Source organism: Pseudoliparis swirei, chromosome 18, assembly GCF_029220125.1.
Source record: "Pseudoliparis swirei isolate HS2019 ecotype Mariana Trench chromosome 18, NWPU_hadal_v1, whole genome shotgun sequence".
Taxonomy (NCBI): domain Eukaryota; kingdom Metazoa; phylum Chordata; class Actinopteri; order Perciformes; family Liparidae; genus Pseudoliparis; species Pseudoliparis swirei.
The window spans coordinates 14,902,528-15,011,891 of NC_079405.1; the positions used below are offsets into that span (position 1 = coordinate 14,902,528).

General features: G+C 42.3%; 12 protein-coding genes and 1 long non-coding RNA gene across 19 annotated transcripts; 6 read left to right on the forward strand and 7 right to left on the reverse strand.

The window, feature by feature from the left end:
* Positions 1–892: 892 nt before the first annotated feature.
* On the forward strand, positions 893–6,520 carry necap2 (NECAP endocytosis associated 2). The gene is made up of 8 exons (XM_056437121.1): positions 893–1,070; positions 2,353–2,453; positions 3,574–3,678; positions 4,312–4,393; positions 4,766–4,874; positions 5,023–5,167; positions 5,267–5,351; positions 5,507–6,520. The coding sequence occupies exons 1-8, from the start codon at positions 976–978 to the stop codon at positions 5,550–5,552; spliced, it is 768 nt and encodes a 255-aa protein (XP_056293096.1). The 5' UTR covers positions 893–975; the 3' UTR covers positions 5,553–6,520.
* An 896-nt stretch (positions 6,521–7,416) lies between these two features.
* Positions 7,417–32,972, forward strand: LOC130208122 (rootletin-like). 4 transcript variants are annotated; one of them, XM_056437078.1, is made up of 37 exons: positions 7,417–7,681; positions 13,026–13,152; positions 13,249–13,391; positions 14,800–14,991; positions 15,073–15,156; positions 15,247–15,338; positions 15,435–15,600; positions 15,691–15,797; positions 15,898–16,125; positions 16,215–16,305; positions 16,961–17,047; positions 17,122–17,331; positions 17,977–18,176; positions 18,280–18,462; positions 19,144–19,288; positions 19,380–19,526; positions 19,846–20,076; positions 20,244–20,437; positions 20,523–20,650; positions 20,850–21,019; positions 21,141–21,320; positions 23,649–23,783; positions 23,888–24,031; positions 24,834–25,072; positions 25,155–25,314; positions 25,413–25,580; positions 25,662–26,085; positions 26,392–26,549; positions 26,662–26,782; positions 26,881–27,044; positions 27,585–27,800; positions 28,136–28,360; positions 28,446–28,595; positions 28,746–28,946; positions 29,409–29,540; positions 31,798–31,971; positions 32,110–32,972. In XM_056437078.1, exons 2-37 carry the CDS (start codon positions 13,134–13,136, stop codon positions 32,194–32,196), a joined length of 5,895 nt encoding a protein of 1,964 aa, XP_056293053.1. In that variant the 5' UTR covers positions 7,417–7,681; positions 13,026–13,133; the 3' UTR covers positions 32,197–32,972. The 4 variants fall into 4 exon arrangements, with proteins under 4 accessions (XP_056293053.1, XP_056293052.1, XP_056293050.1 ...); XM_056437075.1 differs by lacking the exon at positions 7,417–7,681 and adding an exon at positions 12,551–12,749 and having other exon boundaries at positions 26,425–26,549; XM_056437074.1 differs by lacking the exon at positions 7,417–7,681 and adding an exon at positions 12,552–12,749.
* Positions 32,973–33,416: 444 nt separating this feature from the next.
* mfap2 (microfibril associated protein 2) lies at positions 33,417–38,385 on the reverse strand. The gene is made up of 9 exons (XM_056437136.1): positions 38,309–38,385; positions 36,642–36,703; positions 35,828–35,875; positions 35,408–35,434; positions 35,217–35,297; positions 35,071–35,112; positions 34,900–34,987; positions 33,888–33,961; positions 33,417–33,805 (listed from the first exon to the last, which is right to left on the reverse strand). The coding sequence occupies exons 2-9, from the start codon at positions 36,670–36,672 to the stop codon at positions 33,702–33,704; spliced, it is 495 nt and encodes a 164-aa protein (XP_056293111.1). The 5' UTR covers positions 36,673–36,703; positions 38,309–38,385; the 3' UTR covers positions 33,417–33,701.
* A 799-nt stretch (positions 38,386–39,184) lies between these two features.
* sdhb (succinate dehydrogenase complex, subunit B, iron sulfur (Ip)) lies at positions 39,185–43,550 on the reverse strand. The gene is made up of 8 exons (XM_056437118.1): positions 43,445–43,550; positions 42,502–42,635; positions 41,706–41,791; positions 41,115–41,251; positions 40,507–40,623; positions 40,318–40,419; positions 40,085–40,207; positions 39,185–39,961 (listed from the first exon to the last, which is right to left on the reverse strand). The coding sequence occupies exons 1-8, from the start codon at positions 43,514–43,516 to the stop codon at positions 39,881–39,883; spliced, it is 852 nt and encodes a 283-aa protein (XP_056293093.1). The 5' UTR covers positions 43,517–43,550; the 3' UTR covers positions 39,185–39,880.
* A 302-nt stretch (positions 43,551–43,852) lies between these two features.
* Positions 43,853–46,118, forward strand: mrpl20 (mitochondrial ribosomal protein L20). Its single transcript, XM_056437138.1, has 4 exons — positions 43,853–44,074; positions 44,348–44,458; positions 45,082–45,159; positions 45,259–46,118. Exons 1-4 carry the CDS (start codon positions 43,988–43,990, stop codon positions 45,430–45,432), a joined length of 450 nt encoding a protein of 149 aa, XP_056293113.1. The 5' UTR covers positions 43,853–43,987; the 3' UTR covers positions 45,433–46,118.
* A 514-nt stretch (positions 46,119–46,632) lies between these two features.
* On the forward strand, positions 46,633–52,519 carry atad3 (ATPase family AAA domain containing 3). The gene is made up of 16 exons (XM_056437089.1): positions 46,633–46,894; positions 47,406–47,482; positions 48,208–48,309; positions 48,436–48,495; positions 48,576–48,645; positions 48,742–48,907; positions 49,168–49,237; positions 49,673–49,828; positions 49,914–49,970; positions 50,049–50,174; positions 50,266–50,390; positions 50,663–50,714; positions 50,826–50,896; positions 51,024–51,191; positions 51,541–51,649; positions 51,784–52,519. The coding sequence occupies exons 1-16, from the start codon at positions 46,702–46,704 to the stop codon at positions 52,216–52,218; spliced, it is 2,037 nt and encodes a 678-aa protein (XP_056293064.1). The 5' UTR covers positions 46,633–46,701; the 3' UTR covers positions 52,219–52,519.
* A 901-nt stretch (positions 52,520–53,420) lies between these two features.
* LOC130208161 (transmembrane protein 240-like) lies at positions 53,421–58,993 on the reverse strand. Its single transcript, XM_056437139.1, has 3 exons — positions 58,743–58,993; positions 54,160–54,365; positions 53,421–53,594 (listed from the first exon to the last, which is right to left on the reverse strand). The coding sequence occupies exons 1-3, from the start codon at positions 58,826–58,828 to the stop codon at positions 53,452–53,454; spliced, it is 435 nt and encodes a 144-aa protein (XP_056293114.1). The 5' UTR covers positions 58,829–58,993; the 3' UTR covers positions 53,421–53,451.
* A 424-nt stretch (positions 58,994–59,417) lies between these two features.
* Positions 59,418–64,091, reverse strand: ssu72 (SSU72 homolog, RNA polymerase II CTD phosphatase). Of its 3 annotated transcripts, XM_056437128.1 has the most exons (6): positions 63,582–63,805; positions 63,352–63,487; positions 62,757–62,900; positions 60,868–61,007; positions 60,585–60,703; positions 59,418–60,327 (listed from the first exon to the last, which is right to left on the reverse strand). In XM_056437128.1, coding segments are annotated over exons 1-6 (642 nt in total). In that variant the 5' UTR covers positions 63,583–63,805; the 3' UTR covers positions 59,418–60,225. The 3 variants fall into 3 exon arrangements, with proteins under 3 accessions (XP_056293103.1, XP_056293104.1, XP_056293102.1); XM_056437129.1 differs by lacking the exons at positions 63,352–63,487; positions 63,582–63,805 and adding an exon at positions 63,824–64,091; XM_056437127.1 differs by having other exon boundaries at positions 63,352–63,805.
* Positions 64,092–64,897: 806 nt separating this feature from the next.
* On the reverse strand, positions 64,898–66,819 carry fndc10 (fibronectin type III domain containing 10). Its single transcript, XM_056437109.1, has one exon. It carries the CDS (start codon positions 66,552–66,554, stop codon positions 65,526–65,528), a length of 1,029 nt encoding a protein of 342 aa, XP_056293084.1. The 5' UTR covers positions 66,555–66,819; the 3' UTR covers positions 64,898–65,525.
* A 2,117-nt stretch (positions 66,820–68,936) lies between these two features.
* Positions 68,937–70,132, forward strand: LOC130208138 (olfactory receptor class A-like protein 4). The gene is given in 2 exon segments (XM_056437108.1): positions 68,937–69,023; positions 69,110–70,132. Coding segments are annotated over 2 exon segments (1,110 nt in total).
* Positions 70,133–71,551: 1,419 nt separating this feature from the next.
* On the reverse strand, positions 71,552–73,583 carry LOC130207927 (olfactory receptor class A-like protein 4). Its single transcript, XM_056436712.1, has 4 exons — positions 73,318–73,583; positions 72,773–73,037; positions 72,055–72,300; positions 71,552–71,830 (listed from the first exon to the last, which is right to left on the reverse strand). Exons 1-4 carry the CDS (start codon positions 73,581–73,583, stop codon positions 71,618–71,620), a joined length of 990 nt encoding a protein of 329 aa, XP_056292687.1. The 3' UTR covers positions 71,552–71,617.
* A 5,174-nt stretch (positions 73,584–78,757) lies between these two features.
* On the reverse strand, positions 78,758–100,190 carry LOC130208132 (von Willebrand factor A domain-containing protein 1-like). The gene is made up of 6 exons (XM_056437100.1): positions 99,873–100,190; positions 84,442–84,981; positions 84,000–84,278; positions 79,635–79,910; positions 79,144–79,425; positions 78,758–79,015 (listed from the first exon to the last, which is right to left on the reverse strand). The coding sequence occupies exons 1-6, from the start codon at positions 99,949–99,951 to the stop codon at positions 78,996–78,998; spliced, it is 1,476 nt and encodes a 491-aa protein (XP_056293075.1). The 5' UTR covers positions 99,952–100,190; the 3' UTR covers positions 78,758–78,995.
* Positions 88,648–95,469, forward strand: LOC130208167 (uncharacterized). Of its 2 annotated transcripts, XR_008834367.1 has the most exons (9): positions 88,648–89,180; positions 90,678–90,778; positions 91,084–91,224; positions 91,360–91,514; positions 93,215–93,351; positions 93,747–93,840; positions 93,963–94,136; positions 94,276–94,390; positions 94,520–95,469. It is a non-coding gene; the product is annotated as an uncharacterized LOC130208167 (long non-coding RNA). The 2 variants fall into 2 exon arrangements; XR_008834366.1 differs by lacking the exon at positions 88,648–89,180 and having other exon boundaries at positions 89,542–90,778.
* Positions 100,191–109,364: the final 9,174 nt, after the last annotated feature.

The window sequence follows — 109,364 nt, forward strand, 5'->3', positions numbered from 1 at the left end:
TTTGATTAATGTTATCTTTATTGAAAAAACAGTGCTTTTCTTTGAAAAATAAAGACATTTCTAAGTGACCCCAAACTTTTGAACGGCTACTGCAATTCCTTATTTTCAGGCTGCTCTAATAAGTTTCTTAAATCTCTCCAGTTGATCCAGAATACTTGTGCATAACAACAACTAAAGATATAATATTATCCTGGTCCTGCCTCCTGCTTCGGCCCTGCTGATGCCCTCTTTCTTTAACTTCTTCTGTATTAATTCATGCACCATTAATGCACATTACTAACTTTGCTTCTTCTCCGGAGTCTTTGCTTTCTCGCCTCACAGGTTTCCATGGATCGTGGTTGTGTCTGCCTCCTGCCTCCTGCCATGGTCCTGAATAAATGTCATTACATTATTGTACTTTAAGTAGAATATGGGTGGCTTCTTTGATTGTGGGCCATACGCAGACAAATATAAGAGGTCATATAAGAGGTCTTAAACGATACAATAGTAAATGCGTAACTATTTGAACTGCAAGAACATTTTGTAGACCAGCAAATATGTTCCATAAAAAATGCATGGAACACATCAAAATAAAACACTACTAAACAGTTAAATGGTTGGTATTACAGTGTTTCATTGGTGTTCGCCACATATTATTTTATATTCTGTATCTGATGCTCTTTTATGTAAATTAATTCAATACTTTAAAACACAGTGCACATCCAAAATACCCACAACAATATTATAATTCCATGTGTACATCTGTAAATGTAGTTAATGCAGGCTGGCATAGTAGTATTGTGTGGTAGTTCTGGTATTTACTTCCTAACTGCTCAAACCATCCTGACCAGACGCGGCGCTGTTTGCAGTGAGAGGCGCGGATCGGGCACTTCAGGTTTCTTGTTTGGTTCAACTCGCTCAACTCCAGCCGAGGTGTCCATTGAAAGTCGGAAGTTGGTTTTGATAGTTTGTGAAACCTTGGTGAAACTCGACAAAATGGCAGAAGACAACAGTTATGAGTCAATACTCTGTGTGAAGCCCGAGGTTCATGTTTACCGGATCCCGCCGCGGGCCTCTAACCGTGGATATCGGTAAGAAGAGCTCGATGAGAAGTCGTGGACGCGACCGACGAGTCTCACGGCCGAGAGACAAGTGTCCGTCATGAAGCTAATTTAACACGAATGCACCCATTATCGGACAACAAGTGGTTCGCTGGGATGGTCTCTTCTGTGTTTAGTGGACTCGACGGTTACCGTCAGCACGTCGGACGGATTCAGATAAACAGACATAGCGAGAGCTCAACACGTGACACGTGCAAGAATATCAAACTGTTATCTGCTCTCCGTCATCCAGACTGTCAACAAACAGGTCCCTGAATGCGCCTTGCTGCTGCTGCCGGTCACAAAGTTTACTTTAGTCGTGGAAGTTATGAGAAATGATGACACTGCTGGTGACGTTTAAGTCTGGAAGGTTTAAGATGGCTCGTGTCCGATAATAGATGCAGGAGTTTAAAGTTAATGCTAGCGTCGAACTAGCTGACGTGAAGTGCCATTAAATACAATTAATGTTGGCTTGTGTTGCTGAAAATGGAAAAATTCAGTGAAAGTATTATTTAACGTCAGCTAGACTTACACGTGTCGGTGAATGACTGATTGCCTCTCGTTTCCACTCTCACATGAAACTTTTCAGTTGGTATAACATTATAACATGGAGGAGTTACCTTCAGTTGTTATAACATGGAGGAGTTACCTTCAGTTGTTACATTATAACATGGAGGAGTTCCCTTCAGTTGTTACATTATAACATGGAGGAGTTACCTTCAGTTGTTACATTATAACATGGAGGAGTTCCCTTTAGTTGTTAAATTATAACATGGAGGAGTTACCTTCAGTTGTTACATTATAACATGGAGGAGTTCCCTTCAGTTGTTACATTATAACATAAAGGAGTTACCTGGAAACCAGTAGTTGTTAAAAACAAAAAAAGGCTAAAGCAAGATCTACTATCAAGCTTGTTTCTGGAGCTTTCCACTGTATCTCATGGTGTTCCTCCACGGATTGGATTTGCTCTGATGTCATGACGAAAACAGTAAACCCTGAGGTTCGGTTGAAAGTCCCTGAAAAGCATACTGAATGGACCGTGATGGTTTGTATTTCTCTCGTCATGTTTTGTTCATGAACATATATACTATAATCATATATTTAAATGATTCTAAGGTCTTACATTTCTTTCACTTCAGAATGTCTCATTTGTGTTTTCCTGAAAACTTTTAATTTCACTTCCTCCTGCTGTGAAAAGCTGCAGCTGTCTGGGTAGAAACTGTGATCCAGTCAGCTCCTTTCAGATTCAGACGTGCGTTTCCTGTTTTTCAAGTGCTGCTGACTGGAAGCTGGATGAACCAGCATGGAGTGGTCGGATGAAAATCATTGCGAAAGGCAAGCTGGCCTACATTAAATTGGAGGACAAAAACACAGGTAAACAATTGTCATCTCCTTGTAGTTTAATCTGATGTGTGTACATAATTCACCACATGGATTATTTGTATATTTTGTAACTAACCTTACTCTTTTTGGATCGTGATAAGCATGCAACAAAACAGTTGTGATTGGCACAATACTTATGTTAAAAGCCATGTGAGTAAACATAGGTAATGCAAGATATTTAGATAACGGTTATTATGGTTGTTAACAGTAATATGCAATTACACAGCAGACTCATGACCTTGATTTTTTCACATTAACAAGTATCCTGACTCAAGGCTATTTAAAATACATGGTTTATTTTGGAATATGTCGTTGAACAGGAGAGTCTCTCCTCTGGTGAATTTGCAGACAGGAGGCTTCAAGTGTGTTGTTGCCCTTTCACTCTTGACTGTACACATTACATTACATCACACGTCATTTAGCTGACGCTTTTATCCAAAGCGACTTACAATAAGTGCATTTAACCATGAGTACAAATTCAGAACAACAAGAATCTAGAAGTAGCCTTTCTTCAAGAAAGCCAAACTACAAAATACCAAAAGTAATACCATTAGTAATACCATTAGTAACACCTAAAGTATTACCATAAGTAATACCATAAGTGATACCATAAGTGATACCATAAGTAAGTGCCATTCAACTGCCACTGGTGTGCTAATCTGTTTTTATTCAAGGTATAGTCTGAAAAGATGTGTTTTAGTTTCCGGGTGAAGATGTAGAGACATCCTGCTGTCCTGGTGTCAGTGGGGAGCTCGTTCCACCACTGAGGAGCCAGGACAGCAAACAGTCTGGATTTTGTCGAGTGATTAGCTCGAAGTGACGGAGTCACAAGTCGATTGTTCTCAAATGGAGCTCTTATCTGAGTGACTACGGTGACAAACAGTCACTGAAAATATCACCGAATAGCTTCAGCATTAACTATTCAAAATAATCTATGGTATCCTGACTCGTCGATTATACAATTCCAGTCTTATTTATCGTAGAGAAAATAAGTTTGTTTGTCCCACTGTGATCAAAGTGCCCGTCAACCAGCATGCTAACTTTCTTTGTTTATTAGTCACAATGCAGTAAATGACCTAAAGCACTGTTGTTCTAAATGTGTTCTTTGCAGGAGAGTTGTTTGCCCAAGCTCCAGTGGAGCAGTACCCGGGGTGTGTCGTCGAATCAGTCACAGACTCCAGCAGGTACTTTGTGATCCGGATAGAAGATGGCAATGGTAAGACACTTTGGAGAAGTCGTGGATATATTTTTCTAAAGTATGATGTAATGTCACATCTATAGAGAAATGCATCATGTTAATCCTTTTTTTTTTTTACAATTTGAATTTAAATGTAATTTCATTTAAATTGGGTATAACATACAAAACATGACAATCTAGTCTTTCAGATGAATGGTACCTTTTTCTTTTTCAAGAGAATCAGCATTCAGATTGAATTGTGGAAGTGAAATAGTGCATTAGCTTTTCTCTGAACAAAGGAAAGCTTGTGTCTGCGCATCATTGATCCCCATGATCCTTAACGTGACATCACAGGGATTCAGGACTTGGTTAACTTGGCCTAGTTTTTAGCAAGACAATTACAGGAACTCTTCAGGTATAAAATGGCAATGGATAACGTCAAAAGAGATTTTTCTTGATATAGAGGCACCATCTTTTGCTATTTATCGCCTTAATTTAGTCTATAAATGTAAGACTCTTATATTCAGCCTAATATGTTGTTAAATCGCTAAGTTACAGGTCTATATTCAGTATACACCCTTTTAGTCTCTATCTTACTGCAGGCATTATGTTATTCATATGATTCAAGGTTCCATAATGTGCATTTTTCTTGAAACTTTCTTTTTCCTAAAGGACGTCATGCTTTCATCGGCCTGGGTTTCGCTGATCGTGGCGACTCATTTGACTTCAATGTAGCTTTACAAGATCATTTCAAGTAAGTTAGCTTCTCTTATGTTGTCAGTTTACTATCTGATCTCTGTTGATACATATGGTTTAAACATTAACATAAATATGTACATTTACATGAATATGTTCAAATGTAATTCTGTGAACAACATTCATACTTGCATTTACTTTGTGGATAGACAACAGTGCACATCTGTCCGTCATACATATAATGTATTTATTTACATTTTGAGAGTAAAAGAGACCATCAACACAAACATTAAACCTTGTTGATTGTGTTTGCTACTTGTAATACAATACTGATGTTTTGTTATCTGTATCTTGCCACTGTAAGACACAGTTTGACTCTTTCCAACATTACTGCAGTGATAATTCTTATGCTTTCAAACTGTTTGTAAAGGTGGGTGAAGCAAGAAGGCGAGCTCGCAAAACAGGAAGCTTCTGAGAGTACAGCACCTAAGCTGGACCTCAGCTTCAAAGAGGGCCAGACTATCAAGATCAGCATTGGGGTGAGTCCTTCAGCCCCAATATTACACATGTAAAGAAATGAACACAACTTATTAAATAATACATGCAACAGTGACAGATTCTCGAAAGCAATACGCCCACAATTAAACAATAAAGACGTTCAGAAACTCTCATGACTGTCTATCACAGAACATCAAGAAGAAGGAGGCAGGTGGTTCCAAAGCGCGGCCCATGGCTATGGGTCTACTCCCACCTCCACCAGGTGCAAAGGTCGGAGGTGTAATATCGCCTCCTGTGGAACAGCAGACAGTCTCAGCTGAACAGACTAACACTGGTGATCACCCTGCTATCGTATCAAATCTAATATATATTACATCTTGACATGATTTAAACAGTATTCATGTTTTACACCCATGTTTTTCTCCTGATCCAGCCTCTCTTTTAGACTTTGGGTCCCCTGGCCCTGCAGCCTCACCCAGCTCCGACGTGTGGGGCGATTTCACATCCGCAGGCTCCAAGTAAGTTCTTCACACTGTCACCTGTAATGTTGTCAGTCTAGCAATCCATCTTGTCCTTCTGTCACATTTGTGTTCGTTAAACATGATTGTTTTTTAATTCGGTCATCATCATCATCATCATCATCATCATCCCCCTCTCCCCCTCTCCTCCACAGCTCCAGTAAAGATGCTGTCAAATCAGAATGGGTACAGTTTAGTTGAGTGGGGAGAGAGCGTGCACACACTCAGGCTCCATACATTCCATGGAAAAAATGAGTGTGGAAAAAAGAAACTAAAAGAAAGGAACTGTTAGTAGTCTTGACTGGCTCGTTTGTTCTGGCTGCACTTATTCTGAAAAGAATATGTACTGTAGCTGGCTGACCAACACACTCTGGAGGAACAAATAGTAGACATGGACATATTTTTTACAATCAGAATCTATTCTCAAACTCTGCGAAAAAGTGGAACCTTTGTTTGATTTTAGAAGTCTCAAAGAATAAACCGTCAATGTTGGAGTGTCTGCTCTCTTGAAGACAAGTGAGCATGTTGATTGTTGAAAGGAACGATTGTCTTGTTACACTAACCAGATGAAAACATCTACCCATTGCCTTAAATCAAATGTTATCCTATTTTATATCTAGTTTCATCCCTTCTCGATGATATCTGTCCAGTGTTCCTCTGTTCCATCATGCTCCCATCACAGTTATCTCATTACACAAACACCACTCATCTCAAGGTTGTTTTTACCATCTAGGGAAAGTTAGTTTACCCATTGAAGATATCCATATTTTGTTTAGCTTTATAGTAGTTTGTGTGCATTTTTGTTTTCTGTTTCCTACTTTGTTTTTTATTTTGTTTTAGGAGGTCTGGCAAAACTATATTGATATATTATGATTAGTTTTAAATTAAACCTCTTACGCTTTCTTCAAATATACCCAGGTTATTTTAATCTTGGTGTTCATTTCCATGCCCATTCATTCAAAGTGTGAACATGTTTTTGTTCATGTTTGCCTGTGTAGGCCCGTTATATGTCTTTGTCTTAAGTGTTGTTGCTTTTATAAATGTTACCAAATAGAAATTTCCAAAATCTTGTTGCTAATTTGCATCAAGTATTTGATTAAGTGCCTTTCAGAAAATTATCTTAAATGTAAACCGAAGTCATCTTGTAAATAAACAATATATTTCATTGACTCTTGTTTTGATTTTTATCAGTGAAGTAGAAGCTTGTGAGATTGTAGGTTTTCTCTGTGGCTCATGTGACACATTTGTTTTCTTCAGAGGTGTAATGTGTTCTCAGTTATCAGAGTTTTGTAACAATTTAAGGTGTTATGTGTCTCACAAAGTGTTTTTATGATGGAAGGAGAACATACCTCCTCGATGTAATCAGCAAAACAGTCTTAACAGGATTGTTTGTGATATCAGTCAGTATTTTTTGTTCTCATTTAGGTTAATTGGTTTCCATTCAAGAAACATTTCCATGTTGTTTTCAAGTTATGCAATTGTTCTGAAGTTGATCATATGTACGTGTATTGAACTCCACATCAATAACTTGACAATTGCCTGCTTTCCATGTTTCCATATTTTGAATTTCCATTAAATATTGTTGTTGATTGAAATTACATCTAAATATATGTTTTATTGAGTATTTAAAATTCAGCAATAGTTATACATAGATTCTTTCTGATTTTTCTGACAAATGAAGGGTCATTAATCTGAAACTAATAGGTATGATAACTGTTTGCCAGAACAGATGTAATTCTTGTTTTTAGATTTTAAACTTTTACTTTGGTTATTTTAATTGAGAAAAAGAAAAGAGCCACTATTATATCAACACATAACTCTTAGTTTCTATCTAGCACTTTGAAAAGCCTACTTGGTGTAGGTTTATGCCGTAATTAGTACATATAGCCGAGTTATTGTAAACTCCATTAAAAATATGTATTTACTAAAATAGTCTTTATTAACTGGTGTAATCTGGATTTTGAGATTTCCTGTGAATCAGAGTATTTCAACGAAACAAACAAACAAATCTCAATCACGTGTAGCCTGTAAAAAAAAAGTGTATTGATTGCTTTAATTCAAACTGTTTAGCCGTACATGAATTGACCCCCTGCGTGATGACAACAGACCATCACGTTGGTTCACACGCCGCCTGCGACTCAACTGGAAGTCCCTCCCCGGAAAAAGCCTGGGGAAGAGACCGCAGGAAGGCGACGCGGCTCGGCCACCGGCAGCTGATGGGACGCGTCTCTCTGCTGTGGATGAGGGTTGTTTCCGCCTCGGTCGGGTGAACGTCTGCCCAGAAAAATGGCGGGACGGCCGGATCACGCTCATCACACCGATCTGTCGAGGTGAGACTGAATACATGGGAAGTGGAAGTGTTCGCGGCGTGCACGAGGGGGAGAGTTGTTTCCGTAGCAGCGCGAGTGAGTCGGGGTTTCAGTCTGTTGCAGGAAAACAATTCGTGGTCATCTTAATTCGCTCGGATGCTGCGCCGTTTTACGTACAACCCCCCTCCTCTTCCTCCCTCCTCCTCATTCTCTTTCTCCCGCCTCAAACTCCTCAGAGACTTTTGAAAACTTGGGCGTGTCTTTTGAATGTGTTTCCGTTACGTACGTGTTTATATATATATAATATATATACACATATTTATATATATATATGTATATGTCTATATATATATGTGTATATATATATATATATATACACACACACACAAGTATATCCCCCTCGATCTCAAATGGGCTTCTTCTAATTCTAACGATGAGATCGATAAACTGACTAAGAAGCTCCAGCAGAGGGACGACAGCATCCTTGATCTCATGCAAGAGGAGCTAGATCTCGCTGAGAAACTCCAGTCCCAAATCCAGCTGCTCATCCAGAGCAGGGAGTCCTGCACAAAGGATTTTCTCTTAGACTGCAGAGCTGAAGAGGAAAAGTTGAAGGAGCAGAGGTCCTGGCTCAGTTACAGGAGAGCCACGAGGCAGAGGTCCAAAAGGTTAAAGACCAAAGCAAGACCCTGGAGGACTAAAGAAGAAGACTCTGGGTCTGTGGGAGGAAGATGCAGCACAGAGTCACTGAGGTGGAGAAAATGAAGAAAAAGATTCAGGCCATGAGAGAACAAACAAAGAGGGAGGCAAGAGAACGTGGAAAATCAAGAGGAGGAGGAGGACAAGACGGTGACGGGCTTTACAGTGGGAGGACGTTGGTTCTCCAGCTGAGGTTGCACGACAGTAGCGCCTCTTCCTCCCCCCTGAACCTCTGCATCCTCCCTCCACCCTCACCTCCATCTCCCTCACCTCCCATCCTGCGGGCGACTCCCCGGATCCGCTAGCCAATGTCGATGTGTCCTTGGGCGAGACACTTAACCTCTCGATTTAACAATAATTAATTCACAATAATACAGCAATTATAATTATCTTTATGAATCCACAGAACATAATATATGGAGAAAAATGAATAAATACAGAATTTTAAATGTGAAGTGACAAATATAAAATGTATATATATTTTTTTAAAAACATTATTTGAAGAACTTGAACTATGAATATTGAATTAAATGACATGAACATCACATACTGAACACATTTTAGTAAAAACGTATGAAACATTCTCCTTTTTCCTTTTTCTGTACTGCTCCAATACATCAGAGCGAGATCTGTGTTCCCACCAAAAGACAGTTACCTGCCCTCACCTAACAAACAAACACACACACACACACACACACACACACACACACACACACACACACACACACACAGGATTAGGAGGGATTTACGTGTCTACCAAATGAAGTGTATGGAAGGACAAAACCCGAAGAGGAAATAGTTGAGGGTGGTTCCTTTATTCAGCAGTTGATTTATGGCTGCGTCTGCTGGTTGTAAACATAAAAAGCAGTTCAAATGAAGAAGTCCTCAGGTGTGGTTAGGTATGTGGAAGATGAAAGATCAACAGGTGTTAAACACTCACATCTCCCAAACTGTAAAACCAGTTTCTGATCTTCTGTCAAGCCAGATGGGGGCACCTTAGAGTAAACTAACTGCTTCAGGCTCATGATTGTGATACATTAATGTAGATATACACATACACAAAATCACTGGTAATCAATCACAAAGTTGTGATATTTGTTGACAATTTACAATATGATGAATGCTAATTCCAGGGAAACCCCCCAACATTGTCTGCAATTAATTGTTATCAATATACTGTAGATGCACCTATTTATTATAAACCCACTGTAAGTTGTGACAAAATTAATTAACATTTATGATTATCATTATTAACACTTATTTCCTGACTTTCTTGAAAGCAGACATTATGTCAGTGAGTGTGTTTTAAGGCTGTGTTGGGGTCTGCTATTGACACAATGAACCTTTTGTCTGTAACTATGACAATCCAAGCACGAAGTAGTGCAGTGCCCTCCTTAGCTTGTTTCATAGTGAAAAATAATAAGATGATAACTATTAACTTTCTTTTATGAATGTATTGTTTTGAATGGTGTTTTAAAGCATTTTATAGTTAAAGACAACTTTGAGAATATTCTGATATATTGTTTACATGCTGCATTGCTAGTGTTGCAATGGTGTTTTATAGTAGGGGGAGGGAATGGGGTCAGCTGGAACACCTTTCCTCCAATCAGAAACAACTGAGTGGCCCCCTGTACTTGAACATCACGGTAAAGCCATGGCTGATATTGTCATTTTCAGTAATCTGCGGTTTATTTTCTCATTTACTTGCTTGGTCTTTAAAACGTCAATCAAAGGGAAAAATGCCCATAACATACCAAACCAGTCTTCTCTTTGATGGGTGGCCACCACCTAATATTGACCTTATTAGACTACAGGGCTCCAGACTGCGACCAAATGGTCGCATTTTGCGCCTAAAATTAGACACAGTGCGAGTAAATTTTTCATCAACTCGCGCATGCGCGACCAGTAAATTAGCTGATTTCTTTTTTTTGTTATTAAATATTTTTGTTGCTGACAAACTTGTTCTACACTTCAGCCCACTATAGTTAGCGGTAATGCCTGAATGACTGGTTTGCTAACCGACATTAACTCCAGAAGAAGAAGAAAGGAGACGAAAACCGAAGCAGAAGGCTGGCCTGTGTGTGAGAGCGGGGGGGCTAATGTGTGAAAAGAGGCGCACCGCAACGGAGACGCAACGAGGGCGAGGGCCGCAGAGTGAGAGGTCCACGAGGGGATCCTCACCACCGAGCGGCGTCCCCGTCCCCCGAGTTGAATCTCTGGGTCGACTCAGCCGACTCTCACATGTCTGCCCCTATAGACTGATGTTCACGGTAAACACATTCGATCGGGAGCGCGCGAGGATTTTGATAAAGTTAGCGGAAGGATTTAAGTGACAACATCCGGTTTTGCAAAGTTAGCGGAAAGAACCACGTGAAACAACATCCGTTTATCAAAATAAGATGTCGACAAATCATACACGAACATATAAAAGTAAACAATGAACTGATGTTGTATCTTTATAAATCGTTTCTGAGATTTAGCTTAAATTATGCTAACATTCAAACATTTGTACTGGACCAAGGAAGAGTTTATAAAAATTAGTCAGTCTTTTGTATGTTAAGAAAAGTCCTGTATATAGATTTCCCCAAGAGTTCCAGGAAATGAATGATGCAGATGTGTTCCATACATATCTCAAATCCCCTACAATAGCAATCAAACAATTTTAATGTATCAATTAGGATATTTTTCAAAGTAAAAGTCCTAAATGTTTAAAGAAGTCGGTAATTTCTTTAATGTTTGAGTTGCTTTATATATGTATTTCCTCATAGTCCTCATAGCAATAATGCTACACAATAAATAGAATGCTTCAATCAACACCGTGATCGGTATTATCGGATCGGCAGATACTGATTTCAGTGATCGGTGATCGGTATTATCGGTGATCGGCAGATACTGATTTCAGTGATCGGTGATCGGCACCAAAACCTGATCGGTGCATCTCTAGAAACCAACAAATGTTTTGATTGGCCACATCGAAGTGCAACATGCACATGCTCAAGGTATGTTTTCTCTTAAAATATGTTTAAACTCAATACAGTAACTTCTGAAGAGTTCTCTGTTGTGAATGTTTTGCAGTTCATGAAGGCAAACAGGCATACGATTGTATATTGTCAAATTATTTATCAGTAATACAGTAAAAATGATGGGAAAACTTAGCAAGTCGATTTATAGTGTGTCAGGGTTTTTCCTGCAGAGAAAATTTGGGCGCGCGCCTAAGCTGTTTTCCTGAGCGCCTATGACAAATCCCGAGTGCCTAAGGCAAAAAAAAGTCTGCGAAAATTACAGAGTGGCGGGTGGAGATTTCACCCTGTTCTAATGGTAGGGGAAACACTGGAGTTGATAAGCGTGTCTTCTTGTCTGATCAATACATAACTGTGAGGTGCGTGAATGGACAGATCGGCCAGCTGCTGATCACTCACTCAACAGCTCGACCTGCATGAATAGCATGGGAGCACCGAAGACCCATTTTGACCCAGGAAAAACCCTGTGTGCGCCCCTAAATTTTCTGCTTGCGCCCCTAAAATTTTAAGTTAGGGGCCACTGTGCTCCTAGTAAAAAAAGTTAGTCTGGAGCCCTGGACTATAACCCCAGGATCTGAGGGGGGGTGGTGCTAGTGCTAGTGACTTTTCTTTGCTCCGTCCCGATGCGCGCAGACACTTGAGAGCCCTGCATTTATACACGGGGGCACATAACTTGGGGGGGGGGGGGGGCTATTTTAATTGCGTTAAAAAAACAAACTAATTAATCCTGTAATTTAATTAACTGAGTTAACGCGTTATTTTTCACAGCACTAATATATATATATATATTGCTCACAGTTTTACCAACCGACTCACATTCACTGGGAGTCATTCAATCCCAAATTAAAGTGACTTTAACTAATTACAAATTAAAAACACCTGCCTATAATTTGTCACATATATGTTTAGTTTTCCCCTTGCAGGATGTCTCGGGGGCTATTCCAGTTGTAGGCCTACTTGGGCCTCTCTTTGTTGTGCAGTTGAATAGCGGGGGTCTGCAGGCGTGTGAATGTGGGCAGTGAGAGTGGAGGAGGTGGAGGTGGAGTGGGAGGAGGGGTGTGAAGTGACTCTTAAACCCTCGCTGTTAATCCTGCTGTCCTCAATCTCTCTGCCCGTCTGTACGGGAGGAGACGACAGGACGCGTCACACACTCGGCTCCTGAGAACGTGTGCAGCCTAGAACACGCAGCGGGCTGCGGCCACTGAACTTTCTCTCCTCGTCGCACCGTCTGTGAAGCCGCAGACGGTTCAGAGACGTCTCGGAGTTAGTTAATCCTGTTCGCCGGAGCGGCTCAGATATCTGCTGCCGCTGCGATGAGCGCGACGGAAAACCCCGACACCGACTCCAACAAGCTGGAGTCAGTGATACAGGTGAGGTGGACCGGGTCTCCCTCCATCCCCCATCGTGTATTAATAAACTGGCGATGCTGGTTTGAGTGTTTTGTGTTGATATATTGTATCATGGAGCAGCTCTGATGTGACCGCTGTGGCCCCCCACATCTCCAGAGTCCTATTTCAAATATAATTTATTATTTTCATTGGGTTTGGATATTCTTCACTTGCTGGGTCATTTTTGTGTCTCCTGGCTCGGTTTCTCTCTGAAGGTCTCACAGGTAAAGCGTCACATGTCTGTGTTTTGTCCATTAGAGGCTGGAGGAGAGTGTTTTGTCTGAGGAGAAGCGGCTGACCGTCCGGGGACCCTCGCCAGACGCCCCCCCTACGTGTCTACCAGCACGAGTACGAGAGATTGTCACAATGAACCTCAACGATACCTGTGAGTCTCCGAAATCTGCTCTCCTGTCGTATTTAATATGCAATTTTACATTTTCCTTTGCTGGATTGTGTCCCTGTCTGTCCCGTGTCTTCACAGCCGGGGCCATGTCCTCGGTCATGTCCCTCCAGGAGGAGAACCGGGTGCTGCAGGGAGAGCTGGTGAGGCTGGAGGACCTGCTGGCACACAGCCGAGCCGACCGAGACGAGCTCGCCATCAAGTACGGTGCCATTAGTGAGCGGGTAAGACACCGGCACTGCAACATGGGACTCTAGTAAGACGGGCAGAACAGGAACAGTGAGTTAAGGATTGGAAGAGAGATACTCGATATGACCGTAAATAAGTCAAGTACCTGACTGGCCTTCATTTTGTATGAATAGTAAACTCCCAAGGCTTTCTAAATCCCCAAGGTGACGTGGACCTAAAGGGAATGCTATGGCTCTTTCCCCTTTCCAATTTCTGTATCTATTTGGGTCTCTCTTTGTCTGAGATTTGCTGGTCTCCCAGGTGATGGGGGACTGGAATTAACTCAAGTGGAATGTTGCCATGGCGTCTGTCACCCTGGGCGACTGTAAACAGGGGCTTCAGTGGGGACGAGACACGGTGGAGTGGTGGGTGGGCGCCACACATCTTGTTTTGGGGTTGAATATTAATCAAGGAAACATGCATCCAGAAATGAAAAATAACCCAGATGAAGTCCTTTCAGAGAAACAAATATGCTGTGGTTGTCAGCGTGTAGTTTTTCAGCACTTTATTCTCTTTTCAAATCGACTTATTTGATCTCATGTAAACCACATTTTATTTCTATTGTAGAATTCAGAAATACTTCAGTTTTGTATTTAGTATTTCACTTTGATTAAAAATACAAAGAATGCGGGTTAACAATACTGGGGCTACAACTATGATGAAAACAATATATTATTCAGTGTAAGTCTGTGATCACTGTCTGCTATTTAATTAATTATTAAGACACATACTACACTTGAGTGTTAAACATTTACAGCATTCCCAGCGTCTTATGCAGCTGAGCAGAACATCTTACTTTTTCAACAAAAAAAAGAAGTGTTTTTGCCAACAATGCTCTAGAACTGCTAGAAAATGCCCCTTTTGGTGAGAAAGATTTTCAATTCAATTCAATTCAGTTTATTTGTATAGCCCGATTTCACAAATTACAAATTTGTCTCGGAGTGCTTTACAATCTGTACACATAGACATCCCTGCCCCAAAACCTCACATCGGACCAGGAAAAACTCCCAAATAACCCTTCAGGGGGAAAAAAGGGAAGAAACCTTCAGGAGAGCAACAGAGGAGGATCCCTCTCCAGGATGGACAGATGCAATAGATGTCATGTGTACAGAAGGACAGATTTAGCCACCTGCTGTTTACGAGATCAAGAAGGAGCATCAATTTCTAACACTTTCACGACAACTGAGCAACTCCATTTGATGAGGAAGGTGGTGTTGTCTGACAGATCTCCAGAGCAGTGACTAAAAGGCCGTGTGATGAGATGTTTTTGTTCCCTGTGACCAAGGAATACACATTCAATCTCAAATACTAAGTATGTTGAGATTTACAGCGCGTGCTCGGTATTTTAAACTCACAGCATGGCAGCACTGAAAATAAAATAACGTCTAACATCTAAACCTGCAGCTGGAGCAGGCGCTACGCTTTGAGACGGGAGACGAGGATCACGATTCACTGGAGTCCCGCAGCCTGGCGCAGCAGAATGTGGACTTACGACGGAGGCTGGACGAGGAGCAGGCGGCCTACAAGCGTAAACTCACTGCATACCAGGAGGGTCAGCAGAGGCAGGCGCAGCTCGTACAGAAGTTGCAGGCCAAGGTATGTTTGTTTTACTCTCTGTATTTGAGATGAAGTCGTCAGGTTTGTTACAAGATAGTCACAGTTTCCTTGCTTCTTCAGGTACTTCAGTACAAAAAGCGGTGTGGGGATCTAGAGCAGATGGTGCAGGAGCGGTCCTCAGAGTTAGAGAAGCACAAGCTGAGTGTGAGTGGCGTCTATTGACTTTGACTCCAGTTAAGACGGCTATAATCTTCCACAAATAACATTTAAACTCTGAACTATCTTCTTATCCAGAGCGCCAGTGAATCATCAAATGGCCGCCATCAAGACGAGTCAAGCAGCTACCTGGAGGACGCTTTAATCCGTCTGGAGGAAGAACAACAGAGGTGACGGATCCTTCATGAGACCTGTAGCGAGTCTCGCGGGCAATATATCATTTTTGCCCTGTCAACATAATGAGTTTTCCCCTTGTGTGTTTTCAGGAGCAGCAGTCTGTCCGCAGTGAATGGCATGCTGAGGGAGCAGCTGGAGCAGGCCGGTTTGGCCAATGAGGCTCTCAGCCAGGACATTCGCAAGCTCACCGCTGACTGGACAAAAGCCAGGGAGGAACTGGAACAAAAGGAGTCTGACTGGAGGAGAGAAGAGGAGGTGGGAGCGCAAAGCTTACAAAACAATACAAACTTGGTGAATGAAGAAAAGATTATAAGATAATGTCATGTTACTTGTGTCCCCTGTCAGTCTTTCCACAGTTACTTCAGTACTGAGCACAGTCGACTGCTGATGCTGTGGCGGCAAGTTGTTGGGTTTCGGAGGCACGTCTGTGAAATGAAGAGCGCCACTGAAAGGTCAGCAAACGGGGAGCGGTCAGCCCGTTGCCTGAGCACTGATTTCAACGTGTGACGGTACGAACACTTTCCCTCTGTGTCAATCTCTCTCCATTTCCAGGGACTTGTCAGATATGCGCAACGAGCTGGCTCGGGCATCCCACTCTGCTCAGGTGTCGTGTGCAGGTCTGTCTGCCACGCTGCACACCCGGGAGGCCGGAGCAGCTCTGGTCCTGGAGCGGGAGAAAGCTCTGCAGGTTCAGCTGGAGCAGCAGCTGAGAGAGCGAGTGGGAGAGATGATGAATCTTCAGACCCGAACAGACGCAGAGAGAAGTGAGCTCAACGTCAGGTCAGTGACTCTGGTTAGCTCTCCTACAGGTTTGTTATTCAACAACATTTGTATGAATCAACTTTTGCCTTTCCTGTGTTCCCTTTCAGGCTGTCAGAGTCAGTTCGAGAGGCAGAGAGACTAAAGGGACACATTGAGGAGAGAGACAGAGAAATGGTCGCACTGATGAGGAGGCTTGAGGTTAGAGGTCATATTAAAAACAGTGAGCCACACTGTTGCACTGGCTGACATGTTGCTTCATTACTATAACGTACTGTTCTGTTGTAAACTGTCACTATTCCTCCAAATGTCAATAAAAAAATCTTTCTATGGCTGAAAGTAGTCCCCAAAAAATACACAATGTTCTTGTGTTTGAGTAACATTTGCCAAGGAATGAGTGTCCAGGTGTTAAAGCCATATTTAAACATACAATCTTATGATCTTGACCTGTTTTTAGGGCGAACTGGCTTTCGGTGTACAGTAGGGACATAGAATGTGGAGATTAATACACTATTGCTTTTGGTATTTTTATTGATTTGCTGACTATAAGAAAACAAACAAAAATGTCAACTGTATGATTTTAAAGCTATAACGCATTTTCAGCTGCATTAAAGCTGAAGTTGGTAACTTTCTTGTCGCATTTGCTTAAACTATCAAACTAGGCACAACTCTGTGAAAATAAATCAAGATTCTGTAACAGCTCTGCCGATTTCGATACAACCTGATTAGTCTACCTATTATCTGTCTCATGTATTACTTACATGGGCACAGTTTGAGAAAATATGTCAACGTTATTATTTTAGTTGTTGCCAACTGTAGCTTTAATCTTCCTGTGCTTCATGTTGTCTTCTCTCAGGAGCAGAGTGGTAATGATGAGACTGAGATGCAGGCGATGAGAGCTCACACGGAGACGCTGTTGGACACCATGCGGGACATCGCACAGGTAAACATCCACACATATGCATGCTGTCTTATATCTCAAAGATGGGAGTGCCTCATTTACATGTTCTCTCGTAGACGGTTTTGTCTGATGGAGAGTCGTCATCGGAGGCCGACCAGGACAACTCTGGGGCTCCGCTGCTGGCGTTGATCCGGGGTTTCTCCCATCACCGCTCCTCATCTTCTCGCAGGTCATCCCCCTCTCGGGCCTCCTCCCTGGCTCCTCTTTCTGAGGCGGCGTTGTCAGCTCTGCGCTCTGCAGTCACTAACAAGACGCTGCATCTGCAGGTGACATGTCAAATCATTTGTTTCATTTCATTACAGTGATTGTTTCAGGAAGAAAGCACATTGGTGATGTTGTGCTTTATCTTTTGTTCATTATTCTTGTAACGTGCTGCTGGTGACACAACAAGTAAATAATGCACATTTAATCTAATTCAGTTTATTTTGTATATCACATATTACACATTTGCCTCAGAAGGCTTTACAATCTGTACATATACATGTATTTAAAAGAAAGGTGCATTTATTTTAGAGACTAATTACAGTCCACTAACCTTTAGGCTTCCACAGCCAAAATGAGAACAGCTGTCTACACATTAGCAGAGTAAAGGGTCAGTTAACTCAAACTATGGCTTTTGCATTTATTTCGCCAGATAATTTTTCCCACATACAAAGACAGTTATTATAATTTATTTGTTGGTACTTACAGAAAAAATACATTAAAAAAATACTTCCCATCACCCAGGATTTGTATTGCAACTAGTTTTTACCAAATAATTAATTCCAAATCGTCCTACAAGCAAATTACAGCTACCTTAATTCCATTGGGTCTCAAAGGTTAATATCTCAAAATCCGGGCTAAAAACCCAAAGAATCACCATGGATAGGTGCCACTAGAGGTGCGTGACCCCACTTGTGTTGTGTCTCCAGGATGTGCGAGGGCGCCTGCTCTCTGCCCAGTCCTCGGTTCAACAGTTACGCAAGCAGCTTTCAGAGACTGATTTAGCTAAACGAGATGCCGACCAGCGAAACCAAGCTCTGCAGAGAGAGAGGGATGCTGCTCAGAGAGAAAGAGAGACCACACAGAGAGAAAAGGAACGCCTGAAGCAGGAGAGAGACACACTGGCCAGGTTTACAGACCCTTCTCTCACCTTTTACAGTCTGTTTCTAAAAGTGAATCTTTAAGTGAACGTAACCCTAACGGTTTCCCCTCACACATCATGAACATCGCAGTGAGAAGGTGAGCTTGGAGAAGAACTTGCAGGCAGCACAGAGCAGCAACCAGATGCTGCAGATGGACTGTGAGAAGCTTCAGCTGACCGTGACGTCCACTCAGCGAGAGCGAGGTCACGAGAGGGAGGAGAAGGAAGCCGCCACTCAGGAGAGACAGCGGGCAAAGGCAGAGACTCAGAGGATGTAAGTCGGCTAATTGAACTTGATTAAGTGAAGGCGATGTGGACGCTCATCCACAAAGTCTGTCTGCAGCCAACACACAATGCAAATGCTCACAGGAGGACACATTATAAGGTCAGAAAACCTCTTCATTTACTCACCTGGGTGAATGGGTATGACAGCAGAGCTGACACTTTACACATATCAAACAAGCCAGCTGAGCCACAGTACATCTATGTTTGCACATGGCTTTATAACGCTCATGCTGTTCGTCTTGTCCTCGAGCTTATGCTGTATTTCACCTTTTAGAATCAGAATTGTTTATTACACTACGTTGAACATACGAGGAATTTGACTCGATGACAATAAACATGAAACGATAAAACATGAATAAAAACAGTAAATGTAGTGTAATAATAATAGATACATATGGTAAATAACAAATAAAACAAGTATCTTTTTAAATACAACTGGAAAGTGTATTTTAAGAAAAGAAAAGCTGTGCAAAGGTGTTTAACATTGTCCTGGGATGTGAGTCAGTCAGTTAGTCGGGGTCCGAGGCTTTCTTGATGAACCCGACCAGCTGGGAAGAAAGTGTTAACTGGGTCCTTAGGACTCAAACGGTGCCCCTCTATAATCCCCCTACAGAGCTAGCAGTCCTAATATGTTTTGCTCTAATACCACATGCTTATCGTTTTGCGATAGACAAAAGCAGTGGGATCAGAGTGAGAGTCGAGCCTCTGCTCAGCGAGGAGAGCTGTCTGCAGTGAAGGAGACTCACCAGCAGGTGGAGATTGAGCGGCAGCTGCTGGAGCGAGAGAAAGCGCAACTTACTGAAGCACTTGCTCGGGTAAAAAGAAATAAACTTGTGCTCATTTAACTTTTTGCAGATTTGATATTCTGTGTTCTCATATTGTCTGTGACCCTCATTTCCTCTCCAGGCTGAGGGCAGTAACGCAGAGCTCTCTCTGCTGATCAACAAGCTGCAGTCTGAGGATGCAGCTCTCAGGGACTCTCTGGCCAAGATGGGAAGCATGAACGAGGGATTGGCCGAGGACAAAACTGACCTTAACAATTACATTCTCAAGGTAAGACCATGTCATGTGTGTATTTGACCTCCTTAAAGGGTTCAGTGTTTGAGATGGAGTCGTTCATATGATGTGTTTTTACATGTTAAAAATGACCACACTCGAAGGTGGAGCAAAGGCATGGCTGTATAACACTCTATCCCTTTTCCTCATTTGCATGTTTTGTAGTCTAGATGCAATGCACAGGGATATGGGCACATTCATGATGTTGCCCTTAGTTACACACAAAAAGTGACTAAAGCAGTTTTGTGAAGAATGATACCAGAGAGCTGAAGTGAACTGTAATAATGTGAACGTCTCAACCTTCACTCTGTCTCAGCTGGAGGAAGAGAAGGCCATCCTGCAGGCCCAGAAACGGGAGGCGGAGCAGGAGAGGTTGACCATCAGAGATGAGCTGGTCCGGCTGGAGCAGGACCGGCTGGAGCTGGACTCGGCCCGCATCGCGCTGCACCAGTCGCTGCAGGACGTCGAGCTAACCCGGGTGGTCACGGATGCAGAGCTGCAGAGTATCAGGGCCGAGAGATTTAAGCTACAGGAAAAAGTCACACAGGTACACAACCGATTATATTGCATCACAAGAAAGCTCTGGGAGGTGGCTTGACCTAATTTAGATATACATCCTATACAGACAAAATGGAAACTGTAATTAAGGACTTTTTAGATCATGTTTTTTATTATTATTGTTACTCGTTTACATTTTGGGGCTTTTGTTGACAGCTTTGTGGTGAGGTGACCTCTCTGGGATCAGAGCTGACTCTCGCCAGAGGAGAGGCCCAGAGGACGGAGGTGGCTTTAGAAGAAGCCGGCCGTGGTCGAGCAGAACTGGCTCGAGACAAAGCAGCACTGGTGGTCCAGCTGACGGCCTCTGAGAGAGAAAACACTGTTCTGTCAGAGGAACTAACTGCTTTCAGGTGTGTGTTGTTTCTCAATGACCCATGCATTCTCACATGAGTGAACGTAAGTGTGTGTGTGTAACTTGTGTTTTTCCCAGCACAGGTCTGAACGGGAGTCGCTGGAAACCAGTCTGTTTGAGGTGCAGCAGCAGCTTGTTCAGGTGGAGTCTCGAAGGGAGCAGCTGGAGACGGAGAACCAAAACCTTCGAGTCCGCTGTGAGACTGCAGCAGGTGAGTGATAAAGTATGTAGAAGAAGAAATACAACGAGAAAAGACGACTTTTAGTTGACATTGTGCCTCTTTAAGAGCTCAACTCTGAATGTTTGGTATAATGGGAAAGACAGTTGCTCAGTGATATGACAGAATAAGAACCTAATGGTTGAGTCCTGTGTTTTCCTCTACTGGATTCTTTTCTGGATGGGATATGCAGCTGAACTAAGGCGTGTTCGCTCGGATGGGGAGAATCTGTTGGCCCAGGCTGAGCGAGAGAAACAGGCTCTGACTCAGACTCTAAATGCTGCACAGCTGGAGGCCCAGCAGGCTTTACGCAAGGCCATCTCTGAACATCAGGAGGAGGTGGAGAGGCTGGTCTCAGAAAAGGTCAGAAGCTTCAGTGGTTCAGTGCTACTCAAAGCCCTTGTTGTAGACTTGTTTTTACTTTTCGGATAAATCGAATGGCTCTTTAATCCATGTTGGTGTTCTTGGCTGCTCTGTTTCCCAGGAAGTCGTGCGTCACAGCCTGCTGATGGAGCATGAGGGCACCTTGAGGAGGCTGCGGCAGGATGCGGAGGATCAGCTCCACAGGGCAGAGAGAGAAAGCGAGGAGCTGCAGGATGAACTGAGAAGTCTCCAGCATGACAGAGATCAGAGTCTGCTGCAGGCTGAGACGGAGAAACAACAGGTTGGAAAAGAGTTCAATTCAGTTTCAATTCAGTTTATTTGTATAGCCCAATTTCACAAATTACAAATTTGTCTCGGAGTGCTTTACAATCTGTACATAGACATCCCCCCCCCCAAAAAAACAATCGACGGAAACAAAAAAACAAATAACCAAAAAAAGGAAAAAAAAAAAACCTGGAGAGAGGAGAGAGGAGGAGAGGAGGAGGATGGACAGATGATGTGTAATGTAGATGTAGATAACAGAAGAAGGATAAATAAAATAATATCATATGATAATAATGATGAAGTGTATATAGTAGGCATAGCCCATTCACGATGGAGACCTCCACGATCCATCCACGGCAGCAGAGGGGGAGGGGAGGAGGGTGAGGAGAGTCAGGGACAGAGGCAGGCGAGGAGGGAGAATTCAACCCCCAGACCTCCATCAATCTCCAGTCAGGCATAGAGGATCTATGAATCCATATGATCCGATGACCCCATCAAGATGAGAGTCAAGGAGAGAGGGAGAGAGTAATGTGAGTGAGAGAAAAAGAGGAGAGAATTCAGAGAGAAAAGAGGAAGAAAAAGAGAAAAAGAGGAGATAGGTACATCCTAAATCTATAGCAGCTATAAGCTAGCAGCAGCAGCAGGCCTGGGCCAAGAGGGCCCTCCCTGGCCCTAACTATAAGCTCTCTCTAATCTCAGGTCAAACTTAGGTCTGGTTGTCTGTGAGGACTGAAATTGGACTGTGTCTATAAGAAAGTGATTGCTTTATAAAGGCTGCTCTGGATCTACTTTTAAATCTCTATTCTACTCTAGAACTACCTTCAGAGAAAGTAAAGAGTCTAGTGTAGGGAGCTCTCTGAGGGCAATATTAAAGTATGAGGGTGCATGCTGGCAATTCAGAATCACCAAAAAGAGAAGAAATTTTTTAAGAGATTTTTAAAAGTGATTCTTGATTTTGCAGAGCAGAGTGCAGCCAGTGATGGAGCCTTTTTAGTTTTGAGTGAGTCTCTTTCTGCAGCTTAGTGATCAACTGGAGGAGCCAGCAGACTTATCTGGAGGGATTAGAGCAAGAGGAGAAAAAGGAGAGCAAGATGATAATATTTGAACCATCTTTTGTGAACTTTTTTTTTGAAATCTGCAGATTTTTTTTTTTTTTTTTGAAGAAGATGTGCGATTGATTTGAAATGATTTTTGAAATTTTAATGCGATCAAAGTAATTTGAAGGACGAGAAGATTTGGTGGTGGATCATGCTATATCAATGCCGTGTACAAGAATCCGCTCAGAAGATAACATTGATCTCATTGCCTACTACAACATCTTAAAGAATCCAGTTTCTCATAAAATTGATCTTTGAGTGTTTGTCCATGTTTATTAAAATATAACATCTTTTTGTTTTTTTATGTCATGCTTTTATTTATCGGTTTTTTTTCTTGTCTTCTGCTCTGGATGTCTTTAATTTAGTAGTTTCATCTTAACAATGAATAAGGTAAATAAAATAATATTATAATAATATAAGGGTGCAAAAAAATAATAGGTAAATAAAATAATCCAAAACAAAACCAAAACGAAACTGATAACAAACTCAAACATTAATCGATCTGATATCGAGACAAATTAAAATCGAAATGATAATGATAATGAAAATCGACTGCTCCTGTAATGCAATTAAATGTAAATCGACTGCTCAAGTCTCTGTAACAGGATGTCGCAGTCAGTCAACAGAGATGTGTCTCATAGGTGGTCTAAGGAGAGGGACAGAGAGAGTCCTTTATCTGCCATTAGTAAGAGTCATTTGTTTTTTTTCACCTCTAGATCCTTTTCTGCAATGTTTTTTAAAAATCTGAATAAATTTCTCAAATAAACTATTTATGAACAAAAAGTCGAGAGAACTGATTGCAAGTCTCTCAAAGGATCTGGAGGAGGGGAGGTTGGAGAGAGGAGTCTTTTTAGGTTAGGACTCTGGATCCAGAGTGAGGAAAGTTCTGAGAGGGTTAATTAGCAGACTGAGAAGGAGTGTGTGTTAAAAGAAGAGCCAGAGACAAAGAGCCTATAAGCAGCCCAAATAAGAGGGGGAAAGAAAGAAAAAGACACGTTAAGCAAATGGGTCGGGGTGGGGAGAGAGGTCTGGGTCAAAGAAGAAAAGCGAAAACGGTAAACGGTTTCCAGGGGGAGAAAAGGTGATAGGAAATAAAGCCATACCAAAGGCATACAGCATTTCAAGCCTCTGAGAAACTGAAAAATCCTCGTCGTCCTCTCTGTCGCGGTCGTTCATGTGGCTCAGCTCCAGTACGTCTGTTGTAAGATCCTCCCCTTTTGTTAACCAGACCTTTTCTCTCTTTCCAGGCCCTTTCTCTGAAGGAGGCAGAAAAAACAGTTTTGTCTGACAGAGTGTCCGCCCTGCAGACCGAGCTGTCAGCTGCAGCCCTGGAGGCCGAGCGAATGTCGAGAGAGGCAGCTCATTGTGAAGAGCAGGAGCAGGTGAAGTGACGTCCTGTCTGTTGTTGAATCATCTTCGCTCTAACACAGCCTCATAAGGAAGATTTACTGAAGTTACTTTTTATTGACATTTTGCTCATACACAGGTCAGAATTGGGACCCTGACCAGCGAGCTGCTGGAGCTTCGCTCTCAGCTGGAAGATGCAGCTTCTGTTCATGAAAGGGAACTCCACAGTCTACGAGAGACGTGCGCTGATCTTCAGTCACGTGCTGATGTTGCTCTCAAAGAGGTAGATAATCTTCTACAAGTTGGAATATGAGAGTGATACAATATAAATCAGAGACCACATACCTCCACCAAGGCTGTACATTCCTTTGGTTTGGATACCCGTTTTTATTCTCATTTTAAACGGCTAACTATAGGCCATAGAGCCATGTGTTATCAGATCTTTTGATATCAGCAAAAAGCTTCCTCGTGTTTTTTACCAGGGGATCTTAGCTAGTGTCCTCTTCTATGCTGTGCTACTGCAGATGATAAACACAGGATCAATAAGATGATCAGAAAGGCTGGCTCAGTGATCGGCCTTACCCCGGACTCACGAGAGGGGGCTGTAGAAAAAGGCCCAGTTAAAAACGATTGTTTCTTTTGAAGGCCTTCCACTAAACTGTTGTTAATGGACTCAGAAGCTCATTAGTGGGCAACTCGGTACTCAGAAGATTAGATTCTTTTTTAGATTTAGCATCTTTCTGATGTTAATCATGTTTCATATGTTATTTTCTGGTGTTATTTATGCTTTGTAATGTGTTTTTTGCCTGTTGTTCACTGTAGACTTGTTGTCTGTATGAGTCTTCTCTTGTTTGAATGAATTGTGGGTGGGAATTACTAAAGTTTTCTCATCTAATTGTTATCGCTTGCCCCTGGAGCAATACGGCCACACCTTCCACCAAATGTTAGTGCAAACAGTGTTGAGATGTCCTGTGAACTAGCATCTAGTAAACAGAACTTCCTGGTGGATGCCGTGAGATAATCCACCACATTTTGAGTCTGTTCGGTTCCATCACCTTGTCCCACACATGACTTTCGCCTTCCAGCTGGACCAGTGCAGAGCTTCTCTCTCAGCTAACGAGGAGTGTCGAGACCAGCTGAGGCGGGACGTCTTGGATAGTGAGCGGCGTCTCAATCAAACTCAGGATGCAGCAGAAAACAACAGAAGAGAGGGGGCGGAGCTGCGACGCAGCCTCGCTGACGTCACCAAGGAGAGGGACACACTGGGCCAATCGAACACTCAGCTGAGAGGAACTCTACGAAGTGCAGAAACGGAGAGAATCAGGTAAACACTCCAACCAGTGGGAAAGTATCCGCTGACAGAAATGCAATGTTCAGAGTAAAATGTGTGTGTGTTGGGTTTTCAGCGTGAAGAGACAGTGCGAGGAGAAGGAGCAGAGGCTGGCGGTGCTGGAGGAGAATCTGTCATCTAATCAGAAGGAGGTGACGGAGCTGCGGAGCTGCCTGAGAGAAGTGGAACGGTCACGGCTTGAAGCTCGACGAGAACTCCAGGAGCTCCGCAGACAGGTCGGACATTCCTCCACACCTCGGAGACATTCACATGAAGTCAGTCTCGACTTCACATGTGTGGCTGTGTGGTGATGTTGTGCTTTTCTTGGCTCCAGCTGAAGGTTCTTGATGGAGAGAAGGAGCATAGAGGGAGGGAGGTGGCCGAGCTGCAGACTCGCTTGTCACTGGAGGAGCAAAGAGAGGAGGAGAAGGGGAAAGAGGTTTTCACCCTCAGACAGAAGCTAACTGAGGCTGAAACGGCACGAGACTCCCTCAAGAAAGAAGTGAGGAGTGTGAAGACATTATTTGTTTACCTGCTGTCTTTACTGTGTCAACATTTTTAATTCTTTTCTTTTTCAATGCAGCTTTCTGTGACTCAGAAGGGCCTGCTGGAGTCTGAGTCGGGGTGGCGGGGCTGCGAGAGGGAACTGACCGCTCAGCTGCAGGAGGCGCGTGGCTGCGAGAAGAAGATGCAGGATGAAACCAAGAAGCTGGTCCTGCGCGCTCAGGCGGCTCAGGACTCTGCCGCTCTGTCCATCCTGCAGCTGAGCGAGGCCCAGGGCCGCCTGGCCGCCACGGAGGCGGAGCTAACCCGGGCTGATGCCGGGAGGAGGGACCTGGAGTTTCGTCTGAGCAGCCTTCAGTCTGCACTGACGCGAACACTGGGCATCGGAGCAGGCGGCAGGGGAGGCAGGGGGAGGAGCCCGGGGGGGAGCTCCACATCACCAGGAGCCATGTCACGCCACCACAGCATCTCCCCGCTGCGCTCCTCCCTGTCGCCTCCTAAAGGTAAAAATTTGACATTCAGCTTTAACTCTGCATTGCAGAATTTAGGCATGTATTCAGGCATTGAATATAGCTCTGTAAAAAAATGTTTTAGCACAATTCTTTTATAGGACTGTCTCAAAGAAGATTTATTTATTGTAGCCGCTTAATGTCTTCTTGAGATATAAAGCCGAGCAGACCATTCCAGTGAGCCATATCTCATATTCAGTATAATGTGATCCCTCCTACACACCTTTTTAGATGCCCCAATATACAAAAATATTTATTTTTCACAAAGTGGATGCAACTTTTTATATTTAATTTTTTCAGAATTCCGAGTAAGCACCCCTGACGATACTTTAGGCTCTGCGTCGCCTGAGAGGGGGGAGACACCGCTGCCTCTCCCTCAGCCAGAGCTGGACCCCGACACACTGCGAAGCGATCTGAGAGACTTCCTCCTGGAGCTGCGTGGCGCACAGAGAGAGAGGGTAACAGAGCAGCTCGGCATGAGAACAATCACAAAGTAAATATTAATAATAATTCAGGGTGATTTTTTTGTGTTTGTATGGTTCAAGTCTTTGTTTATTGCTGATTTTGAAGGATGATGCTCTCTGCCAGCTGGGGGCCCTGCAGCGGGAGCTGGAGGAGCTGTCAGGGGAACGGGACTCTGCTCTGGTTCGTCTCACTCACCTGGAAAACACCTTACAGGAATACCAAGAAGGTAAAATATTTGAAATTTTTTCATGCAGGTTTCGCAAGAAAAAGACCTTCGCCAGAAAACCAAATGACCACAAAGCCATTTTTTTGGTGTAATTGCAGGAAAGCGTGGAGTGGACGAGCGTCTGACCACCACTCACACTTTGCTCCAGCAGCAGGAGGAGATGGTGAGGAGAGGAGACAGAGAGAGGAGAGCTCTCAGCGACAGGGTGAAGGATTTAGAGCGAACTCTACAGACCTCTGAAATGGATAGAAAACATACCCAGGTACACACACTTGTGTATACTCATGTGCATGTATATAGACTCCAAGTATTTGTACTGGGTCCCACACAGCAGTGACCACTGATCTGCTATCATCGCCATGTGGCAACTCAACAGAAGGGCAATATGTAATAACAACAGATGCCACACACATAGTGGCACACCTCTTATGTGTCCTGTCTCAGCTCTCCATATGTCTGTTTTCAATGCCAGCACCTTTCAAAATAATCCTCCTGGCAGGAACAGCAGGGACATGAAGAGAGGACAACACACAAAGCATTGATAGGCAAAACTGTGTGTCGGTTTGTGTGTGTGGGTGTTATTGAAAGCCATTCATACGTGTTGCATTTTGGTAAAATCTCAGGAGGATTTATGAAAGACGAGTAAATTCGGAGCTCAGATACAGCAGGGGATCATCTGTTAGACTATCTGTGCATGCCTTTGTATTCTGGGTCTAAAATACAGCTCTCCAATATACAACAAGACATTTTGCTCCACCAACTGGTCTTGAATATTTTCTCTGTCCTCCCTCCATCTCTGCAGGATCAGTTAAATAAGCAGCGTGCTGCTGAGATGCGTCTGGAGGCGGAGAAGAGGCGTCTGCGGGAAGCGCTGGAGGCAGCTGAAGCCCGGGCCACCAGGATGGAGCTGGGGAGGCGCAGCCTCGAGGGGGAGCTGCAGAGGCTCAAACTGAGTCTGGGAGACCAGGAGGCTGACGGCCAGGCCTCCCAGGAGCGCCATGACTCTCTAGTAAAACAGGTACCGTCGGCTCAGACAGATATCCTCATATCGCTGAGTGCCTGATCTCATTCTTACTTACTAGGATCTTTTTTAGGTGTCTCAAACTAGAGCAGGTCTTGGTTAATGTGGAAATACTGTATTTTATGTAGTTTCCTTATAATTTTCCCAATAATAAACCTTTCTTTAAGGTTTCCTATAAAGAACTGTGTGAGAAACTAATTATGGAGAAGGAGACATTGCTACATTGCTAGTGTAACCTGCATAGTTCCAGTATTTAGTCAGTGGACAGCAACAATGTGAAATATGAATGCTTAAGTTTGCAATAATAAATGACACATTTCTACAAACTGCAGGTGGCAGAAGGAGAAGCCAGTGTGTCTCTGCTCCAGAGAGAGGCGGAGCGGCTGAGCCAGGCTCTGCTCAAAGCTCAGGAGGGCGAGTCTGTACTCAATGAGAAGTCCTCTTCCCTCAAAAAGAGCCTGCAGGAGGCTCTGGCTGCTCACAACAGCACACACAGTTGTCTGACCACTCTGCAGAAGACGCTGAGTGTGGCCGAACAGGACAAAAGGCTTCTACAGGTGGGTGAGGCAGAAGGTAAAAAAGGCCTTTGACAATATGGATGAAGCCCAGGCAGTGATGAGATTATGACTTTGTACCAATAAGGATCGAATGGATGACGCCCGGGCATCGTTGGTGGAGGGGAAAAGGAACATGGTTGTCCTCACTGAGCGCGCGCAAAGCTTGCAGAGTGAGCTGGACCAGAGCGAGCTGAAACGGGAGGAAGTGGAGGCTGAGCTCAACAACACTCAAGAGGTGAAGAAGATGGATCATCTGCCCTCATCAAGACTTCAGAAAAAAAACATTGCAGCATGCAAAGCAATAAAAGTGAAAAAGTATCCCAATACAGTTGCACATAAACACTCTCTCTGTATCTGACCTCTGATCCCGTCTTTCCTCCGTCAGGCTCTACGTCAGCGCTCGGCCGGTGCCGCAGAGGCTCAGCGCAGCGCCCAGTCAGCTCAGGCAGAGCGCGCCGCCGTGGAGGAGCGGCTGCGTGGGCTGCAGCGAGCGGTCGCCATGCTCGAGACTGAGAAAAAAGATGCTGAGCGGCAGGCTGTGAGGCTGGAGAAAGACAAGGATGCTCTGAGGAATACACTGGATAAGGTCAGCACTGACGCTCGTGGACAGTTAATGTGAAACTGGTTGCAAACAATCGTTTCTTTGAATATATACTTCATTGACACACAGTGAGCCCAGTGGGTCATCGGGAGCAACAACTTGTTGAAGACATCAGGTCACAGAGTACCAGAGTCATAGGGAGGGAACACGTCACACAGAGTTTATCTACCAAGTGTTTTGTCAGAGTTAATGTCACTCATTCTTTTGTCAAATTATATATATATATATATATATATATAAAACAAGAACTATTGCCTCTCCTGTTCCTCATCTGAGCTCACCACTACTTTTTATACCGCATGTAAAGGTCAAATTTCTCAACAAGAATACAAATTTCCACCTGCATTTTTAAAACCCAGACTCTACAGAAACGCAACATCTGTGAGGATGTGACTGTTTTGTAAGGGATCTTGTGCTTTCCTATCGCTGACAATTCTCTTTAATCAGGTTGAACGCCAGAAGCTGAAGACGGAGGAAGGCAGCATGCGGCTGTCTGCAGAGAAAAGCTGCTTGGACCGCTCTCTGAACTCCACCGAACAGGAGCTGCAGGAAGCACAGCAACAGACACTGATGCTGCAGGTAAAGAGTAGATTCATCAGAAATCATACTTATTACATTTATTGCAGCACTCGGTGCCATAATAAGAACCTCTGAGAAGCTATTACAAACTGCTGTTAGCAGAGTGAATGCCAGCTATACGGCTCGCCATAAAATCTGTTTTTGTAGCAGCTTCAGAGCTTCCAGTGTGACTGGGCTGGAGCCCGGGACCTTTCACTGGAGGACAAAGCCATGCTTCAACGGGCCGCCATCGACCACAGACACTTTTAGTAATCCGGCTTTAACGTGTTTTTGTGGAGTATAAATCATTTTCCATTAAGTTACGAGGGATTTTATCTAAATTAGTTTCATGAGAAAAACATCACTGTGGCAGCTGTGTCTGATTTGGCCTCGGCTGCTGGTGCTTGGCAATCAGTCAGCAGCCGAGGCCACCCTTATAAAAGCTCCCACTTGAGAGTGGAGGGGGAGAGGTGAGCAGAGGCACGTGTTTTGCTGTCTGGAACAATAGAATATATTACGAATAACCATCCGACTACTCATTCCATGGTGCTTGAAGGGGGAACCTACTAGTGACGGCGAGACACAGCTGCCACAATCACATTGTGCTCAGTGAATATTACAGGAGAAGGCCAGTGTGCCTTACAGATGGAAGTGAACTGATAAGTCACAGGACAGTCAGGCGGGACTTTGTTACTGTCAAACAAATGATTCATGTAACTCTCCAAGATATTCATGAAGTTACACCTGAAACTTTGTTGAGGACCCATAAATGTCAAATGAGGTCAGTGTAACTTAGAAATAACCGTAAGCTCTGGACACATCTGCTTCGTGTTACGGTCACAAATAAGCATTCGAGAGTTGTTTTTCAGTTCTTCTGCATCTCATTCTTGAAAGTGCTTCGCTCCATAATGTAAATGTTCGACCAAACACGATATTTATGTGGTTTGATTTTGCTAAACAAGTCATAACATGTTTTTTTTGTTTACCACATACACAAACAAGCAAATATATAAAGCTACATTGAGTTTTCTTTGAACTCTGAAAGAGTCATTAAAGTCGTTTATTTCATGCTGGTTTTACATCTCAGACGAAAGATCATTTAACCCCAATTCAGTCAAACCTCTTCCCAGGATGCAGAAATGCTCGTCATCTTCACCAACGCTCAGGCATTTGCTAAAAGCTCCTGTGGAACTGATGTGATTTGGCAAAAAAAAAGTAACACAATTCTAGAACTTCAAGGCTATGTTTGTAAGAACCTTACTGCAACTTCCTTAATCACTCCTTGCGACGCTAAAGGATTCAGATGAACGTGTGAGCCAATCAATATACAGCGTAAACGATAGAGCCAGAGCTGAAGGTAAAGAAAGAATTGCACGTTTTGTCATTTAACTTTGAAGGTCATGATGGAGGTTTCTCTGCTCGGGGCCATCCCCCATTTGGACCTTCTCCAGACCATAAACATCACAGGTGTTAGTTGTGAACAGCAGATGTATGATGTTTACTCATCTGTAAAGTTATCTGTTCTTCTAGTTTCATGGATATGTCCACGTTGGCAAACATGATTCCTGAAGAAGCTTTCAAAGGATAGAAACATTTTCCATAAATAAATGTCTTTAACAATATCCAATCGTTGCTATTCTCCTGGAGGATCTTCTGTCCATCAATTTCTTGTTAAAGCTTTTTTGCATGTACAATTTTCTTCGTCTGACCTCTTAATATGTCCTGTAGATAGCAGACCCCACAATGTCTTGTATGGCTTAATTTCCATTCTTCCAGAAAGTCTTAGTTAACCCTTGTGTTGCCCGATTCAATGTTTAATGTCGGTGTTCTTTTGGGAGTCAACAAACAAACATAAAGTACCTCACACTTAAACTTGGAAAACAATATTAATTCTAATAATTTTCTGGAGATTTTAATAGCTGGGGTCTTATTGACCTCAAGGGTAAAATATGTTAGTAAATATAAAGGTAACAGGAGGGTTAAACATTGAATCGGGTCATATTGACCCGAAGGCAACACAAGGGTTAAGAGCATTTCCAGAAAACATAAGTATAGTTTTTCCTCCCCAGAGTGTTCAACATGGTTCTTCTGTGTCTGTTTTCGATCTGGTCTTTTGGGAAGAACCGAACCAAAGTCTCTCCATTGTTTACTTGTTTTCCACATCAACTGTCCTGAAATTCGGTGTGCTGACAAACTTTCCTTTTTGCTAACATGTTGGACTCTCCTACCTGTTTTGTATCAACGTGTGTGTGTCCGTGTTTGTGCGTGTTTTGAGTAGACTCAGCTGGCTGAGATGGAGCAGTCCCACAGTCTGTGTGAGAGTTTGGTGAGGCAGCGTGACGAAGCCCAGCGGGAGGCGGAGAGACTGAGGACCAGCTTCAGGGACGTCGAGCGAACGCTGGGAACCAGAGAGCGAGCTCACCGACACAGAATCAAAGGCCTGGAGGAGCAGGTACACACACACACACACACACACACACACACACACACAGATCGTGTTGTAGTAGATACGGTTTCCTCTACAGATTAATGAGGTGAATGAGCTGGTTAAGAGTGTAATAAAAGCGTGTCCCCCACGATATCCCTGCAGGTGTCCACCCTGAAGGAGCAGCTGCAGCAAGAAATGAAACGGCGGCAACCGTCTCTTCCGTCCTCCTTTCTGTCACCAGGAAAGTGAGATGCAGCTTAAACCCAAAAGCACCCGCACACCACGGCTGACGGAAAAATCCACTCATCATTAATGTCTGAAAGCAATATTTTCTCACAGAAACATTCTGTAAAGAATTTATACTCTAACTCCAGTGTTTTAAAATATGATTGCTTTACTTTGTGACATTTAAATGAACGCCACTGTCATTGTCTTGGTGTTTCATTGAACACTTAACCTGCAGCACACACTCGGCCAATGATGGGCGAGTTCTGCTGATTACTGGCAGCCGTCGGCACTCGATCCGTGCTCAACTTGTTCTCAAACTTCCTGCTCTTATTCAAGAAGAAAACCCAAATCACTGCAAGGATTCTTCTCCACACAGAATCTGGATGAAGTGCAGGAATGAAAATCTGCCCGTTTGGCAGTTTGACCTCGATTCCTCCACATTGATGAACAGTTGAGGACACGAAGAGAAGGAAAGGACGGACTTCACCAAGTGCGAATGCCAAGAAACAGACCAATTACATATAATGAAGGAGCTGCAAATATTGTACTGATTATGTGTTACATAGGCAGCTTTATAACTGAAAAGGGGACCACTGCAGTATGATGGTATACGTACAGTATGTTTTTATTAGTTCATATTAGTTTGACTAGGTGTATATACTTTGTTTTTACTGTATAGCGAGAGGCAGATTAACAACAGCAATATGACTTGTATGTACACTTGGACGCCACATGTCTGCAGAGAATAAACTCAGTGTGACTATAAATCATGTATTTCATAAATACCTTTCAGCGCACTGATCTGCATGTTTTGACTCAATCATACACTGAATATTTGTAGTAAAAAAAAATCTTTCTTTTTTTTCTCAGTCTTTATAGTGACAGTTTTACAAAGCAGTACTACAGGGCTGTTTGTGAGAAGCCTTTTTAAAGCACTTGCTGCCACTGGAATGAGCTATATATATATATATATATAAGCTTGGTTGCTAAGCACAGATTCAGGTGACAATAGTACACAAACTAAGGTCACTCACCACCTGTTTCTTAACACATCTCATGATCTATTATGGCTAGCTATTGATGAGTTGTGTCTGATGTCAGGGCACAGTGGCCACCATTGATGCCTTGATCATCATGAGAATGATTGCTTTTCAACACAAGTTCAGTAACATATCAACAAACAAAAAGCATGAGATTAATATGGTGCAATCTGCTCAAAATAACAAAAAAAAGATGTCCTGCAGTTTTATGTGCATCTCTACTAGTTTTTATTGCACCAGTGTGATTATTTTATAGCACCAGTGATTCATACAATCATCAATGTTCTTTTGGAGGTTATTCATCCATACACACCAGATCTACTGGGCAGACATACATGTGTAAAGAAAAAATATGAACACAACAAAAAAGGACTAATAAGGCAAAGTGGAGAAACGTGGAGGAAGAAAGACAGATGAAGAGGATGTGGATGAGTGATAGAGAAAGCGGCAGTGTCTGGGCAGGTAGTGTCCCTGAACTCTTCTCAATCAGCAGCCACCACAGCTCTTCCCGCAGCTTCCTCCTATTGATGCACACTGGCCGCTCAGCGCCGCTACGCCACAGCGAGAGAACTGATCACGACAGAGGTCCGCTAAACACAGAGGCGGCGAGTTAAGATAACGATGCTTCATATGCAACCAAACACAACAAAATGCACAAAACACTGAACGCACCTCTGAGCAACTCTTCATGTGCGCACACAGTCCGAACGCAAACCTCCTTGTTGATGATGTACACCCGTCGCAAGCTTAATGGAAACACATGTAGAGGTCACAAGAGAGGCATCATCATCATCATCATCATCATCATCATCATCAGTGCAAATGGTATTTAAAGAACAAGTCTGACAAAAATCTGTATTTTTCTTGCTGTCAACAAATCTAATGAAAAACCTGCCATGGATCGATCACGAGCGTTATCCTTGTATCCACAGCCTGATTTATCTTATTCTTTTGGACCATTGAGCTCCAATGTTGTTTAAAAAAAAAAAATGTATTCCTTTTTTTAAAAAATGCTTGCGAAAGGCTGCAGTGCCCCGCTGTCTCAGGATGTAACTGAGCCTTTTATGAGCAAAACTCTAAACTGGTTGCCTCGTTTTTAAAGATGTACATCCTCAGTAAGAACCAGAGGGCTGGGGGCCGCAGACAGGGTCCAGACGTTGGGGAGTAGCAATAAATGGACAAACACTTTGTTGGTTTCATTCTTTTCATAGAATTTGCTGGCAATAAGAAATACACTTTTTGCTTTAACGTATCAACTTGCAGGACACCTTAACGATGATAGCCTTTTTCCTAAATTTTGTTACATTTTTTTTTTACATCTATACTGTGAAAGCATCAAAACCTGCTTTCGCTTTACAGTGTTCAGTAGTCGCATGAATGCATTGTCGTCGAAAAAGTATAATATAATATAATATAGTCATATTTACTTATATATTTTTACATCACTGCTATTAGCACTAGAATAGACCACAAGTCATGGATTGTCAATAAGGAAAGTATACATATACATTTGTTAAATACTGACTTTTGAGCTCCTTGTTTGTGAAGACAAGCTGTTGAGAGAGGATTTGTTTTGTCTGCTTTGAGGAGATGTAGTGTTCAAGTGAGGTGGGTTAAGAAAGTCAAAAACTTCTGAGAGGTTTTTACTGATCAACAGACAAAAAGATGACAATTCAGTCCGTACCTGTAGAAGCAGAGGCTGTTCAAGCACTGCTTGCATGGCTTGTGAACGGAGTAGAGTCGGGTGCAGGGATACTGCTCCTCTCTGCAGTCTGGAAATCAAACACACAGCAAATTAATTTCTCTACTCAAACTTAACTGATAGTCTGTCCTCCTTTCTCTAAGGTGTTCTTACCCAGAGGGCCGGGCTCTGTTGGTTCCGTCTCCAAATCGGACTCTGAGATTTACATGGAAAACAGATTTACAAATGAGTTTTCGCCCACACCACATACAACTCTTAAATAGCACGACTCGGACGGGGGCAGAGTTCAGCACATATACCAGATTTTTCTGGACGGACCACTGGCTCGAGGCGAACCTGTTGCTGGAAGGTTCCAGGAGGAGAATCAGGATTTTCAGAGTCTGGACAAGAAGGAGAGGAATCACTTCTTTTTCTTAAACAACTAAACAGTGGTGTTTAACTTAAAGATTAACATCGAAGAACATTTCTATGGACCTTCAAAATGCTTTACCTGGAAAATAATCCGGGCCATAGTCCTCTGTGAAGCCATGAAATAAGCAGAAGAGAAAAATAGTTTCATGTAATAAACATTGTGAAACCAGTTACAGTCCTCCTCAGACACACACAACAAAAAGCTCTGCGCCATATAAAATAAACCACCTGCATGCCAAAACTGAACAAAACAGGCAGTTTGTGTAATGCATGACTTCATATGCAAGATGTTTAAAATAATGACATGAAGAGTGGTCAAAGTGCTTATTATTACACTGTGACTATAGTTGCTATGTGGGTGGTAAATAACAAGAAACTCCTCGAGGCGAGGTGACACATCAGAGGACAACAAAACAACTGATAACAGATGTGCTGAGCTATGATATAAACCGATGCTGAGCTGGAACAATCAGGGCCAATATTCTCTTTATGAACTCACCCAAAAAAGAAAACCGTTCTTGGTACTGAGCCTGGGCGAGCAGCAGAACTGTTGACATTTCAGAACAATAAAATAATCACAAAAAGATGGGATAATGAGTCGCATACAGGGGAGTAACTACAAGTACTCTGAATACTGTAATTGGGTTTCTTAATATGCACTTTTTTCAGATGTTTTCTTACTTCTACCTTTTCACACATGTTTTTTACACATGTTTTGAATACTGCACTTTTTCTCAAAACTGTCCTGCAATCAATGAAATGTGGAGTTTATTAGAAATAAAACACACCCGTACTCATGTAGACTCATATTACAGATTTACTCGGCCTGGTATGAGCAGTTATTGTGGTAATGTTAGCTAATGTTAGCATACATCAACTGCTGGGAAATTATGTAACTGACAATTGTCACACTACATATTTTTGCATTTACCATTATCCTGTAACTGCCGCCTGCAGCCACAGTTATGTTTTATGTTTATGAGCTACAGAGAGTTTTATTGATTCAGAGCTGTTCATGTGTAAGAGAAAGTCACATGAAGTAGAATCACTTTAAAGTAACTATAATGTAATGTTTAATGTTTAATGGCACTTGGCCTGGTACGAGGATAAAGTCTTGCTTAAGGGTAGCTGTTAACTTCATATTTATTGTAAACACTTACAAGTGGTATCAATCTTAAAAATGTGGGTGAAAAAAAAAGAAAAGGGAATAAAAGTATTTTGTAAATTGAACTTGCACATTAAATAATGAATATTTACATCTAAGATTTAGACCCAGGTTTTCCGGGGCCTCGGTGGACGGTCGCTGCAGTTACCTGGCAGACAGATGAGTAGCAGGACTCTCATGGTCACTCCGGGAGGTAGACTGACTTGGACACTGCAGGGGCGACGAGGAGAGAAGCCACAATGAAGACAGAGCAACATGAGGGGAATAAAGTGCTCACTGCTGGATATTCCTCTGGCCCCCCCCCCCCCCCCCAACTGGCCTCAAACAGCCACGGCAAGAAAAAGGGGGGAGAAAACTCTGACAGCAAGAATGTGGCATGTCTGTCTTTCTAAGAACAATCCCTCTGTTTTCCTACTTCTCCTCGCTGCTGCAGACAGTCTCAGGGCTTAATTCCAGGAAAAGAAACAGAGGACCCCTCAACCCCACCCCTCTCCCTGAGTTTTTTTGGCCCTCTCTCTGTCTGCTTCCACATCCTTCGTTTCCCTTCTGTCGTCCTCACTGGTAATTCCCCCCCCCTCCCCCCTCCTCCTCCTCCTTACCCCTTTTTCTTTCTTCTTCCTCTCACGTTGAGTGAAAATGACATTTGCACTGAAAAACATGAACATGACAGCCATAGACATCCCTGAGTATGGCTTTGTACTAAAGCTAGCAGCAGAAGGAGGTCACATTGTGAAACTGTTGCATACAGTAAAACCCATTAACCTTAGTTTCCTGTAACACTCTCTAAAATACTTTTCCACTTTGTGGAAAGTATGAATGCTCCTCCTCCGCTGCAGCGCTGTAAGCTGGATCATACACACAACATGAAGTAGTTAATGTGTGTGTATCAATACATCAGTGAATGTGTGTGTGTGTGTCTCTGTGTGATTGTGTATTAGCATCAGACACACACAACACACACACACACACACACACACATTCTTCTTGTGCATCCAGTGGCTATCGGAAACCATATGTTTTCACAGCACACATCTGGGAGCGATTACCCCCCCACCCCCCCTCCCTTCAGCTACAAGCCCCATCACCCCCACCTACACTTACAGACACTTCGACTCAGAATTACAAACACACACGCACGCACGCACACACCCGCGCACGCGCCCACCCGCACACACACACACACACACACACACACACACATATACACACACACACATATACTCATTAGTAGGAGTTTGTGAGGACAGCAACTTTCTGAGGACAGCAACTAGAGATGTATTGGTGTCATCTATTTTATGAATACAGTTTTTTCTGCAACTATGACAGATATATAAACAGAACATCTAAATCCTCTTCCCATGTGCCCTCATCGACCCCCCCAAACTCTGGAAGCAACTGTGTCTTGTGTGTTTCCCCTCTTGGCACCTCCCTCTCCATTGTAGTGCTCTTGCTGCAGGCCGAGCTGCGATGTCCCGCCTCCTTCTTCTCTCCAGTGAAAACACAGGACCACATGTCAGCTCTCCACAGCCATTAACACACGCGCACATTATCGCACCATTATTCGGTGTGTGCATTAAGCGGACTGGGACGAAGTGTTAATGTTCTTGAAACGTGGTTTGGGCTGCATGCGATCTGTGCACCTCGCCTCACATCTCTTCACGACCCCCCGCCCCCCCAATCATCATTTTGTGTGCATTTTTGTTCACACAAATGCAACTAAAGTTAAGTCTTCTGAACCATCAGAGCATGGAATATAAACACACACAGTAGGTTAACAACACGTGTGAACACAAGACGGTTTTCAGAGGTTCTTACCCAAATGTGCTTCAGTTTGCTCCGACTATCCTCAGCTCTCATGCGTCCTGTGAGTGCAGGAGGACGTTGCACCACCACATTGTACCACCCCGCACCAGTAGTCTCCTCCCCGTCCAGTCCCAGTCCCAGTCCCAGCCTCCAGCCCCCGGTCCCAGCACCGACCCGCAACACGATCACGGTGATCCCGAGACCCCGTCCGGCTCCGTGACGCTACCGGATCAGTCATATCGATGAGCTGAACCAAATACATGCTCGTTATTAATTTGTTTTCTATCATGTGTGTGATACACATTTATATTATTTGTGCTTCTTCATTTATTAAATATAACTTTGGGGTGAGATGTCATCAAGCACATGTATTTTTCAATATGAAAATCGTTTTGAAAAAAAAATCCATGATGAAGTTTTGTGTCACTTCTTTAGAAAAACATTTGACAGTTCCAGACATGATAGATTAAGATTGACAAAGTGTCCTAACCTTCATACCAATATTAATTATGAGCTTTACTATGTTTTGATGTGTTTGCACTAGATTGCACCGGAGTTGCTTTTTGTTCTCATCCATGTGAGCTTTGCAGGCTTTGCTGTTTGCAGCTCTAAACTTCTTTACTCCAGGTCAACGGGGTGTCGAGCCTGTAAAACACCAACATGAACGAGCTATATCACTTTTTACATGATTGCAACTTGAACTAAAAACGTGATGAAACTCTGTCTCTTACAGAAACATCTGCCTTCAACTAAACTCAGTGATGAAACTGCTGCTGGTTGAACTCAGTTCAGGCTCCGCCCACTAGAGTCCACTATAGGACAACTGCTAACCACTGTGGTAGTGTGTAGAAACATTACTGACATAAAATAATAACCAAGGAAAGCAGCTGGAGGCAGATAAACTATTTATTTTCAATAAGAACAGAGACTGCTGTTGGTATGTTGGAAGATCTGAAGGAAAATGTCTTCGAACCTGGAAAAGCAACAATCGACATTATTAAAATAAAATATACACTTTTATTAATCCCCAAGGGGAAATTAGTTCTCTGCATTTAACCCATCCTTAGTTATTAAAGAGCAGTGGGCTGCAGTGATGCGCCCGGGAAGCAACTAGGGGTTCAGTGCCTTGCTCAAGGACACTTCGACTTGCAACTAATGGGGAGAGCAGGGATCGAACCCACGACCTTGCGGTTGCAGGACGGCCCTCTTACCCCACTGAGCTACAGCCGCCCCCAAAATAATAAATAATAAATGTTTACACACAAGAAAACATCTCCGTTTAACTTTAATATTCAGCATCACGTCTCCCAATTGCGCAAACATAGATACAGTAGTATTGAAGACAAATACCTCTTTACGGTACACGTAAGACTCAGACACTTTCTCGTGCATTCATACTGTACATGTGCGTTATGCAATACCAAGTCCTTCAACCACACACACATTTCCCTTAGTTGACTGCAGCGTGCTGTTGTGGTGGAGCCGACTGGTGCACTGGCCCTTCAGACCTCAAAAAGCATTTTTATAAATCAGTATTTAATAATATCATGGAGGGAAGTGTTGTACAAGAGGACAACGGAGGTTTCAGACAGCGGCCGCCTGCTTCTCCTTGTACGTGGCCATCATCTTTTTGATCTCAGATATCGCCTTTCCCGGGTTCAGGCCCTAAGAGGAAGACCACAGACGAGGAAAGAGCTGTAAGAAGCTGCACAAACGGAACACGTCGTCTATTTAAATGAGACAACATAAACGTGAGCGGTTGCGTGCATCTGGCTGCAGATGTGTTACCTTGGGACAGGTCTTGGTGCAGTTCATGATCGTGTGGCATCGGTAGAGGGAGAAAGGATCCTGCAGCTTGGACAGACGTTCCTCTGTGAATTCGTCTCGTGAGTCGATCATCCAACGGTACGCCTGTGGGACAACAGGATGTGACCCATAAACGCTTCATCCGTGTGCTAACTCTTCATTCACTCACAATTTAAATCAGCGATTCCTAAATGTTAATGTGCTCGGACACACACCTGCATCAGCACAGCCGGCCCGAGGTATTTGTCTCCGTTCCACCAGTAGCTGGGGCAGCTCGTACTGCAGCAGGCACACAGGATACATTCGTACAGCCCGTCCTACACGGGACAAAAAGAATGTTTATTTTCATGTGACTTTTGACAGCACTGGAAAATGTTTAGTCAAAATAAAAACCAGTGGCATACCAGTTTCTGTCTGTCTTCCACCGTCTGCAGGTACTGCTCCTTCCCTTCCTTTGAGTCATCCTTCTTCTTCAGGTAGGGCTCAATAGACTTGTACTGAGCATAGAAGTTACTCATGTCCTGCAAACACAATTGTACAATTGAGGTTTGAGTCAGCATTCAAGTGTCAGGATAAAACTTTCAGATATAATGCATCTGAAAATTCAAAAGGGAAAACTGGATTTTTCTGCAAATACTCCGACAACTACATCCGTGTGTCTGATTAACTGAACTCACTAAACTATAAATCCACAAAGACGAAGTGGAAAGTGTTGACCTGATATCAGTCACATTTAGCTAGATGTATAGCATTTGACCTATTAGTCTTTAAATCAAAATTACTGGCAACATAAATACTTGCAGATGTTGGATATACACCGAATATACCATGTATATTATGTCTAATCTATTAGCATGTGTTGGCTATGTTTGGATTGATTAGAATCATCACTAAAGAACACAACTCAGAGGCATCCATGTTTGACAAACACATGTAAATGGCTTGGACTAGTGGAGTAGAATGTGTTATAAGTTAGCGCAGGTCCGATATGGCCTGGTGGATATTTACTCACCGGTACCAGGTCCTTGACCACATACATATGTGGAAGAGGGTAAATCTTAGACGGCTTGCTAGTGTTGGCGTCGATCTTGTTGAGACATGCAAGTGTGTTTCCTCCATTAATGTTCATTGCACAGGATCCACAAATACCTGCGTTCACATACAAATAACAAAAGCTTTTAATATAAAGTCTGAGGCGAGATAATCTTACAGGGTATAATGACATATGGGTGTTGGAAAAAGAAGAGTAATGTAGATTTTAATTATTTGTTGAAAAAAAGAGAAGCTTGTGCGTCATTATATTTCATGGTTGAATGACCAATAGATGGAATGAACAATTAAACACTGAAAAATAAATTAAATCTACAAAGCAAAGTTGGTATATTGCCTTAAATAAACAGGCCTGGTTTCTAAAAACTACATGACCCTTACTGTAAGCAGCCTGCACCAACATAACTTAATAATCTGAGACTATTTAAAGTAAATACTAATCTATTGGTTGATTAAAACTACTAACTTCTAATCATACAGAAATATTATAAACCCTATTTTATCATATCTTTATCATCTAAAGGTCCATTTGTAAAGCCTCAGTGTTACTGACCTTCTCTGCAGGAGCGGCGAAAGGTCAGAGTGGAGTCCATTTCATTTTTGATCTTGATCAGGGCATCAAGAACCATCGGGCCACAACTACATGAAGAAAAAACAATCAGTGGTTGACTTGTCAAACAAAAAAAATTCTGTATTTTTGAGTTTTGGAGCCTTATATTTGCAGCGTTGTATTGACAGAAGTTGAGAGTACACCTAAGATGATTAGAGAGCAGACCAAGGAAGATGACTAGAAGTCTGCCAGTAACAGTTAAATCTACCTGAAGGCTGTCAGTTTGTTCCACCTGCCTTCTGTTTACACATACTTGGGTTTCTGCTTTGAACTTCACGAAAAGATAAGCCTCCACCAGTGCAAGTGAACATGATCAGCTAATAGCAGAACTATTAAAGAGGACATATTCTACACGATACATTATAAGAAATAAGCAGAGTTTTGTTCAGAGAGGAATCAGAGTCCTCTTCATCGCAACTCTCACAAATAAAAGTTAAAAGATCGACACACATAGGTCACAGATAACAGACTTTCTGCCACGTGTCAATTCGTTTTAAACTCAACCTCCCAATTTGTTTCAGAAGTGGCCATCAATATATGCAATAATACACTCCAATGTGTCTTAGAATAGAAAATAACAGATTCAGTAACACCTCTCCAATCATTTATGGGTTCCAGGACACCTTGTTGTGCATTGTGACAGATTTATGTAGCTAATGAATGAAATCACAGATTTACACAATGCAGTACACACAGTACTGGGCTTTCTCACGGGAGGTGAACAGGCTGTAACACGTACGTGTTAAGGTCAATGTCATAGGTCTGCATGCGGGGTTTGTCTCCCGGAGTGTCGGGGTCCCATCTGTATATCTGAAACTTCTTTATTCTGGGTTGAGCTGCTGGAGCCGCTGCTGTTTGGGCAAACCGCAGCGCCTGACAGCAGGGACAAGAGGGGAGAGGATTATATATATTGTTTGCATCGCACAGTGCCTTTACTCATATCCTCTAAAGCTACATATCAATGGATCATCTGTTTTAGTAACATAGCTTAACATTGAGCCTAAAACACAGCAGTGATACAAAATCAGTTTTTTGTGAGTTAAAGCACAAAACATTGTAACGCCCTCTGAGGCAAATTTGTAATTTGTGAGAATGGGCTATACAAAATAAACTGAATTGAATTGAAAACATTCCGTGAAAATCAGCATTTACCAGAAATCACATTTCACATTTCATCTCACTGCAGTGACATGATTTGTTGGTTTGTATTAAATGCAGTCCGTAACATATGTCTGCCTGATTTACTAATCCATCTATCTATATCTATATATAATAATAAGAAGAAGAATATAACAGCCATATTAACGAATAGGTATACCTTTCGTTGACGTTACTATAGCTAATTAACTTAGCTTGAGCTGAACAATGTTTACACGTTTAGCTCGTACCCTGGCGTGTTTAACGTGAACCTGGAATTGAATCGTCTGGAGTGACATTAGAAGTTAAAGCCACACTAATACAGATTAAATCAACACGTTACAGATACCAGGACGAGATAGTTATTAGCTAGTTACGTCCGTGGGACGACGTAACATCGACTTCACTGCATAGACGGAGCCCTCCCCTGTCACAGGGTATCGTAACGATGACGTGACGTTCTCTAAGCAAAGCAATGGCAGAAACTGAAACTGACAATCACAGGTAATCAATACTGTGTATTTATTCAGACAATTTCGACATACCACCAGTCCGGCGGGGGGGCGGGACGCCAAAACACCACAGCGGCTCAAGGACGAGAGACAGGCAACCGACATTTTGGAGTTCCTCTGACCTCCACCGCCTGCTATCCCAACGTCCGACGTGGCTGCGTCACAACTCTGGTAGAAGCGCTTGTTTTGTTGACCGACGTCTTCCGCCTTTCCACTCACGTTGACACAAGAATAGCGTGCTTTTTGTATATAGTTAATAGTTTTTTTAATAGTTCCGTTGACTTGCTTATGACCATTTTGTTCCGACCCCTCTTTCAATGTTTAATCTCCCAGTCATACATAACAATAATGTATTTCTTTCAATAATGATTGTAAACCCCGGGCGGAGCCGAGGACACCCTTACACGAGATGTCCGGGTCTTTGAATCGAACGAACCGAGTGCGCCTCTATCAGTCGTAACACAACATGCGCAGTTGTACTAACTAACAGTCTCTTTACAGGTGGAGCTGGGTTAAGGTCACTTAAATAGCATTTCCACTCTGTTCTAGGGGAACCAGTGTTGAAGGAGAGCCGCCATGGTGTTCCTGACGCTGTCCTGTTGGATCAGAAACCGTGGACCTGACAGATATTGGAAAGTTCAAGAAGTTCTCAAACATGCACGGGTAAGGGCACGACTATTTCCTGGAGGAGAAGGGGCTAAGCGGTCCATGCTGTCAACATTATGGGACGTGCAGCATGTTTGCAGTCTGTGCTAACTGTAGCTGAATCATTGTTTAAACAAGCAAATCAGCGAGTCATTTGATCGTTTACCTAGATCTAGAAATGTCCTATGCTGTTTGATTCAGTGAGAAAGATGCATACTTTTTAAGAAATATAATATTGTCAGTATATTGATAAGTCTTTGAGTTTTTGTCTTACGTCCTATCGGTCTGCAGCACTTCAGAGGCAGAAAGAACCGCTGCTACAGTCTGGCCATGCGGGCGGTCCGGAGAGCTTTCGTCTACGCCACTTCAGGTCGGACGCTCAAGAAGCGCAACATGAGAACCGTGAGACACCTGCAACTCACACTACAACTCAACAGCTAACACACGGCGGGCACACGTGATTTAAGTTGTCATGCCCAATAAAGAGCTTTAACCACAGTGTAACCTGTGCTCTCCCTCAGTATAATTGTGCCTCACTTGAATCGTCTCTGGGAATGGTGGAATGTATTGTACCTCATTGTGTGGGCAGAGGAGGCTGCAGACAGTCGAGCCCTGTGCTGCTCTCTAATTACCTTTGCTTTATTCACCCCAGAGAATCCACTCGGTATCAATATTACATTACACGATGTATTGAAAACATACTCTATTACAACTAAAACATATCAATGAGTTGTAATAATCCATTAAATGTGTGTATTAGGGCCCTAATATACATTTAAAGTTACTCAAAATTGTAAAAAAGGAACCTTGTATAATAGTAAAACTAAAAAACATCTTTCTATGTTTACTGTAAGACCAAATCTGATGTAAAATAGAAGTGTGTTAGTTTTAGGGGGTCACATGTTGCAGGGGAGTGGATTCATTGTTTGACTTTACAGAATGGGCATGTTGACTTCTTGCAAAGAATAATTGTATATAATTGAGCAAAGTAATCAATTTAATTTGTTGTGCTCTTATTTCTTCAGCTCTGGATCACACGCATTGCAGCAGCATCAAGAGAGCATGGCCTGAAGTATCCCATTCTTATACACAACCTCACCAAGGTTAGTTGTGCTGAGTGTTACCGTATTGCACCAGTCCTGTCTTCATTCTTTATGCTGGTTGTTCACTCTATCGATATGTGATGTGTATCCTTCATGCAGACAAATGTTCAGCTCAACCGACGTGTAATCAGTGATCTGGCCATCACAGAACCTCGGTCATTCCTCTCACTGGCAAAGCTGGCGCGGGCTCGGCAACAGGAAGGCTTCCGTGGAGCGTTGGGTGACGGCAAAGAGCCTTCTGGTGTCTTCTCCCGTGTTGTTTTGCTACAGTAAAGGACTTGCTGCAGTGAAAGATCTCCAGTTGTTATGTGGTTGAAAGAATGCTGTTGTTGGATTGTAGAGCTATTCATGAAATAGTCAGTCAGGCACACACTCACTTCCTTGCTGTACAGCTATCTTGCTCAAGGACACTCCCTCTGACCTTGAAATACAGTTTCTCCACTCAATATGCTCAACTGCACCCATGCTGCTATTGTGTTCAAAAGCAGTGCATCCCTAGAAAAAGATTTGACAAATGTACACTGGTGATCCAGTTCAAGTTCAATATAGAGTAAATTAGATGATATTTTTGAAATTGTGCACCTTGTCATAATAAGGATAGTTTGGTCACAGACAGCCCTGCTTCTGCTCCGTTCACTGATTTCAACCCAACCCCATCATGTGTGCCAGACTTTTCCGCCTACAGTGTTGCCGACAAAATACTCCACTACAGCCGTCCTGATCACCGCCAGTATCATAATGCAGCATGCGATTATGAATTCACATAACCCTCTGTGTGTTTTGCATAAGTAACCTTTGGTTTGGTTATGATTTGATGCAGATTGTGAGTTTTCAGGTGGTTGGGCAGAAGACTGACCTCAAGCTTTTTCATTTGAGTTGTGTCTGTGTTAATATTTATTTTGCCAATTGTTGAGGTTATCCTCTGACTGTTTGGTTCATTAAACATTTTGATATATTTATTGTCTTGTCTTAATTCTCTTCAGACATGTTAAGGGTGTGATTTCTGAGAGCTATTTTATTCTGCATTAGTCATTTGTCACCCTAATGTTGGCTGTTAAGGACATAATTTTCTGTAATGAAATACACCTGTGGTATATGAGAAGCATCACTATAAATATCCCTCCAGTCCTCACATTTACTCCAAATGAATACTCAATAAAATACTAAGCAAACATCGCAACCAATGTCAATGACCTATGACTCACAAAACCAGAACCAGTCTGATGCAACTAAAAGAAAACCACATGTCTTTTACTTTGAATTGTACGCATCGTGACCCTCTGCGGCTACCGTATCAATTTTGGGTGGGACTACATCAATGACCTCTGCTGAGGACGGATGTTGGATCAGCCAATAAGAAGAAGAAGTGCTTGTTCCGAGCCAATCGTCATTGCACTTATTCAAACGAACCGGTTCTCGCTGTCGCACCTGCGCAGAAGGTTGCGGCATGACACGCGTGTAGAGGAAGTGCAGTGACCGGTCTGGAGCAGCAGCCGTTCATCACAGAACCGGCTAAACTGTGCTTTATATATTCACGTTAAAATGTCGTGGCTATTCGGCCTGAACAAGGGGCAACCGGGGGGGCCTCCTGGTCTCCCGGTTCAGCCTGCACCTCCTCCACCGCCGGCTGGAGGCTCCGGCGGCGGCGGAGATAAACCCAAGGACAAATGGAGCAACTTCGATCCCACCGGGCTGGAGCGAGCTGCTAATGCTGCCAAGGAGCTCGACAAGTCCCGTAAGTGTTCTGCAGAGCCTGGTCGCTCAATGGAGGTTCCTCCTGGTTATAACAACATGCACACACAGGCATGCTGCTCCATCAACCAGCTCCTCGCTGGTTCATAGTGGTGGTCGCTTCAGTGATGGTACAGCTACAATACTGAGGCCCACAATCGCAGCCAGAATCTGTACTTATACATTTTAATATATGTCATCTTTGTGAAGCTGCTGGTTGTCTATAAGATCGACCCTGTGCTGCTCTCACTTTATACTACCTCAGACTAGAGGGGGTTCAAAGGTCACCACCTGGCAATCTGCCTTGCAACACCCACATTCCACTTGCATGTAATGTTTGACCAATTGTTTCTCTCTGGTTCTGCGCTCATCTTATAACGTTTGTCATTCATGTGTGACGTAGAAAGAGTCGTTGTGGATCAGGCAGACCATCATGCTGCATGGCTCACTGAACTCCATACTTTGAATCCATCACACGATTCAGTCCTGTGTTGTTGCCTCTCATCACTCTCCAGGACATGCCAAAGAGGCTCTGGATTTGTCTCGAATGCAGGAGCAGACCACTCAGATGGAGCATCAGAGCAAAATGAAGGTACAGTTTAAACCACCAGCCCAACTCTGCTGGAGGACATCAGTGCTTTTCCTATAGCATTTGTTGCTGTTTGCCAGTTTTAATTTATTAATGAAAACAATATGATACTTTGGGCTGCTGTGTCCTTTAATCACAAGGTTGGTGGTTCGATCCCCAAGTGTCTTTAAGAGGGAAACTGAACCATAAGCCGCTCCACTGCTCCTTAAAACACTTATTCAATTCAGTTTATTATCACAAAGGATGGACAGGTGCAATAGATGTAATGTGTACAGAAGGAATCATTACACAGTTACAACACATTCAATGAGTATGACGGAGTGTATGAATAGTTGGTAGTAGGCATGGACCACGATCCAGACCTCCATGATCCATCAGGCAGATGGAGGTAGAGAGGAGGAGTTGGCGGAGCATCAGACCCAGCCAGGTCCAATGGACCCTATGAGACTTATGCAGAAAAAGCAGAATATATTCCTTATCATTTACTTGGTTGATTTAATATCAAATGGAGCTTTATCTTTGTTTGGCATCTAGATCAAACGAGAAACATTTTGATTTCCCAAGTCCAAGATTAATGGCATTGTTGATGAAGTTTATGACCTGTTGATGATGCTTTTTAAACTTCTTTCTTTTTGAGGATTTTCTAAGCCTTTGCAATGGATTTTAATGTTCATCAGTATGTCACTTGGGCTTATTCAATATTTCATTCTTTTGTGCGCCTCTCTCAGGAGTACGAAGCAGCAGTTGAGCAGCTCAAAGGCGACCAGATACGAATCCAGGCAGACGAGAGGAGGAAAACTGTTAATGAGGAGACCAGGCAGCATCAAGCGGTAAAAACAAACGCTTTCCCTTTTTCTTTTATTATTTTAAGAGCAATTATAAGTATGCTGCATCAATTGAACTGGAACCATATTGAGTTGTATGGTTTCAACTGGTTGTTTGCTGCCTCATTACAGAGAGCTCAGTTTCAAGATAAGCTGGCCAGACAGCGATATGAGGACCAACTAAGGCAACAGGTGAGGTTATTTACTGAATGTTAAGTATAAACTGCATTAAAATGATACCCGGTACTAACCGTTTGCTTTTCTTTCAATAGCAAGCACTGAACGAGGACAACCTCCGCAAACAGGAGGAGTCTGTGCAGAAACAGGAGGTCATGAGGAAAGGTACCAGACGTCACCACTGACAGGCTCTTGTCGAAGCTTATGAAGATGTTAAACAGCAGTTTATATGTACTTGGTTATGTCTTGTGGTTTTTATAGCGACAATAGAGCACGAGATGCAGCTGAGGCACAAGAATGAGCTCCTGCGTATCGAGGCCGAGACTAAAGCACGAGCCCGTGTGGAGCGAGAGAATGCCGATATAATCCGAGAGCAAATCCGTCTGAAGGCTGCAGAACACAGACAGACGGTCCTGGAGTCCATAAAGTAAGACGCACTGATAAATTACACTCTCATTTTCATGATAGTGAGGATTAGATAGTTGAAACTAAAGGTGTTAAAGGAATTTTTTTTAAATTAATACGTGTGTTTGTGTGTGTGTATACACACAAACACGTATCTATCTATATATATATATATCAATTTCCCTCAGGATAAATAAAGTTATATCTCAGCTTACCTGAGAAACTATCAGTTATGTGAACGGTAGGTTTGACAGTCGTATTGTGGCGTATGTTTGCTTTTAGGACTGCAGGTGCTGTGTTTGGAGAAGGATTTGGGGCCTTCGTGTCGGACTGGGACAAAGTGACGGCCACGGTGAGGCTTTTCTTTCCAGCCACAATCACTTAAGTGAATTAAGGAATAACTAAATGCAACTAAACAATTCCTCTGAAACATCTCTTCTATAAAATAAAAGCTAATTGGGAAGAAGAACAACAACATATTTACAGAAACCGTTCTATTCAAAAAGATGGTTTAATTTGAACACATTGGTTATTTTATGGATCACCAACTCTCACTAACAAAAGTTATTTTCAAAGCTGAATGATATGTAAATGTAAAAAAGGATTTTATATTTACATGTGCTAGTATCACACTATTGATCACCTCATATATAGACAAAGAGTAATCCTATATTTCCATTTAGAGATTTGTTTTGTTGGTGAGAGCAAACCTGAAATGTTGAGTTGTTTCTCCTGATTCTCACAGCAAACGGTCTGATTGTTGTGTAACTGTTTCCCCCATCGTCAGGTGGCGGGACTGACCCTTTTAGCTGTGGGAGTTTATTCTGCCCGAAGTGCCACCGCGGTGGCGGGACGTTACATCGAGGCGAGGCTCGGGAAGCCATCACTGGTGCGGGAAACGTCCCGGTTCACTGTCGCAGAGGCAATCAAGCATCCCATCAAGGTAGCTGATTAGCATTTGATCCTTTGTTTATTTTGTTGAGTGCAGATTATAATATGCTATTTCTCCTTCTTTTGTGAACCGTTAGATGACCAAACGGCTGAAGAGCAAACCTCAGGATGCCCTCGAGGGAGTTGTGCTCAGTGTAAGTGGACATCAAAGTCTTCACAGAGGATGAAGCCAACAACCACTTCATCTAAATGCATTTTTCCATCTCTTAAAGCCTTCCCTGGAAGAGCGTGTACGTGATATCGCCATAGCAACAAGAAACACGAGGCAGAACAACGGCCTCTACAGGAATATCCTCATGTACGGCCCTCCAGGCACAGGCAAAACTCTCTTTGCTAAGGTATACCCGAACACTGAACAATGGCTGATGTAAGCATTTGCAGAAAACCGTGCTCTTTATAACAAAGAGGCATTTCCTTTCCATCGAGTAGAAGCTGGCAGTGCATTCTGGGATGGACTATGCAATTATGACTGGCGGTGACGTGGCCCCCATGGGCCGTGATGGTGTAACAGCCATGCACAAAGTGTTCGACTGGGCTGCAACAAGTCGGCGCGGGTATGCTACATGATATTAATTCACTAATTTATCCCAATACTGTTTAGATACACATTACGTCTAGTCCTCATGAACATCACAACCCGATCTGACTCGACTGCTCTTTTCTTATTCACATTCGGTTGTCGCATCACACAAGATAAAAGCACATTATTCCGGCAAAAAATAAAACTCTTTACACCAATTTGCTGTGTGCAAGGTCATATTTAAATAGGGTTGCATTGCATATATCAACAGATGAAGGTTAACGTGTGTTTTTCTTCCTGTTACAGACTTCTTCTTTTTGTTGATGAAGCTGATGCATTCCTTCGCAAGAGATCCACTGTAAGTTTGCATGAATTTCATTTTCCTGAAACTATTTTTCTTTTATAAAATATGTTTTCCTACACTTTGAATTCCTCTTAACAAGAAGTCTTTGTGCTGTTCCTTTTGTAGGAGAAGATCAGTGAGGACCTAAGAGCCACTTTGAACGCATTCTTGTATCGTACTGGAGAGCAGAGCAGCAAGTAAAACATTTTTTTTAAACATTTGTATTAACCTTATATGGGTCATACTCTTCAATTTATTTGACCTTGTCTATAAAACCTTGGCTCCATCTCTAAGCTGCTTGATTTCTGTGTTTTTTTCTGGCAGGTTCATGCTGGTGTTGGCCAGTAACCAACCAGAGCAGTTTGACTGGGCCATAAACGATCGTATAGACGAAATAGTGAATTTTGCTCTACCTGGTCCTGATGAGAGGGAGAGGCTGGTGCGGTTGTACTTTGACAAATATGTGCTGGAACCTGCCACAGGAGGGAGGCAGTGAGTACACTCCTCAGAAACACAGCTGTTCAAATGGGGCCCCAAACCACTGGATGCTAAGGATGCATACTGGACCCGATAATTAGGTTCAGGTCACCATGCCTAACACTCGCATATAGATATACTAATTTGAGGAGTTGTGTAATAATTGATGTGACCCTTGGCTGAAGCATTAATTACATAGAAGTTGGATGTGTACTGGAGGCTGAGAGGTGGGGGGCGATCCGCACACGGGCAATAACTTGCCTCCAAAAACACATCAAAGTTGGAATGAAATTGCATTTGGGCTGGCTAAACTGTGGTAAAATCATTTCCTTTGTCACACTCTAATCCATCTGTTTGTGTGCAGGAGGATGAAGCTGGCAAAGTTTGACTACGGTCAAAAGTGCTCCGACATAGCAAAGCGGACCGAAGGCATGTCGGGAAGAGAGATCTCCAAGCTGGGCGTGGCCTGGCAGGTACGTCCCTGTAGTCTTTGTGTATCCATAGCGGTACAGAAAACAAATGCACTGGCTATCTTAATTTCGCAATTCTTTACTTCAAATATGTGGCAACATTTTGTGATGTATAGTACATATGATGACTCTTGTAGGCAGCAGCATATTCCTCTGAAGATGGCGTCCTGACGGAGGCCATGATGGATGCACGAGTTGATGACGCTTTCAAGCAACACCTTCAGAAGATGGACTGGCTGCATGGAGACGCGGTGACTCAGGCCGCGACCCTCACACCGCCCCCAGCTGGAGCGACAGCCAGTGGAGGCAAAATGGGCTTCAATCTGCCCCTCAGTGAGGCACCTGAGGCTCAGGAGGTGATCGCCCCAGTCCTCGAGGTCAAAATGACACCAGAAGGTGTCAACGAGCGGTCAGCAGAGGGCAACAGTGGACAGGACTGTGAGGACGCTGCCAAAGCAGCTGCAACAGCGGCGGAGAGTCTAGCCGAGCCTGCTGCCCCCCCCACTGACGGCAAGATAGAAAAGGAAGCCAAAACCGGATCTTCTCCTCCTAAGGATGGAACTCCAGTTTAAGATGTAAATGCAGAGTGGCCTGGATGAGGAGGATTAGTGTCCTGTCTCTCACTAGTCTGTTAGTTTATGTCTGAAAGATAATCAATTAACTTAACGAAACACAAATAACGCCTGAGACTCTTCGATTCTCATAATGTATACATTGTCAAAGTGTGCTTTACAGACTGTGTGGCTGTATTTAACCGCATATAAGTGTTGTGCACATTGTTTCTCTGTTGAAATGATTAATTAGATTTGTGTTTTTATAAACAGCAGAAGTTCTGATGTTTTTAAAATACAGTAGCTTTATGATATGATGCAACCTTGGGTTTTGATGTGAGTTTAAGGGGCTTGAATAATCCAAAGACAGTTAAATTTATTTCCAGAACGCCACATTTGACCAGTCAGTGGCGTGACTATTAGTATAAATCTGCAAATATAGCACTCCGACTTTGCAATGATATTGTCAAGCATTATAAATCTGTATCTATGGTTTTGAGAGGTTATAGCAACATAATGGTAGAGCTACAAGCAGAGAGGAGGGTGGTACAATCCATAGGAGATGCTGTCCTATAGGAAGCCTTGAGGCCTTTCCATATTTCATAGCAATGGCTGAAGGCTTCTTCTGCAAAGTCAAGGGCATAAGTGTGTCCTTGGCTTTAAATAGGACACATGATAAAGCTCCCGATAAGACGGTAAAGGATGACGTCCTTTACACATGTACAATGTCTCAAATGTAACTAAAGAATTCGTAATTTAACTTGATGGAATCCCCCCCCCCCCCTTCTAAAAAAACCAGTATTTAAAAACACAATCCTGTTTCAATGATAAACCGTGGAGATTTTCTATCTTTGGATGTTCCTGCTGAAAGAGGAACATGGCTCTAGACGGATATGTGAGAAGTCCGGTTCATGGACTCATACTATGTCACTTGAGTCGGCCTCGGTTGGGCTGAAGACTACAAGTTTGAAAGAAGTGAGTTTACCAGGCTTCTGTCGCCCTACTCGAGGCGACATTAGCCACGCACTGGTATAACACACCCACATCTCCTGCTGGGCTTTTGGCAGACACGTTGCTTTGTGGGTAATGTAGGTGCCAGGCTTTGACTCTGGATCTGCTTCGATATTAATAACTTATTATAAAAAGCACAAAAATATAAAAAACAAATACTATTTTGCCTCAATCAGACCTTCAAATACTACATATAGAAAACATAACACACATTAACTATTGAATGCATTGGTCATTTTATCTTCATGTGTCATTGACATTATGGTTGACATCGTGATTGATGTGCAGCATGTTCCCCCTGGAGTCCTCCGTGCGTGGTGGACGTATCTGCCTCAGCGACTCCTTTTTATTGCTGAATGTGGGCATCCATGACCAGAAATCTACACCTGGAAAGAAAGACAGGGACACTGGGCTGGTGAGAGGCTCCTCCTACATGTGTGTGCAAGGGGGGGAGGGGGATTGTGTTAAGTCGTAGCCTACAGTACATTTACAATACAAATGCTGGTGGATGAAGAGTGAGGAAAGGGATTAAATTAATTCATCAGACAAGCTATTATCACAAAAAGAGATAAATGAGGGAAAACAGGGCACTTTAGAGGCCATTTTTTTGCACCCCGACTATAAATGACCCAACAAAAACATGTTTTTTCAAAAGGTTGTAATCTGTAACTGATGATGTGTACTTTATTTTAATAACATGTTCCTGTTTCTTTTGAGGACAGAGTCTCTGGGAAAAGGTAAACAGTCTATCCCAGAATGGTTTCTCATTTTAAACAGCCAACTATAAATGTGCTATGAAACTTTTACTTATCCCCTGGGGATGAATACATATCTAAATAGTAATGTTATAGCTATAAAAACGTATTATGCTGCAAACCACTAACGATTCTTTCTGTAGAAACCCTCAGCTTTTCCCCACATGCAAGTTTAGTTTCAGTGGACTTTACTCACCACTCATTTGGTTCTCTTTATATTTGAGCCGCGAGTGCCAAATCCTTTCCAGCCACTGCAAGAAGAAGCTGATGCAGAAACCCAAGAGCAGTCCAACTATCACGTTCATCTCCTGCCAGGTCATGATGTCACTTAAAACATTGTTTTCTCTGGAATCCACCATGGACTGGGCCCCATTATATGGAACAACATGATATACTTGATGCCTGCAACAGACAGAGCAGAGGCCAGTGGTGGAAGATTAGCACAGTAAAAACAAGACAAATGATTCAATTGAATTCAGTTTATTTTGTATAGCCTATTCTCACAAATTACAAATTTTCCTCTGAGGGCTTTACAATCTACATATAGACATCCCTGTACCAGAACCTCACATCGGATCAGGAAAAACTCTCAAATAACCCTTCACGGGGAAAAAAGGGTAGACACCTCCAGGAGAGCAACCGAGGAGGATCCCTCTCCAGAATGGACAGGTGCAATAGATGTAATGCAGTGGTCACCAACCTTTTTGAGCCCAAGATCCCTGACCTCCGCCTTCATGACCGGAAAGATCTACCTTTGAGGCGTTGAGAGAAAACGACGGTCCAGACTGGACTTACAACTTTTTATTTGGCCTAATTGTCATTTTGGTCCAGCGTTCAAATTGATGTGCAGGTACACAGAATTTAAGTGTAATATAAAAAGTAAGATATTTGTTCACTGCACACAATATGAACAAGAAAAAACGCATTTGCAATGAGCAGCTGGATGAACTACCAATATAAATGTTGTATTTATTTACATTTCATTGCCTCTGTACCTGTACTCTAGCAATGACAATAAATTGAATCCAATCCAATTACAACACGACACTGACAACATGATCAGTCAGTGCAACTCATGTAAGTTCAGCTCTCATCACAATGCCATCAAGCCATGTGACTCCAGTCAGTGTGACGGCTGTGACTGAACTCTGTCTGTGAGCTTGTAGTTAGTTCATAATCACAGACAGCCAGTCTGGGGCAGTCTGTGAGCTGTCTGTCAGTAATCCAGCTCCTGGTCTTTGATTTGGTGATGTTCTCAACTCCACTGACAAGTTTTTCGGGGCAAATTTGGTATTCATGAAAGTTTTCTCATCTGGAATTGGTTCTGAACTCAGGCCGTTGGTGATTACATTCACATCAACTCAACAGACATCCTCAGATTTAAATAATTTTCATAATAATAAATATGAGAATCACCATTTGTGACTCCTGCATCTGTCCCTTTTCAAATAATAGAATAAATGCAATTGCAATCACTTTCAAGTAAACCAGATTGCTCTATCAGACAAGAAAAAAAAGCTAAATGTTGAGCTTTTGTTTTGAAGGACAACAGCAGAAAAGCCCAACTCACGGAGGTAAGACCTGGCAAGTCGCCAAGAATCTCGGTTGTCGCGCATGCGCAGGCGTAACCTGTTAATGTCGTAACGTAAACATGTACACGAAGGTACAGGCATTTCAACATTTATTTATTGATGACTTAGTTTTATGTCGGTGTACTTTGAGCTTGTGAAGTTATCAATATAGGTGTTTCTCCATTTCCCCTGCGCCTCACCTGTAGTGGTACGTTCCCCTCTTTCAGGTACACAGTTGAGAACACGGCTGTGTAAGCGAACCCGTTTTCAGGCGTTCATGAATCAGGCGGAGATGTTTTCTGACTTCAATCTTCCAGTCAGAAAGAAAACATTTCAGAAGACACTTCAGAAAATGTTCGAAAACGAGGAACAATGTGTTTCTGAATTTATTTTCATTTTATTTTGGAGATCGACAGGGAACGTCTCCGAGATCGACCGGTCGATCGCGATCGACGGGTTGGAGACCACTGCACTAATATATCAGGAATTAGCCACTCTCAGTTTGTCAATTTTTATATTCCTAATATTTGTAAGACTGTGGAATCTCTCTCTCTCTCTCTCTCTCTCTCTCTATATATATATATATATCTAAAAGGCCAATATTCAATTATTGTGGCATAATTGTTTATTTAGGCTGTCCTTTCATAATTGTATTGATCACACTCACCAACTCTGCTAATCAATTTCATGTGAGTTATCCTTAGATAAAAGATTACATGTTATTATAGATCACCAACGAATATATTTTAACGGACTGAGGGAAATGTTATGTTATAAATGTTATGTTCAGGATGTAAGTGAACGTCTCATGAGCTGGTAGCTGTGAGGCGTGTCTGTGATTGGAGGGCGAGTGATGTTGTTGTGTTGTGTGGTGTTGTGTTACGACTCGTTCGGAGCAGAGCTATGACCCGGAGCAGACGTGAAGCTGGTTGGGAGGCTTTCACGGCGTTTTGCTGTCGTTTTGGCGTAGGCTACGGCCAACAGTAGCCTGTTCTATGTTCCCTGAATAAACACCCTATAAACCATCTACGCCTCGTAGCGTTCCTGACCCAGGGTCGCTACAATATTGTTTAGGGGTCATAAAACTCTGTAAAATGTATCTCTTTAAAATACATTATTACGCAAACAAGGCTGTTTTTCCTGAATTCAGAAAATGTGACTTTTGGGAAGTACTACATTTTCACCTAATAACTACACACTGTATTTCTATTAAAACTGGAAATAGACTGGTTTGAACAAGGGGTTGCAAATATATTAGATTTTGGTCCATGTCTTTCATCATACGCCTACTACCAACTATGCCATGGCCCTGTTGCTCCGCCCATCCTCTCTACCTCCATCTGCCTGATGGATCATGGAGGTCTGGATCGTGGTCTATGCCTATGTATACTACCAACTATTCATACACTCTGTCATATTCATTGATTGTGTTGTTACTGTGTTTTTAATTTGTGTATAATGATTCCTTCTGTACACATTACATCAGTGGTCGCCAACCCGTCGATCGCGATCGACCGGTCGATCTCGGAGACGTTCCCTGTCGATCTCCAAAATAAAATGAAAATAAATTCAGAAACACATTGTTCCTCGTTTTCGAACATTTTCTGAAGTGTCTTCTGAAATGTTTTCTTTCTGACTGGAAGATTGACGTCAGAAAACATCTCCGCCTGATTCATGAACGCCTGAAAACGGGTTCGCTTACACAGCCGTGTTCTCAACTGTGTACCTGAAAGAGGGGAACGTACCACTACAGGTGAGGCGCAGGGGAAATGGAGAAACACCTATATTGATAACTTCACAAGCTCAAAGTACACCGACATAAAACTAAGTCATCAATAAATAAATGTTGAAATGCCTGTACCTTCGTGTACATGTTTACGTTACGACATTAACAGGTTACGCCTGCGCATGCGCGATAGCCGAGATTCTTGGCGACTTGCCAGGTCTTACCTCCGTGAGTTGGGCTTTTCTGCTGTTGTCCTTCAAAACAAAAGCTCAACATTGAGCTTGTTTTTCTTGTCTGATAGAGCAATCTGGTTTACTTGAAAGTGATTGCAATTGCATTTATTCTATTATTTGAAAAGGGACAGATGCAGGAGTCACAAATGGTGATTCTCATATTTATTATTATGAAAATTATTTAAATCTGAGGATGTCTGTTGAGTTGATGTGAATGTAATCACCAACGGCCTGAGTTCAGAACCAGTCCCAGATGAGAAAACTTTCATGAATACCAAATTTGCCCCGAAAAACTTGTCAGTGGAGTTGAGAAAATCACCAAATCAAAGACCAGGAGCTGGATTACTGACAGACAGCTCACAGACTGCCCCAGACTGGCTGTCTGTGATTATGAACTAACTACAAGCTCACAGACAGAGTTCAGTCACAGCCGTCACACTGACTGGAGTCACATGGCTTGATGGCATTGTGATGAGAGCTGAACTTACATGAGTTGCACTGACTGATCATGTTGTCAGTGTCGTGTTGTAATTGGATTGGATTCAATTTATTGTCATTGCTAGAGTACAGGTACAGAGGCAATGAAATGTAAATAAATACAACATTTATATTGGTAGTTCATCCAGCTGCTCATTGCAAATGCGTTTTTTCTTGTTCATATTGTGTGCAGTGAACAAATATCTTACTTTTTATATTACACTTAAATTCTGTGTACCTGCACATCAATTTGAACGCTGGACCAAAATGACAATTAGGCCAAATAAAAAGTTGTAAGTCCAGTCTGGACCGTCGTTTTCTCTCAACGCCTCAAAGGTAGATCTTTCCGGTCATGAAGGCGGAGGTCAGGGATCTTGGGCTCAAAAAGGTTGGTGACCACTGTATTAGTGCATCTCTAAGTACATTTTTCCAGCATATTTCCCCAATAAGAACAACTCCACGACACTCTGCGGACCCCTGTGGGTTGACGGGTCACACCACACACACCTCGCCTTAAGTCAGCACACTAAGCATCACTTTGCCGCTCAGAGTTCCGAACTGAACATGTCCGTCCGGAGCGGAACACGACGACATAAAGACCGGAGGCTCGTGATGAGAAGTCATACATGATGCGAGAATTCAGGCGCGTTGAGTCTGAAGATTTGGAGCTCACCGTCTCCAGATTAACAGCAGCCATCAAAGAAAGTTGAGGAAGATGAGCGTAGAGTTAGTCTCACTCGCCACAACACAGAAACACACCAGCGGATCTCACCTCCCGCAGGTGCAGCCGCAGACTCCGTCCTCGCCTCGCACGAGCGCCAAGATGAAGTTGTGGAAGCGGACAAAAAGCGCGTCCATGGCCGCCAGGAGACACGAAGAGGCGGAGCAGCGCCGCGCAGCTCGACTCGTTCAGCGGAGCCGCTGCTCTGCGCGCAGAGGTGGCTCCGGTGGCTCCGGTGGCTGTCACCGCGCCAGGGGATCGCTGATGGATGGGTCGTGTCAGGTAAACGACACGTCGTCGCGTCTTTCTTTTCCTGTCCGGTGACTTCTTGTCGGAACGTTGGCCGTCACTATATTCAATGTTTTATATTAACGGTCACTACACGAGTTACAAGATAGTTGGTCTCGCCCCGTCTGATCTGACCCAAGATAAACATTATGCCATTTGTAGTCACTTCAATTACATTTAACGCTATGCAGGTTAGCTGTGACATTATTTACGCATGTTGATATAAAATAACCGAAGTTGCACTTGATTTTCCACAAAGGTCTACAACAGCTAATACAAACATGAACAATAACCAGGTGTTAAATATGCTCTATAATTAGATGTCTTGATTGATGTAACTAAACCCGGATAGTTTTGCCTAACGATGCTCATTTCATATTCCACATGAAACCAATGACCTGATGCCATAAATATCACAATGCGAATAAAAAGTCGTGAGATGTTTCTTTCTTTAGAGGATTCATATGTACATACAGAAAGATCAGGCACTCTGAGCTGAGCTCGCAGTTTGCAAATAATTACAATGCTTGAATTCTTAAACATTTACAAAAGGAAAAGAAATACCATGCCCTGAAAAACAGCATATTCGAGTTTAAATATGAATCAACACATAATGGAAACACACCGTAGAACCTCAGAGGTCTAGGTTTCATTACTTATTATTAGCTGACCCGCTTTAACTTAAACCAAACTAATCTACAACACATGGTTGCACAAAAACAGGCGCTCAGTTCAATTCATTCTCCTGCCGACCCCAAGAAACACATTTACACTGTCAGTCAGGAATAAAAATCCGACATGTATGCATAAATGAATAACAATTATATATCCGGAGAAAACTAAAATCAGCTCTAATATGCCGTACAGAACAAAAGTAGAGGGCCTAGGAAAGCGCTAGTTGAATCGGGGGTGGGAGTGTTATGGCTCTCCCTGAGGAGACAGGGTTGAGTGATTTCACTGAACTGGGATGGAGGGAGGACCTTGGCCTGACCTTGATCCGGAGAAATAAAGGCAGAGTGAGAGCAGCGAGTCAGTCCTCTGCTTAGAGGAACAACTCATCACCACCAAGTCCAAAGGCAGCCATTTGTTAGGTCCTGACCCAAAGCTGTGTGTGTGGCGGCGTAGGCACACAATGTGTATGTACTGTTCTGCGATGACTGAGTAAGACGTGTGTGTGTGTGTGTCTCCATATATGTTTGTTTGCTTGTAATACAAGATTATGTTTATTGCAAATTTCTATTGTGTATCAGTAGAAACAGACAGTATGAAGAAAAGGCCTGTTGCTTTTCTCCTCAAACTCCTGGATGAGCTCATCCATTTCATCCTCCATGTCGTCGGTGTGCTGGATCTGCAGGAGGGGAGGAACACGTCAAACAGACCGAGGAGGACGCCACGTTTATCCAGAGCACGCTTCTGGAGCATTTTCACTGTGGGGCCACCGACCCATTTAGTAAATATACTGGATGGCAGATTATATCTATATAAAGACCATTTTATGATTTTGCATATAGATTTGAATGCATCATTTTTCATCATTAAAATAACTGACTTTGGAAACAGAATGTGTGTCTGCCCTCCGTGTGTTCAACAGCATTTAACACTCACACATTGACACAGCTCACAGATGAGGAAGGCGCCCAGCGTGGCTTCCTCGTGGTTATCCTGAATGTCTACATTAATCACGTGCACAGACTGGAGAGTCTCCTGCTCTCTCGAATTCAGATCTGGGGAGCGACAACAGATGAAAGAGAATTTGTGGGTCACACAATCACACGTGCTGCGAGTACAAACATGTTCTGCATACACATCATTGTGAGGCGATGATGTCGTCGTATTTAAATCAGTCGAGGCGCCGAGTTACACACTATATTCCTAGAAGAAGCCTCACCCTCCAGCACTTGGTCATAGACTCTCTCTTCGCAGGTGATGACCAGGTCAAACATGTCCTTGCAGCTTTGAAAGCGCTCCGGCTTTGATTTGATGCGCTTATTGCGGTCCAGCATGTGCAGGATGCCATTCTGTGTGTATCTGAAGGGTCAGGAGGTCAAGGAACAAAGCAGGAGCGGGAGAAACACGACCACGGTCACACAACACATCGACTCACGGCACCATCGGAGAAAAGACTTCAACGAATAGAACACGGACAAATCCCAAACCCGAGTGAGATGTCCGAGGTGAAATAGTAAGATAGTAACTTGTCTGATTGAGACTGCATATTTAGTTTGCATTGTGGGGTACACACACACACACACACACACACACTTGAAATGGTATCACAGGTTTAAATGAGGAACTGCAGCATCCTCTAGTGGCATCTGGGAAAATTACAAACTGGCATTTCAGGGCGATGCCAGTAAAATGTTCAACTTCCGCCATGAAGTTGTACCGATACCGGCCGGCAGGCATTTGTTGTCCTTAACTCAGGTTTGGTTCTATTACGTCTAATACGCCGTCATGTTTCTAAATTTAATCCAAAATGAGTCCGTTGCTCCATCACTACACGGCCATACTGCAACACATTGCCAACTATATAAATAAATAAAAAGACCAACCACCATATTGAATTGTCGACAATAGTGGACTATATTTTTAAGAAATCCATGCAAAATTGCAAGAATACAACACATAATTGCAGTACGGGTTGCATCAAGGCAGCATGTACAACTTCTAGTAATAATAATACATTTGGATTTACAGGGCAGCAAGTTTATAACTCAGTTAAGACAACGTACCGTGGGTTGAAAGTTACACCTGCAATACAGTCATAGAAGTAAATACAACTTTGGTTAAACACTTCTCCTTTTAAGCCTCGAGTGCCACCAAAGGCCCATTTAACCAGAATAACTGAAGATGACCTTCTCAGACGGGCTGGAATCCAAAGTCTAGTCATACAATTAGCAGTCTTTAATTAAAAAAGCAACCATCTGAAGAAAATATCTTTGCTATTCGAGGCCTAAAGGAGAAGGGCAGGTTTAACATTAAACTGATAATAGAAACATGGTTTATCGGAACTTTTTCAACCCAAAAAGTACCAGTCAGTACCTATCAACAGGAACAATAAGAGACTATTAAGTGGGAACAAAAAGAAGTGGAAATCACTCACTATTACAATGTTTATGTCTCAAGCTCCAACATATGACAGGCTTCTTGGTGTTTGTGTTGACAAACTTTGGTTAATGCCGTGTTGTCTACTCATCACCACGGTTTTTCTTTGCCAATAGTTCTCCTGTGGTTAGATTTCTGTAAACTTTCACCATTCAGTATTACTTAATTATTGATTCAGCTAAACAATTACAGAAATTAATAAAGACAAGTGAGACAGTAAATGTTCTGTTTACCGATGGTGTTACTCAAACTAATAATATCAATTGTAACAATGGGAAAAGATTCACATTGAAAACAAGGAAAGTGCACGTGCCGGGAAGTGCAGTGGCAACATGAAAACGCCTGCAAATACAGACATTCAACAATATTAACTAGATTCAAAAGTGAGTGTTGATTTAAATACGATTACCTCAGAAAAACATATGAACTTGTTGTATTGCACTATGCACCCATGTATATCATGGGTTTAATAAAGCATACACCCGTAACACATTTGAGAATCCCTGCATGTGATTTACTCATCGTTGCAGTCCCGTCTGCCGTGCCGCTCAAACGCCATCCCCAAGATCTAAACCAGACACACGTACCGGTACGTGGGCCACGTCGACTTATCTGGTTTCCAGAATACAGTATAAACGTGCATATGTGGAAATGTGAGTGAGAAGGGGATACAGTTCCTTGTCCTTGCGGACCAAGTCGTTGTACATCTGTACATATGTCGTTTTGAAGTCATACACATTTGGTTTATCCGGGGCAGGACCGGGAAGCTTCACATGAGACCCTGTCCCAAATGAACGCACATCAAATCCACGTTTGCTGCAAAGATGAAAAAGGACAAGACAGGAAATTACCACATCTGGAGTAAACATTGGACAAAAGAAACCATGAGAACACAGAATAGTCATCATCTTTCAAAGTAAGCATACTCAAGTACAAGGGTGCCCAATGAAGTCAGATATTAAAATCCTCAAAAACCACAAATTAAATGTGCATTGTCCCGTTTTATGTCACAGGCTGAAAGTGCATAGAGCCATTTCACTTACTCTTCCAGACATTAGATCCACTTCACATTTGCTCTAAAATATTCTTGCGCAAGGATTTTTAAATTTTATTTTTTACTTTAGTTCACCTCATGCGTCAGTGTCGCCAAGAGGCTATCTTGCCCTGCACGTCCCTGAGAGTTGCACTGTTTCCCCATAAGTACACAACTCCCATTAGGGAGTGAGATCAAGTGTGAAATGTCCCAAAGTCCCAAACCAGCACACACCGTCGGCCGGAAACCCAAAGCCGACGCAGCCTTTCTCGATGGTGTGTGAGGAAAGGAACTGGGTCCGCGCTGGGGAACCAGCCGATGTTGCACAAGCTGCAGTTGCTCTCTTCCGGAATATTCCCTACAGGGGGCACTAAAGTCAACATGTGGGAGAAAAAATAAAAACTTGGGCCGATATATTGAAAGCGTTCAATCTGTATGAAAACTAAATCCGTGTGAATATTTACTTCAGGCGACAGCGAACCTGAAACCTAGTGCCTCGTCCTAAAGCAGCGCCGAGGGCCCGCAGCAGCCCCGGGGGGACGCTCGGAAGGAGCGGGTCCATTGTTAACGGCGGCTGAGGCCCGACGGACAGTCTGTCATCGTGTCGGCGTCAATCGTGACCGGCTCACAAACGGCTGAATACCGCACACTGTCTTCACTTCGTGGTGGTGTTCCTTCTGTTCTCCTCCCGGCGGCTCGTCTTTACCTGAGGATACTGTGCGCTTCCATACTGCGGTTCTGGTTGCTCGAGCACACAACCGCTACACGCAGCGGGTGGCTCGGCATTGCGACTCTCCGGCTGACTACTAACCGATACAAGATGTCAGAAACTATACTGGTGTAGTTGGTTCGATCTCTGTCAGAAAAAAAACAAGATAAACCCCTTTTTGATACACTAAGTAAGAAAACGCTTCGAGTACAAATACTGTGCGATTTGCTCGTCTTCTTTTGATGCAGGAAGTTAAAATGGCGGAGTCCCGTTGGTGTACACGGCTTTATGGAGTGATGTCATTTGTGGGCGTGGCTTCCTCGTAACGCCGAAACAAGTAGCGACGTGGACGTGACGTCAATACCTACCGTGAATAATATGTTTTTCCTCGAAAGACAGAAACAAAAGAGTGGAAAATAAAAAAAATACAACATCAGAATACTTTATCCCACGGGGGGAATAAAGTAATTGATGTACATTAAAATAAACTCTTAATTAATGTACAAACTGACAACGTGTTTAAAGTGTTGTGGACATAGTGCTAAATTTGATGACATATTGTTCTCCTTTCATTTGAGTTTAATATCAAAATGTGTTTAGTTTGTGTTAGTATCTTTATCCAGTAGTATTAGTAGAAAAAGTAAAAATGAAAAGACTACTGCATGATTTTACTCTTTTGAATCATGAAATCTATCGCCAGGATTTTTATATGGTTGTATACATTCCCCAGCACTCATTCTGCATAGTGTATATAATAGCTGTATTTATTTATTGTTTGTCTGTTTAATTATTAAGTCATATTGTGATTTGGTGTGTAGATTCTTCCCACTGGACTTATTCATTGTTCCATAGTATATGATGTTATGATGCATACCTTGAGATTACATCAGTATACAACCATCCAGAAACACATGGACATCAGACCTGCATCAGACAGCTTTCAGGAGCGTTCGTGTTTATAAATATATATTTTTTCTTTGGAATTCCTGTCTGTTGTTGATCCTTGAAAATTGTCCAAGAATGTAAGGACAAACACATGCTCACACAAGGAGAAAAACAAGGACAGCTGTAAAGTATTACAAATGATCTTACGGTACTTTATTCACTGACAGCTGGACATGAAGGCATTCTTACTCAAGATGTTTAGTACAGTGGAGATTGTACACCAGATTGTATTGCCCTTCACAAAATGGTAAACATATCGTAGTAGGTGGACATAAAAGCACAAATAGATGATGGGATGGTTTAGTCAAGTGGAGAAAAGAAATTTCAATAAAGTTTTATTTTCCTGTGCAACAGTAAAGACAGCACACATCTGGACACTTTCACAGGCTGCACATTTAGCAAAAAAATGCTGTTTCCACTAAAAGTCATTTGATCATCTCATTGATTGTATTGCTGTATAAATGCTGCCAGCATACAGACTGACAGACTCAATCACAGACAACTTTAAACAAAAACACAACACAGTAAACTACTGTATGATAGTAAATGCAAGTTATCAGTACTTTTGGTTCAGTGCATCCTCTCAGAGGTGGACGAGGCATGTTATTTGCAGAGCCACAGTTTGTGCTTCAATTCAATCATAACAGGATGTGTATGTGGCTGATTGCAAAGTGAGTGACTATGAATGTGGGATTTAATATGGTCATCACGGATGCAAAATGTAAAATGTTTAAGTTTACCAGTCACGTCAAAATCAGTGACATGAGTGAGTGTGGTAGTATGTGTGCTGTGTGGTGGGGCTCATGATGTTTTCTGTGATGTATGCCACCAGCAAGCAGATGATGACCAGCATCACACAAATAGCTCCCCCAACAGTTGTCATGGCAATCACGATGTCCAGCATCCCAGACGGCGGCAGGGTAAACTCAACACAGTCCCGCTGGTCTGCTTTCTGACCTTCATCGGACCCGACCAGGGAGCGCAGGCAGATGCGGTAGGGGATGTTCTCATGCAGCTCAGTCAGAAGGAAGTCCCTGCAGCCAGATCCAAATTGGACACTAGCGCACTCAAACTGAGTGTAGCTTCCATTCCACCAGCAGCTCAACTCAAAGCCTCCCCGCCTGAGGCGCCGGCCACTGAAAACAGTGTTTGATTGTCGAGTTTCCTCTCTTGTTAAATTGGTCCCTGGATCCCCACTGCTCTTCTGACCGGCTGCAGTCCCTTGGGTCTCTATGTCTCGGCTGGCAGTTGAGGATTCTCCCTCACAGGTCCACTGTAACAGTACGCTGCCATTGATGAGAACATTTGCCACCAGATTCCCTAAAGACACCACTGACCTGCAGTCTCCCTGATGACACTTGTACCCAAACAGGTTGTGTCGAAAACACAGATGCCCCCCGATGCCTCCCTCAATCACACGGTAGGCACACAGTGACTCCCCTTCCTCCGGGCTCCAGGTTGATGCCCTGTCAGATCTTTCAGATATCACAGTAATATCACTGGTGTTGAAAGAGAAACTGTTCTCTTGACCTGTTCCCTCTTTTTGCTTTGATGATGGCCTTCTTTTGTAGCGGCGACTGCCATAGTTGGAACTAATGTTAGTCTGTTTTAGCCAGTGTTGGGTCCCCAAATGATTCCTGCCTTTAGTCTCTGATGGGGAGGCTGTTGTGGTTGATGATGCAGAGCTGCTGCGATGAAATCGTCGGGACCCAGCTGTCTGGTGTAATGTGCAGAGCAGTAGTGCCGATAAGGCGAGCAACGAGGGTCGTTGTTGGCTTTTCATCTCACGTCAAATTATTTCCTCTCACAGTGGATCAGATGGGCGACGGTACGAGGCGGGTTGATGTCTGCCATCAGATGAGCTCTGCCTCAGGCCACTCGACGGAATCCATGAGAAGCAGAGCAGCTCGTCCACGGGCGAGAGGAGCGGGGAGCATTTGCGACCGCAATACCATTTAGTCGTGCGGCCGTCCAGCCAGTAAGAGATCGCAGGGTAACCTTGGATCCGCAGGAGGAAGTCACCGAAGCCTAAACGGCGACGCTCGTCATCTCAGTGCAGATTTTGACTAACTGCTGTATATAGAAACCCCGTATTGGTTTCGGTGGGGCGAGAGGACCCGGCGTTCGTGCCATCAGAGCCGCTTCTTCCTTTCTGGCTTGACGTCAAGGCTTCGATGCCTGCTGTGCTCGAGTGCACGTCGAGGAGCGCGCGGCGCGGCGTGCTGTGGGAGCGTGGGTGCGCGCACACAGCACGTGCAGCCACCAACAGTCGGCTGTGAGAGCTCATCCCACACAGTGCTTCAGCTGTCTGTCAAAAACCGAGACAACAAGCAGTCCTGCCAACGCGGACGGATGAAGGTTGAGAGCAGGTCCCTCGCTCCCAGTCAAATAGCCTCGACCAGGGGCGTCGGTAGGCCTTTTTTAAGGGGGGCTTCAGCTTTTCAGATTAAAAAAAAATAGACATTAAATTAACTATCGACACCTCTCTTTTCTTTGCATTAATATACATTATTATAATGTTTGTTTCCATTGAATTGTATATTTGACACTGAACTAGTTAATCTGTATCTCAGTGATAGTGTCCAAATGAGCATAACATATCATTATTACCCTGAAATGCTGTCTATTGTGTTACATATACTGAATGCAAGCGAGTAAAATCACACTCTTTCTTATCGAACCCATCTTTGAACTGTCGTAAACAATGGATATCAGGGGCCCACGTTGCGAAAATTTGCCTCAAGTGGAAATATTTTCAACTTTGGCGGAAATTTAAGATGCTCCATCATTGGTGAACCTAACTGGCTGCTGCTGCTCTAATGGAGCTGGAAGCAGCAGTTATTAAGACGTAGTCGGTGAAAGTCACCGAGCTGTGTGAGACTACAGGTGATGTTATGTATAAATATATTATATTAATGTTATGAACCCAAACACAGGGGCGTTAGATGTTCCAACGTTTGAAATATTTGAAATAGTGGTTATGTCTTCCATGGTGAATGGCCTAAATTATAACAGTTTCCACGGAGTAAAGTTAGAGCATACAGTAGCCATTTGTATTGTACTGTAAAAGGAGATCTTCAGGTTATTTCGTCCACCCGTCATCTTTTGATAACAGAAACACTTAAAACACATATTCACACTAAAGCCTCAAAAGTTAGCACTAAATTACACCAAATTATAAAAATTATACCTCTATGACAGCTTCAACAGAAATTGTAATAGTCACCAAGGCATATAGTGTGACTTCAGAATAGGTGTTGCTATCCTTTTGTCCTTCCCATTTAGATGCAACTTATTACTGTTGAATGAGGTTATAGCCTAATGCTCTCTGTATGAAATCAACATGAACAAAGAGCACCTTTAATGATCAACAGGAAATAAAAAACAAGTTCAATCTCAAGCACAATGGAAGAAAGTAGGATCAAGATGTATTGTTCTCCATTATACATTTAATTAAGCAGTGCTTGTGTGAGATTATTAAAAGCAATAATTGCCTCATGCAAAGAGAGAAACTTGTCAACTCAGTAAACAATTAGTACCAAGGGAGAGAATGACTTGCTGATTAACAGGGGAAAATGCTTAGTCAGTGGGACTGACTTGGCTCTACCTGTCCCTTAGAAGTCCTACAGGGTAATTGGTTACATCTGCGTAATCTGCAGATTATAGTGGTCTGATACAAGCTATGTTTATATTTAGCTGAACTAAGTCAAATTAAGAATTACTGCTGACAAATAAATTAGCAGATTGACCTGTTCATGAGCAGATCATATAAGTTTTAATTTAATTGAAACTAATTGTAAGGCTATTATCAACATAACAAATAACAGCAATCCACAACTATTGATCCGATCATTTAGGTCACGACACAGCGCTGCATTTGCAGTTGGTTGGTGATGCGGAAAGAAACTGTGGAAACTGCCTGCCTCTGCGCGTACACTCGAAGCATCAACATATGAGGTTGAATTGACTTTGAGCCTGGTCAGCAAAGGTAAAACCATCTGCGTGACAAATGTATTTGTTTGTCTGTGTGTGCTTATATAAAACGACCTGATGGCCATCAGCAGCAGTAGTGGTTCACGTGACGCTTTGATGTTTCACTCTGAATCGATACACATGCTTGGCACAAAGAAAAAGCAAGCTATGTCGCCATGCAGAGGCTGATGACATGTCAGAGGTCCTCACTGTAGACGCTATTTTGTTTGGGCTCTTGGTCTTTTCTGGCATCCTGGGAAACATCTTGGTCATCCATGTGGTGAGATAATATCAAGACTTCTATCTGTTGATTGAGCTGAATGTCTTGGTGGGATTGTTCTCAGTCTGTCTTGCTTATACTCTCAGGTGTTTCAGTCAGCCGCTGAGAGTCCATCTCGGAGACTCCCCCCCTCTGACAATATTTTGGTGCACCTGTCACTGGCCAACCTGCTGACCTCACTTTTCCGCACAGTGCCCATCTTTGTGTCAGACCTGGGCTTGGATGTGTCTCTGTCTCCGGGCTGGTGCCGAATCTTCATGCTGCTGTGGGTGTGGTGGTGAGCTGTGGGCTGTTGGGTGACCCTAGCACTGAGCCTCTTCCACTGCACCACCCTGAGGCGACAGCACATGGCCTCTGGACCTCTCGCGCAGCAGAGGGAGAGACGACGGGTTTGGATTGCTCTGGGGCTGGTGTGGGGGGGGAACCTTGTCTTCTCCATTCCAGCTCTTATATTTAGCACTCATGTTCACGGCAACTTCACTGTGGAGCTGATGGTGATCAGCTGCACCACCAGGCCCCTCCTGGGCTGTGTCTGGGAGTTCCCCTCCTCCGAAATGGGTTCAGCCTTCGCCTCCTCCTCGCTCGCACTTAATGAGGTGTTGCCACTGGTGCTGATGGTTTGCACTAACCTGGCTACACTTCATGCTCTGGCAAAACACATCCGATCTGTTACCTCAGGAGTAGAGTCAGGAGAAACCCACATGGAGGTGGACAAACACGTGTCCACTGAACGCAAAGCAGCTCATGTAATCATGTCGCTGGTGTCGCTGTTTGTGGTGTGCTGGGTGCTACAGGTTGCTGCGGTGACGTACTACAACCATGACAGGGGGCACCACGCTGAAGGGCTGCTGACTGTGGCCCACTTCTCTGCCTCGCTGTTTGTAGGATTCAGTCCCATGGTGGTGGCCCTGGGACACGGTAAGCTGAGGAAGAGAATCATGAGTATGATCCTGATGTGGTCTAAAGTTGCTTATTGCCACAAGGAAGACACTGTAGAGGAAGTGAAATCCCCAGAGACTAAAGAAAAGAAGGGAAAACAACCTGTTTTTATTGTTGACAAAGAGAGTAAGATCATACAAATGAAGAAGAAAGCTCAAGCAGACAAGTGATGGAAGCAACGTGTGACTGCATTGATACTTAAGTACTGAGAAAAATTATTAAAATGTCTACCAAAAATGTGCACGGATGTATCATCATTTTAATTAGAGGTACCATACTGCATGTTTCCTCTGTGTAAGAGCCAAATGCATGATTTCATTTGTTATAATAATTTAGTTTTAAAAGATTTAAAAAGGTAACTGAATATGAATCCTTTTCATTATGATTTGAAAGAATGTTTAGTTTAACATATATAATTTAGTATTGTATTTGAAAGCTTAATAATTTGTCTGAATGTAAGCTTCCAATCAGATGACGTCACGTCAGTATAACAGCGGTGTGTTGGACTGTCAGTCGTGTTTGAGTTCAGAGTTGTTGGAAGCGACATAGTTTTTTGACCGTGTGACCATGTACTATACGTTTTTTAGTAAACATCATTTTGTATGAAAAACTACTTGTCTCACTCGCGTGTCAATTAATAGCTTTAAGACTGATCTCAAAATAGTGTGGTACAGAAGAACCAGAACTAGACGGAGTGCCACTACACTCTGGACAGCACTGTATCATTTGAGATATAGATATTTCAAGCTTTTTAATGCAAGTCAAAGTGAGACACACATGTTGGCTGAGTCAGAAATCATTACCGTGTTGTCAATCAGGTGATTTGGTTTCTTTTATTGTTGAAACTATTTCATCCAATCTAATCTATTATTCCCTTTTTATAGTTTTGTTTAGCTGAGATGGAATGATTCTTTGAGCTTCAGCCAATATCAGGTACAATGTCGCAATAGGTTTTACAGTAGAATACCAACTTTTCAATTGTTCAAACCCAGTCCAATCTACACCAATGAACAACTAAAAAAGTAACACACACACAAAAGAGAACTTGGAAGAGCCAAGAGTTGCTATGAGTATTTTTACTGAGTGTTTATTTGCACCCTGGTGATTATCACATGGCAGCTATTTGTCTGTTTACACCCGGCCAAGTCGAACAAAGATACTTAATTTAGCAATAGTGAGCTCAATGAAATATTTCAGAAAAATGTACTAGTGTAGAAATAGTAATTGTAGAAGGGTGACAAAGTATGTAGGAAGTGTGGTAGATTAGTTTATTTATTATACTTAGTTTACTTATTATTTGCTGTTTTTGAATGATTAGTCGCCGTTTTGTTTTGTAAATATATAATGTTGCTTTCAAATGACATCCATTGTACACTTAACAGCTACAGCAAAAGTTTTGACCCAAATATTGGTATTGCAACTCATATCCTCACATATTGTAGTATCTACTAATATATTGATTTTAGTGTGACCATTTTTTTACACTTGATATAACTTTGTTTTTCGATTGGGTCCATCAGTCCAAACACAGTCACATAGTAGAGGTTTACAGAGAGAAACGTAATATATTCATACCTATAACCACGAGCCTTCTTTAAATGTGTTTTATTCGTCTTGGAAATAATAGTGAACGATTATCAGTATTGTGTGGTCTGTCAGTGAGAGAGTGTAGACTTGATGAAAGACCGCAGCCGCCGGTGGCCAACAGCCAGAACAGCAGGTGACATTGCAATGAAGATGATGTTGGCAAAACGAGCAACGACCAGAAGGAACTCCGCAGAGGGGCCCCTGTTGTAGTTGAAAGAGTTGACAGAGATAATGCTGGTGCCCCATGATACTATAAAGAGCATAATGAGAGTGAGAATCACCTGTAGAAACACACAATACATTCAGTTAGGGAAGTCAAACTAGTCAAATATGTTCACTTTGACACCAATAAAAATGTAAAACAATTTATGTTGTCTGAATCTGTCGGATAAATTAATTCTCAAGTCTGCTTCAGATTAAGAATTGTAATAATTTATTCACTACTCATTTTGTTGATGAACATCGCTTCAGTGAGCTCTTAACAAGCCACCCTGGTCTTCCTCACCTTGGCCGCTCGTCTCTCAGCAGGCACCCGTTTCATGACAGGTGCATCTTGCGCTGAGCTCCGCACCCTGCTGTGGGTGTAGAGTGTGTAAAGGGAGCCCAGGTTGGTAAAGGCCTTTAGGATTATGGGAATAGCTTCATGGATCACCATCGACGTGGTTGCATAGGCCAGACCACTGGAGCTGGAGGGAAAGTTCCACACACAACCCAGCAGGGGGCGCGTCGCGCTGCTCACCAGCATCAGGGTCTGAGAGAGGAGGAGGAGGAGGAGTGGAGGAGGAGGAAGAGGGTGGAACACACATGTAGTTAGCAATCTATGGAGAGGAATTCTCTCCATATCAAAAGGGACATCTACTTCTGACATAGCATTATAACACTGCATTGCTAATCAACATTATTGTAGTAATTTATTAAATCTTTGTTGTTTTAGTGATTTGACAAAATATGTATCTGAACAAGAGCTGTCTAATTGAATAGTTCTTAGTTCTGCGCTATTTCTTCTGGTCAATTTTACATGATCGTGTGATAATGCAGCTTCTTTTTAAAATGACCTCATATCACAAATGTAATTTCATTATGATAACTTTAACACAAAATGAATGGAAAATGAATTTTAAACAAAGTAGCATGGTGCACAAAATGACTTGCTGTGATGTGTAAATGAAGAGGATCAAATAGTCTGAAAGGCTAATGCAGCCTCTGTTGCAGGAGGCTCTCACCTCGGTGCTGTTCACATTAGTGGAAAAGATATGAGCAGGAATGGAGTAAATGAAGTTGAGAAGCCAGATGAGGGCCAGGCTCAGCAGTAGGCTTTTAGGAAGGCTGCGGGGCCCGTTATGGTTCACCATAGTAGGAGCCACACGCCTCAATGTCTGGAGGTGGAACGCACTGAGGAAGAGCGTTGACCACACATTGACCGATCGCAGCCACACCCAGACACCCATGAGGATTTGACACCACTCTTTGGAAGAGTACAGTTGTAAAAGAAAGAGCCCGTTGCAGATGAAATTACTAATATCCACTCAAACACATCTCCTGGAGATACAAAGATGTGTCCTTTACCAACCGTACATAATTCACCTTGCGTCTAATACACCTTTTAGCTGCTGTAGTTTTTCTTCAGCAGACAAATAAGACCTCGACAAAACCTTGTCAAAATTGTACACTCAAGAAGTCAACGTACCATTTGAACTAGCAAAAGGGTCCCCCTTCTGTGTGTTGGCAAGCATAAAAACATTCATCTTAAAAACGACATACCTCAAGTCCGATGTCGGAGATGACGAGCGGTATGTTCCTCATCACAGACACCAGCAGGTTAGACAGTGCCATGTTAATGATGATGATGTCCGACTTAAGTCCCCCAATATGGTCTGTGACTACACTCATGCCAATCACCCCAACAACTGTGGCATTACCCAGGATGCCCAGCATCACCAGGATGAGGTAAAAAGCAGTTTGCACCGGGGACACAGAGACACAAAGTCCCATTCCCACAAGCAACGTCTCTCCATCGATCTCATGGTCGCTCATCTTAGCCTCTTTCTCAACAACTTTGTCTGAGAGTTTTAACAGCTGAAGTCTTTATGCATGTTTCATCTCCATTTGAATGTGCGTCAGATGAATATAATTCAGTTCCCATCCTTCAGCATGCTGCCAACATGTTATGCACCAGTATATTAACCCCGCTGCTATTTGGTGCTTCTTGGTATTTGCAGATGCAGTCGGATAACTTAAGGCACTCCCCTTGGAGCCAATGAAAGAAGGTGATCCTACCCGTGTCATCACGACAACACACTGGCATCAGAGATGTCGCTGTGCTACACGGTCTGGTGGTATCGGCTGTCAGAAAGCCAAAAAGCAACACAATGTGTTATGCCTTGGGGATCTTGAGGTGCGTGTTAATGAACCACAGGAGATTAATCAGCGTATCTGAATGAAATGTGCTTCCTTCGCAACTTGATTTGTTTCTCCATCCCCCTCAGGGACGTGGAAGCCTTTCTGATTGTGTGCATGTACTTGGTGCTTCTGCGTTTCTCAGCAATTTGATAGCACGATGTAACTTACGTTTTCCATGTCAGAGATGGCCGCCAATAAACACCAGAATACATATTATACAAGTTCCTTCGCTAAAATAAGATAGTTTAACTTCCAATCAGTTCTCCAATAGTAAATCACATCATGATGTCCCTTCCCTTCTCATTTAGCATTCACAAACCACTATTTCAAGTTGTCACTAATGTAATAAGGATTTGATTCCTATTCGTCACATAAACTAGCAAAACAAATCCGTAAGGCTGGATGTGCTCCTGTCAAAGTATCCAGCCAAAGGTATGATTGTCTCTTGCAATGCGACAGGTTCATATCCTGTACAGTCACCCATTTATCACAAACTGGTTCAGCAATGTGACATGGATAGTTCACGCAAGAGATTTGTTAAATAAACATAAAATATTTAAACTAAAACAAAAAATTGTGTGTAGAGATCAGTAACATCAGTCATTAAAGCATTGTATGGATGTGTGGTGTGTCATGGTGTCATGGAAAGCAATGTGCACAAATATGCAGCATATCCAAGAAGTAGTTTGGCTTTCTTCAATGTTTCAGCGAATGATTTAGGTTGGGTGTGCAAGACAAAGCAGTATACTGCAACCAAGGTTGTCTTTTATTGTCACTGCTGCATAAGCATTAAACACACCAATGTCCTGAATAATATTCGTACCAATGACACAAAATAGATCAGAATATGCCTTTAATTGTAGTTTTAAGATTCTCTAAAATATGTTTTTAGTTTTATCTGTGAAGGTTAAAAAAGGTGTGCAGGGGTTTGTGTGTGCGGAAGATAAAAAAAATATACACTACCATTCAAAAGTTTGGGATCACTTAGAAATGTCCTTATTTTTCAAAGAAAAGCATTGTTTTTTTCAATGAAGATAACATTAAATCAATCAGAAATACACTCTATACATTGTTAATGTGGTAAATGACTATTCAAGGTGGAAACGTCTGGTTTCTAATGAAATATCTCCATAGGTGTATAGAGGCCCATTTCCATCAACGATCACTCCAGTGTTTTAATGGTACATTGTGTTTGCTAATCGCCTTAGAAGACTAATGGATGATTAGAAAACCCTTGAAAACCCTTGTGCAATTATGTTAGCACAGCTGAAAACAGTTATGCTGGAGATATAAGCTATACAACTGGCCTTCCTTTGAGCTAGTTGATTATCTGGAGCATCACATTTGTGGGTTCGATAAGACTCTCAAAATGGCCAGAAAAAAAGAACTTTCATGTGAAACTCGCCAGTCTATTCTTGTTCTTAGAAATGAAGGCTATTCCATGCGAGAAATTGCAAAGAAACTGAACATTTCCTACAGCGGTGTGTATTACTCCCTTCAGAGAACAGCACAAACGGGCTCTAACCAGAGCAGAAAGAGAAGTGGGAGGCCCCGGTGCACAACTCAGCAAGAAGACAAGTACATTAGAGTCTCTAGTTTGAGGAATAGATGCCTCACATGTCCTCAACTGGCAGCTTCTTTAAATGGTACCCGCAAAACGCCAGTGTCAACGTCGACAGTGAAGAGGCGACTCCGGGATGCTGGCCTTCTAGGCAGAGTGGCAAAGAAAAAGCCATATCTGAGACTGGCCAATAAAAAGAAAAGATTGGTATGGGCAAAAGAACACAGGCATTGGACAGAGGAAGATTGGAAAAAGGTGTTCTGGACAGATGAATCCAAGTTTGAGGTGTTTGGATCACACAGAAGAACATTTGTGAGACGCAGAACAGGTGAAAAGATGCTGGAAGAGTGCCTGACACCATCTGTCAAGCATGGTGGAGGTAATGTGATGGTCTGGGGCTGCTTTGGTGCTGGTAAAGTGGGAGATTTGTACCAGGTAAAAGGGATTTTAAATAAAGAAGGCTATCACTCCATTTTGCAACGCCATGCCATACCCTGTGGGCAGCGCTTGATTGGAGCCAATTTCCTCCTCCAACAGGACAATGACCCAAAGCACACCTCCACATTGTGCAAGAACTATTGAGGGAAGAAGCAGGCAGCTGGTATGCTGTCTGTAATGGAGTGGCCAGCACAGTCACCAGATCTCAACCCCATTTGAGTTGTTGTGGGAGCAGCTTGACCGTATGGTCCGCAAGAAGTGCCCATCAAGCCAATCCAACTTGTGGCAGGTGCTTCAGGAAGCGTGGGGTGAAATTTCAACAGATTACCTCAGCAAATTAACAGCTAGAATGCCAAAGGTCTGCAATGCTGTAATTGCTGCAAAAGGAGCATTCTTCGACGAAAGCAAAGTTTGAAGAAACAAATTAATACTTCAAATACAAATCATTATTTCTAACCTTGTCAATGTCTTGACTATATTTTCTATACATTTTGCAACTCATTTGATTAATAAGTGTGAGTTTTCTTGGAAAACACGAAATTGTCTGGGTGATCCCAAACTTTTGAACGGTAGTGTACATAGTGGAATATAACCTCTAATTTTGCTAAGTAATAAGACATGAAGCTCACCCTTTATTCAGTCAGCAATTTCTAATCACAGCCATGAGCCACTAGATGGCCTCATACACAACCAGAATACTAAAGATGACAACACATTTTAATGTAGAATTTTGTATTTCCTTACAAAAAATATAAAAATATTAACAGAAGATCATGGCCATCATTTTAGTATCATATAACATAAAATGAAAAACAAGGAAGTAGAAAAATATATTCACTGTACATATTTGCTCTCAGCAACAACCACTTATGAGCACTATACAGCAAGTAGAGACAGGATGCAGATCTGTCTGGAATGCACTCTGATCTGGAGAGCTACTACCATGAAACACTATTATCATCTCCATGCTTTCAAAGCACCATATCCTTTGCTTTTTATCAGGTTCATCAGGGTCTTTGCATCTTTAAATGCCCTAACCCTAACCCTAACCCATTAGATCTACAATTCACAATGTTTTGTAATTTATGGGTAGCTCAAATACTTTATATACTTAATAATATGCTATTTTCTCATGCTGATCTTGTCTTATTCAAGCTGTTGTGATTAAAAATCCATTCAATTATAGTCACTTCTCCTGTCAAAGGCTCAGAACTTATATACAGTAATATATATATATATATATATATTACTGCTTTAATGAGTGAATATTTTAGGGCATTACATTCACTTTGATCTGACATCAGTAGCTTACAGCTAGGAGAAAAATACAGGACAACACTTTACATTTTAAAGGTGCAATGTGTAATGACTGGCCACTTGCTCACCTACCCTCTTCCAAAATCCAACCAAACTGCTGAAACTCTGAGAACCGGTCAAAATAACACTGATATCTTATAATCTTCACGTGTGGTGTCGGCCTAGTTATTGGTTAGCTCAGTTTCAGCAAGATCATAGTCACAAGAAAACAGCAACATCAGAGCCATAAATCGATTTCTGGTTACGGTTTTTGTTGATTGCATTCAAGATATGTTCTGCTAAATAGCCCAGGTAAGATGCTACTTCCTAAGCTAAAAAAACCATTACAAGCTCAGCATCGAACCTCATCTTTTTATCGCCAGGAGCTGCCTCTGTGGGTGGAAAGCCACGCTAATGTTGGCGCGTGATTTGTTTATTTATATCACATCTTTTTTCCCCAACAAACTTTAGATATTTTTGCAGGTCAGGATGGTGATAATCTTCTCTTGCTAAAGGTTTCAGCCATCTTTGTGTTAACTATGCCCCTAACTGAGAGCTGTACCTCAACATGATTGACAAGCCCTCGGGCGAGGCTATTGAATGAAGGCGGGGACACGGTTTGAGCTGTGGGGGAAGTCCTGTGCAGGGGAACTGGACCCGCCATGAAGGTTACTGCAGACGCAGATTTCAAAAAGGGCTTTTTGGGATGCGCTTGGCCTGACAGATCTTTTTGGGTACGCTCAAATGGATGGATGGGCCAATAAGCAATGTAATATATTAAAATATCAATTATTTATATTAAAGATCTTTTCAATAATTGACAAATTCGAATCATCACCCATACAGTTGGCTACTATCTCAGTAAAACGAATCATCCTCATGTTTTATGATCATGTTGGAGCTAGTGAGCTTTTTGGCAAGTGCAGCTTCGATTGTGTTGCATATCTGTTGTATCTCAATGAAATGATGGAATATGATGCAGTGTCATCTCCTATATTAATGCAGCACTACTTCCTGTTCCTCTTCTGTTGGACTGATGCTGGACTTGACACTGACTCACTTTTGCCTCTCACGGTATAAGTGGTATAACAAGACAGAACGGTCCGGGACGAGCTGGTTACCGGGTTCATGTTCATGATATCTCTGCAATACAATACAGAGACTACTTTGACGTAACGTCAACTCTAACCTCTTAACATTCTGTTGATGATATTAGTTAATTTTCTGAACGTTTCAAACTCAAATTGTGGCCAGATCTTACACATTGCACATTCAAAAACTTGCTAGAAGGAAATAACTGTTTCATATCATTTCAAGCAAATACACGTGTAGTTATTGTACATTGTAAGAGTAGGCTATAATCATAATGATACATAATAATTGCATACTCTGCAGCAGCTAAGTTCCTGTCAGACTAACTCAATGTCAGAAACTAAATATTGTAACAAATGTGAGGTGCTATGGGGTGCAGGCTTCCTGACAAATTTATCATAAAAATTTATAATTATGTCACATTGGTCTCAGCCATTGTGAGAATGGAGAGCTGGGGTTTTGTGATCAAGCTTTTAGGGTTATGTGATAAATCTGTTATCACATAACCCATGATGAGCATTTTAACTATATAACAAAAATAATGAAGCTCATAATACTATTCAGTCCTGCACAAGTAATCTTGATCATCCCAGCAATCAAAATGCTCGATTTCATCAACTTGTTTCCTCCAGCTGCCTGATTGCTGCAGACTGTGGTCGTTAACCCCACTGGCTGGAATCTATCAGAGAGAAGAGACAGACAGATGGGAAATTACAATTTCTCCAATGAACCAAACACGCTATTTTTGAACAGATTTGCAGGAATTAAGAAGAAAAAAGTCAGATAGTAATATTCAGCTCAACCAACCTGCGTGCCTCTCTGCAGTGCAGCACAACCCGTCTCCCCGACCCGAGCTGTAGACCGGGGACACACACACTCGACTGCTTGGTGCAAGGTGTGTGAGACGTGTTGAACGCGAGGTCGGAGGCAGGTAGACGGAGGACATGGAAGGCTTTACGCTGCGGGGGTTTTCGGTCTCCCAGCTCAGCCAGTAGCCTTTCAAACCTTCCTGATCGGCCTGCCACGCTACCTGAATCTCCTGATACTCCACCAGGGTCAACTGAAGGTCGGCCAGGGCAGGCAGAGATGCTGCAAAGAGGAAAAACAAAGAGGAAAGCAAGGGTAAGATTGAAACAAATGGGCTCTAAAGTTGAACGTTCAATAAATATAATCAAACAGAACACATGCAATGCTTTTAACCAAAGAAAACTAAATCACCATGAAGGATCTTGAACTGAAAGACAGACACTCACATTTCTGCAAACAGACATCAATTCATGGCATGCACTCAGACGTACCCTCTTGAGTGCATGCCCTTACAGTCAGAGCTCTTTCTCTTCCATTCACATGCAGAGCGCTGACTGTGACCAGGTACTGAGTGCCCGGCTCCAGGCCGGTCAGTACGGTAGAGTTCTGCTGGCTGTGTAGTGTCATGGTGTGGACTTCTCCACTTGGAATAGCTCTATACTCCACTGTATATCTCTGGACTCGAGTCAGCTGCAGGGGACCCCAGCTCACATGGATCTGATGAGGGCCAAAGACTGACACAGAGACCACTGCCGGGCTTACGACATCTGAGGAGAGAGGAGGTAGAGACAAGAGACACAGGAGAGATGGTGACTTGCAGCAGCACATTAAGGTTCATCATAATAGATGCAGGTCTAAGCCTATGTGGGCCTCACAAAGATTGCTGTGCAGAACCTGATAGACAAGTCAGATGTAGCATGAGCTGATACCATTTAGCAAATAACTTTAAATGTTAGATAGGTAACAGTGAAAAAACTCTCTTTCATGGCATCTGTCTAGAGACAAAGCATCAACCCTCTTTAACAGACTCAGCCTGTTGAATGACTTTAGAGTAGAGACTGTGTCTGTCCCACGGCCACTTCAATTAAATAAATCAAAAGTAAGCAGAAGAGGAGTCGTACACAATAACCTTATACAAGTTAACACAATTATTTCAGCAGTGCAACAAAATAGGTCTATTAAATGTGGTCTCCTAAATATTCGATCTCTGTCATCTAAAGCTGTGTTACTGAATGATTTAATATCAGATAATCACATTGATTTATGTTGCCTAACTGAAACCTGGCTGAGCCATGAAGAATATGTCTGCCTGAATGAATCGACTCCTCCAAGTCATATTAATACTCACATTCCTCGAGGCACCGGTCGAGGAGGTGGAGTAGCAGCCATCTTTGAATCGAGCCTATTAATTAATCCTCAACCAAAATTACACTACACCTCATTTGAAAGCCTTGTTCTTAGTCTTTCACATCCAACCTGGAAAACACTACAGCCAATTCAATTTGTGATTCTGTACCGCCACCAGGTCCATATTCAGAGTTTATATCTGAATTCTCAGAATTTATATCAAGTTTGGTTCTTAAAACCGATAAAGTTATTATTGTTGGAGATTTTAATATCCATGTGGATGTTGATAATGATTGCCTTAGTGCTGCATTCATCTCCTTGTTGGACTCGATTGGCTTCTGTCAGAGAGTACAGAAACCCACTCACAGCTTTGGCCACACGCTTGATCTTGTTCTTACTTATGGCGTTGACATTGAGCATTTGAACGTCTTCCCACAGAATCCTCTTCTGTCAGACCACAACCTCATAACTTTTGAATTTATACTACCGGAGTGTACTCCGTTAGTCAAAAGTTTCTACACTAGATGTCTAACTGATAGTGCTGTAGCTAAATTTAAAGAAGCGATTCCTTCTGTATTTGATTCGATACCACGTCTCAATATAACAGAGGACTCCTGGTCTAACTTTAGTCCGTCCCAGATTGATCATCTTGTTGACAGTGCCATAGGCTCTCTGAGAATGACACTGGACTCGATAGCCCCTCTGAAGAAGAAGACAGTGAGGAAGAGGAGGTTTGCTCCTCGGTATAACCCTCAGACCCGCAACCTGAAGCAACCGTCACGAAAGCTTGAACGCATATGGCGTTCAACTAATCTCGAAGAATCCCGCTTAGTTTGGCGAGATAGTCTTAAAACATATAAGAAGGCCCTCCGTAATGCCAGAGCAGCCTATTACTCATCAATAATAGAAAAATAACTACAACCCCAGGTTTCTCTTCAGCACTGTAGCCAGGCTGACAGAGAGTCACAGCTCTGTGGAGCCGAGCATTCCTATAAACCTTAGTGGTAATGACTTTATGAACTTCTTTAATGAAAAGATTTTAACTATTAGGGACAAGATTAATAATCTCTTGCCCATAACCAGTGCCAATCTGTCCTCAAGTGGAATGGCCTTGGAAACCGCTGTATGCCCTGGTGTATATTTGGAGGTTTTCTCCTATCAACCGTGACCAATTATTTTCAACGGTTTCTACTTGAACACGTCTACCTGTCTCTTGGACCCCATCCCGACGAGGCTGCTTAAAGACGTTTTGCCTTTAATTGGCGGCTCTCTATTAGATATTATCAATGTGTCTCTGCTAACAGGCCACGTACCACACTCCTTCAAGGTGGCTGTTATTAAACCTCTCCTGAAGAAGCCCACTCTGGATCCAGAGGTATTGGCTAACTACAGACCGATCTCTAACCTGCCCTTCCTCTCCAAGATCCTTGAGAAAGTGGTCGCAAATCAGTTGTGCGACTTTCTACATCATAATAGTTTATTTGAGAAATTTCAATCAGGATTTAGAAAACACCACAGCACCGAGACGGCACTGGTGAAAATTACAAATGACCTCTTAATGGCAGCAGATAAAGGACTCCTCTCTGTCCTGGTCTTGTTAGACCTTAGTGCTGCATTCGACACCATTGACCATGACATCCTGTTACAGAGACTGGAGCAGTCGATTGGCATTTCAGGCACGGCACTAAGTTGGTTTAAATCCTATTTATCAGATCGATCTCAGTTTGTATTTGTAAACGATGACGCCTCGATAACCACCAACGTTAATCACGGAGTTCCACAAGGTTCTGTGCTTGGACCAATTTTATTTACCTTATACATGCTTCCTTTGGGCAATATTATCAGGAAACACTCCATAAACTTTCATTGTTATGCAGATGACACTCAACTATATTTATCGATAAAACCAGAGGAGAGCAACCAACTCTGTAAAATTCAAGCATGTCTTAAAGACATAAAAACATGGATGACCTGCAACTTCTTGATGTTAAACTCAGACAAAACCGAAGTAATTTTAATCGGCCCTGAGCACCTCAGAGATCAATTATCTGGTGATGTGGATTCTGTAGACGGCATTGCCCTGGCATCCAACACCACTGTAAAGAATCTTGGCGTTATCTTTGATCGACTTGTCCTTTAGCTCCCATGTAAAGCAAATCTCAAGGACTGCATTCTTTCATCTACGTAATATTTCAAAAATCAGGCACATCTTGTCTCAAAAGATGCAGAAAAATTGGGTCACGCTGTCGTTACTTGAGACTGGATTACTGCAACTCCTTATTAGCAGGCTGCTCTAATAAATCTCTTAGGTCCCTCCAGTTGATCCAGAATGCTGCAGCTCGTGTTCTCACTAAAACTAAGAAAAGAGATCACATCACTCCTGCACTAGCTGCTCTGCACTGGCTCCCAGTAAAATCAAGAATCACTTTTAAAATTCTTCTCTTAACCTACAAAGCCTTGATTGGTGATGCTCCATCATATCTTAAGGAGCTTGTCGTACCATATTGCCCCACTAGAGAGCTACGCTCACTAAATGCGGGACTACTTGTAGTTCCTAGAGTCTTAAAAGTAGAATGGGAGCCAGAGCCTTTAGTTATCAAGCTCCTCTTTATGGAACCAGCTTCCAATTTCAGTCCGGGAGGCAGACACAGTCACCTCGTTTAAGAGTAGACTTAAGACCTTCCTCTTTGACAGAGCTTATAGTTAGGGCTGAATCAGGTTTGCCCTGGTCCAGCCCCTTGATATGCTGCTATAGGCTTATAGCTGCCGGGGACGTTTTAGGATGCACTGAGTACCTATCTCCTCTTTTTCTCTCCTTAAGGATGAATTTTCATCTCTCAATCACACGTTACTAACTCTGCTTTCTCCCGGAAGTCCTTTTGACTTTACGTCTCATGGGGTCATCGGACCCTATGAGACGGCATAGATCCTATCTGCCTGATGGATCGTCTGGGTCGTGGAATTCCTGCTCATGACTACGCCACTGTCCTGTTGAGACTCCGCCCACTCCTCCTCCCCACCGCCATCTGCCTGATGGATCGTGGAGGTCTCCATCGTGGAATATGCCTACTATGAACTATTCATACACTCTGTCATATTCATTGAATGTATTTTAACTCTAAATCTGTCCTTCTGTACACATTACATCTATTGCATCTGTCCATCCTAGGAGAGGGATCCTCCTCTGTTGCTCTCCTCCAGGTTTCTTCCCTTTTTTTCCCCCTGAAGGGTTATTTGGGAGTTTTTCCTGGTCCGATGTGAGGTTTTGGGGCAGGGATGTCTATGTGTACAGATTGTAAAGCACTCCGAGACAAATTTGTAATTTGTGAAATTGGGCTATACAAATAAACTGAATTGAATTGAATTGAATCTCCAGTTTTGTAATATATGCATCAGAAAAATGGAAATTTAAACATCTCCAAGTCAATAACAAGTATGTTTTTGAAATGCATTACAGGATTATAAAAACACATGTATTTAATGGGGGAGTTCTCCTCCATCGCTCTCACCAGGAAGTGTGGTGAAGTTAACCGAAAGTGTGTTAAACAGATTCTGGTTGGACTCTGGGTGGAGGGCAGCTGTGTAGGTGGTGTCAGGCTGCAGGTTGGTCAGCTCTACCCGGCTAGAGTCAGCTGGCAGAACACGTCTAGTTTCATTGTCCGTTTTCCCCATGGAGTTGTACCAGAGCTCATAGTGACCGCTGTCGGCGCTCAGGACAGGACGCCACTGCAGCTCAGCACTGTGGGAAGTCAAGTGCACCACACGCAGACGCTGTGCACGTATAATTTCTATAGATAAGACAAGACAAAATGAAAGGAAAGAGAGGAGGGAGAAGAATTAAAGAGGCAAAATTAGATAAAATATAGAAACTGGATAATACTGTAGTCTCTTCAATGGAACTAGTGCTACTGCTAAACCTCATATTTCAAATACACACACACACACACATACTGATAATGGCCTCCCTCAGGTCCTCGGTGATGATTTCTATGGTATCTATATCCACAGAGTAGAGGTGAGATTGTCGTGGAGGTGTCACTGCACGTTGTAACACCTGGTAGTTGCCATGAACTATAGAAACGGCTAAAACAGAAACTCCCTGAGCCTTCAGCTCAGACATGGGCTTGTCCACGTCTCCAGGCTGCACACCATCAGTCAGCCACAGGAGTATCTTTGGCACTTTCTCGTCTGTCTCTGTCAAACGCCGCTGGGCCACCCTGAGCGCCGCCACCGTGTTGGTGTCCCCCTGCAGGTGGCGGACGCTCTGCAGAGCCTTCTGCAGACTTTCCTGATTGCTGTGGACATCCAGGCCAAACTCCAGGTGAGGGTTGGTGCCCACCTGCAGCAGCCCGACTCTTACGTGCCCCTGGCCCAATGAGAAGGGGCGAAGCAGCTCGGTGGCAAAGAGCAACAGGCGAAATAACTCGTAGTTTGATACACTTCCGGAGGAGTCCAGCAGAAGGAGAATATCCCCTTCGCAGCAGTTTGACACTGTGCACAACAGAAGGAAAAACAGGAGGGTCATTTCAACATGTGGTCATTCTTGTATTTAAACCTGCTATAAATGAGGTTGTATGCCACTTGGGGGCAGCAAAACCAAACTGTTAAACACAAAATTGGCATATTATCACCTTTATGTTGAAATGGCATACTTGTTGGTAAACAGTGACACATTATTTACACATCCAGGAGACAGAGGGACAAAAGCATTCATTTGTGGTGAATTTTTAGCTCTTTGGCTGCAAAATGCTTCTTTATGTTCACTAGCTAGTCACTAATTGTATCTGTTGTATCCATAAATACATAAAGCAAATTCAAAATACACTAAATATTTAAAATAAACTAAATATATAAATAACAGTTGGATAAATATGATATGTTTGAAAAAGAGTAGGTAAAAGTTAACAATAATGAACATAATGTTTATCACTAACATCATTCAAGACCATCCCATTTTTGAAGAGACACATGGCCCCTTCCTCACACCTCATAAAAGCAATTAATAATTTGTACATAAATACATTTTCTCAAGTTGATTTTACTTTGTATTTTGCTTTATTGTTTAAGATTCACCACACAACTTGTAATACACATGCTCTTTCTTTTGGTACAAACACAATGTTTAATTTGTAAAAATATTTTCCTGTCTGTCTGTTTGTACCTTGCCAGGTAGTATATTATTTCTTGCTTTGTACATTAATTTAGCAGTATTCAATTATACTAGATCCAGGGTAGAATAGCATGTGACTTGAAAAACAGTGTGTTAGTGTGTTATATCCTACATTGTTTAGTAGTGGGGCAGATAGTAGAATAATCGTGAAAATGTTAATACAAGCATGAAATTTGGTGGAGTTGTTCTCCAGAGGTATGTGGTCAAATCTGCCTGATTGACCATTAAAAAATCCAAGATGGATGGATTTCAAGAAAAACATTTTTAATTCAGATGTGAAGGTGAAGAAAGTTCTTTCTCCACCTTCACATCAGAATTTAATTTTTTTGTTCTTTAAATCATTAACATTTTTCAAAAATGTTTAGCTCCAGATTAATTAGAAACATAAGCATAGACACCAAGATCATTCAATCAGGGAAATACAAACAGTTTTATGAAGAAAACTAATTTTTGAGACCCAATTGGCGGCCATCTTGAAAAATAGCCGCCATCTTGAATTTTTGAATGGCCAATCGGGCAGATTTGACCAAATAACTCTGGAGAACAACTCCACCAAATTTCATGCTTATATCAACATTTACACGATTATTCTTCTATCTGCCCCACTATTTAGGCATCTTTGGCTTATTTTATGAATGTCACATTATATTGCCGACCTTGGGGAAGCATTACTACAAAGAATGAAAGGCAATAAGTATCTGAAATGTCTTCTCCTCAAATGTTATCAAAATATATGACAAACGTTGCATTGTGAACATTTTCAATACAGCTTCAGCAGAGGATTTGAGCGCAAAATAAAGAGAATTGTGTCACTTAAGTGGATTATGATATAAAACCAGAGTGGGTTTACCCATTAAATCAATGACATTTGCTCCCTGTAGTTCATGAGACACTGGCCTTATACCATCACATACTATTAGAAACTAGTATGCTGACATTCAGTCTTAGAATAATCTGGATTTAGGATCATTTTAAAATAGGTGTGCTGTATGAGAATTCATTTAACACGGATAGAGTCATTAGAGCTCCCTACGTGTTAAACCAGGGGTGGGCAAACTTTTTGACCTGCGGGCCACATTCGGTTCTAAAATGTGACAGAGGGGCCGGGCCAGGAGCATTTGGACACGCAATGTAATTTATTAAACCTGGAGATTGCGTCTGTTTTTTATACATTTCAATTTAAGGTGCAAAGTTAAAGTAATCAACATTTACTGGAAAGAAATCAATGGAATCACTCTCAACATTCAAAACAAATTATTACCCAACGAAATACTCAAGCTCAATAATTTCTAATTGTTTTAAACCCCGCAAAATAATGGACGGATTGTCCTGAGAGATAGACTGAATTAAATATCCTGCCTGCAGCAGAAACTAGAAAGGGGTCTTTAAATTGAGGGCGATGTGCGGCGTCATCTGGTCAGCATGTGTAAGAACCGTCACAAACAGACTGACAGCGCTTTACTGGAGAAAATATGGCCCTAAAGCTGACAATTGAAGTTCGATTTGTAAAAATTATTCATATCTCTTCTGAAAACACACCTTTACTCATGTGGACGAACTGTTTTGGTGTTTGAAATTGGTTTACCAAAGGTCATAGGTTCACAAAAGCAGTGAAATATCTGAATACAATGCTAGATACATGTAATTGCACCTGTCCATCCTGGAGAGGGATCCTCCTCTGTTGTTCCTGATCCGATGTGAGGGCAAAGGTCAAAGGTCAGGGATGTCTATATGCACAGATTGTAAAGCACTCCGAGTCAAATTTATAATTTGTGAAATTGGGCTCTACAAATAAACTGAATTGAATAAATGAAGAAAACCAAATTTTGTATGAACGTTTTTTTAGTAAAAATGATGTGGTCTGTCACACATTCACCAAAATGATAAAGATGGGACTGAGAAATGACTTCATATTGCAGATAAAGTTTCATGGGGTGTGTGCAAATAAAAAATGACCATTACATTTTTTTAAAAATATATATATATGTATTGTACATTAAAAAAAAGAATTCTACATTATATACATGTTGTGAAATATAAAACAGAACACAACTATTAACAGACTATTTACAATATAGCTTCACTATAATAACATCATGTCATCGTGCCACGAGACCTTTCTGCTGGCCGGGCAGGTGGAGCTGCAGGCTGCGCTGCAGGCGCTGGTGAATCCTCTCTGTAAAATACAAGACTAGTCAGCACCGCGCACAAGTTACGGACACCGTGACGGACACCGTGACACGTAACGTGTGGTAAAGACTCTTACCCGTCCAAGTGGCTCTCTTCTGGCTGCGTGTTCCTCCTCGTGGCTCTGCAGCTCCTCCAGGCTCCGCGCTGCTCGCCAAAATCACTGTGGCTGCTTCTAAATGAGCTTCACCTGTGTGGTGGGCGGGTCCCTTGTGATTTACTGAGTGTTCATTGGTTGTTTTTTTCGCAAAATGTTGACAGACAAACGGATTGACAAATCATGGTGAAGGGTTTTGTGTGACGAGTACTTTCCGCGCCAACGCACACCGGAAGTAAACAAAGTCGCGATTTGGACAAGTTCGGCGGGCCGGATTAAAAAGCCTAACGGGCCGGATGTGGCCCGCGGGCCGTAGTTTGCCCATGTCTGTGTTATACACATCTGCTTTATTGGTTCACTTCTACCACATCGTTTACACTTTTCCATTTGCAGCTCCTCCGCAGAACACACCCATTATTTTAGCAGTGGTCCATAATCATTAAATCTTTATAGAGGCAGAAAATAAAGCAGTAGGAACACATAAACAGGCAGGGAGGAAATGAGGGAGAGATGCGCAATCAGGCAAATAGGTGCCAGCCAATATCTTAATAAATATACAATGTATATATATATATGTGTATATATATACACATGTATATATACATATATATGTATGTGTATATATAAATCATACCTGCAAACTCATGAGGGGTGAAAAAGGTGACAATGGGGGGGGGGGGGGGGGGATATATTTGACAAAAAAACATTTTGCTTGATCTAATTATTAGTGTTGAGTGATCTTCTGTCCCTGCGTTGGGCGTCTCTCGTCCATGCATGCTCTCTCAGAACCTGAAACGATAGGGAAAGGGAGAAAATGCAGAACGCGTCCAGTCTCTGCATGGAGTCATTCGTCCTGCTCTCAACACTGAAACGAAAGGGAAAAAGAACGTTGCAGCCAACTCTACACAGCAAAATCGAAAGTGTTGGATGTTCAGTGTTAGGGTTGAGTGTTAAAATATAGAGTTATTTCAACTCAGGTTTAGTGTTAATCAACTCCAAGAGAGTTATTGTTCAAAATGAGTTGGTGTTAAAACAGGGAGTCAAATGGCATAATCAGCAAACAACTCTACAGTGTTGATTTTACACTACAGCTAGTGTTACCCATCCCCCAGAAGGCTGCATGTTTGAAAGAGGCGGGAGATTGTTTCACGCAGCCAGACAAACACTCTGACTCTTTTCTGTGGACTGGACATGTTCAGAGTACATCATTCCAACTGTGACTAGGATGATACGTGTGTAAGTATGTCTCCGCATATGTCTCTTCATTAAATGTTCTACCCTAGTGTGTATTTCTACAGGTAACATTAACGTTGGAAAAGGTATATCCTTGATGGTTAGCTAACATTAGCTAGCTATCCAGCTCAGCATGTTTAGCTAACCGAATAGCATAAAAAAGAATGTTTAGCTAGCCAAAGACTGTGATGTTAGCCAAGTAGGATGAATAGTGATATTATTTCTCATTAAGAAATTAGAATAATCAACACACGTTGCAATCACGTTATATTATGAACCGTAATTGTAATTTTAAAAAAGAATTCTGTAATGGTAGAGCACAGACATTTATTTTGAAGGCAGGTTAACAAATTATCCTATGTTGTCCACTATTTTCTTTTCTTTTCGTTTATTACTGCCATTTTGCCCACATGTTTTTATTAAATCATTTAAACAAGTCTATTGGGCTTCATATTAAGGTTAGACACTTTTAAATAAAGAGAAATGTGTGGGGGTTGTCGTGAAATGTCGAGAGCATTTTATTTTGACTGCATTTATCTCACTGTTCCGTTAGCTTTACTTCCTCTTAGTGTCGGGACTTTTTGGGGTAAGCCACGTTTCCACTCTGCTCTTTGCACTTTCTTAGTTTTGGTTCAAATTTAAACTGAAGTTATTTGAAATACATGGAAAGTCAATGTATTATCATGTGGACATTATCTACTTGCAATTTAAGTTATTTTGTATGTCCGTGTGTCGATGTCTGTGGGTAGGGCTGCCATGTGGCTAATGTTCTAAACTGGCCTGTACAGTCAAGAACTTGTGCTAGCATTTGTGTGTGTCGATATAATGCGTCACCGGAAAAATGCAAATGTCAGAAGGAGTAAAGTAATTAAAACATGCTTTGGACAAACATATCTGCACAATGGAGACGTAAAGAGATGTGCAAGCTTGCTGTTCTGGCCGACACATAGTTAGCTAAACAGAAGGTCAGGCTCAGGCTCTTTTAAGCCCCTTTCATCCTCCAAAAATGTCCTGACCTGGAGAATGCGCGACCCGCTTTCGTCGGGTTAAGCGATTTATGGACCCGCTTAAGGAAAACGTCCTCCAGTCGAATTAAAGATTATCCGTGGCTCCATGATTCGGCGTGGTTTGCCCAAGTCTGGGGTCCGAATTTCGATCATTTTGGGCGGGTTGAAAATCTACAAAATGTCCTCCATAACGGGCGGGTAACCTGGCGGTTTAGCGGCCGACCTCGGGACACGTTCGTCGGGTAAAGCGCTTAACAGAGCCGCTATTGAAAACTTTGGGAGAGTGGCAGCGCCTTGACTTCTGCGACTGCATGGAGCGCCCAGCTCTCCCATCGTTCACTTAAGTGACTTAAAATTGTTAGTCACACAAGTATGATGCACATTAATTTGATTTAGTTGTACACTGTCGACGCCAGGTGGCATAGAAAAGGCAAGGGGAAAACAAAACATGAGTTTTAGACTTTTCATGAATGTTTTTTTCTTTTCTTTGTAGGACAATATGCTGGTCAAGTTGAGATTTGGTTCAAGTCAGAAGTATGTTAAGGTGGCAGAAACCGAAGCAGGCTATGAAGACTACAATACATTTATTGAGAGGTTGGTATTACTTGTTTATTACACAGCTGTATCTGTTTGGAGTAAACTAATTATTTGCTTGAATGTCAGTTCATGTTATAGTGTCTTTTTATATTAATTTAAGTAATGTTTGGTTGCCTCGCCTATCAATTGTTTTCTTATTATGTTGACCAATTGTTATGTCTTGTGAGCAAGTCAAAATGGACAATTGGTGTATGATGGGGAATTTATATCGCATATTCTGCACACTGCTCAGACATTATAATAATAAAAATGTCAATAGAAGTTTACAAAGGACCATTTTTCTAAATCTGATATTCTCTCAGTAATAGGAAAGTTAGGTCTTCCTCTACAGACAGACTTGCACTTGACGGATCAATCAGGGACAGAGGTGGATGCAGATGTGTTTGAGGAACTTTTACAAGCAGGGGACCTTACCGTCAATGTGTCCACAGAAAAGTCTGGAGGTAAGATTTAGCTTTGTAAGGGAAAAATGAGGATCATGAACAGTAATGTACTGTGAGCTGTTTTTCTGACTAGTATTGTAGAGTTGTGATGGTATAACCAATTTTTTGTGTGTATTTCTTTGAACTGTCTTGCAGTTGTGCTTCAACCAGAGCTAGCAGAAATTTCCTTTGAGTCGAATGTGTCAGACACCGTATCCTCTGTGCCTTCTGATTCATCTGATGCAACAATAACTCTTGAGAACGATGGTGGGAGGAAAAGGACCCACGACGATCGGGAATCAGCTGAAGCGGTATATCGCACATTACATTTGTTAATAAAACTGAAACCCAAAGACATTGCGATAAGCAAACTGCAGCGGGTCCATGGAGGAAGGGAGGAAGGCGCAGATGTAGTCCTTTATCAGCCTCTCAAAGCATTTCATGACCACCGAGGTGAGGGCCACCGGTCGGTAGTCATTCATACATGCTGGAGAAGCATTCTTGGGCACAGGGACAATAGTGGATCTCTTGAAGCAGGCGGGGACCACGGACTCAGCCAGGGAGAGGTTGAATATTGTGGTGAACACTGGAGCTAGCTGGTTAGCACAGGTCTTCAGTACTCGCCCAGATATGCCATCTGGACCTGCAGCTTTCCTGGTGTTCACCCTCAACAGAGCCCTCCTCACACTGTGCTCGGTCACAGAGAGTGTGTGTTCATCCCCAGCGGTAGAACTCACCTCGGCTACGTTAACGGTGTTGTTGTTAGCCGGCGAGCTAGCGCTGTTGTTGCTAGCCTCAAACCGTGCATAAAATGAGTTCAGGTCGTCCGCTAGGGATGCGTCGGCACTCACCATTGCGCGGGGTCTGCTCTGGTAGTTTGTAATAGTCCGTAGCCCCTGCCATAGGCGCCTGGTGTCGCGCTGCTCCATCTGTGATTCCACTCTGTCTCGGTACCTCCTTTTGGCGTTCTTCACCGCCCTCCTCAGTCCATAGACCGCTGCCTTGTACTCGTCCATGTTGCCGGATACAAGACCGGAGTTATAGGCAGCAGCACGGGCGTTCACAGCTTCACGGATGGATCTATCAACCCACGGCTTTTGATTAGGAAAGACCCTAACTTTTACCGTGGGGACGATGGTGTCCGTTAGCGTTGCTATGAGGCTCATTGCTACTTCCGCACAGACTCGCTGACGTCACTGGAACTGGATTGGATCATGTCCCAGTCGACAATACTCAGAGCGTCCTGTAGCTCAGCCTCTGATTGGTCAGACCACCGCATTACGTTCCTCGTCACTACCGCTTCCCGCGCGATCCTTTGTTTATACTCCGGAAGCAGAAAAATGGCGGCATGGTCTGATTTCCTAACGGAGGAGAGAGACAGCCTTATAGCCTCTCTTGAATGGCGATAGCAGTGGTCCAACGTTCTTTCCCCTCTGGTAGCACACGTAATGTGCTGGTGAAAGTTCGGCATGACTTTTTTTAGGTTTGCCTTGTTAAAGTCCCCAGCCACCACCACAGCCGCGTCGGGATACTTGTTCTGATGCCGACATAACACATCGTGTAGGTCCGATAGTGCTACGTCGGTGTCCGCTTGTGGTGGAATGTAGACGGCTGTGGTGATGACCGAGCTGAACTCCCGGGGAAGGTAGAATGGACGGCATGAGATCGTCAGATGTTCCAGGTTCGGCGAGCAGGAACGAGAAAGAGTCCTCACCAGGACCCCCACATAGACCCACACAACTGCCCCTCTTAGGCACACACACACACACACACACACACACACACTTACTGTAAATATTGTGTTGTTTTTTATTTGTAAATAGTGTGTACTTGTTGCCCTTGCACATTCCTGCTGAGCATTGCCACTTTCATTTCACTGCACACCCTGTGTGTGTATGTGACAAATAAAACATCTTGAATCTTGAATCTTGAATCTTGTCCAAACGAGCAGTGCTCTTGTTGCCGTAAAGGTTAACATGATAACTTATTGTCTGATTCTTTTTATTTTTAGATGGTGAGAGATGTTCTTCAGTCCAAGCCAGGGGGAGTAAAAGTGTTGCATGAATATGACAAAACGAAGACATTGACGGATGGTACCCTGCGACATATGATAAACCTACTGGTGGCTGACATGATTGAAGTTCATGGGTAAGCATTTTATGTTCACTGGTGCCCACCTTAAATCTATTTTTTCTTCATAGCATAAGATGCAGTTGTTACAGAACCCTGTCACATTATTAAATGATATATATAAAATATAATCTCATTTCTGGAGCAAAAATATTAAAGCAATTAAGTTATACAAATTAATTAGCCAATGGGAAAACCGGGCGAATGTATGATCAGTGCAAAAGAAGCCACGGGAATTGTAAACAAAAAGACTAATAGTTATCATGATAACACAAATCATTTGTTTGCATTAATATAGTTTACTTTAGAGATGTCTGTCTTTTTTGCTTTCTTCTTGATAATAATACTTATTTTAGTTTAACATTTTACAATTTTAAAGTTTGAAAAATAATATGTTTTTCTACTTTTTAAAGGAGGATCCCACCAACCTATGTGCGAACAAAATACGCTCTTGGCACTACCACTCTATTTCCTTACCTGGGGGATCTTTAATCAACAAATGGATATGTAAGTTTGTAAATGAATGGCTTATACTACAATGTATGCAGGGAGGTTATTCTGAATTTGCCTTGTTTGGCTGTGACCCATCAGTTATGTTTAGTTTTGTTCTTTCTTCTCGAATTTTATAGGAGCACTTCTATGATGCTGACAGTGGATCTGGTTATTTGGCCTGAAGGATAAAGACAGTCCAGCGCGACACTGCAGTTCTATCTCGGAGATGCTCAACCACCTGTACCTATCAAGCTGGACCAAAGAGCAAGAGACATTTTTGTTGTCTGGGCATCTCTCCTCAGATGCGTCTGGTAAGCATCGCTCATTATCTTTTTAAAACATTAATTTACTTGCCTGATTCAGAAATCTTGTCTGAGCATAATGTGGATATATTTATTTTCACATGTAAGTCTTTGTTAAATCTTCTACTTTCTTCTGGTTTCCCCCTAGGCTGGGACAGTGACCTGTCAAGCATCCTACTGCTGGTTCACCTACTTCCCCCTACTGCAAGAGTCCTAAAATTAGCTCGCATCAAGCAATCAAACTTGTTGTGAGATATTTGAGGGTATGCAATGTTTTAATATGCTTCTTTATTTAGTTGTATTCGCAATGCCTCTTTTTGTGAAGAGGCACATATGTTTTTAGTAATGTAGTGGGCCATTAAAATTGTTCCTCATGCTTCTGTTTTTTCCAGATTGGCGCCAGTGTTGAGACCTTCCTTGAGAGTTTGGAACCAGGACAACCCATCCTCCTGTGTGTCGGTGAAGAGAAGACCAACATCCAAAGATTCTATGTCATCGTTGACCACAAGGCCATCCCTTGCAAGGCTCAGACATCCCTGGCAGCTTTCGATGAACTCTTTAAGGCCCACTTCATCTTCAGTGTTCACTGCCACGAATCCCTGAACAGCTTCTACACATTCATCCAAACAACTGTGTTCAACCTTGATGTGGGAAGTACCAAGGAAAGTCCTCGTGTGAAGGAGATCAGAGCAAGACTGCTGAACACAAGTATCTGAGGTGACGCACATCCTTGGATGCAAATATGTTGATTTGTTTTATCTGCAAGTTACACCACAGAAGTTCTATGTTGCTTTGTAAGCATTTGAGATTTTACCATGGTTTATATCCAGGAAAGACATTACGTTTGAAATGTGGACAGATGGAATGTTCTATATTATTTTGCACTTATTCAGGGTTCAAGAAACAACTTATTCGTTTGCACCGGGACACTGTTTCAACAAATACTGTCACTGTCACTTCAGTGCTTATTGTATCAAGGAGAGGGATGATTCATTTTATGTTGTTTCTATTGATGAGTTGATTTATTTTAGACCCTATGATAAACAGTTATCTAATGAGATGGATGAAAAAATATACATTGTGCCATGTTGTGTGACCCGTGCTATTGAGGCTGCCATTTAAGAAATGTTATTGTAATGCAAATGCTATGTTTGTGGTGGGCTTGAAAATACAATTTTATTTGAACAAACTTTTGTATTGATTTTCTTCTTTGTAATTAAATACTAGGAGTATACTGAATTCCAAAGTAAAATTGTACCATATATAGCATTGAGGATTATAACTCCCGACAGTGTTAAAATATATATATAAATCAACTCTACAAGAGTAAAATACAGAGTTTAATTTTAAATCCCCTAGTGTTACATAGCTCAGCAACTCTAGTCGGTGTTAAAACAATATACAGATAGTGTTAAATTCTGACACTGCACACTAGTGTTGTGTAAATTCAACACTGGCCTGTGTTGACTGGTGTTAAATGTCAACTATTGAGAGAGTTGCTTCAACTCTATCAGTGTTGATCTTTTAACACTTTTAAAAGTGTAGTTTTAACTCAAAATAGGGTGGACCAATATAGACACTTTCAAAGTGTTGAATTTAACTCTATTGGTGTTGAATTGACACTCCGGATTTTGCTGTGTATCTTGACCGTTGCGTGACAAACCACCTTAATGCATGTCTTCACGTTGATGCGATCTTCGGTCCCTGCGTTGGGCGTCTCTCGTCCTGCTCTCTGAACCTGATGATTTGGGTCTATTTACACACTCTGAGAGTGAGTCGTGTGATGTCACTAACGACATCAGCTCTCTGTTAGTGAGCAGTTTGATGGGATCAAAGCCACATCTGTGACGTCACACAGCGAGGTCATCAGCTCTCAACCAATGAGTTTTAGGTGACTTTTTTTGTTGTCACCACACCACATCCACATTGTTTGATGAAGCCTCAAAGCTTTTAGAACCACAACTACGATCATTTTATTGTTCTGACCACAAATCTAAATAATGATAAACAGTTAAGAAAAAAGGTCCTCCGCTCTGACTAAGCCCTATAATGATAGTAATAACAAATATACATTGTCATTATATATAATATGGTTAAAGTCATTCGTGAACCAAATTCCTTTTTTTTGGCCTGAACAGTCCTCAAGGACTTTTCCTTGAGTCTGCTCTGCCTCTACCTGGCTGTGACAATACTAACATAACTTCTTTACCATACCTGCCATAAATATCATGATACCGTTAGCAGAATTCAATACAATACAATGAAAACATTATACCGTAAATACGATACTGGTATATTTATCTATATATATATAAATATATATATATATATTTATTCATTTATCTTATTTAAAACATGTACACCTTTTTTCTTCTTCTTCCCAGTGAAGGGGTGACAGCGAGTAACAGTCACTCGTACTCAGTGTCACTTGGTGGGGGAAACCACCGCTGGCACGGGGAGACGTCTCTCCGTTGCCCTCCGGAGATCATCCGGGTCCGATGCACGGCCACGCCTCGAACCCCAACCTCCCGAGGGACTGCTCGGCTAGCGTTACCACTAGCGCACCGTGTCAGCCAGCAAGACCATGTTCGCACCCCCGAAGGGGTGCTGGAGAATGCTGGAGCCTAGTGGAAATCACTTCTATATATAGACTCTGGTTCGGTGCTCCGTGACGTCACTTGCGACGTCACAGCACACAATCAAAGCTCAGACATACGTCACTGACGTCATGGAATTCTCAGGCTAGAAACCGCTAGCTAAACGGCGCTAGCCTTAAATGTCTTCTCTTGAACTACTACACACTTAATAACTATCAAAATATATCACCGCCAAAGCGAGCGAACATACAATTAATATATAGATGGCGCTTGTGGACGTTTCTCACCTGTAAACACCTGCGTCACTGCTCTAACTTGTTTGTTTAAGACAATAATTACGGCGCCGGTCATGGCAAAACCCGCTACCGCCACCTATTGGCGAACACGAGTATCGCCGCAGGTGAGTTTTAGATGAACACAAAGCATTTAAAATGAGAATAACAAGAAAATAAGGATGATGGGGGCAAGGTACTAACACAATACAATACAATAACAATTCTGACAACAATATTTGCCCTTAAAATGTCCAGGGTGCCACATATACGTATATATATATATATATATATATACACACACACACATTTCTGGCAGAGTGGAGAAGCTGAAGACAGAGAATACACAAATGAGAAAGAAAGATGATGGTAAGATGGTTGGTCAAGAGTTGTTGATGGAGAAAGGAATTGCTCCATCTTTGCATCCCTCAAAGGATAATTCATGTATTTGTGTGTGAGAGAGAGATTTGAGAATGTCATCTGTTGTTTTTAAGCTGTGCCAAGGCCATATGCCTCACTGCAGAGCTGCATAGATGAACGCAAAATATGTAAATGCCTCCTGTGAAGTTTACTGAGTGCAACATTGAAATGCGTTGATATCAATCAGACAGATGGTAGAGGATCCAGTCTGTGTTGGACCAAAATCAATGCAGGCCATTTTTAAACACGTGGTGATCTCAAACAATGTCGGCATACACTGCATGTTGCTCTGCTTCCTTATAAACTGTTTTCCTGCAGAACTTTGAAATTGAAGAATTCATAAAAATAATTCACACATTCCACGTGTGCTTTTTAAAGTGGTATCTCTTGCTCAGTTAATAAGTGAACACAACTATTTTTAATTAGTTGTATCTTCATGTAAGAACCTCACTTCGTCGATGTCAAAGTCAACATTAAGAACAAAGCTCCCAGCTACACTATCGACTGCTCACCGAGAAGATTAACACATGAATAATGAGCAGTTGTAATGAACACTGGTGGCTGAACTAAGTCTAGACATACTTCAGCGATGCAATCTGCACCAGTTTTTATCTCTGATCACTGCCCGTATTCTACCTTCAGACCTCTCACATCTCATGAGAGCATTATTTGTCTTGCTGCGTTAGATGATTGATACCACTCTCATGCCTGTTCGCAAAACACAAGTTATACGTTTATAGCATAAAGTCTTGAAACAGGGGAAACAGCGAGCCTGGGTCTGTCACATGGTAATAAAATACGTCTGTAAAAGCTCACTCATTAACATGTAGTATTCTACTTGTTTATTCTGAATATCTGAACCAACACACTGTTCAGTGTTTAAAGTGGCACGCCACCAGTTTCACAAATAAAGTTGAGTTGACTCGTCATGGTAAGTACTACATGCCGGTAAAGCGTCTGAGAAAAATAACGCTGATGATGTCACAGTGATGTCATCAGGGTTATCTCAGCTCGTGCTTACAAAGTTATAAAAGAAATGAGTTACAAACTTGGTTCATGGAGTTTTAAAGACGTTGTGTTCACCAGTTAGGTCGTTTTGACCTCTGTTGTAATGGGAAATGTAAGATTCAGAGTTTAAGTACTTTAGGAAATAACAGTTGGGAGATCTCAAGCCCTCCTGCAAAAAAGTGTGAGCCCTTTTTAAAATAATAGGTTGTGAGTCCCTCAACTTTATGGAAGTGCAATAATAAATAGCTGGAATAGTTCTTTAGGATGAACTCATGGAGACACACGCAGCTGATGTTTTCGGTGCTGGTTGACGCAATTTCTACTTGCATATTTTTATATAAACTGATTGAGGTCCAATTTGGCTGTAATATTTTCAGTGGTGTCATGAATTGGACACAGTTACATTTTCCATAGCTTGTTTCAGTTAGTACACATTACTAGTCCCATAGGAACTCACAAAAAACACTTCAGTCCATTTAATTCAAATGGCATCTTTTTCAGTTTGAACTTATAAAAAAAAAAATGACACTACAGTTGATGTCAGATACTATACAGGTCTGCAGTGGTGGAATAAATGTCCAGAATTCTTTACTAGCAAAAATGTAAAAAGATCGTCACAATCTAAGAGACAGGACAGAACTATTCGAAAGTAATTTGGAAAGAAAAATGCTCTTTGTGAGTGAGAGCACCTATAATCATCAATGCCTATAAGAACTGCTGCATTAATGCGTTATTAGTACTGTCACATTGTATTGTAAATTATTGTTTTAACTGTTAAGAAGTTGAGTCTATAACATTGTTCACAGTGATCATGCCATGTAAAGTAGTCTGACAAGTAACTGCAGCAGTCAGTTAAATGTGGTGGAGTAAAAAGTCAAATACAATCAACATGAAGTAGCATTAAGTTGAAATACTCAAGTAGGTCCAAGTACTTAAAAAAACTACTGCAGTGCAGTACTTGAGTAAAGATACTGTCAAGATGTAATACAGTGAAATAAAACTATGTGTTCTTCTGAGTGACTTTTTTCAGATTGTAGCTCATAATAATGATTCTTGATACTAATTATGATTATTACAGCCCATTATATTGATGAGATCACCAAGCTGTGCCTGAATTCAAAGTTATGAACTACTGCAATGCAATAGTTGAGCGGATCAACACTGTCCATGTGTCAACTTGTTTAAACCAGACTACCTGTGGAAATGATGCAGCGTATTAAATGTGATCGTTAACCAGCATGTCTGTACGCCTACCTGTGGCAGCGTGCCTCACGCAACATTTATTAAAAACTACATCGAAATAGTTTACGAAAACGTGTATTTGTGCACAAGTGGGGATTTTTACAATCATGGAAACTCACATGAAGAAGAAAAGATCGCAACCGGCCCACTTATTAGCTGCTCGTGTTTCTTTCGGCCATCTCTCCATCTCTAAGTTATCAACTCACCTGTGGCAGGTGAAGCAATCGCCATGTTGCTCAGCTGCAACATCGCCGAGAGGAGACAGATGCCAAGTAAGCCCTTCATCCTCTCAGCGGCATACGAAATGTAAACAAAAGATATGAAGATGGTCAGAAACAGCGCAGGCAGGTGAAATAATAACGAGCAGCTGGTCTTCCTTCCCCGGTCCGCATCGCTCAGGTCCCTGCGGGTCGAGTCTGTGTGGTCATGCAGCTCCGTCGCCTCTTCCGCAATACACAAACTTTTCTCCCAAAACACCTGCGTCACAACTCCTGTAATGTTCGCGCGGTGCAGTCAGATTGCGTAATGGCAGTCCGCTAAACTCTTTCACTTTTTAGGAGTTCCTCCTCCTCCTCCTCCAAGAAAAAAAAGATCTCATTTGTTTACCCGTTACATCTACTTGTGCTGGAGGAATGACAGTGAAACTAATCTGCTCTTCTTTCTCTCAGGACACCCTGAAACAAACCTCAAGCTGACCACACAACTGGACCCCACTTTGGGAAACAGTAACGTTAAACCCATTTGAAACCCCATTCATCCAGTCCGTGAGACAGTATTAGAGAAAATACCACAGCAGCTACTTATCAGAACAATCATTTGCATGCATTTATTGTCATCGACCTCCAATAGGATGCACACCCATCCTGTGTGTGTGTATGTGTGTGTGTGTGTCAACAGATTAAGATAACATGCTTTATCAATAAAAGGCCTCACTGAATTTGCCCCTTTTGAGATGAGTGCCGTGCATGTGCCGAGACGATGTGTGTTCCTCGTGGATACTTTGCTTGTCTGTGACGGCGTTCTTCATTCTTCTCTCTTCTTGACATTGACTCAGACGCTGTGTGCAGTGTAAAGAGTGAAGTATGGGTGTAGGTGGGATGGCGAGAGACAGATTGTAGAAAGATAATGCTTTTAAGAAAACATATTTTTTTGTATTCTTTTGATACAAACCCCCTTTTGCGTACATACCAGGCTGGTATATCTAGATAGTAGATAGATACTGAAGTTCAGTCGGCTCACGAAGACGTGGATTGGTTTATGGATGCTGAAGTCAAGATGGTCCTCTATAGTTTTGGGTGAAGTCAAATTAATGACGATGGTTGGAGGACATTTTGTGACTGCTTTCATTTTCTCAAAGCAGTCACTTTAAAGGAGTGGTTCAACATTTTGAGGAGAAACTTATTTCCGTTCTTCTGTAGTTAGATGTATAGATGCATGGATACCACTATCATGTCTATAGGTTACATGTGAAGCTGCTGTGAGCAAATGGTTAGTTTGTGCCTGCGCTAAACCTCCTGTAATTGTACACAAACATGATATGCCGTACAGTATTAGTATGGATTTAGGACACAGCATGCAATTATGAGGTTTTCACAATTTTTACAACCCAACACTTCATGTTGAGAAGATTCAGTGAAGAGGTCACACTCTTAGCGTGTGTCATCTTGTGCATCAGTAGAAGCTTGCCATACTTTCACTGTGCTGCATGTGGTTTTTACTCCCATGTGAGAACCCCAATGTGTGTGTGTGTGTGTGTGTGTGCGTGTGCGTGTGTTCATGCTCCCATTTAGAAGATTGTCTTAGCAGTAGGCTATAATACATTATGTATGTGCTTGAAGCGTGAAGATTTACATGATAACCAAACTACCAGCACTTCATTCTTCTCAGTGTAAAGCATGGTAGCCTGGTTGTGCACACAGTAGGGAGATGTGCTATTAAAAAGCCATTTTATTAACACCATATTTATGAGCTTTGCCTCTGCAAGTTATTATTAACTTGCAGATTAATGTGCTGTCGGCATGCCACACAAATGATTAGGGACTGTTATCACAAGAGCTCAGAGATACAATAATATTGACCAGCAGCAACAATAATGAAGTGGGAACCTATTCCCCTTGACAGAATGCTTTCATTAAAAGCATGTGCTTTAGAAAGGGGCGTGATCCCTTGAGCTTAGTGTTTCCAAGTTTAAATGTTTGTGTCTTGTTTTGAAGTCCTTGTGTCGTCTGTCTCCCTGTGGTTGTCTGCCCTGGTCCTGATTGTTTCCTTCTGTGTGATTGCTGGTCCCGCCCTCATTGTGTTCACCTGTGTCTCGTTCCCCGTTGTCCAATCACCTTGCCTGTGTATGTAAACCCTGTTTGTCTTATTCCCAGTGTGGCTTCGTACTGTTTGGTCCGCGTGTTTGTCGTCCTGTTAGTTGTTTGAGATTAAATATTGTTTTTTGCAGAATCGTCGGTATTTGGATCCTCTCTCTCTGCGACATCCGTGACACATCACGACAGTTTCAGCAGTACAATTCATCGGACTTAAGATTTCTATATTTTTACACACATATTCTGGAAGGAATGCCAGTCACATTTTTATTCCGATTAAGTATTACATTCATAAGGAAAGCTGCAGGACTTTGGGGAGGGAGGCTGTGACAGTCAGAGGCACAGAGGTTAAGACTGAAGCGAGGCCAGTAGTCACCAAGACCACCAAGACCTGGAAAATGAGCCTGGAAAAAAGCCTCAGAACTAAAACTGGACAGAGAAATGTATTTGAATTCAATCAATTTGTGTGGGTGCCTTTGGGTACTGCACAACCTTTGCCATGACATTTGCTAAAAGCCTCAGCGGGAATGCATGTGTCATGCATTTGTGTTTCAATGTCATTTATAAATTTATTTAATTTCTGCTTTCGAATGCGGTTTGAAAATATGTTTCGGGAAACAGTCAATTCCACTTTTTGTCACCACCTCCATTTCTTCATTTGTGTGATGGATTTTGTTACGTCCCCTTCTTGGTCTTGGGGATAAGTGGGGAGGACGAACATATGACAGTCAAAGAATACATGAAAAGATCCAAAGTAGGAGCAATGGGCTCAAATAATATTTATTATTAAACGAAAATCAAAGGTTTGCTGAAGTGGGAGAGATTGGGACAGTTGTAGTTGTGCCAAACAAATGAAATCAAGATAACAAAACTAGGCCTGGATAACTATACCTCTATGTAAAACTGCTTCTCTAACAAGGTTCTAGTCAAAACAATACAGAGGGAGCACCAACCAATAGTCTAATGTTTCTAGACACAAATGTACAGGGTACCCCAAACTTACTGTCCTCAACCTCTCACCACAAACCTGAACATCTAGCAGTGTAAACATCACACAAGCCAAAATTAAATGATACTTGCTCTCTGTTACCAACAGTGACATTTTATTTTATGAATACAAATTCAGTTTGAACCTTGTATCTACTTTTCTTGTACCACTGTGAACATCATAACAAAACTCAGCTTGATTGTCATGCAGTTAAATTAATTTTAACAAAAAAAGATTGCCTAAATTAAGACTTTGCAAATTGATTTTGTAACAATGTCATTGTCAACAATATCTTCTTTGCAGGAGGGAAATCTCATTCCAACAGTAACACAGCACATAATGATTTTGACAGCTGTAATATTGACTTCATACGGTTGGAAATCAGGTAAATAAAGAAAATAAATCATTCTTCAAACAATGACAATAACACTAGACGCTGCGGTTTCTTTCAGGTATCATTAGGCTTTTAGTGTTCAAACTCTTTAGCTTTCCTGCTGCTTGAAATACAAGAGAGATTAATATGCCTTCAGTTTTAAACTGTGCTTTGGGATGGATTGACACTTTGCTGGATTTTAGTCTCAATGCTACTTCATTATAACCTTCAGCAGAATGGCTAGAGAGGGAAAACAATCAATTACCTCCAGGTGAAGATTGCTGCATGGCAGACTGCAGAGAATAACACCATTAAAAACAGCAGTGATGTCAATAACATGGTCACATATTTCACCTTCAGTACATAATCAAATGTGTCGGTTCGGCAGTTTACACTTCTCAGTATATTAGGTTCAACATTAATTTTTTGGCATTTTAAAACACAAGGTCACACAACAAAATGCAAGTCCCTTTATGCTACAGGGGAAACAAATATGATGGAGTACAAAGGATGCGTTGAGGAGTCTGAGGAAAGAAGCTGCTCAGCAGTGCGGTGGTAGAAGGCAGCGGGTGAACAGGCTGTTGTTGCCCTTTACGTTTCCTTTTGGCTCATTGGAGGCACCTCCCCGATGTCATGGTGCTCCAGTCAGGATGTCTGTTGCTCCTCTGTACGCGTTGACAAGGGAATCTTGATGTCTTAATTTGTTAATGATCCCCAAAAGATGAAATCTGTGGCTTTCATTGCTCCTCTGATTTTTACCCTGCAGGTTGACATTTTTTTGTTTTGAGTGAACTGTCTCAACAACTATTGGATTGCCATGAAATTCTGTAGAGGCACGTATGTTCTCCTCAGGAGAAACATTTCATCTAACAGGTCAACATCTAAATTTGTTAAAAAACAAATGACGTGCCCGTCTTGTCTCAGCTGACGATCTGCTGTTGTCACACTTATATTTCTAAGATGTTAAAACAAACCCGGCAAAAATCTGGGCAAAAATGTCCGTGCTTTACGGCTGCCGCCACTGAATCCACTGGCACGCTCCTTAAAGTATTCTGTGCCCTGTGTGGTTTAGAACACTGATTCAATTATTGTCTTTGTTTGTTAAAATAAAGAAGCAGTCCCAATATTTTGTGTTAAGTAAACAAGAAAAAAACTAATCATTTAGGTTGTACGGCATGTTGTGGCATCTGTCACATCTGTCATCAATTTATAAGTGAATCTTGGACAACTTTGATTATACCTTGCCTTTAATCTGAATATTTAAAGGACTCAAATCAGGGGTGTCAAACTCATTTTCACCATGGGCCACATCAGCATCATGGCTGCCCTCAAAGGGTTGTAACTGAAACATATAAACATATAAACTATTCCCGAACATATTGTTAAATAACTCTCTTTGCATTTGATTATTGTTTATTTAAGTGTAGAAATATTGTAGATAAGAAAATGTCTCTAATAAATCCATTTAATTTGAAACCTTCAAAATAAAAGTTCAGGTTATTTTCTGCAATTTCTTTAAGAAAATGTGATCAAATGTCTTTCAAGCTGTCAGGGGTCCACATAAAATCATGTGGCGGGGCAATTCAGCCTGCGGGCCTTGTGTTTGACACCTGTGACTTAAAGTAATAATACATTCAAATATTTGTGGAATCAAATATTTCTTAAAAGGTTCTCTTTTTTGTCTTCTCCTTTTGCTATTGTCTGGCATGGGTCTACATTTGCTAATCAATACCACATCGTCTTGTTGCTTGAAGATGGTGGCAGCAGCAGCAGCTTGTTGTCAGTGTTATAACAGCAGCTCAGTGCTTGTGCTGGCAGGTCAGTGTGGATGACTTATACATGTCATTCATAGTCTCTCCCTCTCACTTCTCATGCAGGCGTTCTGTATCACACAGCTGTTTGAAGAGCTGCTGTTGTATTTTAGTCTCAAACACTTACTCAGTTTGCTGTTTGTGGTGAGCGTCTGGGCTCCAAGCATTCTTCTATTTACTGTCGTTATTCCAGATGTGTTGCAGGGTTCAGCAGTGTTAAGCTGTTCACACAGTTACTTGTGTCATGTTATGTTTGTGCTGCTAAAGCCGTCCTCTGCAGTACTTACTGAGCCTAACAGCTGAAAAAGGATGAAAACGGACTGAAATGTTTCCACCGGTGTCATTACATTGTTGGTTTTGATTGACTTATTTTGCGTATGGAACTACACAAAAGAAATGCCCTCGTTCTTCACCAGCAAACATAGAAAAACAGAATTACAAAGTTCATTTCCATCAAAGGAGAAAGGGTTATTACAATATTTTGCAAATACTTGTAAAGACCTGCATTCATTATGATCGACAGTTTTTGATTGAAGGAATAGTATGGTATTTTAGGTAAATATGCTTACTGCAATAATAATAATAATTATTATTATTATAATAATAATAATAATAATAATAATAATACAAATGTAGAAACATTTAACAAACTACTGACATAAGTCAATAAAATAGAACAGTATATTCTTTCTTTCCTCATTTCCGTAAGGCGTCAGCCCTGGTTTCATTGGAGACTTCCAGGAATCATTCATGCCAAGATGTCACAAGAGAGCCCCATGTAAGTTGTTGGCGTCATATAACAGACACTTGAGGGTGGTCAGAGTCACATGAATCAAGGTGTAAATTGGTGTGAGACCACCTGGGAAGGATGTGATGAAAGCATTGCTGGGAGCTGGTGTCTGAGCTTTTCCTCCTCGGATTTCTGATCCAGTCTAACACGGATGCCTCCCTCGCTCCATCAAGTCATCCGTCTTGTTGTGACTAACTTGTGTTCATTGTGTCTTCACATGGGAACTGCTCAGCATCAAACGGAGATGTTGGCCCTCATTTGTTGGCTCATGTTGAGTCTATTACTTGATTTACTTGTGTTGATTGGGGGACTTTATGTGCTTCGGCTTGTTCATCATATTTAATGCAGCCAGATATTTATCAGTCAACTCTTTTGCATTTTAGTGTTTGTTGTCTTTTCAATAAATTGTTTCTATCCGCCTATAGGTGACCATGGTTTTAATGACATAATCCTCTAAAACATTAGCCTCATGTGGACTCCTTTATGTTGAATTCACATCCATCTTGAATCCAAAGCGTATTAGTAACGTGAAAGCCGCTCTGCTTGTTGGCCTTACTGTTTTCTCTCTGCTGGGCTGCAGACCTGAGGGAGAGAAACCAGCGGCCATCTTACATGGAAGCGGCAGCAGTCCCTCGTTGGCCGATCTTCTCTCATCACATGTCTTATGGGGTATCTATAGGTCCTTTTCTCTTGTTTTTACAGCGCCATGCAGCACATTTTCACTCAGCCACTTGCTATACTACTGACTTAACATATAACTCCAATCTATTTGTTTGCCTTGTTGTGACTATGTTTTGATTAATAAACCACTTTATTTCCTAAAGGTGTGCATTGTTGGTTGCTGTTCGTAAACACAGCATTCAAAGTTCGCCCCGGCTGTACGAGAAAGATATAAAGTGCGAGAGCGAGTGCGACGGTGGTTGAGCGAGCTAAGGAGTGTATGAAGAGAGGAAGCGGTAACACACACACAGCTCCGCACTACCATGAAGGGAAGGTGCCAGATTTTGAAAGACTGCAGCTGAATCACACGCTCTATTCTGCTGTGGCTTGTCTGCTCTGTGTGTGTGACAGGAGAAACATTGAGGCACATACAAATACATAGTGATGTTATTACAAGTGTTCCCTGTCCGTCATGCACCCTGGGGTGTGACAAAGCGGGGGTGTTTGAAGACTTGGGCATGAGAACCGGCTGCACACTCTGCTTATGGACTGAGGGTTACATCCCCACGTGGGGCCCAAAGGCTCTTTGCTGACACCCTGAAATGCAGGTACACACCATGCCACACACTTCTAGTGTTCATAGTGATGTGAGAGGGTCTATTTTCTATTAGTCTATACATCGTTTCGCTTGCTGTTGCTCTTCGGAACAGCGTAGACACTCTCGGTCTTTGGACGGGGGTGTATGCGTTCACTGTATGATTCAGACCCAACAATCTCTTTACCAGAAGCCCTTTCTTTGCTTAACCAGTTTGGATCCCGATTAGAAAATGAGATGCAACTGCACAAAAGTGAACCAATTGAAAGAGAAGCATTTGGATGAGCCAAACAGGATAATGTGATAATTCTAAAGTACAATTTATACGGGATTTTCTGACTCTGTAACAGTTTAGCTCCACGCCTTCCTTTTTGTAGTAGTTGTTTTCATCCTGTCACTAAGTATCATGTCATTCCAGATCCTGCTTCCCATCTCAATCCAACTCCCCTCACCTGCCTCTGATCACTCCCTCGTTAGCCCCTCATTCCCTTCACCTGGTCCTCACGCCCTTCCCACCTGCAGCCCATCCCCTCATTAGTCCCTCACTATTTAGCTCCCTCACTTCCACTTGTCCTCTGCCAGATTGTCTTGTGTTTTCGTGCCAAGTTCTCCAGCGTCATGAGAGTATATTCCTGTTATATATATATACAGTTATAGATCACTTGTAAAAGAGACAATCCTAAATACGAGAAATTTGATGGATGCGGAAGTCCTAATAGATCACACATGCCAGTTAAGAACAAATCTGTGTGTAAGATCATTGAGACCCAATGATGATACCCGAGTGTATTGGCTGTGTCCTGAGACAGTTATCATTCCATATCCAACATCTTAAAGTGGAATCGAGATCCCTTTGGTAGCTCTGTTTGGCTTCACTGAAGGAGATGATCTTTATCTTACATTAGTCGCCTCATTCTTCGTCAGACTCGCAGTCTTGCTCGAAAGGATGCAGTCCCGCCCACATTTATTCAGTGGCTCGGAGACATAATGTCCTCGCTTAACTTGGTTGCTTCTCAGTCTGCTATTAAAATAAATTACATCAGACCGAGGGAGTCTTCCATCACCCCCAAACAAAATAAACTTGTTGCTGAAAATGTCAATGAATAGATTTTTGGGGGAAAAGAGAAGAAATGGTTGCAGTTTTGTTTTATAAGTAGGAATTTTTGCACACACGTGTTGCTCCTCTTCTGTCTCCCTGTCATGCAGTGTGAGAGCAACCCTCCGTCTACCTGTATTATACGTGTGAACGCACACATACACACACGCACGCACTCACACACGCACGCACACAAGCGCACGCACTCACACTCACACACGCACGCACACACACACACACGCACAACGTTGATGCTCTGCTGACTGAAGCAATAAATAGACATTTAGAGGACTGAGGGAGGAGGACAGATACTCAGCAGTATTTATTTCTGCCTGAGGCAGAAGCAAAGAGAAGACTGAAGAAGGGTTCGGAAAAAATCTAAATTCTGTCTAACTTAGGCCTACCAGTTTTATAAGTGCTTAAAGGATGACTCTTATACTAATCTCAGCACACTTGCAGATAATGTAATAATGTAATTTCTATAAAGTTCATCTAAATTTTAAAACATCTGCAGTGGTCTTAATTAAACTCTTAATAGAGAGGTAACTGTAAGCTTGTCTCAGTTAGTGACTTACAATGCAGCACAATGTTGTCTTTCTTAGTTAATATTATTATTATTAAATTATATATTAATTATTATATACTGTCCCTATTTCATTTATTTACATGTTTACAGGAATGAGTCGGCAGTTTTGTAGTTTTTGGTTTGATGCCTGAAATAAGGTCTGTGGTTAACATATGCTATGAGAGCTGGCATTTTGAGTATTTGTGGCATTTGAGTTATTAAGGTAATGTGGGCCAGGCCGATCTTGTGGCAGATGTGTCTGTTTCCTCCAGATGCGTCCACTCTCAAGTGTGGTGAACAGTTTAAAGGATGGTAACAGCCTCCTGCTGTGGTAATAGTGTACAAGGCTTCAGATCTTTCCTCTCGCCTGACCTTTCCTCTTGTCTGACCTTTCTCTCCTCTCAACTTCATTCCCAATTTCCAGCTTCTCCTCACTGTCTCTGGTGTCCATCAGCTGCTCTCCCTTCATCAGTATTTCTCTTTTATCTGAGGAGTCTGGCTCTGTTGC

Bases quoted from the DNA above. Each gene is read 5' to 3' on its own strand.
- LOC130208161 (XM_056437139.1), bottom strand. From the start codon at position 58,828: ATGGACGCGCTTTTTGTCCGCTTCCACAACTTCATCTTGGCGCTCGTG. The intron at 54,366-58,742 runs GTGAGATCCGCT...TGTCTGTTGCAG, and splicing joins TGCGGCTGCACCTGCGGGAG to GCATCAAGTATATCATGTTG. The intron at 53,595-54,159 runs GTGAGTAAAGTC...CTTTCTTTCCAG, and splicing joins TAAAGAGAACCAAATGAGTG to GTGTAGATTTCTGGTCATGG.
- LOC130208122 (XM_056437074.1), top strand. From the start codon at position 12,693: ATGAGCGCGACGGAAAACCCCGACACCGACTCCAACAAGCTGGAGTCA. The intron at 17,048-17,121 runs GTAAACATCCAC...GTTCTCTCGTAG, and splicing joins CCATGCGGGACATCGCACAG to ACGGTTTTGTCTGATGGAGA. The intron at 28,361-28,445 runs GTGGGTGAGGCA...TGTACCAATAAG, and splicing joins AGGACAAAAGGCTTCTACAG to GATCGAATGGATGACGCCCG.
- LOC130208132 (XM_056437100.1), bottom strand. From the start codon at position 99,951: ATGAAGGGCTTACTTGGCATCTGTCTCCTCTCGGCGATGTTGCAGCTG. The intron at 84,982-99,872 runs GTGAGTTGATAA...TGTTGTGCACAG, and splicing joins GATTGCTTCACCTGCCACAG to TGTCAAACTGCTGCGAAGGG. The intron at 79,426-79,634 runs GTACGTCTGAGT...TCCTCTTTGCAG, and splicing joins AAGGGCATGCACTCAAGAGG to CATCTCTGCCTGCCCTGGCC.
- fndc10 (XM_056437109.1), bottom strand. From the start codon at position 66,554: ATGAAAAGCCAACAACGACCCTCGTTGCTCGCCTTATCGGCACTACTG.
- ssu72 (XM_056437127.1), bottom strand. From the start codon at position 63,500: ATGTTGACTTTAGTGCCCCCTGTAGGGAATATTCCGGAAGAGAGCAAC. The intron at 60,704-60,867 runs GTGAGGCTTCTT...GTCGCTCCCCAG, and splicing joins CTATGACCAAGTGCTGGAGG to ATCTGAATTCGAGAGAGCAG. The intron at 60,328-60,584 runs GTGAGTGTTAAA...CCCCTCCTGCAG, and splicing joins TCTGTGAGCTGTGTCAATGT to ATCCAGCACACCGACGACAT.
- atad3 (XM_056437089.1), top strand. From the start codon at position 46,702: ATGTCGTGGCTATTCGGCCTGAACAAGGGGCAACCGGGGGGGCCTCCT. The intron at 49,829-49,913 runs GTAGCTGATTAG...GTGAACCGTTAG, and splicing joins CAATCAAGCATCCCATCAAG to ATGACCAAACGGCTGAAGAG. The intron at 50,897-51,023 runs GTAAAACATTTT...TTTTTCTGGCAG, and splicing joins ACTGGAGAGCAGAGCAGCAA to GTTCATGCTGGTGTTGGCCA.
- sdhb (XM_056437118.1), bottom strand. From the start codon at position 43,516: ATGTCGGTTGCCTGTCTCTCGTCCTTGAGCCGCTGTGGTGTTTTGGCG. The intron at 40,624-41,114 runs GTGAGTAAATAT...TTGTGTTTGCAG, and splicing joins TGGTCAAGGACCTGGTACCG to GACATGAGTAACTTCTATGC. The intron at 39,962-40,084 runs GTAACACATCTG...TCTTCCTCTTAG, and splicing joins GCACCAAGACCTGTCCCAAG to GGCCTGAACCCGGGAAAGGC.
- necap2 (XM_056437121.1), top strand. From the start codon at position 976: ATGGCAGAAGACAACAGTTATGAGTCAATACTCTGTGTGAAGCCCGAG. The intron at 2,454-3,573 runs GTAAACAATTGT...TGTTCTTTGCAG, and splicing joins ATTGGAGGACAAAAACACAG to GAGAGTTGTTTGCCCAAGCT. The intron at 4,875-5,022 runs GTGAGTCCTTCA...TGTCTATCACAG, and splicing joins CTATCAAGATCAGCATTGGG to AACATCAAGAAGAAGGAGGC.
- mrpl20 (XM_056437138.1), top strand. From the start codon at position 43,988: ATGGTGTTCCTGACGCTGTCCTGTTGGATCAGAAACCGTGGACCTGAC. The intron at 44,459-45,081 runs GTGAGACACCTG...TTATTTCTTCAG, and splicing joins AGAAGCGCAACATGAGAACC to CTCTGGATCACACGCATTGC. The intron at 45,160-45,258 runs GTTAGTTGTGCT...TCCTTCATGCAG, and splicing joins TTATACACAACCTCACCAAG to ACAAATGTTCAGCTCAACCG.
- mfap2 (XM_056437136.1), bottom strand. From the start codon at position 36,672: ATGAGAGTCCTGCTACTCATCTGTCTGCCAG. The intron at 35,876-36,641 runs GTAACTGCAGCG...AAATGTCAACAG, and splicing joins GCTACTCATCTGTCTGCCAG to TTCTGCTGCTCGCCCAGGCT. The intron at 33,962-34,899 runs GTACGGACTGAA...GTTTCCATTAAG, and splicing joins AACAGCCTCTGCTTCTACAG to CTTGCGACGGGTGTACATCA.
- LOC130207927 (XM_056436712.1), bottom strand. From the start codon at position 73,583: ATGAGCGACCATGAGATCGATGGAGAGACGTTGCTTGTGGGAATGGGA. The intron at 73,038-73,317 runs ACTTGAGGTATG...CGGGCTCTTTCT, and splicing joins CTCGTCATCTCCGACATCGG to TTTACAACTGTACTCTTCCA. The intron at 71,831-72,054 runs GTGAGGAAGACC...GTGTTTCTACAG, and splicing joins CTGAGAGACGAGCGGCCAAG to GTGATTCTCACTCTCATTAT.